Source organism: Silurus meridionalis, chromosome 4, assembly GCF_014805685.1.
Source record: "Silurus meridionalis isolate SWU-2019-XX chromosome 4, ASM1480568v1, whole genome shotgun sequence".
In the NCBI taxonomy this organism is placed as follows: Eukaryota; Metazoa; Chordata; class Actinopteri; order Siluriformes; family Siluridae; genus Silurus; species Silurus meridionalis.
This window is the reverse complement of record NC_060887.1, coordinates 25,242,599-25,386,777: the sequence shown is the minus strand read 5'-3', so window position 1 is coordinate 25,386,777 and position 144,179 is coordinate 25,242,599. Positions and strand designations below refer to the sequence as shown.

Sequence of the window (144,179 nt, the reverse complement as noted above, 5' to 3'; positions counted from 1 at the left end):
AGATAAACTGGATACACTAAATTGTTACTAAGTGTGTGCATGATGTGCTATGATAGACCATATGGAGTAAATTTAATCCAGTGTTCCTAGACTCTGGTGCACTGTGACCCAGCCTAGAATAAAATGGAATGAATGAAAGAATGAATGAATAATAACAACAGAAAAAAGAATGAATAAAGAATAAAGAGAGTGCACAGTGTGTTCAATAAATATTGTAGTGTTGAAGGTATTTCGTAGTTTAGTATCCAATTACAAATTTAGTCCCACTTAATATTTACATTTGCTTATCTGAGAAAGCTTTCCGTTAGATTTTATAGTGGGTCTGTGGGGATTTGTGCACATTCAGCCACACAAACATTAGTGATTCCATATACTGATGTTTGATGAGAAGGTCTGGGGTGCACAAGTGTACAGCAGGGTTGAGGATATGGTTCTGTGCTTCATAGTCCTTGCTTTGTGGTATTGGTATTGGTATTGTCATGCTGGAACTCATGACTTATTTAGCCACAGCATAACCAGACATTCTAGACAGTTGTACTTCCAACTTTGTGGGAACTGTTTGCGAAAGAATCACATATGGGTGCGATAAAAAGGTGTCCATATAAATTAAATGCACATTTATCCTGTATAATTTAGTGGTATTAGGCACTCTACAAAGTCTAAAAACCTTTGTGTGTTTCTAAAAGCAAGCCACACTTTAATATCTGGAAATGTTAAAGATTTCTTACTGTGTACACCACCCGCCTTTTGTTTTGCCCTTTTGCAGCTTGTATAGGGCAATAATAAAGCAGCATTATTAAGAGAGGAATCTGACTCCCAAAAAATTGCAAACTATGCTTTCATCTCTCATATGGTGCACACTAGGATGAAACTGGCTGGTTGGATTGGAGAGGACCGCTCACACCCCTGTCCTGCTTCCACCTCAGCGGGAGTACGCGCTTTTGGCCGCTCGCTCGCGCCATTTATGGCCTCACTTCAAAGCCCCCTAGCGCAGCTCTGCCAGAGTGCACCACATAACTCAGCCAACATGAAAGTATGGCCCATCATAAATTTCATGAAAAACTAAAACAAACATGCTGGAGCACAATGAGCTTAATATGTAAGGAGCTGTGCCACAGGTTTGGACCCAAGCTCATGGCTCATGTTAAATACATAGTCAGCTGTTTTGATTTCAGCTTAATATGTTTTAGTATATTTTTCGTATACAAGCTCTATGTAATATGTACACCTACAGCACTACAAAGGTATTAGTTCTTTTTTTTTTTTCGTATTTATTTGGAATGCGTATAGAGGGGCCAGGGAATTTTTCTGGCAATGGGATTTTATTTTCCTCAGTAGACTTTGATGTGGATCAACGTATTCTCTGTTCTTTCCTTCTGCCACAGAAAATTAGAAGCATGCATGTCAGCACAAAGGTCAAGGGCAAAACAAACCGTTATGATGAAATTACTTTTTTTGTTTTTAAATGGGAATATTTTACTCAAAACAGTTCTACTTAATGGATAGTTAGTGGGCATAGTTGCAAAGCCATCTTTAACAACTCCCTCCTAAACTTATTGAACCCAGCAATAAATAATATTCCATACTGTGGCTATGTAAATACAACTTCGAAAGAAACTACACCGATCTTCACTCAGCATATTATTCACCCTTCTAGAAAGTAATGAAGAATAATATTCAGTTTCATATTATGCACCTGAATAGGCCTGCATTCACAGATAAACAGTACCTTTCCTTGGCTGCCCTTATCTTTTCTATCATTCATGTGTGTCTTTCATCTGGAAATATGGACATATTGTTCCTTTACAAAAGAGGACAAACCAAATTTATTTATCTTTAATTAATATAAAAATAATAAAAACATAAAGCATGATAAAGCTTTAATTACACATTATATACACATTTATAGGTTCAAAAACAAACAAACAATGAATATTACTTTTTAATATCCTTGAAATATTTGAGTTTAAATACTATCTGTGTAAAATCTGTGTAAAAGGGCTGAAAGGTATAATGTTGCAGTCACTCCTGATATCTATAGTGCGCAATAATACTGCACCCTGATCTGTGTCATATTTGCGTGACTCCACATCCATTTATCTGGCCATGACCCCTCCTGACTATTGCTGTAAAAATCAAAGTAGACACTAACAGTGAGTGCCTGTTTGCCTTCATTTTCCTGTCCACTGTGTAACTGCAGCACCTTGATAACCTCATTCCCCAGCCACCCTTTAATCCTCTTCTCTACTGGCTATCATGAGCAGGATTTTGCTGTTCAGGGAGCACCTGCTTTAGTCTCTTATTAACAATAACACCATGGTTCTATCTCCATCTCTCTCTGTCTCACTTACTCACTCACTCACTATCTCTATTTGAGACAGGTTTCCATTACACTGGGAGGGGGAACCAATGTTTCCTGTCCTCTGCGCCTCTGCTTTCTCACAACTCTTTGTTGCCAATTCCACTATTTTTGGAAAATACGGGGCCAGTAGAAAACGTTGTTGGGACGTTTGCATGACCGACTCTGAGCTTAGTTTGAGGTTGACTTTGGACCGATGTAGCACTCTGGAATCGATCTTCACACTTTGTTTTGATGGACCTGCCATGTGGAATGAAAGGAAAGCAAGACAAGAGGCAAGAATGTGAGAACAAATGAGAGGGAAAGGGACAAAAATGATGCAATGTGCAATCAGTAAAATGACATAATACCATGCAAATGTAATCTTTGGTAATTGTAATAATACAATATCCAGTTTCAAAACTACCTAACAGAGATGATGAAACCAATGATTCACTTTTGATACTTGGCTCCAGAGGACCAAATTCATACAGTGTTATTTCTTATACGTGGGACCTTCTGACCCAAATTTATTCAATAAAAGTTGCTTGAAGCTACATTTAAAAAATTGGAGATGATTTTTTTCTTCCCTTTTGCTCTTGAGTTCAAATGAAGTATGTGATGCTGATATGGAGATTTGGAGGATTTGTGCTGCGAGAAATTCTATAGTCCCTGGGAGGGGAGCAGCTGGGTGGTTCCTGATCTAATTTGCAAACTCTTTTCTACTCCACCCTCACATTCTGTTCCCAGATCATTAGATTGTGATGGCTCATCCCAGGGGTCCAGCTCTCCCTCTCTTCCATCACATTCTGGCCCTCGTGTTCACTTTTCTTTGAAATCAGACACTGTAATGAATAAGTTATTTATTATTCTCTTCCCTCCTCAGTCATTCTCCTCTGGAGGCAAAGAGATAGGGAGAGAAGAAAGGAACATTTTGTTGGAGTGAGTTACCAAAGTTATCAAATCTCGCTTTTCCTTTTTGTCTCTGTGGTATCTATCCCGGATCTGTGCTACCGAACACACAGTGGCCAAATGTTTATTTAGAGGTTAAGCAAATTAAACATGTAGAAGGATGACAGATATTCTTTATTTTTTTTTTTACATTTTTTATGAAAATATACAGCTGACTTGTTACTTCACAAATAGGAGAAGTTATGTTGCAGTTGGCTTAAGATATTCACCACCAAGTTTCATCTCCATTCAAAAATCTCAGTCCTGGGAGAAGATATTCCAACACACACCAAAACATTTTTAATGCACTAAAGAGCATTTTGTGTCTTGATTATTAACAGTTATTTCCCTTATTCCTTTAGCTCTAGGTAGCTGATATGAATAATGTGCTTCTAAATCAATGTCTACTTATTCATCATTGTAGCAGTATCACAGATTAGCGTCTTGGTGGGGTTCAAAAATGTCCTAAGGTTAAGGAACAAATCCAAAACCTGAATTCCAACCTGGCTCTAAAACCCAGGAAGCACCGGATAACAGAAAGGTGATTGTAGTGTGTTTACTGCTGTGAGTGTGAGTGCACAAATGTGTGAGGGTTGGGATAGTTAACTCTGTGCTGGAGCCTACTTTGTGATTTCTTATAGGCTGAGGTAAGGTTCTGGTTAGAGGAATAAGAGAATAAAGTTGTTGAGTTGAGGTTGAGGTATTATGTCCATCTTCTTCATGTGCTGGCTGGAAGAGGATTCAGTCTCTGTTGTTGAACAACTTGGCTGATTATACTAAATTTTCTATGTTTCATTAGAGAACAGGAAGCAAATGTACGAGTGCACAACTGAAAGGAAATTATTGACACCCATTTTGCAGGCATTTCAATAGAATTATCTGTAGCTGTATAGGTATCTGTTTTCTTAGCCATATATGCATTTCTCTGTCTGTATCTGAATCTGTAAACCAGTAAAAAATTTTTTTTAATTCCCCTCATTCTGGTTTTAGATTTGTTTGCATTTTCCTTATATTTTCTAATAAATTGACCTGGTTCGTGCTTTGTGAACCATTCTGACTTATTCTTCATTTTAATAAAAGGCTATATTTAATAAAACTTATAAAGAAAGTACACCTACTCTATGGTTTTACATACCAAGACATAAACATTATTTGGTCTTTAACAGGTATTAACAAATAGGTAAATATCATCACAGATTAATAACAACACATGACATATTACATTGTTTCATTTTTTAATTTTATTATGATTTTTTTTTTATACAAAAATAAAGCCAAATTGAAAAATCCATCTATGAAATATTACTGTAAGTACACCCTTAATGCTTCCTTGGGAATTAAGAGGCTAACTAGAAGCCACATGCTGCACAAGCACTTTATTAATTGATAATAAGCAAGTGTGCTGGTCATCAAGATGATCACCACCTCTATAAAAAAATAAGGTTTTAGCATTCAGGTATCTGTTAACACAATGCCAAGGAGGATAAGCAATGATTTTAGAGAAGCAACTGGTGCTACACATCAATCTGGAAAGGGTTATAATGCCATTTCTATACGATTTAAAGCTCACTCTTCTACAGTGAGGAAGATTATTCACAAGTGGAAAACATTTGAGACAGTTGCCAGGAGTGGATGTCCCAGCAAAGTCAACCCAAGGTCAGACTTTTCAATGCTCAGAGAAATTGCAAAAAAAAAAAATCTCAGACTCTACAGACCTTATTTAGCATGTTAAATGTTAAAGTTCATGACATACAATTAGAAACAGACTGAACAAGTATGCTGTGTTTTGAAGGGTTGCCAGGAGAAAGCTTCTTTTCTCTAAAAAAAAAGCATGGCCGCATGGTCACAGGTCAGCATGGCCTAAAGTTTGGCTGAAATTAGTACATGCAACAGGACATCCCAAGCACACCAGCAAATCTTTAACAGAATGGTTGAAAAAGTAAAAAATAAAGGTGCTGTTATGACCAGAATGCTGCAGCAGAATCTTCAGAGTGATGTCCATAAAAAATGCAAAGCAACATTGTAAAGAAGAGTGAGTCAAAATTCCTCTACATTTACATTACAATTTGTTTACATTTACTGCATTTGACAGATGACCTTATTCATAGCTTAGAAATTGCTTTGAAATCTTCAATAAATTCAATAAATCATCAATAAAAACATTCTGATACCGGTCCATTAGACTAAAAATAGCCATCAGTATAAAACTCTGTTGGGAGTGAAATAGTTAAAAAATATTTTTTTTCCCAGGAAATGCTAATTTAAGGACTGCTGTTAGATGTAGGTTTTCGGACTTTTTGGGTTTATTTTTGTAAAAATAAATAACGACACGATATAATATGTAACGTGTTGTTGTTCGTCTGAGTTTGTATTTACATAATTCTAAGACCTGCTAAGAACCAGATGATTTTCATTATGTACTGATCTGTAAAGCCATAGTTTTAAAAGAGAATGCACTTTCTTTTTCACATGACTGTACATCTATTCATACTAAATAATGCAGGCTATATATGTTCAGTTGCCTGTCAAAGTATTTACTACAAATAAAGGGGGAAAAAATTGACAGATATGTCAAGTTTCAAGGTTAGTACCTTAGGCACTGTCATCGGTAATGGTGTTAAGTTGTGAGTATCAGCACCAGGTGGGTGTCCATGATGAAGTGAAGAAAGGGAATTTATTATTCAGAGAATAAAAATAACGACCAGCAATCATTCTTCAGATAACTCCAGAGTGTCCAGTGATCCTGCTCTTGGTATGATGAGATCAAACAGTCAGAGAAACAGAGAACGCAAATCTTGACTAAAGTCGTCCAGGCCCGGACAGCAACAGAAAGATGTGAAATATATTAGAGCAAGATTAATGGCATTACCTCCCAACCAACAAACAGCATATGCTTTTACTTTATGTATGAGAGAAACATGATGTAGCAAAGGCAGGAAAAAGTTTTGTTAGAGATGAATATCCCTGTGTGAACAAGGCGATGACTTGAATACCGGGACCATTATTTTCCATCTTTTAAGGAATCGGTAAAATGTGTAAAAGCCATTTTGTCCATGTGGAAAAAGTGAGTGTGTAAAGTGAAGAAACAGACATTGGGACTGTTCCAGAGCCATATAGAACATGATCCTGGATGAAAGGATCCAGTAGGATGAATGTGTGTGTGTACACTTTTATATGGGCATTTGTGTATGTGTTTATATAATGTATATGAGTGTACTCTTTTGGTTTATTTGCTGTCTGTTTGTTTTTTTTCATCTACCTGGGCTTCCCAGGATTTGCATTTCATAGCACGAGTGACCTCTTGATAAGCCTGAATTCAGTACACCCACCTGCTCAACCAGGTGCTCTGAAAATCTGTTATTCTAAAGGAAAGCCAAATTTGAGGTCTGCTCAATGATCCTTTTGGCCACAGAGGGCTGGTGCAAATGAACTGTAAAGGTCCACATGTGGGTAGATGATCTATTAGAATCACCAGCTATATACACAGTACTAGAGTTACTCCTCCTACATGCTAGACTATAGAATAGTAAATGGATGGTTTCTTTGGGTTAATGTAATACTGTACATTGGTTTTAAATCATGACCTGAAAATCAGAACCCAGCACTGTTTGCAGCAAACATCTGTAAAGTTTATACATGTGAAATTGTGCCACAAACAAGAAATCCCCCATGAAAATAGTGAGCTGTCTCGAATAGATAAATGCAATAAATGCATGCAAAATATTTCTCAAGAATTGAAATCATTGTTTACATTGTTTTGGAAGTGGCTTTAAATGTTTCTACCAAAATGTCACCATATCAATTAATTGAAGGATGAATGTTACATTGTCTCTGCTTTTCATTCTCTCTTTCACTCCCTCTGTGGGACACACACTCCAGGACACTGAGATATGCATTTGAGCGAAAGGAATCTGGATGTGGAAGACTGCATTTACACAGTCATGCTATCCCATAATTCGGATATTCTGTGCAGCTGTGAGCCACAGTAGGACATTTCTGGATGAACATATGTGTGGAGGCCTTGAAGACTCGAGTGATTCACTGTGACCGTGTGCGTTTGCTTAGTATCCTGGCTGCAGCCTCTTGGCTCCTGTACACTGGCTCTGATTAGGTCCAGGTCAGAATGTACCACGCCACAGAGACCCCACAAACTCTCTAAAAGCTTTTTATTCCAAAACATCTTGCTTTGTCGGTGCAAATTAGTCTCATGGAACTGCAAACACATCTCAATGTAACAACATGGATAAAGCTTCGGCGTCGCATTTTCACTACGTCTGTAATCTCGTATCACTCCCACTCCTCGGCTGTATGCCGTGAGCTGTGAGTCATGGCCCCTGTGGATGCTGGTCATGACCCATGTGCTTCAATTGCTCTCTTTTGTCTCATCTAATCTGTCGTCAGCTCACTCAATCAGAGTGACTTCGCTTCTCTCTCCACCCCCTATTCGCATGACATCACGCCCTCATGCGGCTCTAAACGGACCGAATGCCGCTCAGGCCCCGCGGGCTCTCACCTTGGACGCAGCTCCAGAAATCTTTCTCAATATTCATATGTCATCGCCTGCACTGAGCTGCAGAGCTGCTGTGGAGAGGAGCTCTGCCGTCCAAGTTATCACAGGAATGCTGAATGTGTGTAATGAAGCGATGAAAGGTGGCACTGAACTTGTTTTAAAGCTAATGCGTTAGGTACATTACAAAAAAGTGTCAATCCCTCTGTTTTTTTCTTTCTTTCTTTCTTTCTCTCTCTCTCTCTCTCTCTCTCTCTCTCTCTCTCACTCACACCTATCTGTGGGACTCACAGGACACTGTGATGTATTTTGAATGAAAGGAATCTCACTAAGGCATTGACATATTTTATTTTTTTTCAACAAGGACTCGTCTTACCAATGTGTGATTCCAAGTGAAACAAATATATTCTTTGTTTTCAGGTGGTCATGACGTGCTTAATCATTTCTTCATCCTGTTTTGCATGCCTTATTTTCTTCTCAAAAGGAAAAAGACAACAACTGTCTTCTTCCCTGTAGGCAGAATAAGAGAAAACAAGGGAGACTGTTGACATACAGATAATAGCGATGGCTTTTGCTTGAGCGATGACATGATGCTGGTTGTTGCAACACTGGAAGATCAAAACCAGAGAGCAGGGTGTGGGTTTGGCATACAGATTCCTTCTCCACCCTCTGTGTTTTTTTTTCAGCCTCATGGCCCCCGAGGTACAAATATGCAATCAGCGAGCCCATGAGGGAGCCCATTGTGAAAAGTTTGGGGTAGTTACACAGAGACACCACACCAACTGCCCCCTTTCATACCTTCATGTGCACAGTCTTCTCAGTGTACACTAGACACCATGTTTAGGAAAAAGAGTCAAATGCTCATTATAAAGTTTTTTGTTTTCATGTTTAGGTATTGGGTGTTTAGGGATGTCAGTGAGCTTAGGATCCCTTTTCACAAATAACACAAGTGAGGTCACGCTTTAACGAAATGATTGCGATAATAATAGCCCCAGTGAAGAAAGAGTGCACTTCAAGCAAACACATAGGAAATAATTGTCCTCTGAAATTACAAAATAGCAATGAAAACTCACACATAAGTCATGACGTCAATTATATTCTTTTTTTTTTTCTTGCTTACTTTTTGAATGGTGAGGGTTTGCCTGCTTGTTTATATTTTATTGTTAATGTTTTGCATTTTTGCTGCTATGGCTGCAATAAAATGGAATAAATATTATGAATGTAGAACTGTCAGCATGAATGAACATGCAGAGTGTAAACAGAATTGAAAGAAGTAAAAAAAAAAAAAGAAATCCTCCCATAAAACATTTTGGTTCTTGGTCCAAGTCTTATTACTCATGACACACTGTTAAAATGTACTAATGTCATTTTCTTGAACACAGGCATTTATGTTTAAGTGCTTCTAAATGATGTGTTTGTTTTCATAACACCTTCTGTACCTGTCTATTAATTTTGTAGTACTGTAGTGATGACACCTTACATACAAAAGAATTTGTCTTTAAAAGACTCTGAGGCAGATCCTCAAACACACGGAAAATCTACCAGCATATAAAATTGCACAAAATATACATCAGACTACTGATGCATTTTAAAAGTCAAAAGGCTGGAACGAAATAATTAATATTATTATTTATTTTAAAATGGAATATGTTTAATTAAATTGTATTTGAAGACATCATTGCTTTAAACCTTTTTTTACATACTGTTGTACAGTAGAGTGCCAGTGAAAGTGTAAAACCTGAAAGCCTGCATGATAGTGAGAGTAAATGCAAGTGCAGGTTAGAGCGTTTATAAAATAAACAGGCAGACAATCCAAAATGGCCGGCAAAAATCTGAAACGTGGAACAGCAAAAGTTGGCCAATTAGCAAACAACAATACATAGGCAAAATCGTGAACGAGACAATAAAAGCAAGATCAAAACCGTTCATTAACATGAACAAGAAACACAACTGCTCTGTATTTAAAGATGATTTACTTTGCAAAGCAACTACTGGGATATTAATCCACATGGTAATCAACACAGAAGAGGGAACATCTGTAAATGCGACAAGACATGAACACAAGAATCAGTGAAGAGATAACAAATAAAAACAAAATGCACAAAAAGACAACGAGCAAAAGAAAATTGGGTTGAAACAGAATAAGAGAATCCCATGCACTTCGGTGTAGCTAGCACTATGCTTGTGCGTGCACTTCACGCTGACACAAATAAAGAAAAGGGGGATGTCTAGCATAGTGTATGTCTCATGCTCAGAGTCTTGCTCTACAGTGGCAGCTTGTTAGTGTCTAACACGGTTCATGTTTTTTTATGTGCATCATCCTGCACAATTATCCCTTCCTTGAAATTACTTAGTGGATAAGAAAAAATGATGGATGAAATGTATTTTGAAGAAGAGGCTTTTTATGAGGTGTTTAAAGCTAGAATATGTTTCTTAAAGCTGAGCAAGAATGCAATTCTGACTTCATACCCTTTCAGGGCTTCTCTGTCAGAAAGAGAAAGAAATGGGCTGTAAATCTGTTCTTGTAAAAGCTGTTCTTGATATTTAGCTAGCTCACTAAGCCGCTGTCAAGTGTGTTTAGATTTGGTGGGGAATCTTGAATGCTATTGGCTGTTGTTTAAATCAGTCAGGAATTTAGTCAATCTGACTTTCTGTTTCAGGGAAAATGCATCCACATAAGAATCAAATGAGAGCTAATGTGATATTTCATGGGGATTTTAACAAGGAGCACTTGGCACATAGGTTCTGCATTAAGTTCTGCAAACATAAAACGGTTTAATCAATGCCTTGTTAACAACATGGAAAATTAATGTCTACTTATCATTGAGTTTGGTTTTGCATGGCCACAATGACGCCATTTTTCTGAACTTTTAAATGTCTTTCTCATCATTTGGAACATGAGTGATCCTGAAAATGACTGAATCTGCATCTGCGAACAAGCCTCAAAGTAGCCAACAATAACAAACATATTATTTTCAAATCAACATAATTAGTGGTTATTAAAAAGTTCCTTTTACACTAATCATTGGTTTGAAGATTTATGGCTGACCTTGTTGTGACTCACCATTTCTTTCCAAAGAGATTGCCTCAGCTTCATCTAATCTGATGTGCCCTAGGAGGGATGAAGACAACACGAAGTGTTCCTCAATGTCTTTACATAATTGCCTGATGTTTTCTCCCCCCATAGCCCCTCCACACTCCTTCCTTGGTAGAGATTTGGGGGAAAGGAGAAGCCTCATGATGCAATGCTATATTGCAGAGCATGTGTGTGTTTATAGAGTTCAGCTGTGAAGAAGGGGAAAGGGCAGGTTCAAATTGTTCAGTAACACATTAATACTACAGTCATTTATAAATAACTTCACACCTTAGACAGCAAGAGCAAGCACAGCAGTTTAGGAGTATGTGCATGTGTGTGTGCATGCGTGCACGCATGTGTTATTTGTGCTATGTTGAAAGAGGCTTTTTGTAAGAGAGTGAGAAATATAGTGAGCAATAGTGAGAGAATCACCCCCTGTTTTCTCTGAGAAAAGCAGAGACTCCATGGCTCACTGCTCTGTAAGCTGTTTAGATCCCTGTGAGTGTGTTTTGCCCACCACCCCCACTACTGGGCCAGAAAAACAGGCAAACACTGTATGTCAAGGCCACTGATGTCATCTCTCTATGGAGATTTGAGAGCCATGTGCTTGGGACTTGTACACAGGTCGAGTACTGTGTGCCATGAATACAGCCAAACACTGAGTGTGCTCTTCAGGTATTTTCACCAGAACAAAGGAAATTGTAGACTAATAGAGTGTACAGCCAGTGACACGGTAACACGATGAATCATGACTATAAAGACTGTGATGTGTTTTACTTAAGGAAGGAGAGAAAAAAAAACACAGATGGGATAAAAAAAAAAAACAACCAAAACATTAAAATTTATATTAAGGTTTTTTATTTACTGCAGTTACACACCATTTGTGTAATGAGCACTCATAAAGTGTAAATGGTAAAAGTTAAATCAGCCTCAGCTTATCAATCAGATATTTGTTTTACACTGCCTGTACTTCAACTTGAACTGCTTGACTGGCTTACCAACAGCCAATTGGACCTGAGATACACCACACATTCCAATCCAAACAAACCCGACAAGTAGCATAGGGAGCTAGCTAAATAAAAATAAACTCCTGACAGTGTCTAAAGAGGGAATCACATTTTTGTCCAAGGAATCGACATATATCTGCACTGAACATACCCAGTAAGGAAAACACCCCATGTCACATAAATGACATTTCATAATGTGATTCAGTGATGAATGTGTTGAGAACATTAACAGACAGGTACAAAAAGATCTGAAACACCCATGCTGATTTCAGAGGCTCTTTATAGCATGCGTTTCAGTAAGTATTATGTTCTATAAAACACAGTAACAAAACTTTATTATTCAGTAGTGACCAAAAACTAATAGGAAGAAACCTACTAAAATTTATGAATAAATATAAGTGTTCATGAATACAAGTGTTAAGTTGTAGGGTAAGTTGTTAGGCTAATCATAAATAATGTGATATCGATGTATAATGTGATAAAATGACTAATGACTAATCTATAATTACTTTGGCAAGATTGACACCAAGCTATCCTTGTTGTCAATCTTGCCAACAAGCTGGACTGGAAGTTCATCTTAAAACTTGTGTACAGAAAATAGATAAGCAATTTGGAAAGAGCAAATTTCTTAGGACTAATTCTATCTATCTATCTATCTATCTATCTATCTATCTATCTATCTATCTATCTATCTATCTATCTATCTATCTATCTATCTATCTATCTATCTATCTATCTATCTATCTATCTCATGATCCTATTTCTGACAAATGGTGCTTTTAAACACTGCAAATGTAATAAGCATAACAAAACAATTAATAGAAGTATAATTACTTTCTTTGGTTTCTTATAGAGTTTTCCATGTTAACTACTGCTGTATATATTGTTAAATGTAGCCCTTAACCAGTCAGGTTTAGCTAGTTGAAAAAGGGATAATGGTATTTTTGTAAAAGAGGAATTATATGACTACAGCTATAATTATTTTCATCTGACCGATTTAACACAGTACCTAAAAAGCAAACATCTGCACTGATCCTGTCTTACAGCTGAATAAATGATTAAGCAGAGTCGTTGGTGTGAAATGAGTATTTCATCATCGCTGTTAAAGTTCCAAATTGCCTTCTGACTCACTCGCTGTTTATTACTACATCACTACGGCATTTAAAGCAGCCTGGCACTGAGGTCATATTTTTCCATAATGGTAAAGTGGAGTTAATGTGTCTTCCTCAGCCAGGATGCAGCCACATTGAGTGAGACATGAAAATGAGTGTAATTGTGACCCCCTTAACAGCAGTCGGGCATAGCTCAGGAGGGAAAACATTTTATATTTTATCTTTCTCCAGTATCAGATAAAGAGCACCTTCACGTCCTGGCATGTTTGCTAAAATGCTTAGATGATTTCTTTCTGCTTGGCTTTTTCTTTCTCTGTCCATCTCTCTCTCTCTCTCTCTCTCTCTCTCTCTCTCTCTGTCTCTCTCTCGCTCTCTTTCTCGCATTCTCTCTATGTCTTTTCTTTTCATCAACCAGCCCATCTTTATCACAAGCTGTTTCATAAAAAATAGGTGCACAGCGTTTCAAACCCACATATTTTCTCAATGCAGCACACGGGGCTTTAAACATGGAAACAATAGTGCCACCTTGGCAGATCTTCCCTGTTCCCACTATTCCTTCTCCACTTCCTTCTTTCCACCCTCACCTGCATGCTGTTGGGCGTTCTCTCATGCGTCTCATCAGATCACACCTCATATTGCAAATAAAAACAATCCCAAACCCAAAGGCTCACCTCCATGGCATGAAAAATATGACCTAAGTTTGGGTGCAATGAAGCGCTTTATAATAATGGGTTGTAAATGGCCACATGACACATTGGCAATGGCAGTGTTTTGGGGATAGCACACTCTTTTTGGAATACCAGAAAAATGAACAGGGTAAACAAAACAATCCATTGGCATCTCTTTAAAACTTAGAAATCTGCCCTGATTAGGTAAAGCATAGAAAGGGCATGGGGTCAAATACTTCCGTATACAGTAGTGGTGAGAGGACACACCTGCCATAGAAATCCACACTCTTTACACCTACACACATGCAGCTGTCCAATAGAAGATTAATATAGTCTGAAAAGCCAGGATTTCTAATTATACCCTTTCTGTGCCCCAAATTCCTCACAACCAAAAGCTGCTGTCTAATTTGTTGGGTGGTGACACAATTCAGGACATGTCTTTCTTAAAAGTAATGTTGCCTATTTGGTAAAACAAACCGGTCTTTTCTGATAGTCAAAACAAAACCATTCTTATAGCATTGTCACAATGGCATACCTGTGATTGTAATTTTCTAACATGATGTCATTACATTAGTAAACAAATATGAAAGTAATATAAGCAGAGTTACAGTCATGTTGCATTACTGTGTGATGTCAGAATAGTATAATGCATGCTGACTACAGTAGCATGCATAATATAATAAACAACTACAGCCTTTTATTATATTTCATTGCATTCCACCATATTTCATGTTATTATGGCATTGATCATTCCTGTGTGATTAAATCACATAATTTTTATGACAATGTTACTAAGAAATTGCATCATTTCTGGCAATAGAGCCAACTGCTGTTGAAAATGCTGGCTTAAAACATCAATGTGAGTTTTGGTTTTGGTCTCATGACATCATGACATCATGAAGAAACCAAGATATAGTATTGTTCATTTTGACTGTCAAACTGGCACAGGACACTCATTTCATTTAATGGAATACGTATTTTTGGCATGGCAAAAGAGAAATCTGATTTTTTTGTGTAATTTTTATATATAACACACAGTCCCCTAAAAGTATTCTGAAAGCATTACAGTAGGTAACTACAAATAAATCATAGTTAATAATAGCGTATTTTGTTTAGCCATGTATTCATATTCTGCAAGAACAGAGGATCCACGAACAATACTGAGAACACAGAACATTAGGAACTAACACCCCTGGGTTGGATACCAAACTGACTGGTATATGTTTGAAAGGTAGAAGGAAGCCAGAGAACCCAAAGGAACCCCAAATGGACATTTGGAAACAAATCATCTGTATATAAAGGTCAATCACTGTGCACATTTGACCTTTTCTCTCTATATCCACGTGTTCTTTAAACCTGTCAAATTTTTGCCAGTATGTGTGCTGGCTATTTTACTTGTGTGTGCATTCAGCATTTCTGGGATAGGCACTGGCTTCACCATGAGCTTGACCAAGATAGCACAGTTACTGAAGATGAATGAAAGAGAATGATTTAAATAAGAATTTTAGGGTTAATTTCTGCCCTAATATTGAAATACTGATGCAGTCAGCATTGTTTGGGAAAGTCCTTTAAGGTCTTTCTTTTTTTCTCACACTCAGCAACACTGGTTGGAAATATTAGACCATAGCCAATGAAATGAAAACATCATAGTTATGAGAAACCAATGAGGGTCACCAGATTACAGAGAAGGTACCCTCCACGTATATACCCGATGGCTGCTGTTCAAGCCACTCAAGAGAAGTTACTCAACTGAGTTAACAACATTGGAAGGTATGCTTATTGTGGCCAGGCGTTTCATGTTTGGTTAGATTCAAATGATCTCCAACATGTTAAATTCATCACAGTTAAAATGAAAAGTAAGACAGAGAGAGAATGTGCAGTCAGATTTTCCATTCTCTCAGTTTGACTGAGCTCAGTTTGAGTGAGCAAGGAGCATGTTGAATAGGGAAAAAAGAGAGATAGAGAGATAGATAGAGAGAAAGAGAGAGAGAGAGAGAGAGAGAGAGAGAGAGAGAGAGAGAGAGAGAGAGAAAGAAAGTGTACAATCTGGTCTTATGGGCCTACTGTAAAAATGTCTCCCAACTGTAGTAGCAAGGATATTCGATTTCCGCTGTTTTGACCACCTCTGCTTTAACTATGACTGGAAAAAAACTAAATTCACACTAAATAGACATGAAAGCATTTTGCATTTGGTTAGTTTCAGAGGATTTCATTTGTCTTTCAATCAGCAAATTGAAATGTAGTATGACAGATGTCAGAAAAATTACAAAGTAGTTGTAAAATGCCGCTTAACCCTCCATCTCTCTCTCTCTCTCTCTCTCTCTCTCTCTCTCTCTCTCTCTTTGTCTCTCTCACTCTCTATGTCATACCAAAGCTGTACACTTTCAAGGGCTCCCTTTCCCCTTTCTCTTCATCCCTGTCCACACTCCTTGGACCTGTGTCCACACAGCATGCCTTTAATGCTTGCTGCATGTGGTTTTATATGGCCTTATTAGAATTTATATCTGACAAGTGTTTCCCCGTGATATGATTCATAGCCTAATGCTGCTGGAATGGCCTGGGAATCTCCACTGCGAAGGGAACCTCAGGTAATGAGCCAACCCCACATGCACCCTCTGTTAAAGGCAGACAAATAAATTCGAGGGAATAAGATTGTAATATTACACATGATATTCATTTTAGTGGATCGTGTAAGGCGCTCATAGTTTCCACAGCAGGAGGTGGAAGAGGGAGCCGTGTGTGGGTGTTTCTGTCTGGAGTATTCAGAAGGAGAATTCTTCACTGCCTCAGCCACACAAAGAGGGACAGAGAGAGAGAGAGAGAGAGAGAGAGAGAGAGAGAGAGAGAGAGAGAGAGAGAGCGAGAACAAGAGACAGATAAATGTGATACGAACAGATCAAATAACCCAGAAGAGCAGAGAGGGGGCCCTTGTACTTTTCTGATCCCCTTAATCTTTTTAGCGAGCATACTCTGGTTAATGTTACCGGCTGCCACAAATATCTGAGATAATCACAAACCCTCAAACACATACCACCCCATAATGATAATACTTAAATGTACACTTATTATACAAACACAGTTATTTTATGAACTCCTCCTTAAAAATGCACGCACAAAAAAGTGAAAGCACATCTGTACAGCTATTAGTACATGTCACTGGTGTGCATAGTTGTATGAGGCCTCCTAGCATGTCTAAACATATTTTCACACCTGATTATGAGATCATTTGTCCATATTTCATGCAAAATAAGGGTAAGGCGGCAAACAGCATGGGTCTAATGTTCATCTGCGAGGTCCTGTAGGAAAAGTTGGGAACACTTTGTCCAGGATTATGAAGGGCTAGAGGATCAGGTGGCGCCTGTGGCCTGAGGGAAAGCGTGTGTGCGTGTGTTGAGGTTGTTGTGTGGAAGCGCAGCAGGTGCCTGCACGTCAGACATCGCACTGGGGGAGGCGACAGCCTCTGATCTGACAGACAGATAGGCTTCACACGCTACCCGAGCCTCTTCTTTCAGCAGACACTTCTGTCACGCAGACTCTCTCGCTTTCTCACTTTCTCTCCTTCTCTCTCTGTTTCACCCTGTCTTTCAATCTCCCTCCTTTTTTTCTCCTTCTATTCCCATCTTTTGAGAGGATTAAGTTGCCTGCTTTTGGAAACTCACTCAACTCTTTATCTTTCAAATTTGATCTTCTCCCGTGATCCTAGTCCAGATTTGGGGTTTCTAATCCTAATGGTTAGAATTTGATCAGGGACTCAAGGTTTGGGGGTGGGTGGGGAGTGGTATCATACGACAAGATACTGATCAGTGCAAAATAGCAGTCTACCAAGGCTCTCCCAACTGATAAAGAGCAAGCACAAAGTCACTTTGACTGTCTGAGCCAAGAAACTGTAGTGCTTCCAGTTCTTTATATGGGAGGCTGTGAATAATTGTTGTTCAAAAGCTTACATAAATTTATTTTTTATGACAGAGGAACCAGATTTGAAAAGCTGCACAGAAAATGTTTGTCCAAGCACAGATAAAAGAAGAAAAGAGTGAGGCCACATACAGAGTATAAATTATGCTATAATAAGGATAATGTATTGTCAATAACACTTTACTTGTGTTACATATGATCACAAAGCAATGACTCATTACATTTACTCTGTCCTCAGATTGTATAGTCCCTGTTACTGTATACAGTTATTAGCAAATAACCAGATGAACTGTTGAATTTAGATTATCAAAGTTTTTCTTTAAACTGACTACACTCACATGCTTTAAGTATTAGCTTTATCCTGGTCTGGGTTATATTCTATCTGGAGCTTATCCTGGTGATTAATGGATACCAGTCCATCATTTACACATTCATTCACACCGTGACATAATTTAACATAGCCAGTCCACCTACCTGCATATTTTTGAGATAATGGCAGGAAATTGAAGGACCCTAAAGAAACTCACACAGGTATGGTGGTATCATGCACTGGAAAGCCACACAGACCTGACCTTAGGTTTAAACTGGTCTTCTACTAGGCCAGTGGTGGCTCAATGTTTAAGGCTTTCTGTCACTGATCGGATGTCCTGTGGTTCAAGCCCCAATGCTGACAAGCTGCCCCTGTTAAGACCTTGATTAAGGCCTTAATTCTGTCAAGCTGGGAAATGCAAATAAGAATTTCCCTTTGCAAGTAAAAGCTTCTTTCTTTCTTGAAATATACTAAAAAGTATTACAAAATTCAGGACCTGCACAATTGTCCATCTGGCTGTAAATTTGCCTCATAAGAGCAGTGTCTTGTAGCCATTTTCTCACTATAAATGCCAGTTTTTCACTTCTTAAACTACCTGTTTCAGTGCTTTTCCTTAATGGACAAAGTATCAATTACTTTAGTAAAATTACAAATGCACTGTTTAAAGGTTACTCTAGTAAAAGTAAAAGCTCTTTCTTTTAAATGTACTTATGTATCTAAAGTAAAAGTAGTGATATGAGAAATGCAATAATTTAGGCAATTCAATTTTTTTTCCATTTTACCTTTATAAGGAGAATGTTTTATACTGTTAAAGGCTCCACATAAACACAGAGCCCTAGAGGTACAGTCAGGGTTAAACATTATCATTTAATGCAGTTTATATCATCACTTTATGTATTGAAAGTAGCAAGGAACGGCATTTTTTTGGTAATGTATTATAGTAAAATGTTTGCTATTACACATTAAAATGTAGGAAGTTAAGGTTAACCAGAATGAAAATGCAATGATAAAATAATGTACTTACATACCATAAAGAAGAACAAATATTAATTAGTTACTGCCCACATTGGCTTCAACAGCTTTCTTGCTGCAGCAACAGCCTCCTATACGTCTATACAATCTCTAATAGTTAACTTGAATATTTGTGCTACTGTTATGGATATGTTTGCTACCATATATTTGCACTTGTGACATCATTTTTTGGAATAACTTCCCAGTATAATTTGGAAGTCACCAGATGAAAGTAGCAATGCTAATAATAACATTACTAGAACTTTGAAAAATGGGACATCATTTGTATAAAAAGTGAAAGCATGAACAGAAATGCAGATACCTATATATGATAAAACAAATATAAATTAATTGAATGAAATTGTCACAAAACAGCTAAATATGTAAGTATTTTGATGTATAGTTTGTATTATATATTTTCACGTCCTAATTTTTTAAATATGTTCTAGTCCAATTTTTTTTAACACATTTTTATTCTAGCATGACATTGATGTCAAAATTCTGAATAGTAGACTTGAGAGGATTGGGTTTTCTGTGATTTGCTCCAGTAATAAACACAGTGTGAAAAAGGTTTTATTCATGGCAACATTTTGATATTGCATTTTGTGAAACAGTGAACAGTACTATATTGTTAGTAAAATTGTGGCTCTACTGGAAAGTGCAAAAAAAACCCAATTGTTCAAAATGTGATGTTGTTTTAGGAGATCATAACTGACTTTCACCTGAACCACAAACACTGAGTCGTGTGATGGACTTTAGAAAACTGTTCCCTGGAGATCTTCATTCTTCTTCTCTTGTCTTTGCCAAATGCCATGGTTTCCCTTACATAAAAAAAAAAAAACAAAAACAAAAAAAACCACAAGCCACTCTTCTGTCTCCAGACTAGAAGACAATGTGCAGGATGAGTTATGGCACCTCTGGTATCCACTTAAGAGAACACATAGTGTAGATTCTTCCACTGTGGATGGTCTGATCCATCACCCACACCCCCGTCATACCTGGAAGATTATTGTCTTCTGCTGAAATGCTGGAGATTTTTCACATTCTTTTCCCCTGTTTTCATAAGACTCTGAGAAAGTGAGAAGGGAGCCACTGGCTCGAATGGGCCAGAAACAGCCTCTGAAGTTACAGGGTTCACCAGTGGTTCACTGTATTGGGTTGAAGTATTGAGTTGGAGTATATATGAGTGTGTGTGTGTGTGTGTGTGTGTGTGTGTGTGTGTGTGTGTGTGTGTGTGTGTGTGTATAAATGTGTGTTGGAGGGCTGGTGAGAGAGCGTGAGAGCGCAGCTTTATAATACTGACACTATTAACCTGCTATATAAAGATAATGAACAACAGAGCTTTTTAAGGATGCAGGAAGTGCTGAATTCTACGTTACAACATCCTTTATTCAATGTGTAGATAAAATGAGTCTTTAATAGGCCTTGAGGCTCACAATTCCCAAAAATGGAATATTGTAATATCTAAACTTGGAGTATGAGCACATCCTAGAAACACACAATTCTGATGGAATCAGTCTGTGTGCTCAAATAAGTGACAAATGTGTGTTTGTCAATGGAGAAACACTTTTCTTCCAGCCACAAAGATGGTGGACAGTATATGTTTATGGTGGAGCATATTTCTCTTTATGTAGGACTGACACAATTTTACCAGATGCTCAACTTTTGTGAGTTTATGAGGACAGAAAATGTTTTAAAAAAGAGGTTATGGCATGTTACAGCACAAGAAAAAGATTCCATTGTGCTAGATCCAGCAGCCACAAATATGAAATGTGATTAAGGTAAAATGTGGTCAAAGAAGAACTTGAACTGTCTCACACAGGCTGTGTTTCTGTTTACTTGCAGTGTCAAAGAATAACCTCTGACCTTGGCATCATGTGACGAAGCACCATCTCACTCTTAAACCCAAACATAGCTCTGAGGTAAAAGTCAGAGAGAGACCCCTAACCATGTCCATGAGAGAGACAGATACATTGTTGGCGTGGAAAGATTTGTGTTTTCCACACCACACTTGACTCACAATCCAGCTGCGGGAAAGCATCGCTATGCTCAGTTTTTCACACAGGAAGAAGGAAGCACTTGCTGACAGTGTAGCAGACACACACCAGCACTTCTGAGCAAACACACCCACACAGGGTCCTCTCTTTCTTGTCTGCCCGACTCCCACACATGTTCTATCTGTGAGACTGGCCATGGCAAAGCCACCGAGACACAGCACATGAGACTGTATGTTTGTTTAAGATAGTAAGGAGAGGGGCTTTCCCTGCCAGACTAAGAGCCTCCTGAGAGTTAGTGTGAAATACACAGAACACTCATGTCACTACAAACGCAGGGTATTCCTCATTTAGGCTTAGTTAGAGACACTGACACTCACACAAATCAACAGCCATGCAAAAAACACGGTGTTTTTATAATGATTATTGAAACTCATCATCGTCATCGTTACCACCACCAATATCTCCTTGCTGCATAAAACATTTATTTTAATAAGAAATTACCCATTGGTTTCAATTAGACTTGATATAATTGTTTTAATGACCCAGTGAATTTTTGGACCTTGGTGAAATATAATGCAATGCAGATAACCATGAATGCTATAATGGTGCTATCTTGCCTCATGTTATGACACATTTACAATTACTCAGTGATTAATGGGATATATATACTGAGTAAATACTAAGGAATTAATATTTACCAAAAGGTCAAAATCAAATACCTTTCATTAATTTATTTATGCTCTTAAATCTTTTCCAGATGGCTGTTAACCAAGGAGATACCCCCTTTATAAAATCACAATATAACATTATTAATCAATGTGTTAACTAATTAACTAGTTGTTTTTTTTTAAGTAGGCCTATGTTCTAACCTTCTGTCCTGTCATTTTTTTCTAAATCCAAGCATCACATGCTCTCTTTCTATGTCCATGCACAAATAATTTTACTCTCATCTTCAAGTTCTCTTTGTTCGCCATTGCTTCCAGCTTGTGGTCGAGGTCAGGAGTTGAGTTGCATGAGCCACCCACTGAGACTCACAGGTACACTACATCATCGGCAGGAGGGATTCTGTCGACTTGGGGAAGGCAGGGAAAACAGCCAGCAGGTACTACACCCAGATCAAACCACCCAGGAAGCAGTGCTCGAGTCTGTCAGAGCCGGAGTCAGTGAGTCTCGCACAGTGTGAGTTATGGCACGATTAAAGCAGTGAGACTGTAGATGAAACACAGAGCACTAAAGGAACAAGTGCTAAATAACAGTTTCACTCACAAAGTGCAAGATAATCAGCAATTAATAAAAGGGTTGAAAGTATAAATGTGCCTAAAAAACATAAAAGTCTTCATTTAAATGAACCACGAAAGTCCCAGGACTTGTCAGCTCATACAGACACACAGTACATTATTTATACTTACAGTAAAAATATATATTCAATTAGTGACATTATAGTTACTAAATAATTCATAAACAATATGATTTAAGAGTAATAAGCCCTTACAATTGTAAAACACAATTGTAACACATACCTAAATATACAGCTAATGTGCCCAATAATCTGTGCATAAAGTGGTTGCTGATGAATTCGATTCGGGGGAGGTGGAGAGAAGGAGAGAAGAGCCAAAAACATACTCAAGTAAAAGTACTATTAAAATTGTTTAAGTTCAATTTGTAATCTAAGTAACTACAGGAAATAATTGTGAAAAGAAAAAAAACTACTCAGGATCCGAAACCGCACTGATGTGGACCGATTCAATGTAATACACAAAAAAAGTAAAATAAAAATCTCTTGTTTTATTGAACATATCATCTCAGAGAGAAAGCTATAGCTATAGGTGAATTAGACACAACCACAACTTTCCACAGCATGTTTTTTTGTTGGTTATTGTTTCTCTTGACTACATAATACAGTACCACCCCAAATCTAAATTCAGGGAGGAAAATTATTTTTCAATATGTGAACAGTGATATCCAGTCTTAAATGCCAAATCACTAGTTTCTCCCACTCATCACTAGGTTCTCCCATAAAATGTATCCGTCTGAGCCGCAGTTGACCTTAATGTGACAACATTTATTAGGTGAAACTAAAGAACCTCAAGTGAACGAAATTAACCAAACCTTTAATGGATTAAAAACAATTCTACCCTCAGATTTACTGTGGGAAAAAGTGTTCCATTAATACAAGTCTTTTTTTTATTATTATAGTGTAATTTATTCCCAAACAGTGAAGGTAGCTCTTCTCTTCTTATTTGGTTATCTGTGTATTTTATATGTTAAGTACAATGATCCACTGCAAAAGGCCAACTATAACAACCTCTTCTGATGTATACCAAGAGCGAGTGTTGTGCAGAAAAGGCAGCATTGTTGGGAATGTGAACAGGTTTAATGAGGCTACCACACAAACACCCCTTCACAGCCCCCTACACACATTGCGGCCAGGTCGGTGGGTTTACTTCTGATTAGACTCATCAGACTGATGGACAGGGACAGTTGAGTTTCCTGGCTAATGCCCAAGGCTGGCATTCTGCCTGGGAGGCGCTTTGTTCAATAAAGAGCCCAATTCACATGGAAGCTTTGCTTTATTCTATATGGCGTTGTTTTATTTGCTCATGCTCTCGTCAAATGATGCTGCATCTATGTGTGTATGTCTGGAGCCATTATAAAGTACTGTTGTGTTCAAAACAATGAACTAAAGCTTGTGTACTTGATGTGTCAGTTTGTGTCTTTGTGTTTCTATGACCATGACCTGATGTCCTGATTCTCATAAATGTAACAAATGCAACAGTTGTCAGTAGTGCTCTGTGCTACAGTGATTAACCATCAAAAGTGATTCTGCCACATGAAGTATGATGTAGAGTCACGGTGGCTTGTCAAGCATTTTCTCTGGCGCTGTCTGTAGCCAACAGCCTGTTTTTTCCCCTTCTTAAGAAAATGGCAAAAAATGCAAGGCATTCTCCATTTGCTTTTATAGCCTTGGGTTTAGGCTTAGAATGATGTTATCAGCGCTTGAAAGAAATGCGAATAGCCTGATTGAACTGCGTGAGATGCTGTGACCTTAAATGGCTTATATCGTGCCATGTGCTGGATTTTCTGGAACTAGTCACTATTCCATATGAAAATGGGCAAATCTGGGTTTGTCATTTAATATAGTTTTGAAAAAATGCAGAAATGCGCATGTATACATACACACACACACGGGACATTATTGCATACAGCATGCACACTGAACAGTGTGTAGAGGAGGTAGCTGTGGATGTACATCTTTGAGATTTAGCTATCCTTTGCACTGATGATTGAGGAGGAGGAATAGGGGAGAGAAAGAAAGAGAGTTTTAAGGTATTTGTATACATTGACATTTGCCCTGTTACTGCTCACAGCAGCTAATGACAGTTCGATTACGCTCAGCTTTGCAACTCATTATATGCCATCAATCTTGCAGATTGGAGCAAGTCACTATGAACTATTAATCTCAGATAGCTGGATATGACACATTATTCACTGGTCCATGGGTCAACCCCAGCTCTGGGCTGCCCCACTCGCAAACAAAAAAATCCTAAAAACACCAAGTGCTGTTTAATAGCTTTCTTAGCAAGTGAAGATAGCAGGACATAAATAGAACAATTGTTACTCTGCTGGCATAACCTCTTCTCCACCTGTATCAAATAAAGATATGTGAGGGAGATAGCCCCCAACAATAATTCCCATCTCAGATTCAGTACTATGCTTCAAAGTGAAGAGTTGGGTAACATACAATGTTGGAAATTTCATGAATAACAATCCTAACGTGCATATGGGATAATAAAAAAAAAAATAGCCCCCAGTGCTTTTCACCATCTCTCATAAAGGGATTGTTGATGCAGCAACTTGAACATGAAAACACTGTGTGAAACTGAATCTAAAGCACTTTGCCAACTAAGCAAATCTAACATTAATCAACAAGTCTCTTTTGTAATAGTGAGAAAAAATTTATTTGTTTCTAGTTGTTAATATAATAACCTACCATTCTGTAAAATGTTTTAAGGAAGAACTCTGAAATTATTTTTTATCCTTTTTGTTAATATAAACATTTAAGGAGTCTCCAAGATATAAAAGCACCGCATGGGGAGATTTGCATGACTTCCAGAAGTGCTCAGTACACCTCTGGAAACTTGCCTACAACCTGGAGAATGGAACCATGGGAAAATCATGTAGCTGCTGGGTATCTCTACTGTCTGCTCCAGGCTCTGCTGTTTTTACACCCACCTCCACAGATGTTTTATTGAGGGCCCTTAGAACGTGCTGGATAGGTAATTTGCCTCTAAAAAAAGAAGAAAAAACGAAAGCAAGACAGAGAGAAGAGCGTAAAAAAAAATCTATTTCAGGAACCATTATGGTAAATATTACTAAAGGAGCCATGCACATACTTTCCATAAAGTCTTTCTTCCATATCCTTCTTGCTTTTTCTACTTAATCTAAAGAGCCAAGTGACACAGTCCCCTCACCCCAACTCTTTAACCTCTGCAGGGGGTCTAGGTCAGTCTCGCTTTGTTAGGACAAACCTTTGCACGAGTTAAATTGAACACATGTGTGCACCAAATAAGTGATTCTAATACAGAAGCCCATATGACCTATAATACAATCCTCCCTTTTCTTCCCACTGTTACACTTAGAGAAAATGCACACACAAACACACACACAGAGCTGCAGTGTTTGCTTACGTGTTAAGTACAGTGTCAGTAAGTAACATGGTTGTGTGGAATGTCTCAAAAGTTACTGAGCGAGAGGGATTCGGCCAGCAGCGCTGTACGATCCGAGGTAAGAGTTAAACCTTAAACAGCTTTTTTCTGAATGTCTTGGCAGTTCCCCCCATAATGACAATACCAGATTGCTATTATCACCAGCAATATGAATGCCCAGCACCCACCCTCCTTATTCCCATACGATTCTCCCTTAGTAGCATCCAATAGGAAGCCTTTTTACTTTCAGGGGCCGTTGAGTTTTAATTGTTATTTGCTATTATGGTGGGTTGTGTTTTTATATGTAAAGTTAGAATGTCCCAATGGGATCCTAAATGTTTCCCAGCCCTGTTCACTGGTCACCGCTGCCTGCCTGTCTTGCACTTTGTGGATTTTCCCCCTCAGAGCACAGTAAAGTGTGAGAAAATGAGACGGCTTGTTCCTACAAAGACCACACTGCTGTGAAAATTCTTTGTGACCTGTATCAAGGGTGTCCTAGAAAAGGATCAACAAGCAATGAACTTTGATAATATTTGACACTTAATTTGTGTGGGTGAATGTGAATGTGAATGTGTGTGTGTATGTGCAAAGAAAAGGATCCCCTGCATAGCAATCCACATTATGTAAAGTTCTTGAGAAATCAGTGTCAGGTTTGTGAAATAGAAACCCTGCTGTGAAAAAGCAGCCTACTACAGACCTCCTCTCATACTCCTTATAACGATGATTCTATACCATTTCTCCTGTAGGTGTTTGTGTTCATGCGGGTTTGTATGTGTTTGTCATTGCTCCTTGTGCCTACTGCCCACAGTGGGAAATGTTGCTCATGTAGAAGTTAAAGCTGCTGAATGTCTGATTTAGAAATTTCTCCCTTTTTGGTATAAAAATAGCTTCCACAAGCTATTTGTGGAAGGACGTTTTGTAGCGTACGGGGTTAAACACACTGGTGCAGGAGCCAAGTAATACACATTTAATAAGAATTCAAGGCTGTGTTCCAAACTGCATACTGCACATTAAGTAGTACATCTAAATAGTTAGGACACCAAACTTGTACTGACATACTATACATAGAGTAGTACGCGGTTTGGGATACAGCCCAAGTCTTCACAACTCTGAGGATAAAAATAAAGCACTGCCATCATGCTATTACTGAAGTGTCATGAAAATAAGATTTGATAGTGCACAGTCAGTGTGACTATAGTGTTTTCTAAAAGGCAATATAATGTAAAAGACCAAAAAATCTTTTAAATCATATGCCACGCAATTCAGGGCCAGACTAGGGGGTGAGTGTAGTAATGTAGCCAGGTAGCCAAAATACAGTGACTTTTACACACACACACACACACACACACACACACACACACACACACACACACACACTGGGCAATTTAGCTGATTTATAATTGATTTATTGTTTTCTCTTTAGCTGCAACAGCTTTGCAACTGGGAAACAATTCATATTCCACAACAATGATAAATCAGATTACTACCATCCCCTAGCTTTCCACCCAATAACAAATGAATGTTTCCTGTTCAAGAAGCAAAATTCTATAAGTCCACATGTGATAAATTTTCCTTTTATTAATTATGTTGTGTTCATGTACTCCCTTATTGTCTCACTTCAGATTGGCTGTTGGCTCTTGTCATAGTGTAGTCCTTGTCTCCTACACCTCTGACTCTGACCAAAATGGATAATTCAGTATAAATTCTCCTGCGGAAATATTAAAAGAGCCGTGTACATACATCAAAGAAATAATGTCTGAAAGTCATCAGAATATATTTATGCATTTACAGTAAAATATTGCTTTGTGTAATAACTGCATCTGCTAAAATGTATCATTTTAAATTAGCCTTTGGTTTGAAAACTACAATGATGTATAAAACTATGTCTGCATAAATAATGTATAATGATTATAGAGTTAAGTTTATACGGTTGAGTTTATAGTCGAGTTTGCTGTAATTAGTAAGCCTTGTCCAAAGTTAGATTAAATGCATTATAACCAAAATATGTAATTGTATGTATTTCCTAGTGTTTTTGTTAGGACCACTTTTGATGATTACCGTGCTGAAAATATTTGGGCTGTTGAATATTTCCTGTAATAAGAATGCTTCCCTTTAGAGTACTTTTACCAAATTATCTTCATCAATGTCCATGTAGTAGTTACTCATAGGGAGGTTTGTATGGTCGTAGCTAAAATAACATGGCCATAGGCCCTGGACATGTGGGTGGTCATGGACCATATGAATCTATTTGAAACCCATAAAATCAAAATGACATAACACAACACATCTGAGCTCCTTCCTCCCAGTTATTACCAAATAAAACAAACTGTAATAAGCATGCCAAATGGAGTGGTTGGCCTCAGGCTAAACAATTAGCAAAGCCAATGGCTAAATATATGTGTGGTAAAAACATTAACATAACCAAAATATCATGTCCGGCCTTTACTTTGTGATAGCTTTTCAGCCAATCATTTCATCCCACAAAGCAAAAAAGATCACATTTCTGATTGAAACACTGCAACAGTAAAATCATTAGCAATGAACTATCTTTACATATTTAAAACTGAAAGTAACTTGACTTTTTTTTTTATTTTAATGGAGTCTTTGATGTCAAAGAAAACTGATATCTTAAGGAACATTAATCATTTTCCCTTGATTTATTGCCAAATGCAATTAATTCTTTACAATGTAATTTTAAAAAATGACCTGCGTCCACTTATGATTGCTATCTTATCTTGCCTAAAGTTGTGAGGTTGATGCTTTACAGTTTCCTGATTAAAAGATTATGTGGATTGAAAAGAATGTACTATATCTCACCCTACTCACCCTACTCTACTTATCGCTGCAGTTACTGCTAAAAATGTGCATACTATCTGTTTTTAAGTCAAACATGTATCAGACATGGCTCTATAAAGGCTTATCTGTTAAATAAATCTTGCCAACATTCAGCCCATGAGGACCCTTGCAGCTCATATAAACCCAAGTAGTAGATCACCTCTGAGTTGCATTTTAGGTCAATCAATGGGAATGAGTTTCCTACCTCGATATGCAACACCACAGACAAACATGCTAAACTAACCATTATGAGTATGTATTTGTTGAGGCTGCTGTAACTGCTGCAACGAGAGACAGAGAGAGAGAGAGAGAGAGAGAGAGAGAGAGAGAGAGAGAGAGAGAGAATGGGCCATTTTTCTTACTAAAGGGAGGGTTAGAATTAGATTTAAAAATAGGCAGAGCATTATTTATTGCCAATAATAATTATCCCAATTACAAGGACAAATGCATGTGTGTGTGTGTTTGCATGTGCTTTCTTAAGCTAAGTAGGCCAGGCATAGTGTGGGTATGTGTGGCAAAGTGCTTGATGCATTTTGCCCAAACTACAGGCACGCAATTGAGTGCCAAAGGGAATGAATGTATGAGGCTCTGCATTTCTTTTCCAACCTTCCTCCATCATGACATCTCCAGAGTGAACTCTTGAGGAGGGTTGAGGGCATGGAGGGAATAACTTTGTACCTGGATGCACTGATACTTGAGTCTGCCAGTTTGAGGTAGATTTCTTTGTCTCTGTAGTGCCCTCACAAACAGTTACTAATCCTTAGTTGAATAGAACAGGCTTTCCTGTGTAATTACAGTCACAATACAAGACTCTAGTTACAGAGCAATTACTGCTGACACATGAGCGAGAGAGAGAGAGAGAGAGAGAGAGAGAGAGAGAGAGAGAGAGAGAGAAGGAAATAGAGAGCGAATAGTATGCAAGTTAGTTTGAGTACTTGCATGCTTGTTGCTATTTGTTCTCTCTCTCTCTCTCTCGACATTTTTATTAGTGTTTGTGTTGAAATAGCTAAAATAGTAAACACTGAAATATATAAATCCAAATAAATAAATAAATAAATAAATATCCCTACAAGGTGAAATCTTTAATGTATTCTTATTGTAATGGGACACAAATATTTGCTCCTTCCAAAAAGCAAAGTTCATGCAAGCACATTCACAATACACACATAGTTTTTGTCATCTCTGATTCATCAAATTGTTGTCTGTGCTAATAGGCTCCCTGCATTGTTTCAAAGTGACATCACCTTTGAGAGAATGCCTCTTTCTGATTTCATAGTGTTGTGCTCAGGCAGCTGCAGCTGAATTACCAAACTCTCGAATGGCTGTGATCATGCAGTATTGCCAACCCTTTCACCCCAAGTCTCCCTTCTCTTCTCAGGCATTTGGTGTGTGTGTGTATGTATGTGAGAGAGAGAACACTGCACTCATTGCAACCGAAAAACCACAATTCAACCAATGCAAAGTCAGAACAGAAATGACAGCACAGTAAGGCTCTTATTACAGCAGTAAGGCTAAGCTAGTCTCCTATCACAAAATGCATCACTGTCTCTGCAAGTGCTCAATTAAGATATTAAAAAAACTCTAATATTCCCTTCTTAGGGTGTATTATCCAACTAAGCTGTGTTTAATTAAGAAAAAGTCTCATTGTCAAGCATTTGCGGAAAATGACCAGAGGAGGCAGTGATTCCAGGAAATGTATAAAAACAGTCTCTCACAGCCTATATGTGTGACATCATCTGCTTGTGGTGCATTTATCTCTAGAATGTGGAGTTCAGAGTTAATCAAAGTGCATGCACTTAGAAAATTGACAGTCTCCAGAGCATAGCACAATCCTCAGCTTAGCTCCTAAATAAAGAACCACAAACGTACAGCTAACGAGTCTGGCGTCACTCCAGGACTGAGGGGCCACTGGAGGATATACGGTATCAAAGGATCCTCAAAATAAGCCAAAGGGCATATAAGGCAGTCTTATGTGTGTGTAAGGACTTGTTTGTGTATGTGAAACAGAAGACGAAAAAGTAAACGGAAATGAATTTTTTGAGCATACCATTCAGTGACCTTTCCCAGTTTGCTTTGAGATTTCATAGCCTTGCCTTTATATATTAGCAGAGTCACCACCTTACTGGAGTGTAAATAATGAATCAATTTGCAAGGTGTAGGATTTGTTTTGGCAGCGCTGTTTGTCTGTTGCTGAGCCAGAGTCTATATTAGGTTCTGCAGTCGCCTTGGCCCGCACACAGATCACAGACCACACCATCTTTATTTATGCAAACGATTGCCCAGAAACACACCAGATAATACTTTCACAGGATACTTTCTGTCTTCCAGAGCAACATTCTGCATCATTACAAAATATTGTATATGTATACAGTGGGATGAAATACTGTTCTTTCAGGACCATGGTAGAAAACACACTACACCACAGTTCACAGTAATATCACATGACAAAAACTTTTGTTTTCATCATTTGACCAGCAAAATATCATAAGCACAAAGGCATTGATCTTTTTATTGGCATATCTATGTAGCAAAAAAATAAATAAATTCAAAAGAATTCAAGCACTTGACAATTTTGTATTGTAATGCATTGTATTATTGCAGCTTTATAAAAGTCTGTATGTACAGTACAGACCAAAAGTTTGGACACACCTTCTCATTCAAAGAGTTTTCTTTATTTTCATGACTATGTAAATTGTAGAGTCACACTGAAGGCACAAAGTCAAGAGTCAAGAGTCAAGAAGCTTTTATTGTCATTTCAACCATATATAGCTGATGCAGTATACAGTGAAATGAGACAACGTTTCTCCTGAACCCAGGTGCTACATAAAACAACATAAAAACAACAGTCACAGTACAGAAGAACAAAGGGCCAGGAACTAAGATCCTCACCACATAAAGTGCATGTGTGCAACTGGTGCAAACAGTGCAAAAGACAACACAAGACAGTGCAAAAGACAACACAAGACAGTGCAGAACAATACAAAATACACAAAATATAAAAATAAAAGCAGCAGTAGCTCCGCCAGTAAAACTTGTCGTGACAGGATAAGGTGCACAGTAGCAGAAATGTAAACAAATATAAACAGAATTTTGCAATCCTATAATAGTGTAAAAAAATATGGTAGCAGCAATCAAGATAAAGTGAACAGTGACCAATGGATTCACAGAATAATGTGCAAATAGAGCAAGTCCCGGAGATCAGCAACAAACGGCATGTAAACATTATGCTATAATGAGAGGTGTGAATGGTGCTGAGACCTGGGTGTGTGAAGTGTATGTGTGTTGAGTCGGTTGTGCAGATCAGTCACTCAGTTGTGTGTAAGTGTGTGTGTGTGTGTGTGTGAGAGAGAGTTCAGTCCAGATGTTTGTTCAGGAGCCTGACGGCTTGCGGGAAAAAACTGTTACACAGTCTTGTTGTGGCGGCCCGAATGCTTCGGAACCGTTTTCCTGATGGTAGGAGGGTGAAGTATGTGTGTGATGGGTGTGTGTGGTCGTCCACAATGCTGTTTGCTTTGCGGATGCAGTGTGTGGTGTAAATGTCCATGATAGAGGGGAGAGAGACTCCGATGATCTTCTCAGCTGTCCTCACTATCCTCTGTAGGGTCTTGCGATCCGAGACGGTGCAATTCCCAAACCAGGCAGTGATGCAGCTGCTCACGATGCTCTCGATGGTCCCTCTATAGAACATGGTCAGGATGGGGGGAAGGAGATGGGCTTTCCTCAGCCTTCTCAGGAAGTAGAGACGCTGCTGGGCTTTCTTGGTGATGGAGCTGGTGTTAAGTGACCAGGTGAGGTTATCCGCCAGATGAACACCAAGGAATTTGGTGCTCTTGACGATCTCCACTGAAGATCCATCGATGATCAGTGGAGAATGGTCACTCTGTGCTCTTCTGAAGTCAACAACCATCTCTTTGGTTTTGTCCACGTTCAGAGACAGGTTGTTGGCTCCACACCAGGCTGTTAGCCGTTGCACCTCCTCTCTGTATGCTGACTCGTCGTTCTTGCTGATTAGACCCACCACGGTCGTGTCATCAGCAAACTTGATGATATGATTCGAGCTGTGCATTGGAGCACAGTCGTGAGTCAGCAGAGTGAACAGCAGTGGACTGAGCACACAGCCCTGAGGGGCCCCAGTGCTCAGTGTGGTGGTGCTGGAGATGCTGTTCCCGATCCGGACTGACTGAGGTCTCTCGGTCAGGAAGTCCAGGATCCAGTTGCAGAGAGAGGTGTTCAGGCCCAGTAGGCTCAGCTTCTCGATCAGGTGCTGGGGAATGATTGTGTTGAATGCTGAACTGAAGTCTATGAACAGCATCCTTACATAAGAGTCCTTGTTATCCAGATGGGTGAGGGCCAGATGGAGGGTTGTGGAGATGGCATCGTCCGTGGAGCGGTTTGGACGATACGCAAACTGCATGGGGTCCAGTGCGGGTGGGAGCTGGGTCTTTATGTGCCTCATGACAAGCCTCTCGAAGCACTTCATCATGATGGGTGTGAGTGCAACGGGACGATAGTCATTGAGGCAGGACACAGAAGACTTCTTCGCACAGGAATGATGGTCGTCATCTTGAGGCACGAAGGAACAGTGGCGCTGCTCAGGAGATGTTGAAGATGTCAGTGAAGACATCTGCTAGTTGTTCTGCACATTCCTGAGCACTCTGCCAGGAATGTTGTCTGGTCCAGCAGACTTCCGTGGGTTAACTCTGCATAGAGTTTTCCTCACTTCAGCTGTGGTTAGACAGAGCACCTGGTCACTGGGAGGAGGGATTGTCTTCCTCGCCACCACGTTGTTCTGCCCCTCGAACCGGGCGTAGAAGTCGTTCAGCGCATCTGGAAGGGAGGCGTCACGGTCACAAGCAAGGGCTATTTGACCAAGAAGGAGAGTGATGGGGTGCTGCGCCAGATGACCTGGCCTCCACAGTCACCGGACCTGAACCCAATCGAGATGGTTTAGGGGTGAGCTGGACCGCAGAGTGAAGGCAAAAGGGCCAACAAGTGCCAAGCATCTCTCGGGGAACTCCTTCAAGACTGTTGGAAGACCATTTCAGGTGACTACCTCTTGAAGCTCATCAAGAGAATGCCAAGAGTGTGCAAAGCAGTAATCAAAGCAAAAGGTGGCTACTTTGAAGAACCTAGAATATGACATTTTTCAGTTGTTTCACACTTTTTTGTTATGTATATAATTCCATATATAATTCCACGTGTTAATTCATAGTTTTGATGCCTTCAGTGTGAATCTACAATTTTCATAGTCGTGAAAATAAAGAAAACTCTTTGAATGAGAAGGTGTGTCCAAACTTTTGGTCTTTACTGTAGATCTAGATTCTATTTTATTTGTATGGCACTGTTAACAACATTGTCTCAAAGCACCTTTACACAAATACGTAGATTACAAATATAAATGTAAAACGAATTCATCAGACCCTATATGTTTATCCCTAATGAGCAAGTCAGTGGTGACAGTGGCAAAAAAAACTCCATGAGCTTGTATAAGAAAGAAATCTTCAGAGGAACCAGACTCACAAGGAAAGAGGTCCTCATCTAGGTGACACCAAATGTTCATTCATTATAGTTCCATCACTGTTGAGGATATTAATTGTTCACTGATGGGCACTTGAATGCAAAACTGTTAATGGCAAATGCGACCTCAAGCTTTTGTAGCAGTCTAATTACAAATAAATACAGTCAAAATTCTTCCTATATAGATAACAAGCCAGATGTAACAGTGACAAAGATAGTCTATGTAAAATTATGAGATAGGAAGCTTGAGAGGAACCAGACTCAAAAGGGATGCCCTCTTCTTCTAGGTGATATAGCATAATAGGATTGCATTCCATCACTCCATATGTTAAAACAATGTTTACTGTAAATGTATTGTGAATAAGAGTCAAGTTTTTTTGGATTACAGCAGTAGTTTTAGGTACAAATTAAAGTAAATATTGGATATAAACTTATAAGTACAGTTACAGGGAAATACTTTTTATCTAACTGTGATAATACAGATAAGCTGACGCACAGTGTATATAATAGAGATAAGCTGACGCATGGTGTATATAATACAGATAAGCTGATGCATGGGGTACAGGGCTTCTAGAGCATCTGGGTTTGATTTATTGAACTAGAAAAATAACCCTCTGGTAACTGGCAAAATGCTGCCTTAAAAACAGAGTTCAAATAAATACATAATAAATACAAATGAATGCTTCGAATATTATTTTTTTATTTCCCTGTAATCAAAGTGATTAATTTGGTAAATGTTGACACCTTTGATGACATTTGAAATCTTTTCTTTATACACTGAACACAGTTTTGATGAAAAGTGGCTAGTTGTATTTGTGTTATTTTTGTATGAGACTCTACAGGATCACACAGTAAAGAGAGCAGGACACACTACTTTTCCCTTGTTACTTAAATAATTTATTTACCACTAGAGCACCACAACAATAATGTGTTACAATACATCATAGTGGGTCAACAAAATCAGCATCATCATAAACAACAATAACAATATACAGCTCTAACACAGAGGTCACTGATATGGTCCTCAAGGCCCCCTGGCCAGTCCACACTCTATTCCAAAATCATATCAGAGCCAGAAAGTCAGAGTTGCGCAGTTCTCTCTTACATGGCTTAATATGATCAGAAATAAAAAAAAAACGGACAACAAATGTGATTTGGCAGGGGGTGTTTGAGGACGGAATAAAGGAACCACTGTTCTAATGTGACAACGGTTGTGCTTCCTTCCACTTCCTATGTCTTATGGAAGTCCACTAGCACTATGAGGGGGATGGGGTTAGGCGTTGTATGCTGTCACCTATAAATTTTACTGTGTTGGAAGCAATCTATACTGATCTGAGCTGTTTCCATTTTGCCTTGCCAAATTTCCTTACTGACGTCACCTCATTAACACTTGCGGTATGTTGAGGGTGAGGGGGCATAAAGTAGAAATCCAACAAACAAAAAAGTTACAAAAAAAGGTAATAATAAAATACAGTCAGTGCAATTCTTTGTATCAAATGATCTCAGTTCCTTGGAAGGGGAGGGAAAATAAACAAAGAAAGGGCTTTGCGCTCAGATTTGAGTGCAATACAATGTTTCTCAATGGCACATATCCATCCATGGCTACTCAAGTACATTTGTAAGGCTGGCTTGGCCCCGTTTATGCCACATCTTGAAACTTGATAAGCTGGAAGTACCAGGTTTTTACTGACTCTCATTACTATAGACAGCCACAGAGACATTGTCAGACATCTGTTCTACATGCCTCTAATCACTTGGCAAATATCCCTCTGCTGTTGTCCTGTCCTTCCTTTGACTTTACTGTAACAATTTCCTTTCAAAGCCTTCCATAATACATTGTCACCTACCATAACCCTGCTCTCTTTCCCACTCTAATTACATGAATGTTGACATGAATGTACCTGATCTGTAGAACTGGCTTTATAGGAACTCCTTCACTATACGTTCCTAAAGTAAACAAATGTTTTTCTTTTGTGCCTCATGAAAATTGCTTTTCAGGACAAATGTGAATTTTATTTTATTTTTCTGGAATCATGACAGATGTTCTGTAGTATATAACTTGTTTTGTACTTACGATTACTTAACATAAAAAATGACAAATGGAGCCAACCGTATGATTCACAGCAGCTCCAAAATTTGCTCAATTTCCAAGTTCAAAAGGCATCGATTTATAGCATATAACTGAACTGGGCATATTGCAAGGCCAGCTTCACACCTGCTGCCTTTCCGAACTCACAGTCAGTCACATGCTTGTTTTGCTGGAAGTTCGTTTTTTACCTCTTGTTCAGCTGCAATGGAATTTAACTCAACTACTTTCAGTCCCTTGGTGTCTTTCCATATCGCAAAAATCTCTTCACCTTTCCATTTCCCATTCCTCTTGTCATGTCTTAGCCAGGAAATTCACTAACAGGCCCTGCTAACATTAAATAAGTGAGGTCTTCAACAATTTCCAAGAATCAAAACCAGCTTTAAAAATAAGGAAAAACAAATGTTTTTTGAAGGGATGCATAGGTAAAGAAAGAGAGGAAAGAGACAAAGTTTGCTGTAACTGCTTGCTGAAATGAGGGATTCTCTTTTCTACTACTTCACATGTAGACACTTTATAATGTACTTCCAGTGTTTGCCATACTCACTATCCTGGTGTGATGAGTGTGTGAGATGAGATGTACTAAGAGGGGCTATTTTGTCCCGCAGCACACATACACACACAAACATAAACACGCACACCTAAGTGCAAACTCTTTGTGTGCGCTTTTGTGTGCTCACTTTGTACAAATACGTATGCTGGTTGTAGGAAATGTACATTTCTGTTTCTGTCCTGCACAGCAATTTTTATACCTGTGTGAATAAGACAGTTCATAACTGTATTAAAATTTATAGTGTGTGTGTGTGTGTGTGTGTGTGTGTGTGTGTGTGTGTGTGTGTGTGTGTGTGTGTGTGTGTGTGCGCGTGTGCATGCAGCTTTAGCCAGTTCCTAGCTGCATTTGCAGGACTTTACAATCATATTGGAAAGCTGCTCAATTTTAGGGGTCTTGCCAATGAAGTAAAGGATGGTAAGAGGTTCCAGGTCTTGGGACACACAGCAAGGAGAAGCTGATGCTTCTGGATTAATGGTGTTATATAGACCAAGGACCTGAAAGAGAACACAACAAATGGCATTATCAATCCACCTTGCAGACACATGTGACTCATTAAGCAGTATCAAAAAGTTGTCAATTGTTTCTTATGTATAAAATCGAATAGAAATAGTAAAATACTGAAAATTGTAACTGTCTCCTCAACCCGGAGTTCAACAATAGATATCACCAGGCTGACCTGCTATGAGAGATGGACGAGGGATTCAGCTCTAGGGCTGACGATTTAGGAGTTACGTCGCGCACCTGAGGGTGGTCCTCTCCTCGAACAAACAGGCAGTGGCACAGTGGCCCTAACAATCAGAGCACCCTATTTCGGGGAGGGCGGTTTACACCTAATTACACGGTGCCCATACCTCCTCGTCACCACCAGGAGGCCAGACTGTTTCCCTCCACCGGGTGACTCCTTCCGTCCCCACTGGGGATGGAGGGGACCCGTTTCTGCCAGATGTTCTGAGAGGGTCAGAAGCCATCCTCGAAAGGCTGGTTCCCTGATCAGTCTTCCGGGCAGAAGGGGAAGCCAGGCTGCTAACTCTCCGACAAGATGTGCCTCAGAGTGCAGCCTCCCTCCTGCGGGTGTCTTCCTCCATCGAGAGATCGCTGCAGATGGAGGAGACCCGCTGCCTCTCAGGAGCCCCAACGGCTGCAGGGCATTGCTCCAGCCGCTCTGAGAGGGTCAGAGACCAGCCTCAAAGGCTGGTTCCCCAAAAAGATTTCCTGGCAGCTTGGGAAGGCCTGCCAGACGTATCTCTGTGGGTCCTGCACACAATAGAGAGAGACTACTCGATTGAGTTCGGGTCCTCTCTTTCCCAGTTGAACGGGTTGTGTCCCACCCTGGTGCGACCCAAGCAGGCTCTGGTCCTGGAACAGGAAGTGCGCACCCTCCTAAGGAAAGGGGCCATTTAGGTGGTTCCTACCTTAGTCAAAAAGTCAAGCTACTACAGCCAGTACTTCATTGTTCCGAAGAAGGATGGCGGATTGCGGCCGATTCTAGGTCTGCGCTCCTTGAACCGCTCACTCGTGAGGCTACAAATAGCCATCCTTCCCACTCATAGGAAGTTCCTGAGGTTTGCTTTTGGGGGCGAAGCTCCCCTCCTTCCGTTCGGCCTAGCACTCTCGCCCCACTATAACTTCAGGGCATCCGCATTCTAAATTATATCAACAATTGGTTGACATTAGCTCGATCAAAGCTTCAGGCGGTCCGGCATCGAGATGTCGTTTTCGCCCATATGAATGAATTAGAGTTAAGACTAAACGCAAAGAAGAGTGTGCTTTCTCCTTTGCAGAGAACCACCTTCTTGGGCATAGTGTGGGACTCGACCGTAGGCCAGTCACTTACTGTGAAGCAGTTACAGAGGCTGCTCAGTCCAACGTGATCCCACTTGGCCTCCTCCATTTGAGACCCCTCCAGTGGTGGCTCAGAGGCAGAGGGTTCTCCTGAAAGGGTAATCCTCTCCGTGTTATCATGGTCTCTCGGCAAGCCCTTTAAGCCTTAGAAATATGGAAAAAAGGCCCCGTCCTGGGAGCTCCTTGTTGTCACATAACGCTAACGACGGATGCATCTCTCACTGGGTGGGGAGCGGTCATGAGTGGCCACTCCACCCGAGGTCGGTGGGACAAGCGACATCTCCCATGGCACATAAACTGCCTGGAGATGATGGCTGTGTTTTTGGCACTGAAACACTTCTTCCGAGACCGGAGAGATCGCCATGTGTAGGTTCGTACGCACAACACGTCGGTGGTCTAGTACATCAACCACCAGGGGGGTCTCCGGTCTCGCCCCCTGTACAGACGTAACCTAGTGACGTTATTCAGCAAGATCTTTCTGTCTAATCACTGCAAACCATATCGTCATAGAGCTTGCTTTGTGCACAGGGACAGTGTCATGCTGGAACAGGTTTTTGTCTCCTAGTTCAAATGAATGGAAAATGTATTGCTACTGCACCCAAAGACATTCACTACAATTGTGTCTCTAACAGAACTACATATGGCTGGAAAAGTCCAGTCCCAAAACCTTTGTCCAAATAGTGTATGTTTTTAAGATCAGTAAATATATATTAAAAAAAATGCTTGTCTTTTTCTCCACATTGTTGCACAAATGCTCTGTAGTCAAAATAACAGAATTCAGTTTTAATGTAATCTGAATGCAGCATTATTGAGGTAAGCTAAATGAAAAAAAAAACAAAGAACAAAACAAAAAACAGTTATTTGCATATATAAATACTGACACACTGAGAATGAACCATATATGGTAAGAAAACATTTTTGTTAGTGTAATAGAGAAACATACATACAAACGACACCGTTCTAAAGGAAGTATAACGTTTGCAAATTGAAGAGTCATTATAATGTAGTGTTTCACAATTGTCTTTGTTTTTTTGCTTTTTGTTTCTTTTATCATTTTTACCATAATCTGTTAGTGTCTTACACATAGGAGTGGAAACACAACATCCTTCCACAAAGAAAAAGGAAGGGTGCATCTTCACTTTATCCACTATGTTAAACTTTTATAGGATTTAGGCAAAACCACAAAAATATATAGCATTTCTTTAAAAAGCAGTAAAAGCGTTTATTGTCCAGACCAATGATGAAAAACCTCTATGTAAAGCACTCCTGAGCTATTCCATTTGCAGATATACAAATGCAACGAAACATATCTTTAGATAAAATGAAAAAAAAAAAAAATCCTACATAGAATTTATGAACACATTTGTGTATACACACAGTTGATAATTTGATTGCCAAGGTTCTTAGTTATGAAGGGAAAGGGAATATCTGAATATCTGCTCCGTAACTGATTTGTGAATGGCCACATAATGACATCATTACTATAATAGCATTATAGTTGCTCAATCATTACTAAAACGTAGGGGATTTACAGTCGTAGCATTGATTTAAATCAAATTGACCAAGATATGAAATAGAAATCTGATCCAGTGAGATAACTGACATAGCAATGCTAATTTCAAGGTTAAACTAAAAGCCAAACATTTTGGAAGCAAATAAAAGGAATGGAAATATAAAATTACACATTATTCTTTTCTATGAAATCAGGAAGTCTAAGCATCTTAATCTTCAGCATTAATGACAAAGATGTCCGTCCTCACCAAGTGCTCAAATGAATTTCCTAGGAGAAGTCATATCATGTGATTGCCAGGCCCGGAGTTTTTTTCATAGTACACCTTAACTAGACAACATTGTGCTAGCAAATTAAAGTAATGCAATTTAATTAATGAATATTTTAACTTCTGGTCTAAATAAAATATTTAGACCTTCATTGCATTTTATTGCATAAGATATTTTTACCTTAGTGTGTTGGGTGTCTGCGCTCCATAGATAAGGACATGCTCCAGCACAGAAGTTGGCATTGTATCCTTTCGGCTCATGGATCCACCTCCATCCCAGGTCCTTTTTGAAGTCAATGTATAGTGAGCGCAGACAGCAGTTGTCCTGGACGTTCCTATGAAATGCAAGAGCAGATTTGTGATGCTGCAGATGCATAACGGCAAAGAGAAACCAAGCACTGTGGTTTGAAAATTCTCTTTCCTGGATCTAAATGAAGACTACAAGGATTTCAGACCTGGAGCAGAAAGCAGCATCCAGGGCTCGTTTCTGTCTGTGGCTCTTGTGCTGGGACTCCAGGCGGTAGGATGGAAGCAACATGAGCAGCAAGTGTGGAGACTGGCCACTGTGACGGCGGATGAAGCTATCATCAATCCCTGTCAAGCAGCACCCCCAAAACTGATTAGCAAAGCCAGGGAGTGAGAACATTTTAATTCAGTGATCATGGAATTTATTGCAAGCATTCTAATCAGCTAGGTGGATTTAGAAGATTAGGTGTCCTGCTGTGAAATAGAAACAAATATGTAGAGCATTCACAGATGTATTATTTCAGAATTGGATATAGTTGTTCTAACTGATTGAAAGGAAAGCATAAAAATCCTTGTTAAACTGCAGAAAGACATGACACACTTTGTCAGTTTATACTCCTCTCACACCTGCATGCGCTCCCACAGTGTGACCCACCTGCAAAGCGGGCCTCCAGCTCTTCACTCTTGTTTGGGATGATGTAATTATTTGATGGCACAAAAGTGCAGCAAGGACAGTGCAGGCTGATCTTGAATCCATTGTTTCTGTCTGGGGGAAGGAATGGGGAAGAATTCAGAACAGTTAACCTACTGGAGATTGATGCTCTTACCCTAGAGCTGGCACAGGATTCAGGTGACTAAGATAACTCGTTTCTACTCTCCGACTGCCATGCGGTTTGCATGGAGGTGCAGCTCAAGCCAAACAGTCCCTCCATGCAAACAGAGCCAACTTCTGCATTCTTCACAGCCCTGCCAACAATGCTGACTAACCCTCAAGGCACTCATTGCTCTCATACTGTGACAATACACATTCCAGTTTCACAAAATTTTGGATTTTACACTGTAGAATATGAATGATAAACCTTCAAGTATACACAATCAGATGCATTGCTCTATGCAACAGCATACTTACAATGAACATACTGCATCAATTATGTAAGTGGTTCTTAGATGGATCATTTATGTATAGGATGTCTTTGGGATGCAACATTAATAAAATTTCTCTTCCCTTTAACTCGGTGAAACAAACCTGACAACCAAGATCCCTAGCAAGTGTGGAAGTTCTTGAGTGGCCTGATATAGAGTTCTAACCTCAACCATTATTGAACACCTTTGGGATGAATTGCAATGCTGACTGCACCCCAGGCGCCATCACCTTACATCAGTAGCTGACTTTACTAATAGCTTTCTGGCTAAATGAGCACAAATCTATATCAGTAATGGGGACTAAATGTGGAATGGGATGTTCAAAACATCCTAATCTTACGGTCTGGTGTCCACAGATTATATCCAATGACAGTCCATATAACATAGGTGAAATGCAAGATTTTGCAAGCCAACAATAGCCATAAATTACAAATAAAACTGAATTGAATTGAATTCTACCCTTTTTTCTTCTGTAGGAAAAAAGTATTAAATGACATACAATATCAGTGTAATATACAATACAATTTAACATACATATAATAAAACCTTAATTTTGTATTTTTTTCTGTCTTAAAGTTATTTATGTGTTATTCTGTTCCTAACTATAACCACAACTCCCCCTTACAACCACAACTGATTAAATGGGACTACTAAATTGTAAGAAAAGCTATCCAGCATATTGAAGGGCAATAAATTATCGAATTTGTTTTTTGGATAGAGTATGTGAGTTTGCACACACACACACACACACACACACACACACACACACACACACTCACATAAATACATAATTGCTTGCTTTTTCCCTTTACCTCTGTGCAGTAGCCATTCGCTGACCGCTTCGGTAACGTCAAAAGACAGCCACTCTCCCTCTGTACGAGTGCGCACCACTTTACTGTCAATGTAGCGCTGTGTGGGTGACGTGAGGTCCTTGTGGCCAAGGATCTACAAAGAGAAACCAAAAAAGGTTCAGCACTCACAACTTACAGCTCTCAACCTTTTTACAAACTTTCCAAAATATTCTTTCCTTTCTCGTTCCTGCAGTGTCCCAGGGAGTGCAAAATACAGATTGGCCCTCTGCATGCTGGTTAAAGCCAAAGTTATAAACAGTTCAGCTGCACAGGTCTGGAGAAGGCTCCCTGTCCCCCTCTACATCCCACCACCTTCTCCACCTACTCCTTCTTCACACCGCCCCTTCCCGTCTGAGGCTCCCTGATCGATTAGCCAGGTCTGGGAAAAAGGCTTGGAGCTGTGCTGGCGGAAACAGATGCTGGCCGGACCACGGTGTTATTGCTCTGTCCTTCATGGCTGTGTGTTTACGTTGGACCACGCACCGCTTAATGTGTAAAACACTGCTTGGTCTGCAACACATAGAGACTCGGCCTGCCTCGCCCCCATGGCAAATGTTAGACATGAGGCTCATGCTGGGTCTTAGAGTGTATATTAGACAACCAAAGCTACACTACAGGCATCTAAAGGAGGAACTGTACTGATAAACTCATAGAATCACTGTGCTTTGAGTGGTAGCTTGGCTTGACCATGGGAGATAGTTTGTTTTTGTTTTTGAATCAGAGGAGACCGAAAGCAAGGCACCTTCCTCTCAAGGTTTCTTCCTCATTACATCTAAGGGAGTTTTTCCTTGCCACAGTCGCCACGGCTTGCTCATCAGGGATAAATACACAGCATTCACCTTCACTGTTGATTTCTGTAAAGCTGCTTTGAGACAATGTCTGTTGTGAAAAGCACTATAGAAATAAACTTGACTTGACTTGACTTGATAGTGATAAAGTAAAGCTCATTGGCAAGATGTAGAGAAAACTGTAGTGAGAGTGGGAAAAAAATGTACCTAAGTCATGATGTAATGACATTCCTATTTATAATAGATCAATAAGTTGGAAGGCGTGTCTGAAGCATAAACGTTTTTCAACTCTCCAGAGTAAGACAGGCTCAAAAGTTCAATAAATATGTCCTATAAGTAGCCTGTGGGTTACTTTGTATCACAAAGGGATTTCAAGGCTGAGAAATGCTCTCCCTTTGCGCCCTCTATACCACATACATCATCATAATCTCTGTGTTAGGGAGAGTGAATCCCAGCTTAGCTAGTGTTTACTGTCACCTGTCATGGCTGCCTTTAGGCATAAACACCATACTGTGGAGGGGGCCAGAGAGGTGCAAGTGGGAGCCAGAGACAGAAAATTGGTATTTTTAATCACTGCCGACAATTAAAAGGAATACACAATATTCCACACTGCTGTTGATCTGAAGGAAAGCTGTTTATTAGATCAGTACACTTTACTGCATTTCAGATAGATGATCATGGATAGATAAAAAAAAAAAAAAAAAGAAAGAAGTATGATGAATGTGCAACATCGAAGTGAGTGTTTGTGCGTGTGTGTGGTGGATGTGTGTGTGTTGTGAAGGCTTCCATTAATTACTTATTTATGGCAAGCTACAATTTAAAATATAGTAAAAAAAATTAAATGTATTATAAGTTTGTTTATAACCAGATCATTAGCTCAGAACTTGATCACTGAGCTACTGTGACCACATATGTGTAGCGCTTTGGCCTATTTCAAATGATAAATTTATAACAGTTCAGAAGTGATAAAACCGAATGAATATTTAATATGTTTTATACAGAAATACAGATACCAAAAGCACTTTGTTTTGTTTCTAGGTGTTATTTACTATACAGACTGGGATCCCATTCAAATCCCACAGTTGTTGCATCAGCAATCATTTTTATTTATTTGCATTGCACACAAGTGTTGTAAAGCAGACCAGACAAAATAAGCCCTGATCATTAACATATATTTACAGCTTCATTTATCCATAATAACTAGTTTGGCTGCAGGCTCATGTTGGTTAAATTAAACTACCGTATTTTCCGGACTATAAGTCGCTACTTTTTTCCCACGCTTTGGACCCCGTGGCTTAAACAATGAAGCGGCTAATTTATAGATTTTTCCTGGGTTTTTCCCGGTTTCACAAACTTCAAGCCAAAAAACTGAGTGACATAACATTAGACCAATGAAAATGCCGAACGGGTTAAAGTGAACCAATGAAACTCTTTATATTAAATCAGATGCGCTCCCACTGAATCGGGCCGCACCACATCATAAATATGGATAAGGTTCCTCTGACGTTTGACCTGCCGCTCACTCGGACTGTCTACAGGAAAAGCAAATCATTCGTCACGCTGAAAACAACCGGGCATGAAAAAACGCACTTCACCTGTGTTCTGAGCTGCACGGCATCGGGAGAAAAGCTTCACAGATGGTGATTTTTAAACGCACAACGATGCCAAAAGAAAGACTCTCGAGAGAAATTGTTGTGAAAGGAAGGACGAAGACAGTGAACAATGACTTTCTTGGTAGGCTACTGTTTAGATACAAGCCGTGTAACAGACACTGACTTTCGGTAAAGCCTGTGTAAAGTTCATTAGTTTCAGTGTAGACGGGTGTGGCTTATTTATGTTCAAAATAAAAATCTTAAAAATCTGTAAATGTGCGCTTAATAGTCTGGAAATTATGGTACTTTTTACTTTGTATTTTGGTAAATTTGAATATTGATGTATTTAACAGATACATGTAAGGATAGTTGCATAGTGTTACACCTCCCACTCTATTGGCTTTGTGTGGGACCATCTACAATATTTAAAAATTCCTCTGGTGTGCATTTTTCAAGATGTTTTGTTTCCTACTAAAGCATATGCATCAGTAGATTGTGCCATGTGTTTGTGCGGTTACAGTTAAGTTTATTATATCATATTATTAACATAATCATATTTAAAATTAGTTGATATCAATTCAAGGTGCTTTATATATACAGTAATCCCTCTTTTATTGCAGTGGTTACGTTCCAAAGCCGCCCGTGATGAACGAAAAACCACGATAAACGGGCCACCCCAAAAATGCTATTTTATGTATACAGTACTGTACTGTATTAACATTTTACTTCATTTTATAATTAATAATTATATTTGTGTTAATAAATGTCATTATTTTGACATAAAAACAATTCCCTGTATGTTTTTTGTTCTATGGTGCTGTCTTACTGTAAAGACATATATCAACAAATATTTTATGCTGCAGGTCTTTCCTACTACACAGTATGACCTGTATTATGTATATGGCCTACCTGATAAAGCTCAACGCGTTGCTCAGACACACGAGCCTTTGGGTTCTGTAGCCTGAAAATCCTCAGCTCAGCCTTTACCAGGTTGGAGGCGTTCTTCTCCATGGAGCTCACGTCAAACCTTAACCGCCTGAAATAGGGATTGTAGTAGGTCGGAGGGATGACATCTGAAAGAGAGAGGTCTCTCTTATTAACATTCAAAGACAGTCATACTTGTGCAGGGCAGAGGTCTTTGCACTGTTTTTGTATATTCTTGGCAAGGCTTTTACACTAGCGATTAGAGGCTGCTGTCAAATGAATGGGTTTTATAGAAGGGCCATATGGTGGACAACTCAGACTGTTTTAGAAGACCTCTGGATTGCACCTGTAGTATACACCTCATCTGTTATTCAGCCAAGGGTTACTTGGAGGACACCGGAATTGATGTTTGAATGCCTGACCATGTATCTGAATAACATTTAAGTTTACTTTAGAAATAAAAAAAAAAATAAAAAAAACAAGACCTGATATTTCACAGACATTTTGACAAAACATATTAAAGATAAGATTGGCTAATGGTGTTGTTTTTTTCCTTCTTTACAGTACAAAAAGGCTGATTATTTGTCATGATCCAGCATATGAAAAAAATGGAGGTTTTAATAAATAGATCAGAGACAGCTGGAGATATTGTGCCTCTATGAGTCCAGCAGTACAGCAACACTTGCATAATACCCTAAACCATGTGTGACAGCTGTGTGTTTTGACCGGCTCTTGTACACCATGTAGCAACCGCACAGTTAACTGTCAAACAGTGTAATATGAACATGTTTTTTGCAAATAGGTAAAAAAAAATTAACAAATGCCAAACACACAGCAGTTGTGAAATCACATTGCAGGTTTTACCAGAAGGCCGCATGGTAGCCATCTATATACACAAAAGTTTGCCACAGCCTAAAAAGCTTAACATACCTATACAACTACTATAATTGACCTCTAACCAGTAATAAGCTGTGTGTGCTTATCATGGCCAAACAGGCAGAAATCATGTATGTAGTTGCATAGACTATAACACAGCCTGCTCAGTGGTGTCGGACGCAGCCTGAAGCCCCAAATTGATGGCTGTTAGGGTGTGCAGAAGCTGGGGATTAAGGAACTGCGGTGGTTTGTTTAAAGAGCCTGCACAAGCAGGATGTCCAACCAGAGAGTAAAAAAATGCTTAGCAGCTGCTTCTAGAGTCAGCATGACAGTGAGTTCAATCATGATTTTCAGGGAAAAACCCATTTACTAACTTTTACTTCATGGGAATGAAGTGTGTGTGTGTGTGTGTGTGTGTGTGTGTGTGTGTGTGTGTGTGTAGGGGAGTTGAAGTAGACTGAGGCTGCTTTGTCCATGGATTTGCAACGTCAGATGTAGTATGGTGCTGGAAGTATAAACAAATGTACAAGTTTTGGAGTGTTTTGTAAAAGAAATATGGCAGAAATATGTGTAGTGGAGACAACATAATGCATTACCACTAACATTTAATCAAACTGTTTCCCAAACTCAAGCTTTCAAAAGCGCTCTCTCTCTCTCTCTCTCTCTCTCTCTCTTTCTTTCTCTCTCTCTCGGATGATCCTGCTGACAGGCAGCCAATACTAACTTTTCACTGTATGACCAGGAGGACATATGGGCCAAAACTAACGAAACTCTTGCTAGCTTCTCTCCCATCCATCAACAGAAAAAAGAGGAGAAAAAAAATCACACTTCAATCCTCCAGTAGGCCATCTTAAGGAGCAGAGTTTATATAAACTTCTCCCAAGCATCCTGACTCTATGAATGACTCTGCTGTGTTCAACTTTGCACTGGAGACTTTGAGCTGTGAACTACGCATGCTGCTGTGATGAACACATACTATTTTTTGTTTGTACACAAATTGCATCATGCAGGCACACTAAGAAATAATGAAACCTCTAATCCTAATATGCCATGTTTTTCCTGTCACCCTCTGATTCGCTAGGGAATTTGGGCTGACTCAGTAAGCAAACCACCGATTTACTGAGGTTGAGAGGCAAAGAGGAGAGTAACCACGTTACCGCTGATTTATATAACTGAGACATGAATGTGATCCACCACAACTGGCGCCACTGAGGGCTGAACACTCCCTTGCCCTCCTCAGCAAAGGATTTTAGCTATCTTTCAGAAGTATTTGCTCGTCAATTAGCAGTCAATAAGGTCGTAAGAACTTATTCTATTATTCCTTTAGACTACTAGTTTTATACACAAGTGAGGGCTCTTCAATCTTTAATTCACAAAACTGTGGCTGCAGATTTTCATTTCAATCAGGCAGGAGCCAAACTGGATTCCACATGCTTAATTAGTTCATACTTGGCTCCAATCAATTTTGTACGTTATAGTTGTAGGAGCTGACTAGGTTGATTCCTGTATTTGTCTGAAATGAAAATTTGCATGATTTCATGATTTTCATCATTGTAATATTACACTGGCAGTCACTGCTGAAAGATTAATTATATCTCTATATGATATGATATTAAATATGTTGTTAAAATGTTATAATGATAATAAGGCAACCATTGTGATGTCTCACAAGGCTCCAAGTTATGCAGCTTACTGTTCTTTCTGTGTCTTTGTAGGATTCCTCCAGGTTCTCTGGATTCTTCCCACCTCCCACAAGCAGGTTGTGCTCAGTTTCCACTAGGTGGGAATGTGTGTGTGTGTGTGTATAAGAGTGAGTGAGTGAGGGTGTGAGTGTGTGTAAGTGGGTGTATGGTGCCATGCCATGACTTTTCTGCCTCAAACCCAGTGTTCCTGCCAAAGTCTCCAGAACCACCATGCTCCTGACCAGAAAGCAGTTACTGAACATTGATTAATAAAATATATATACATTCTATAGCTTTAACAGACACCACAACACTGAACATCGGCATTTGCACTTTTCTTGTCTTGCTTCCCTCCTTCATAAGCCTCTCCATCTCAGGCCATTACAAACATTTGGTTAATAGATCCTGTATGGCTTCCTGAGTGAGCACTACTATTGCAGAACAGGAGGAAACGTGAACTTGAAACCATCAAGCAAAAGCTTCCTTCCTGAAGGAGTACACTCGTGCAGATGCCTTTCCCTCCTCTTCCTGCTTGGCCTGAAAGCCTGTGCTACAGCAGTAGATGATCCTCACTTGGTCTGTTGATAATAAGCCACCACTGCTTGGCTTGCACTCAACCGGGTTCAAGCCAACACAACTCTGCACCACCCAACACACATAAGCCTCACCTCATTCACCCTCACAGAAACACACATCCATATCCACACACACACACACACACACACACACACACACACACACACACACACAAACAGAGAATGTAATGTTTGCGTCCCTGTGCATAACAATCATCCTAGAGAAGCTATGAGATCTGTTTACCCTAACCAGGATTTGCATCTTAGGGGTATTACATTAAATAGACATTTGCTCCAGCAATCTGGAGCCAAGCTCCCAAATCTGCTCTAGTGTGTCTTCTTGCTGATCAGTAGACCTGTGCCAGGAATTCGTTCCCAATGTCCTTTACTCGTTTGCTGACCCCAGATATGTTTCCTGTGCAGTGGAGTCTCTCTAGTATACAGTGTGCATATATAACTGTTGTTGCTGAGCAGGCAATCAACCGCTTTTTTATACAAGTAACATTGGAAATGCAGTTTTAAGGGAATGTGAAAAAGATAAAGTTACCCATATACAAACCGAAACATAAACATGCACACATGCTCTACAAATGTACAAAATCTGTCCATATCTTTAACAAACAGAATAATTGCTTTTTGCTCTTGCAGTTTTAAAAATAAAAACGATATTTTAAAAAGCAAATTCCTGAGGAATGGAAATGGAAATGTAGTTTTATTCCAGTTGTATGAACTAGTCATACTAAAAAAGAAGCAAAAGTTTGTTTGAATAAAAGACATTATTATTATTATTATTATTATTATTATTATTATTATTATTATTTTACCACTTGAAACTGAAAACTCAGAACAAATATATTCATATGGCAGGGCTAAAATGTTTCAGGGTGAGTAGAGGGGAAAATATCTGACCTAGTTTTGAGCATTTCTCACTTCAGTAAGATATGCTGTCGGATTCCCCTTGCTTCCCCTGCAGAAGGACACACTGTTTTCTTCTTCCCACAGCCAGAAAAAGGCAATATGGGAAGCACTGATCATATAAAGAGAGAGCTGATAGAAAGGTAAAGAGCAGAGCTCTGAGGTCAGATTAGCCTGCCTTTTGTTACGTGGCAAGACAGCACAGTCTAAGAACACTACTGGCTGAATCAAGGCCTGGAGAACTGGAAACAAATCCAGTCTTAGCAGGGAAACAGTGGAGGAGTGGGAGTAGAAGAAGAAAGTATTAGAAGAAATTTTTAGAGCAAGAAAGGAACTCGAGAAAGGTGGGGAGAGAGAAAAAAAGACAGACAGACAGAAAGAATTTGAAACATAAGAGTGCGCCTGCCTATGCCATTTTATGCAGATGCCTCCGCCCAGTCACTCACCTGCCAATAGCAAATTGAAAACAACTCTGTGCATAATCCCCGAGAACTAAAAATACCCAAAGCTTTGAAGACCCGTGCATAAACTCCTGTCAGTCTGCACACGGTTCCTTCCCAGCAACAGCCCAATCAGCAAAGACAGACAGACAGACTGACACACACACACACAAATTATAATGATGGGGAAAGGTGCTAAGAGATAGCTAATGTGGAAGGGACTGTTGTCCTGCTGGCATCCTGTACAGGATTCCTTTCAACTGTTGTATGGCAACCAGAAAACAAGCAACTGCAATAAAGAGTGTTCCAAATGACCATGCTCAAACCAGCCCAGATAGACAAAGCTTATGTCTTTATCAAATTTCAGAATTGCAATGGTGGTTGCCATGGTCTCACAGATCATTTGTGAAGAAACATTGCTGGAAAAACAGAGCTTGTCCGGTGTCAGTTCCTGTATGCTTTACTGCCCTTTGCAGAACTGTGAAATCACAATACAGATAAACAATAATGGGGTGACCGTTGGCAGATTCTCTTGCACACACCGCCTCCTCGAACGTTTGACTTAATTAATCTTCGGGAATACTCCACACGCCTTCCCTGGCCCAGCGCATCCCTCACTCCTCCAGGCCCATGAGAGATAGATGGGCTCCAGATCGCTTTCCCACACTAGGGTTTACTTGTGTTAGAATATCATATTACGCAGGACCTGTGCTCTTGCTGTAAACAGTATGAAAGTGTTGGAGGAAAAGTTGTTATTCTTTTGCTCTTCCCCCCCGCCTTCACTCTCTTTTTCTCTCTCGTTACTCTCCCCCAAGTTACGCAATCAAGTTTGGCCGCTGGAAAAGCAGCAGCGCATCCAGCTCTTGCGTAAGTATACTGAGCCCCTTTTTTCAAAACAACTCCACCATGCACATTGTGCCTATGGACTAATTTCTTACCTCTATTCAGTGGAAGAAAAATTTCCTATTTGATTTAAAACATATGAGACTAGACTCAGAATCGAGTAAAAAAATAGAATGTTGTAAAAAAGAAAAAAACAAACCAAAAAAACCAAATAGATAATAATAATAAAAAATTATATATATTATATATTATATATATATATATATATATATATATATATATATATATATATATATATATATATATATATATATATACACATTTATTTTATTTTTTTTTTTCCACATTTTTTTTTTTACCTGGTCCTTGAAAATTAGGCTTTGACAAAAATTCATTTATATACTGACATCACATAAACCACACAAACACTCTCATGCCCACGCAGGCTTAAGGATCAAATCGGAGTCACGGATTTCAATGTGCAACATATTACTCCCCAAAGTAAGGCAGCAGCTCACAAAGCACGAAGTCCCAGATTGAATGCAGTTGCTGACTACACATCTCCTCCGATTATGCTCTCCAGGCCTGTGTTAATAAAGTGTTATCACATGCATGTTCGCTCCTTGCGGGTTGCTGGAGATCAAACTCTATTTGTTTCCACTGATATCACACAGATGGGTTGCACGGCCGCAAAAGGCTTCCCCTTATGCAGTCTTGCGCAGGGACGTGGAGGCCTCTGCATGGCTCTGTGTGTTGGGTTGATTCTGGGAGAGCCCCTCCACACCACAGTGTTTATTTACAGTGCAGGAGGGAAGAGGGGCTCGAGTGTTCTCTTGCAGTCACTAAACATAATCTGTCATGCACACGCACTGGGCTTTTTGCTAAGCTGCACAAACACGGACACACTTCAACCTCGCACTCCCTCCCTCAGCCTCTTTGGAGCTGTTTTTTTTTCTTTTCTAATGCTAGCGTGTATACATATTTATCACTGAACAGATATAGGAATTGACATTACAATGTGCATTCTTAGAAACACTACTAGCTGCTCTGGCTATTGATAAAGGATAAACAGACAAATGATTGATGGGTTAATAAACATTTCACTCATTATACACAGTATTTATACTTTTGTATAAAAATTTGTCAAAACTCTTATGTCCGTTTTGGCACATGAGAGTAAAAAGGAACTTCAGTTTTCCAACATGACTAATTCTTCCACCAAGTGCTAAGCGTTAATTAAATTTTAATGCACAGCTCAGACCAGGATCATTTAGACAGAAATCTTTTCTCTCATGCACATGGGCAAGGGTAGAAGTGTGATCTAGCTGTAGGAAATCTGCATTTAGTGCTTAAACATGAACTGAGAAAAGTCAGCTCTAAGAACAGTGTGATGCCCTAAATGACTGGTTTATTCTTCTGTGCTAAAGTTTGTTTGCATTGTAATGGAGAGAGGAGTTTTATAGACATATCTGACATGCTATGTTGTGCACATCTACAGTGCCTTCGTGTCAGTAGAGAATGGTAGAGGCTGGGAAATTTGTTTGTATCTGTGTTCTCAGATTTTTTTATTTTCAGCTGACTATTGCATACAGTCGCTATATGGTCAAACGTTTGTGGATGACTGACCATCACACCCATACACCCTTCCTGATTTGATTTCCCAGTTCTGTTATAATTACTTTCACTCTTCTGGGAAGATTTTCTGTGATTTTTTTCTTCAGTGTGGTTATGGGCATATGTTCGTTCAGTCAATATAGCAATAGTGAGGTTCAGGTGCTGAAGCTGGACGAGAAGGCCTGGGGACTTGAATTCGTCCCTAATAACTGGAGCAAACTATGATTTCATGAAACCCACATTGTCATCTTGGAAAAGGTTTAGATCCCAAGATTTAAAAGGAAAATGTAATGCCAGAGTATATAAAGTAATTTTATACAAATGTACGGCAACAGTTTGAAGAAAACCCACATGGGTGTCCACAAACCTTTGCCCATAAATTAAAAATAAAATCTTTAATCTGACTACAAAAGTGCATAATGTGCTCACAGTACTGATTGGCAAATGATAATGTGGGCTTGTTATGCATGCTCATATGTAGTTGAGGTTATAATAGTTACCATTTTAACACTACAGGAGAAAATCATCTTTGTTCATCTATTTCTAGTCAGAAATCAGAAAAATTCTCAAACATTTCTTAGAAAGTTAAAGTTAATACAGTATCTGATGTCTAGTATAAGTTCATTAATAAGCACTGACACACAGTAAATACATGACCTACACAACCTGAGTTCGTTCATGCACATGCAATAAATTTCAACTCTTTACAGATCAATACAGCAATTCTAGTTGCAACAAGTCTCTTTAGGTCCGATATGACAAATATACAAAATACATGTTGTCATTACTAAAATATGTTCATGATGTGGTTAATAAAATTATCTATTCACTGACGTATAACGTCATTCTAGTATGACGTATTCTAGTAGTTATTCTAGCCATATGATTAATGATGCCTTATAAGGTTATTCACCTTGAGTAATTAATCTTTAAATTGTCATTTTAACCTCTAAACATACATTATAAAGAGAAAGGAATTGGGAAACCCATTTTTTTCCAGCAATATTATTCCCAGCAGATTGGAGCACACAGTTGTGTAGGGTGTTTTTTGGCTGCAGTAAAAATCAAATGCTCCATTTACTTGAACTAGGAGACCCAAACCTGTTCCAGCATGTGCACAGTGATCTCTATGAAGATCTGGTTAACGTGGGTTTAAGTGAAGGCTTATGTGTGGCCTGCTATAGAGTTTGACCTCAAACCTATTGAACACCTTTGGGATGAATTGGAACACTGACTGCACAGGCTTCATCGCACCCCAGGCTTCATCACCCTCCACACTCCATCACACTCCAAAATCTAGTGGAACATCTTCCCAGAACTGTGGGGGTTAATATAGCAAATGAAAACTAAATGTGAAATGGGCTGTTCAAAAAGTGCACACAAATCTTATGGTCAGGGGTCCACAAACCTTTGTCCATTCAATGCACTTACATAATCTTTGTAGTATTAACATTCCAGTTGAGCTTTTTTCTCATTACGTTTTCATTTAACCTCACAGATATAGACAGAGCATAAACACACAGTACATGGTTATTACTGAAAATAATGAAATGGAAACGTATTGCATACGGAAAATGGGTGTAATTTACAATAACAGTAAATAAAATCGAATTACTAATTTGCTTTCTGTTTACCTGAGCTTACAATAAGAGCTTTAAGATCGCATTTTTATTATGCTAATAGTTGACTTTAAATCTCTATTAAAATACCTTTAACAACCACTCAGAATTGGATTTTGAATCGTTCGGGTACCACTTAGCACAACCACAAATATGTGAGTGCTTTGTGCCTATTAAGTGGTTCAAGTACAATATTTTTGTAAATACTTGACATCCCACTTGCAGCTTGCAATGCATTCAAGAGCCCACGTTTGCCTCTTTATTAAAACAAATTAAAATCTTAAATGGTCACATTTATTTGCTTTGCTTTTCCAGGCCAAAATTCTATCATTTATGTGTAATCTATTTGAAATCATTTCCTTTCTGTAACCAAACAACTTTCCAGTGCACACAATAACAAACTGCACATACTGACATGCACAACCCCATAAACTGCAGAAAAAAAAGAAACAACAAAAAAAATAAAACAACAACTGCTACATAACCAAGCCAGGTAAGCACACAGTGGAAGCCTTGTGTTCATCTGCACTTAACCACAAGGCAGCTCTATTTTTGGCTTCAAGACACATGCATTTACTAACAGGGCATTGGTATGCTAAAGTTTATGAATGCATGGACATTTAATAGCTCAGCATATGTGCAGGGAAAACAAAACTGACCAAGTGTAGGCTACATTAAATTTAATTGATACTCCTTCGGGACCCTGCAGTTTCTATGTGGATACCTGACTTTGCCACTTTGTGTCTAAAATATGTGGCAGAATATCCCATGTATCAAAAACATGGGGCCTGTAAGAGACATCATGAACATTTGGAACTGCTGATACAGCCACAGTGTGCTTACTAATAAGGCAAATATTTCAAATGCTGGGAAAAGTGTCCTGCTGAGTGTGCCTAATAAAATACTCAGCATAAAAATAGCTGCTCTTGGAAATATTTAGTTTTAGAAAATTTCGAACACACAAACTAAGTGGAGCATGTCTATGCTATATGAACATGTATGTCAGATTAGAATGAAGGTGTATTGACGGGGGTGGGGTCAGGGTGAAGGGATATTGGGCAGAGAGACCTGAGGGAGTCTGGACAACGTATAATGGGGGAGAGGGGTGTAGGGAAAGGGGAAAGCCTCGCTGGTGACTCGCACACTCCACACCCCAGCAACAGCGGGTCTCCGGCTGGAATTTTCCATGGAGCATGTGGCACAGAGCAGCATATATGCACGCTACCTCGACTGCGCTCCAGGAGTGTTTCTTGGATTTTGCCTGCTCTGTCCCTCTGCACAGCTCACCCCTTGCTAGTCCTTTCTTTTTTGGCCTCCCTCCCTTCCCAAGCTCTACATTTTTGTGTGCCTTCCAGTACCGTTGTGCCCTGCAGCGCTGCCTGTGCGGACTTCCTGGTGCCCAACCAAATTAGGCTGATAACCCTGTGCATTTAGGCAAGCTTACAGTCGACTCTAAAAATCAGCAGACTCAGAAGTAGAGATTAATAACGGATGAAATCTACAATAGTGCTTCTTCTTTCTGTTTGTTGACACAGTATTATTTATATCCCATAAATACCTTCCAGACTGAGGCTGGCACTAAGCCAGATCTGTTCATATTTAGGGTATTTCTACAACAGATGGGGCCAAGAATAATATTTAATGCAAACAATACTTTGGGGAATATAAAATATCTCGTAACTATATTTCCCCCTATGTGCTACGTATACGCCGGCATTTGATCCGGGAGGGGGAAAAAATCATTTCAAAGGTAATGGCACAATAAGTCCATTGAATTTTATTATTTTGGTTACAAAGTCATGACTTTGCAAACACCGAAGGTGCACAGTAGGCCTGTGTAAGTGCATAGTGGTGTATTATTCCAGTAGGTGAAGGGGGTCTCATTTGTAGGCCTGTTTACTGAAATGTTGCAAAAATGGTATGTGTTTAAATTAATTAAATAAAAAATTAAAAAATGACGGTAATGCGTACAAAAGATATATGTGCCGTCTTGAACACAGATATAAAGGTGCACTCTTTTTTTTCTTGTAGATAGTTTTTTCTTCCTTTTAATCAGTACGTAGACGCATGAGCATGTGCTGGCATTTCAGCTATGTTGTTATAGAAAGCAGAACATTTGTGCACTTGCCAGCATTTTGAAGCAGCAGCTTAAAGAAGTCATCGATAAAAGCTAAGAAGCTGCTCAAAGTATGTAATGCATTTACGTAGGGAGTAAGAAGCCTTTTGGCTTGGATTAAGATCATTCTTGCCACAGATTACTGCACGCATTCTTCAAATCAGATGGGATGCTACAAAAGGGCCCACAGTGTGGCTCTGTGTGGTGCTGAGTGTGAAGGTATTCCACCCATCTTGCGGATTAAGTTTTGAAGCTATATAATTAGAGCTATATCCATACACACAGGTATGAAACTAACTAAAAGCCCAGCTTGCATCTTCACATTCTAGTAATGCAAAGCTGATGCAAAGTCCTGCATTGGAAATCATAGGCTAAATTGTTAAGTAAGTGTGATTCTGTGCTTAAAAATAAGAAAGAAAAATATATAACAGAGTGCAGAATGAGCAAATTTGCATGCAGACTATGGAGTAGGTATAACAAGGTGCACGGTGCATCACTCACTTTCAGAGGGGTAGAAAGGCTGCATGTCGATTTTGTGCACCTCCTTGGCGTAGTACTCCTCCTCGCTGCGCTGGCGCTCGCAGGTGGCGGCGCGCTCGTTGGCCTTCTCCTGCAGCAGGTCGCGGGTGCTATTGTAGATGGCGATGATATCCCGGGACACGTCTTCGGGCTCAGGGAACTCCTCCGGCGGCTTACTGAGCTTCAGCTTGCTTAGGATCTGGCCTCGGATCGCCTCGATGCGCTTTTTCATGAACTGATCCATGTCCAAAGTGCTGCACGTGGACAAGCCGAGCGCCACGGCCACTAGATCCAGGCTTAGGAGAAAGCTCACTACAAAGAGGTTCATTTTCGGGGGTGGATAGCGTGTGTTCCTCCAGAGGGTAAAAATAAAAGAAGTCGTTTTAAGAGCTATAATAAGGTTTGGATATGCTGAATTAAGCAGGCGTAAAGTATAAAAGCAAATGAGACGATCAATGCATTTTGTAGTTTATCGCAGGATCACCAGATAAAAAGTTTGATGTGAAAAGTTTAAGCTATACTATGATCATTAGTTATTGATCGTTTTTGTGTCTGGATATCCATTTGAAAAGTTGTTAAATGGCTTTCTAGAGGGAGAAAAAAGGAATATCCTAGAAGAGAAGAATAAACCAGAGCGCTTATATGATTGCATTCACGGCCATGTGAAGTTTGATTGCTCGTGGAGCGAAACAGCGCGACGATCTGCGGCTCAACGCGCCTCCGCTGCATCCGAGCGCCACCAAAACCCCCCCACTTGGTGCGGTGAACGGCGTGAGCTGCGCCCCAACGCGCTGCGCTTTACAACTCGGCACGGTCCGCTCGCGCGCCGCCGCGCATCTCCGCCAAATCGCGTGCGATCCGAGAGCGCAGAAACAAACAAACAAACAAAAAAGGAAACGTCGCGGAGGAAATCTTAATAGTGTGCAGGGACCGTGGTGTTGTCCGGAAAGACGCAGAGAGACGGAGGAACGGAGCGAGAGACGAGTACGTTATTTTCCCTTCGGCGCGACGGAAAGAGCGTTAGTGCGCTTCTCCATCCCCTCTTGTGGAAAACGCCAGTGCCGCGTGCCAGCGCGCACCATCTCCTGGCGGCTGGCTGGACAGTAAGTCAGCTTTATAAAGGGGACGCACCTCACCACGTGCCTCAGTCCTCTTTCACACCGAGCCTGTGGTTATCGCCTTCAGATCGAAAAAACTAGACTCCAACCTACGCCTACATGACCACTTATTATCTATATTTCAGCGCGTGTCGACCTGGTGCAAATAGAGAGAGAGAAAAACTCATCCACGAGGTCCTAATGCCGGCTGGATGAAGCTCACCAAAACGCACTTTACGCACATTTCTATAGATTACTATGCGCTTTGTATCATTTCCACCCCTCACATACAAGTCTATTCATTTATTTATTTATGTATTATAAATAAATTCTGTATTCTTCTCTCATATCACTTAAGATGTAACATTTCTCAGTGGTAAAGGACTGAATTCAATAGGTTAGCTAACCACTGAATCATCACATTCCCATTATTTATGGTGCAACTCATTTTTTATTTACTTTATAACCCTTATTTAAATTATATGAAAACTTTAATATGTACCACCATTTAATATTAGCATTCGAAAAGTTCCTTGTTATTCTTTATATTCTTCATTGGTGTGATCACTCAGGGATAGTTAGCGATCAGAAAATTGCCAGAGAGACACTTCAGGGTTGTTGGAATAAAGCTTTAGTCACAATGATTGTTTCATTCACTGCTATGATCCATTTCCATTTTTATAAAAAGTATAGCTTAGATTTTTCCAGCAGCATTTGTTTACCTTTTTCAGTACAGTGATACAGCACCTTGTTTTTCTGGTTCTGCCATACTTTTATATTTATATATTATATAAACTATTGTTTTTACTATTGTACTTGTGTGTATATGGTGAAGTTTCCAATTTGAAGCCTTTATTCTGCCTCTATTCCATCCATCCATCCATCCGTAATTATTTTTGGAAACACTCAGACACCAACTGTAAATAACCACCAATGCAACTTAAATGAATGAACCCGAAACAGTCAAATTAAGAATAAACTTGAAGTTTTCACATCTAAGTACTAAATAAGAAAATATAAAAACATTGGATATATTATGGGTATGACTGGTAGTGCTGCTGAGACACTACTTTTAAGAAGTGTAATGTATTCCTTTGCTCTTTCACACACACATCAACACCACCTGTCTGATTTACATTTTCAGAGAATTCCGTTTTTTTTACTCATCTTTTGCCAAAGAACCCCCTCCCATCCCAAAACCCAATGATCGGTCAGCTATGACAGACTGTCAGAAGTGTTTTGGCAGGCCAGCCACCTGTGTGCTCCAGATGTGGTCACTAAATCAGTACTCACACTGACAGATGTGGAGCAGATAGAAGTCTTTAATTGTGTGCGTGCGTGTGCTGTGTATCGGGGAGTGTTTCCATATTAGAAATTGTGTCAGAAAAGGCTCATTCAGCCACTCGCTATTAAGTAAGTATTCAGGTAAGTCTGAAGAAAAATCAGACATAGGCAGGACAAAGAACGCACAATTTTGGAGAGGGACACATTCTGAGGCCAATTGTCAACAAGGCCAGGAGAAGGCTGGCATTCCTGAGTGAAAGGGCGCAGTGTTGCTGTGACGAATGGACACTTTACGTGGTGAGACAGGCTGACTGAGACGCAAAGCCATGCCCTCCGTGGGCGATAAGACACTTGGCAAATATTTCCATTCTATGTGTGAACAGAGCTGGGAGAAGGATGAGAAAATGTTAAAAAGAGCAGTCAGCAAAATCCTTCATTCCACCATGACTGCTTCCTAAAAGAGCACACACACTGAGCAAGACAGATTTCCTGGCAACCCTCCGACTGAGGCATCCAGACAAGCATATAGTGCGGCTCACACAACGCACCACACACACACATGCACACATACATGCAGTATCTCACTAAAAACTGAGTACACCCCTTACATTTCAGCAATTATTTTAGTATATCTTCTCAAGGGACAATACTATAGAAATGAAAAGGATATATTTTAAAGTAGTCAATGTGCAGCTTGTATAGCAGTACAGATTTACTGTCCTCTAAAAATAACTTAACATACAGCCATAATAGCTCTCAACAAAAGCAAGCACATATCAAACATATCAAAACTGTGTCCAAAGTGTCAATATTTTGTGTGAGCACTATTGTTATCTACTACTGCCTTTATCCTCCTGAGCATGAAATTCACCAGAACTGCACAGGTTGTTGCTGGGATCCTCTTCCACTACTCTATAATGACATCACAGAGATGCTGAATGTTAGAAACATGGTTCTTCTTCACCTTTTGCTTGAGGATGCCCCAAAGGTGCTCAAAAGGGTTCAGGTTTGGAGACATACTTGGCCAGTCTATCACTTTTACCTTCACCTCCCCAGTACCCGCAGCACTCATGCAGCCCCAGACCATGAGACCGTCCACTTTTGCAACCTCTAAAGCAACACTGGCAGCACTCGTGTCTGTTTTTTTTGAAGCAGCTTCTGCACCTGACGCACGGCACGAGGACTCAACTTTTTTGATCGACCCGTGCAAGGCCTGTTCCGAGTGGAACCCATCTACAAAAACTTCTGTATGACCCTGGCCACTGTGCTGTAACTCAGTTTCAGGGAGTTACCGACCTTCTTATTGCCTGTGCCTTCTTTGTGGAGAGAATTCATTCTAATTCTCAAATCCTCAGAGTTCTTTCCATGAAGTGCCATATTGAACTTCTAGTGGTCAGTATGAGAGAGTTGTCCTCAAAGCACCACATTTTATGCTGCTCTAATACAAGATACACAAATTTGTATGGTTCTGTCAAGCAGACAAAAACATGAACATAATGAAAAAGACATGTGGCTTTGCATGGTTAAGTGACTTCATACATCATGCTACTTTAAAAACAGTACATTTATACTGCTTTACAAGCTGCACAAGTTTAATTTCTATAGTATTGTCCCTTAAGAGGATATACTGTGTCCCCGCATGTATACATTTTATGTTTGTGTATATATATATATATATATATATATATATATATATACACACACACACACACACACACACACACACACACACACACACACACACACAAAATGTGCTTATAAGACACTGATATGAACTTAAACATTAAGGTCTTTATAGGCCTCCTGTTCCAAAGTATGTTTATGTTAACTGAAATGGGGTTTTCCCTCCAGGTCATAAAATCATAAATGTGACCTTACTTCGTGTCAAGTATATAGACTTTTATTCTACAGGTTTGTCTAGAGCACCATCTTGTGGTCATTCTGAACGGTGAAGGTACAAAATCCAAGCCTAGTACTTCTATTTAATGAGTAATTGAACGCATTTCACCAAATTAGCTCGTAAAAATCATAATAGGATAACAATAAAAGTATCAAAACTAGCTCGAAGAAACAAATATTTAAAATGATTGAGGCAATAAACGACCTGTTTTCCATAAACTATTTAAACGTATCTATACAAGGTCACATTAATGTACATAACATGCTATCAATATAGAACATTTTATAAATACATGTATAGAAAGTGAATTTACTTTTTCTTGTCTTACAAAATAAAATCAACAGAACACAAAGACCTGGGCTTCTGAATCCTGTATTTTGAATAATTAGAAACACCAGAGTGAACTCTACCAAATCGTAAGATGATTACTGATGTCGATTAAAAAAAAAAAACAAAGTATATATTCCATCTGGTTGAATGGGTCAAGTGAAATATTTACGTAGATACTGTAGTGGGTCACTTTGTCAAATACAAAAGCAGGAAAATTTCAAACATTTAAATGGTGAGCTTGACCTGAATGACTACCAGCTGAGAGTATCTGATTAAATTATAAACACTCTCTGTGAAGCTGCAGGTTCTGTAACCAAAAGAAAAATTGGAGGCATCGTTATGTGCCTGTTATCACTCAGGTCTTCTTGTCAAGGAAGTGATAAAAAGTATTTGTATATAAGGAATATTAAAGGGTAAAGATGAATTTATTTTCATTGTGAGTCCAGACATCTTCAGCTTTGAATCACTTGCCAAAATCCACAATAAATGTAAAAGTTCATTTTATTCCTATAATATGGCCTATTATAATAAAGAACTATATACATTGTTAATGTAGAGGCTTTATACATTTCTCTGGGTCGAGTAAACTATTCTCTGAAGTGTTGATATACATCAGAATTTCTTGTCCAAAAAGAGAATCACACACATAAGCATCTGCCTGATCCAATCTCAGCTATACAGTTACACAGAAATACTCAGAACTCTGGGTAACAGAATCCCTTTAAAGCAGGGTCTGCGAATTGCGGTCCGTCTGCTGCACACGTGAGATTGCATGACTGGATGTGTGTTCCCACATGAACAAACACACATTTAAATGGTGTTTATCTCAGTCTGAGTCACTGCTGAAATCTTCTGCACCTTCTGGCTTCTTCGGTCTTTCCTCTGGATCGCTCTCCTTATCCCAGTCCTTCATGGACGAGCCCATCATGAAATCATCCCTCAGGACACTCCAGGCTGGCTTCTCTGCTTTCTGCTCTTCAGACTGACAGGAACACACAAAAGCATGGCTTAAAGCACAGAATACCCTGCACTCTCCATGTTATCGCTGTCCAAAGCATTCTGGACGACTAGCAGTAGAAAGTCAAAGTGACTGGATTGGTGGAATAATCTGTCATCACTTTTATTATTCAGCACTTATTTCAGGTGCTTTGTCAATTCAGAGAATCGTCATGACAAGTGATGAAACCTTCAATTCTTCACACTAAAGAAATGTCTTTATGTATCAAGTCCAGGCATTTTGACGTCACATTTCACCATCGCCACAAGGCAAAAACGTGCAACCAATTAATTTGCGGTAAAGACTGCCACCTTGTGGACAACATCAGTCACTATTCTAGCATGCACGACTTATTTTTACTTATTTTATGCTTTAATTTATAGTTAAAAGGTTACACTTGAAAAAATTAAAGCATTAATTGGCTAATGTGAGGACTTTCACACATTTTCTTCCCTTACACTTGTGCACCTGAGCATCCAGCTGAAACCTTGGGTTTCAAAGCGTATCTCTTGCAGAGCTGATTAAAATAAAAACAACTTAAAGCTCAAATCAGATCTCTCAAACAGAACTAATCAGGTACAAAGAAAGGCTTAGCACAAATCTAGCAGTTCTGCTAACATAAAAACACAAAAATTAATACAATTTTCTGTCTTGAATAAATGAATGTGCTTCCCTTTCAAATTGCAAAGTTTTAATGATTTCATCATACATAAGCCTGTGGTTGAACTTGTTTAGTAAGTTGCCACTGGATTGCTCATTAGGGATGAACTTGGATACTAATTTCAAAATTTATATTCACAATCTATGAATTGCTGTAAAGCTGCTTTGAGACAATGTCAATTGTTAAACCCACTATACAAAAAAATGCATTTAATTGAATTAAGAGAATCTAAAACCCAATGCTACAGGAAGATGAATAAAGAATGCAGCACACTTGTGTGTTCATGTGCTAATGCAGGATGTTCAGCTCAACTCTCTCTCTTGCAGCTTGTGCAAAATGCCGCAGCTAGACTTTTGACTGGCACAAAAAAAGAAAGGAACACATCACTCCATTGTTGTCCTCTCTCTATTGCTTACCAGTCAAGTAAAGGTTTGAGTTTAGAATTTTATTATTATTGTTTTTAAAGAAATACACAATGTGTCTTTAAATTATATCTGCGGTCTCGTGGGGTCTTGCAGGTTGTGTAGGCGCTGTTGGCTGTTCCACAGTCTAAAAATAGGTCAAAAGGTGATTGTGCTTTTGCAATAGTAGGTCCTAAACTGTGGAACAGTCTCCCCTTTATTTGTGGCAGGCTTCATTCATAGAGGTTTTTAGGTCTCAGTTGAAAAGGCATTTTTTAGCATGGCTTCTGAAGTAATATATTGTGATTCAGGTTTGTTTTATTTGTGTTAAATGTTAAGGTGTGTATACTTTGATTTTCTTGAATGTTGTGAAGCACTTTGGGCAATAAAGTTGCATTTAAATGTGCTATATAAATAAACAGAAGCTGAAGAAGTCAAAAAGCAGCCCATGAACAAAAATGTATTGTTTGGGTGCATTTACTTTTATATCGTGTCCATTTTCACTCTTTGTTGCAAAGTCATGATTATGTGATAAGACTTCTTGACACACAGCATCACTGATCAATTCTGAAAGGATGCACTACAGGTTTTTCGTCTCCTTGCCACTAAACGTTTGAGACCAAGTGTACTTTTAAGGCTAAAGATGATTTCACATTGTGTTCTTATGCAATTATAAACACCTGCCCAGAGCTGTGACCCACAGTGAAACATTTCTTCCAGGCTTAATCAAACGCACAATAAACATAAATAAAATAAAATAAAATGTTTTCTGGACCAAATTAAATGATGTGCCTGCATCAGTCCTCAATACATATGACATACAGAATAGAAATTTGGATATATTAAATGCACACATTTTATTATTGTCTTAGGGATGACTGAAGCACTATACTTTGGCTTCAACTATAAAATTCCATCTTAAAAGTTGAAACCAATTTCCATCATAATATAGCAAATCTACCAAATAGGGTGGTCTAATTAAGAAACTGCCCCTGAATAAACTAAACACATACTCACCGCTGATTTTTCAGTCTTTACGGCTGCTGTATTACACCCAGAAGATCCTCTCAACACATCAATGAAGTCTTTCTTTGATATTGAAGAGAGGACCTTTGCCTTCTTCCTCTCAGATCCCCCAACCTCCTTCATCTTTTCATCTACGTTCTTCTGGTGTTGACGGACTGCATTAAACAACTGCACTACACCCCTTAATGTTGGGAAACACACAATAGAACCAATAATAAAAAAATAAAATCATCCTCTTCTTTAACTACTGTTAAATACTGGACAATAAATTATGGATATTTCCAAGACAACAAGCCTAAACCTTATTAACAATTGCTTCATTAACCAAAACTGGCCTCTGCTAACAACCTTCAAAAAAAATGCTATATTAGTAAATCATCTCTTTTCATAAGTATGAAAGACATTTGAATACAGTAGCATGGGCACAGCAGAAAGATACTCCATCAGCTGGAATATAACCTACCTGGTAGCAATTCTCTGTAGGTTTCTCTCCTTCTCTTTATCCTGCACTACATCTGGCTTTACCCGACACATCATCTCCCAAGCTCTCCTTTTATCTGCCTGTCAGTCAAAACACACTTTTTAAGTCAAGATGAAAATCATAGTTAAATATTATTGGATTCAAATGTCTTGAAAGGATGGATATAAATGATTCTGAAGCAGAGATTGTCAGAAATCACACACACACTACCTGCTTCTTTTTCTCCAGTTTTTCTTTCTTCTCCTTTGCATTGAGCTTGTCCCGCTGTTTGTTTCTTAGCAAGATGCAGCTTTTGTCCTCAGGTGTTTTCTTACCCAGGATTTTGGCCATGACATCTGCCCAGCCGGCATTGGGATTCGTCTCATCCTCTTCATTTTGCTCTTTTTCATTCTCTTCCTGTTCTCCCTTGTTCCCTCCATCAGCTGCTCTCTCGTCTTCACCTGGTTCTTCATCACCCCCGTCATCTGACTCCCCTTCCTCACCTTCATCCTCTCCTGACCCTTCTTCATCACCTCCATCAGCTGATTCCTCGTCTTCACTTCTGTCATCATTCTCGCTGTTCTCAGTCATGTCATCTTCTGAGTCTAAACAGGACAAAACAATTGTTTTTTTTTTCTTTTAGTTCGATAAATATAATGATGCACGCTAGGAGAAGCATACAAACCCAAATAATGGAGTTAGAAAAGTATGGAAGAATATATCTTAAAAAATCGTTAATTTACCCACAGTACTCACGTTATTATACCTATAATCTTTATGCAATTTGATGAGTTGCAAGCAAGTGTCTATTTGACACTTCTAAGTTATTATTTAATTTATTTTAATTTACACACAAACTAAAACAGTACAGCCACGAACACACCGTTTTAATAATTACTACTTATACTATTGATAAAGGTCTGTTCCAAAACTTAGCGGCTAGTAAAACGATAAGAACGCCAATGAATTACAATTTCAACAAACATATATTAAACAAATTCAATTAATTTTAAATTAATGCATCCAAAAACAATACAGTATGAACTTAATTAATTAATGTTTATATGAATACCTAGTTCAATCTCTACATGTGGCTTTTCAACGGAGGCCGCCATCTTCCAAAACGTGTGTTACATGAAAAACATTCGTTAAAGAAAAGTCAGCTGCACAAATGGTTCCGGATTTCCTTGTCATTTCGGGGGGAAACTCGCACACGAACGCAAATTTATTTTGAATAAAGACATGCAGAATATATTTTACACTGGAAAAACAAAACATTACTTGAATTGCTTGTAACATCTATAGAATGAAAATACAACTCTTTTTTTTTTTTTCAAATAATTTTGTTTTTGATTAAACATACAACCCACAAGACGTTTGAGTAGTAAATTTAAACATTTTGATTCCAAAAATCAATGATTTTAACCTTCATCTTTGCAAAAGAATGATGCGAATAAACCAAAATATTTCAGGCCATTGTCTGTTCAAAACAAAAATATAGCTTAGGGCTGGACAGTGATCCTGTTCTACTGGGGCACAGTTCCTACACAATGGTGAAAGGGAAAAATTGTGTAAATTTAGAGTTAGAAGTCAGCATTTACTTAAAAAAAAAAAACCTACTTTTCACAAAATAATGTGAGACGTGCATATATACTTTACAAGAGCACTGTTATGTGTTTGTATTTAAAATAGATGTCAGAAGTCTCTTGATGATGATGATGATAATACAGTTACTGTAAAGCACTACGTTATGTAATTTGAGACTAAACTTCTAGTGATGATGCAATATTTATATAGCGTGACCAGGACAGGGTCAATTTTACATAATAATGTGTAAAATTAAAATATTGGGGTAGAAATACAGGTAGCAGGTGTGTACATTAGCGTGTCGAGGTGTAAACCTTCAGTCATGCGTCACAAAGGAGGCTGCTGTCTCAGCTTGAGCAGGGCTCTAATGAGTGAGTCTTTACAGTCGGAGAGAATCATTGGAACCTTCAGTGTGATTTCCTGAACTACAATGGCACCATCTTGGAAGAGTAAGATTTCAATATTATTATATGACTATTATTTATTATGATTTTGTTTATATAATTGGAATGTTTTCTTCTTTCTTATAGCAATAAGGTCAAAGTGATGGAAAATATGTGATTAATTTTAAATGGTAACTTCAGATGGGTCTGAAAATACGTGTGGGCCTTCATTTTTAAACGTGTCAGTGCGTACCAATTGAGGGAGTTCTTTTTTCTGCAAATTTTAATGGTGACTGAAGAAACATCTGAGATGACACTTCTATTTTAGCTGTGGATTATTGTTCTGTTTAATACATGCTTCACTCTTCAGTGCTTATTTCTTAATTTGTTCTTGGTCTGCACAACAAGAAAAGTCAATATTAATCATTATCTGTTTTTGTTTTTATTTATTTATTTTTCGATAATCTGATCACTTTTAATTGACCTCACCTCAGTGCACTAGCTCTGGGTGGAAATCTGTAACCATATTACTTGACGACGAAGTTCACCAGTCGAGAATTTACCGTAAACACTGCTCAACATTAATAATCCTAAAGAAACAAGAGGCCTTTTCCAAGATGTTTTTCCTAACACACACTTAGCCTGGTGTGATTCACACCCTGCACAGTCTAAATAATGGTAACCTTACACCTGTTTTCTATTCCACAGTAATTCTGTAACCACTGCTTGCATGTATGTGAGCAAATATAACATCAAGTGCATGCTGACAAGTTAAACAGGATGGTCAAATTTTGCTAAAAACATTTACCCCATACGGGTTTGTGTACATTTGAAACAAAATGTGACTCTTTGTGCAAAGACAGGATTAAATGAATTACTTTTATTCCCTCAACTACTATATATAAAATGTGGGTGTGGAGCATTCAGGTGTGTTAACACAATGCAATGGAGGAAAGACATCAACAATGATTTTAGAAAAGCAATTGTTGAAGCAATTGTTGCTGTCCATCAATCAATCTGGGAAAGTTATAAGGCCATTTCCAAATATTTCAGTGTTCATCATTCTACAGTGAGGAACATTATTCACAAAGAAAATAACTTTCACAGCAGTTGCCAAGTTTCCCGGAAGTGGATACTCCCCCAAGGTCAGACTTCTAATCTTCACATCTAATGCTCTACAGGCTTCAGTTAGCATGTAAAATGTGAAAGTTCATGATAGTACAATTAGAAAAAAGTGAACAAGTATGGTTTGTTTGGAAGTGCTTCCAAAAGAAATCATTTTCTGTCTTTAAAGAACTTAGCACATCTCCGCATTTGGCAAAAACCAAATCCAGCATATCAGCACAAACAACTCATACAAACTGCCAAGCATGGTGGTGGAGGGGAGATGATTTGGGCTTGTTTTGATGTAAAAGACACAAATTAACTTTTCAAGTTATTGCTTTTGGGGTTGTTTCTACAAACTATTGAATCATAAGGTGTACTTTGTTTATCAAAAATGGTTCTTGATTTTGGTTTGACTTTTGTAAAAAAAATAATGTTACATTGTTATGTCATGTGTTGATCATCTGAGGTTGTATTTACTATATTTTAAGACAATAGAAAACAAAGAGATTGTACTTTAATTTTCAAATGAATGAAATATAAATTTACATATATATTTATTTAAGATGGTTTAACAAGTTAGTCAGTGTTGCTGTGAAGGTTGACTGGAGAAACCTTTCTGGCAAAGCTAGTGTTTCTAGTGGCAACAAGGTGATTTTATAGAAAGAATTAGGCATTTTTTTCAAAGCTCTTAATAAATCACAAAATATTAGTCACAAATTGTTCCTAACAAATAAAACTAATTAATGGGGTAGTAACAGTGCTACTTTATTTATAGGGCACCTTTACATACAGTATACTGTCATTAATATTAATGCATTATTTAATTCAGTAATTGCTTCATTCTGGTCACAGCGGATTTGGAGCCTTTCTAGGGAACACCGGGGGTGAAACAAAAATACAATAATATTGGTAATTTGGCTTTGCTTAAGTAACATGACTTACTGCTAATAATTTGTTCATAAATCACAATATTCTTATCCTTGCTTAGGAAAATGTGTGTATATATTTAATACATATAATGCTTACACTGGATCACGGTGTATAGTTTTTGTATTACATTTTAAATACTATCCCATATGACACCATGGTCTCTTTTGTTACCAGATCTCAGGAGTGCATTATGGGAAGGAGCTGTTTGCTTTGTGCTGGGAGCAGTGGGAGGATGTGCATTAGGTGCCACAGTGACTCCGGTACACCAGGCCATGACTGAGATTATCTCAGGATCACTACTAAAACCAGTTATGGATGGAGTGAGGACTATAGGGCCACTGGGTTTGGGGACTTTGCTCGGAGCGACTGCATTATCCACAACAATGACCACATCTGCAGCAGGAGTTACTGTGGCTGCTTTAGTTACTTTGCTGATCATAAAGTTCAAGAAAAATGAATCTCCAAGTGGATTTGTGTTGATTGCCACTGGGCTAGCTGCATCCCTTGGCACAACATCTTTTGGAGCAGCACTTGGGGTTATTATAGAAAAGTATATCATGAGGTCTGGGGTTGTGGCGCTACTTTGGGCTCTGGGGATACTAATTGTGTTTAAAGCATTTATTCACATTGTTTTACATTTGGCAGTCAGAGAAAGAACGTGCTGTAGTGTCCTTGACATGCCGGCTGAAGAGCAATTTTACAATAGACTAGACTTTTTAGATGCTGGACAGTTAGAGAAAGTCACTGTGGAGATTGAACAGATGCTGATAATACTTGAAACAGAAAAAAGCTTTGATGGAGAGAATGTGCATAATTCTAGAGTTCCTTGGGAGACCCAAGGATGGAAAAGAGTGGAAATGAAGCAACATCAAAATAAAGCAAGAGAGCTGACAAAGGAGCAAAGGAGGTTTTGGGAGCATCTGACCAGCATTGTAGTTAAATATGTAGAGTTTTTGACTTTCTCTGGCTTTCCAATGACAGTGAGTGCTGCTGTTACTGCTGGCTTTGGGATCTTTGGATTTGGGGACTACAGATTTGTTTTTGTCGTCCTAATAACCCTAGTCCTCTGCATGGCCTTCCTGTTAATGAGGTCAATGCATTTAAACTTCTGGATGTTCACAGCCTGTGTGGGAATGTTTGCTACATTCGCCATTGCTGTGCTCACTGTGCATGCAGGACAGGAAGTACTGGAGATGTCTGTAAGAATGCAGAAGGCTGGACAGGTGCTTAGTAGAGAGAACATTTCTGCCAGGATGGAGCACAAATCATCAGTAGAAGCCATAGCATCAGGGTTTTTTGTATCCAAAATGTTCCAGATTGCTTTAGGTGCCACGGTTGGTGGTTCAGTGGATCAGAAGGTGTTGGATAAAGTTATAGTGGGAGCAGCTGTTACAACAGTAGCCCTTCTCTCTATAGTTGAAGCCTTATCAGTAGCTCTGGGGATTGGTGGTGTGACAGGTGCATTGCTGGGAGCAGTAGGCACAGCCGGGGTCTCTATGGGGGGAGCTGCAGCTGTAGCACTTCGGTGCTCGTCATGGGCTGGCACCATAAGCACTACAGCTGGGATGTTATCCGGAGCTTTCATCATTGGAAACTGGGACATCACTAATATTGGACTGCAGGTGCTTGTGGCCTACGTGTTTGCTATGATAAGTCCATACTAACTGATATCCTGTGTGAGGATTTAACCATAGTCCAATAACGTTTTTATTTTATTTAATTTTATTTTATGTAAACTCTATTAAATGCATAAACATTTGATTTGTATGGCTTTTGATTTGTATGTGATTATCTAAATGTGGTCATTTTCTATAGGAAAAAACAACAGTTGAGCTGTCACACATCAAGACACACAGAAGTAAGGAGAAAGTTAGATTGAGCATGAAAAATGGTCCCATTGTGTGGCATTAGTAAAACATAGAAAGGGGCATAGAGTCAAGTCAACAACTGACAACACAACAATATGCTGATATTTTTGTGTCCTAATTACAGCCTATTATCGTTTAAATGTTCCAAATTATTTATTTATTTACAAATGTAACCAACATTTTTTTTTGTGTTATATAACATTGAATGGGAATGACCCTTATGGACAAAAGACTGCAGTCTTCAGTGCTCTCTCTCTCTCTCTATAACTTTATAACACACACAATAAATATATATAAAAACAAGGTATTTTTAGCTGATATTTAAAAATTCATGCAATCCTCAGTTACCACAGTAAATTACTAGCCTCGGTCATCAACTAGCCTTTGTCCTGCATGTTTAACAGAAGCTTATGTTTGCCTTTCCTGTCAAAAGTGCAAATTCAGATGTTTGTTTAAATTCACCAAAACACCAGGGTTAACCGCAGGTCATTGAGTCACTATAGTCATTGAGTGTTACAAGCTGGCCAGTAGTTTTAATACCATGTGCTCTATGCACAAAATTTAAATATTTAGTTATACTACAATGATTGAAATACTTCAGTAATTAATTATTTGGTATATTTAAGTATTTATTTTAGTGTATGCATATTATACTTAAGTAATATTGACAATAAATGATTGTATTCTTACTTAATTACATGTCAAAAAGCATGTATGTTTTACTCCTTATGGTTTTATTTAGATGTTTAAAGTACTTCCACACTGTTGAACTTAAGGTTTCGGCTTTAGCAAGAAGGGTCCAAAACTGGAGGCTCCTTCCAGTGTTTAACAACCATCACATAGAAATTATACACACATAAAGAGCAGTAAGCTTTGCTGTTAAAATGTATCCACATCTTCTGCCAATCTGAACTGAGAGCTGGATAGCACTGTGTAAGAAAATACACACATGATGAGTTCACTCATCAACAGTAGTCACATTTTATCACATAAACAAACAAAACATTACCAGACAGTGGACCGGTACTGGGCTGCACAGAAAGAATGAAAACTTCTCTCTATATTTTTTTTTTATTACACATAAACATATTACATCAGTAAAAGTACACCCTTCAAACTTTCACTTGAGAAAAGTTTACAAGTATTTGCTGCGTGCTTGACCACTTACGTTTTTATCCACTCATTAATTAAAATGAGATATTTGACTTTGCAATATCTCTAATATGTCCAATCTTCATATTCACAAATATATATACTTCAGTAAAGTACAGATAAGCGAAAACGCTACTTATGTACAGTAACGAATTACATTTAACTCGTTACTGTCCACTGAATATGCATAATAGTTATAGATTATTGTTTTTAGTTATAGTTTTATAGTTTTTAGTCGTAACTACCGAGCAGCACCCTCTTGTGGTCAGCAATGGCAGCCATCGAACTTACTAAAAATCATAAAACTAAAAATCATACAAACAATAAACAGAGAAGATAAACATGTCGCCCATCCCACTTCTCCTCTTTGGCTCTCCACCTAGGTTTCCTCCTGGACCGCTGGTTTCTTCCGAAAAAATAAAATAAAATAAAAATAAAATAATAATAATAATAATTATATATATATATATATATATATATATATATATATATATATATATATATATATATATATTTATTTATTTATTTTTTTTTCAGGAAGAAAAAAAAATAATTTATTATAATATTTTATTATTATTTTTATTGGGTTTTTATATGTAATTTTTTATTTATATAAAAAATATATATAACATTTATATATAAAAAAATATAAAAAATAATAATATATAAGAAATTATAAAAAAAGATAGTAATAAATCAGCACAGGACATTTAACAGGCCTGAAAATACATTGTAACTGTGAACAATTCTATGTAATTGTGAATTTCTAGTTAAAAGTGGAGTACATTCAGGTGCTAATTAGCTCAATTCTACTCACTAACTTTTTCTGGTGATTTTTTTGGAAGCATGCACAACTCTAGAGCAGAGATCCCCAACCTGGCACTAGAGTACCTGCTCTTATCACAGCTGATTTCGATAATACGCTAATAATCTTATTAACAGGCCTGTCTGACCTGAGGTGGGTGTGTGTGTGTGTTAGAGCAAGTGGAAGCAGCTCTTATGGGTGCTAGTTTCTAACAAGGAAATCGTGCAGGACAGCGGGTTCTCCAACAGCAGGGTGGGAACCTGTGCTCTAGAGTAAAGAAGGAAAAATGCACAGGGTGTGATCACATAAAGCTGCAAGTGTTTAAAGTTGTTCACATTCTTGAAATATAGTGTTCAGGTGCCATGCATATATTTAACTGAACAACTAAACATTTTTAGACACGTTTATGCCTCATCAGAACGTCTTTCAGTTACATGTCTAAACTATTCCCATCCGGAAACTGAAAAACACAAGGTAGGTTTGTGAACCGCAGCATTTCCGCGTGCACGCCAGGGCAGTCAGGTGACTGTCAGGCACATGACTCTAGCGGTTCTCCCCGCATCTTTGGCCTCATTTGAAAACGGACAGCGGCCTCAGCAAATGACAGCGCACCTGCTCACCCGATTGTCCAATAAGCAAGCAGGAGGGGCGGGTCTAAAGTAATGCTTTCGCCTCAGAGAAACATTGGGGAAGACGAGGGGATCTAAACGACTTTGTTCTCTATTAATAGACCGGGAGGCATTTTCTAAGTGTTCATGCTGTACCGTATGTGTGCTAGATGTACGACAGGCGTGTGTTAAAGCACACGAGTGTAGAGTAAAGGGGTGGGGGATTTTTCGGGGAAGAAAGCGTCGTTTGGGTCAAGATGTCGATTCAGTACGAAGCGCTGGCGGATAGCTACGGGGTGGCTGACTCGTTCCCCAAAGATTTCGGCTATGGAGAAGAAGAGGCAGACATGGAGGACAGTCCAGCACCCTCGGACAGCAAGCCGAGGATACTGCTGATGGGCTTGCGAAGGAGCGGGAAGTCCTCCATTCAGAAGGTACGCGTAAAAATAAGCCTGGTCCGGGCTATTCCTCAAGGCTAACTCCTACCGCCACAGCTGGAGGTGTTCGTACAGAGGTTCTGTCCCAAATGCTCATCTGTTGTATCTGTAGTCCACTACGCTGGCTCTACACGCTATTATAAACGCGCGATGTAGTGTGCATGTGTAGTCTGTGAACAGGGATTTGGGATTCGGCCATACACACACAGTAGACTTGCAGAGTTAGCAAAGGTACTGTTTAGCCCGACAGCCAGCGATGATCTAAAATTGAGTTCAGCATTCGCGTGTCATTATATAGAACGTATAAAGTAATTTACCATACCACAATGAAGAACTAAACCCGTATTGATATGATTTCTGCGTTAGGTTAGTTGTTTCTACATTTGACGTCCTGAATGTGTCACTAACGCTATTAGTGGTATTACTTTCTAAAGAAATTATTAACAAGTAAGACTGTCTGATACATAAACAAAATCTATATTTTAATATTCACTATTCACATTTTCACTAAGCAGTATTCGAATATTCTGACATGATTAATATTGATTTCATGATTCTTCTTTCGGCTTCTTCCGTTAGGGGTCGCTACAGCGGATTATCAGTCTCCATACCTCTCTGTTCTCTACATCTGCCTTTTTCACACTAACTACCTGCATGTCTTACTTCACCACATCCATAAACCACCTCCTTCCTGGTGGTGCTCAGCATTCTCCTACAGATATTAATATTGTTATTATAAATAAATAGACCACTTTATTCCTCTCAGATGGAGATTCATGAAATTCTATATAATCTTAGTAGATAAAAAAAAATACATGTCTAAAGCCTTCTTGGATTCACAAATTTGGGTCTCCTGGGGAAAGTCCAAAACTCAGCCTTCCACCATACTTAATATCAATGCTCCCTGCTTTTGCACGGACACCTAGTCATTGTGTTAATGACTGTGACCCTTGAATTATTTAGTGTCGGAACCCAATGCACTAGTGAAAATTTAATTCCCAGTTTCTGTTAGCAATGCACATCATCGTTCCGCCCAGTACCCTTTACTGCAAATAACGATGTTCTTCTCCTCAGGTCGTGTTTCACAAGATGTCCCCCAACGAGACCCTTTTTCTGGAGAGCACGAATAAAATCTACAAGGATGATATCTCCAGCAGCTCTTTTGTCAACTTTCAGATCTGGGACTTTCCTGGTCAAGTCGACTTTTTTGACCCGACCTTTGATTATGAGATGATCTTCAGAGGAACTGGCGCATTGATATTTGTCATTGATGCACAGGTAAAGTGCATCAATGCACTTTAAACATGCACACTTTGCTCCGTAGGTGATAGTCAACTTCTTAATTTTCTTTCATCTTGCTTGCTGAATGTTTTGTGCATCACAATCGACATAATGCTCAGTCTTTAAGTTACCAGAGCTTGTGATGGCAAGTCAGTAGAAATGCATAAAAGCAGCAGAATGGAGAAAACACTATGCCATGTGAAATGCTTATTGCATTTGAAAGACGGTGAACCAGTTCAAAGTTGAATTTAAATGAACTTTGAGCACTGCCGCAAGGTGTGGAAATCATGCAGAGGGTTAGGGTTAGAGTCGGTTCAGATCAGTGTCGTCTGTAGGCAAAACACTGTTGCCTGCATAGAGGAAAAAATGGCTTTGCCTTAGGGACTTAGTCCCTTACTACCGTAATAATGTTCAAAACACATAGGTGTTGGTGAGAATAAATGAAAAGAAAAATCACAAATAAGAAATGTTCACATTCTAACATTTTTGTTTAGTTGATTGGAGACAATACAAACCTAATGGAAGTATCAGGTGTGGCTCCTGCTTGGTAGAAATGAAAAACCTGTAGTAGGCAAAATGGCCTCTTGTTTATACGTTTAAAGACCTCTGATGTAGAAAACTACCGTATTTTTCGGACTATAAGCCACTACTTTTTCCCCACGTTTTGAACCCCGCCGGCTTAAACAACGAAGCGGCTTATTTATGGATTTTTCCTGGGTTTTTCCCGGTTTCACAAACTTCAAGCCAAAAAACGGAACCCCATAACATTAGACCAATGAAATTACCGAACAGAAACGAAAAAACGCACCTCACCTGTGTTCTGAGCTGCACGGCATCGGGAGAAAAAACTTCCATCGGGTGATTTTTAAACGCACGACGATGCCAAAAGATAAACTCCCGAGAGAAATAGTTGTGAAAGGGAGGAGGAAGACAGTGAACAATGACTTTCTTGGTCTACTGCTGTTTAGATACAAGCCGTTGTAACGTGTTGAGTCAGGGTGAAGGGAGAGCTCGCTTCTGGCATGCTGTTCCCAAAATACCGCTATGCTCCTAAAGGAAACGCAACATATTTCACCCGTTACACCGTGTGTAACGTGTCTTTCGTTAAAGCCTGTGTAAAGTACATTAGTGTAGACACTAGGCTTATAGACAGGTGTGGCTTATTTATTTTAAAAATAAAAATATTTGTAAAATTCAGTGGGTGCGGCTTATATTTGGGTGCGCTTTAGAGTCCGGAAATTTCGGTACACCTTATACAACATTACAGTTGTTTAAACCGTAGCGGTACAAACGAACAACTTCCTAACAAAACAAATCCGTCATTAAACCTGATCTGGTTTGTTGAGTCTTAACTGGTGCTTATTTAGTCAGAAATTCACACTCTATATAAAGCCTGGGAATTTCAAGCTTTGATATATGAAGCTGGAACATGTGACATAGCCTCTGTGCCATTTTCTTCCTTTGAGCATGATGTTTTGCAACATATATTTGATGACTCAAGTCAAGCTCGAGAACATCATCTGATTAACTACTAGGTGCTGTATGTGCTGTACACATAAGCCCATGTTATTAATGCATGATTCACCCATTGTGTTTTTAACCTTATGAGAGAACTATGTTAACTATACGTACGATAAGGAAACTTTGAGATGATCTCGCGTAACGTGTTACTCATGTAATATTAAAAGATTCTGTGGTTCAGATGCAGTGCTCAATTGAACAGGTATCTTGAAACTGTAATGTGATTGTTGTTTTGTGTTGGTAAATGTTAAATAAGAATTTAACCGCTTGTTTGCTGACTAACTGCTTATAGAGAAAAGCAACAATATTATAAGATGGTTTATTGTAACGCTTCAATACATTGACACAATTATTTATTTCTTAAATCTAATTTTAAAATGTGCTACCGATTTGTGTGATTCGATCCTGAGTGGCTTTGCAGTTTGTCTGTAGAAATATTTTAAACCAAATGCTACTCTCAAGTCATTTCTGCTGCATTGGCCCTAAAGAATTCCCACAAATTGGTTATTAGGAATAGGTCAGCTTATTACTGCCTTTCATACAATGATGTTTATGGATAGGATTTTCCACTTTAACTTGACCAAACTCTGTGGTGTTAAAGATTATTTTATATTTATTTATTTATTTTTACTGTGAAGAGAGTCATGAGATCTTGAACTCTCCCCACGGCAATCATTAGTCGCACCCACAGAGACATAATACTTTTCTTATACTATAGAAAATCCACCTGTTCATGTAGTGTATCTAAGAAAAAAATTCTCAAAATACAGGATAATAATTGAAAAGTACTTAATGTTTGTGCCCTATAACATTGGCGTTAGAGCAGCTGCTATCGATTATTTTAGTAATCGAGTAATCTAACGATTATTCCATCGATTAATCAAGTAATCAGATTAGAAGTACTTTTTTTTTAAATAAAGAGCAATACTAAATAAGAGAGAACGTAAGACGGGTCTCTTGAAATGAACTAGTAATTTGTTTTTCTTTTAAAACATTTTTTATCTTTTTTGCTGAAATTGCATAAAAGAATATCTGGAAAAAATGAGAATAAAAATAAAACGCTATAAAAAATGCACTAAACCCATTTAGTGCATTTAACTGCCATATTACATCAAAATACAAATGCAAATACGTTCAAAAATTCCCTCTGGAGTGGCCGTGTAGAGTAGGTTATGGAAAAAATATTTGTTTAATGAAACTTATAATTGTTCTCACTCGTGCATTTATTTATTAAATCTCGCACAATATCGTGATGTGGTTTTCTTCACGCAATATATTTCCACGTGCTAAATCGGTGTATTTATCGCCAGCTTTTAAAATTTTGGAAACCTTGTCGTTTTCTTTGGCCTGAATCTTCTCTTTGCTGTTTTCTCCACGTTCCTCCATTTTTTTTTATTGATTTTTTTTTTCCATTCTGCAGCGTATTCTGTGTTTGTAAAGCAAGTGAAACTAAATAATAAAAAAAAGCAGAGTAGCAGGAAGAAGCAGTGCACTGAAAACTAGTTATACGTTTTACCTGCGGGCTTTTGCTGGCAGGAGCAGGAGGAAATATCCTATTTTTTGCGGGAGAGGGACAGTAATAATGGTTCGTGGGAAACACAGTGCTCTGTGTGTAGTTTAATGTAGTAAACGAAGCATTAAAATGATTGTGTCTCGTTGAATTTTTTGTAATGGAATTATTTGAGTAATCATTACAGCCCTAATTGGTAGATCGCTGTGTTACCTAAAGCAGGACTGTCTCGGTAATAGAATTTATTGTCCTTAACATAAACATTAGCGTTGGCTATAAAAAAATATTTAAATATATGATCTAAACATATTAAGATCTTTATACATATTTCCTTTTCCTGTAATAATTCAGATCTAAGTAAATTTGTAATGTGTATGTAGAATAATAATGTGCAAATAATGAAGCTTTACTAGTTTTTATAGTTGTAATATTACTAGTACTATTTCTACAACAGCGCAGTTACATTACTCAATTAAAAGGTGTGCGTTAGTGTTTGATCACAGTGCAGCTCTGACGGTAATACTGGCTATTACACAACATAAAACGTTACATTTTTTTTAATAAACGGTACAAGCTTAGTCACAGGTATTTTATCTGCTAGATGCCCCACATAAATACAAGGTTAATAAATACATTTGAAATATGTGGTGGTGTTTAACAAAGAAATATATTTCCTTCTAATAGTGACTTCCTATAGTGGTTATATTGTATGCATAACTGACGTGTTCGGTAGCGTTAAATAAAAACCACAACGAGCCACTCGTTAATAAATATAAAAAACATGTAATTGTTGGCAAATCGCTGCTATGAGGGGAAAAATAATATTCCACTTGAGGGTGTAAATGTATCACACCATCCCAGCTTGGATTAGTTTTATATAAAAGCATGGTCCTGCTTGTTTTATTCCTTACATACAAAATTGTGACTGGTGATCAGAGGACCAGGGTGATCCATCAAATCGTAAAATGGCCATGATTACAGAAAGCCCAAAGAGGTTACGAAACTATAAAAATGTGAAGCGATATACACACATCACTTTCTTTTTTTCTTTTTTTTTTGCTTATGCTTCCAATTCCATCTTTTAGAATGCCAAACTGGAAAAATGCATACATACATCATATGCTTTATTGTCACCCAGCTCTGACCACATTTTGTGTTCTTGTGAATCAAATAAACCGTACGTTTCAGGGAAGCGCTCTTGCTTTATATCTGTTTTCTCTCTTATAGGATGACTACATGGAGGCTCTTGGCAGACTCCACTTAACGGTATCTCGAGCCTATCGCGTCAACCCTGAAATCAACTTTGAAGTGTTCATCCATAAAGTTGACGGCCTATCCGACGACCACAAAATTGAGACACAGAGGGATATCCACCAGAGGGCTAATGATGACCTGGCTGATGCCAGCTTGGAGAAACTGCATCTTAGGTAAGCTTTTTTTTTTGTTGTTGTGTTTTCCTGGCTCGAATGCAGCGCATTTGTCTTTCTGCGAATTGTAAAATCCTAAGCAAATCAAGTGTCTTCACAAAAAGCATTACTGTTGCTTTTTCATCACCTTCTCCCCAGTTTCCAGTTGCCCTATGTGATGCTGGCTTTTGCAATATTAAGTTTATAAAAAATTTAATGCATGCTAAACAGTGCCGCTATTGCATAAATAGTGTATTGCAATAGAATTTGCTACTTTCATTGGGTCATAGGTTTGCACTGTGGTAAAAAAATAAAAGATGTTTTTCCAGAGATGCACAGTACAAAGTTTACGTAAACCAATAGCAAAATTCCAATAATGCTTTGCAGTTCTACTTGTAATATGATTTAAGAAAAGAGAAACTATTTGGTATGTTAAACAATGTAATGGATTAGTTGGTTTAGCAAATATCATATGCTAAACTTACATAAAGGTAACGAAGAACTTCTTTGGCTCGGGCATCACTGAGTGTAAGTCAGCAACAAAAAAGTGACAAGGACTTGAGAATATGTGCTCATGGCTTGTTTTTGGCCTTAAGGGGAGGAGTAGAACACTCTGATCAACAGTGCCACATTCCCCTTAGGCTCTCACCTAATGTGTTATGTCTACTTCAAATAAACTGTGTGTGTGTGTGTGTGTGTGTGTGTGTGTGTGTGTGTGTGTGTGTGTGTGCGTGCTCTCAAAGTGGAACTTTGGTAGAGCTGCTTAGACTCTGTAATCCCCCTGATAATCAGCAGGTCACCCCAATTACCTGTTTTTAAAATTCAGATTTTTAAATTTTAGCATTACTTTGAACTTATTTGTCAAATGCTATTTGTTGAAATATTTACAACAGTGTTTTTACTTTCATATTATTTCAGCTTTTACTTTTCTATTTCCTACAGTCATTATTATTAAATAGTATTTTTAAACTATTTTCTTTTTAATATTTTAAAATGTTTTCTTATCTTGGATTAATTCTAAATTAATTCTGTAATTCTGAATAATAATAATAATAAAATAAATAATACAAATAAATAATACACTTAATAGATAAATGATCTGCTTGCCATTTATTAATTACCGGTATTTGTAGTGGCTGAAATGTTTTCAGATTTTTTCAGATTTAGTAGAGAATATGTGCAAGTCATGACGTGTCTTTTGCTTTGTGTATAAACTTTTCTGTCTGTACGAGTTGAATGAGTTCATAGCCTAGCTGCATTAGCTATGATCAAACTTTTTTCACTTCACCTAGACATCTTTTGGAAAATAGCCATCTTTGTATTAGTTTTCATGGGGTTGTACGCTGGAACATGCATACCTTTTTTTAAAACAATAACGTCAATACAGTCATTGTAAAGGATAACTTGAGATGCAGTAGAATGCCACTTTAAAAGTGTTGGATGTTTACAATCTTATTTATATATCTTCTATAAAACCATATTCATGTTTTTATTTCTTTATTTTTGGCCAGCTTCTACTTGACAAGTATCTATGACCACTCTATATTTGAGGCGTTCAGTAAAGTGGTTCAGAAGCTCATCCCCCAGCTGCCCACCCTGGAGAACCTTCTCAACATTTTTATTTCTGTATGTACTGTATTGTTGTTCTTTATAAGCTTTTGAATTTTTTATTTTTTTTTGGTCGCAAATAAAACTTGAATTAGAAAATTTCGGTCTCCCTCTACACCTTTTCTGCTTTCCCAGAATTCAGGGATTGAAAAGGCTTTCCTGTTTGACGTGGTTAGTAAGATCTACATAGCCACAGACAGTTCACCAGTGGACATGCAGTCCTACGAGCTGTGCTGTGACATGATCGACGTGGTCATTGACGTGTCGTGCATTTATGGGTAAGTTTAATTCACAAAAGCATCATTTATACACTTGGTTTAAATATATGCATGTAGTGCACGTAGGTTCATCGATCCTATTATTTTTGATTCCACATTCTTGTTAATGTGCCTGTGATTTAATAATTCAGTTTCACGTTTAACTTGAATACTATATTTTTATATCTGGACATAGTGGTGTCTTACAAGTCTTTGATTTATCTGTACAGATTAAAGGAAGATGGCAGTGGAAGTGCATATGACAAGGAGTCAATGGCGATCATTAAACTCAATAACACCACTGTCCTCTACCTGAAAGAAGTCACAAAGTTTCTTGCGCTCGTCTGCATTCTTAGAGAAGAGAGTTTCGAGCGCAAAGGTTAATGTCTTTTTCTGCCCCTCATTTACCACTTTAATTAAGGTTTTCCAGTGGCATTAAATATTATTTTTAAATACTTTACATGATAGTGTTAGACTTCGGTCCTGGAAGATCACGGTCCTTTTGTAGTTTTCACACTTCCAGCATGCATTTGTTGAAGTGCAGGAAAATGTTTACTCTGCAGTGAAGTGCTTCTTTAGACTTGAACTCCTTTTTCCCTGCATTTAAACATTCTATACTTTATCTATTTATAATAAGAGCTATAATTAATTAATTGTAATCAATGACCATGGCCACATTTATTTTATAATTATAAAGCCAGAGACTTTGGCTAAAATCACCAATACTCCGGTTTATAAATGAATCATAAATTTTCCTGGTGATTTTTTGCTGGTCTTTGCTTGTGATATTGACTCTAAACAAATAGGTAGTGTTGTGTAAATAATTGTGGCGCATAGTATAACGTGTATTTTTCTTCTTGTTGCATTCTAGGCTTAATAGACTACAATTTCCACTGTTTCCGGAAAGCGATTCATGAAGTGTTTGAGGTTGGTCTGTCCACACCGAGGATGGGAGCCCAGGCAGCTGGAACGCCCTGCTTGATGAAGACAGTGGCACTGAATGGCACCCCCAGGAGCACCGTGTAGAGAATGCATAGATGTGAGGAGGAAAAGAATAGAGAGGAAGAGGGAGTCAGTAGAAAAAGACAAATAGACAATAAATGGGAGGCACACTGCCATGCCAACCATTCTGCCTGCTCCCAAAATGCCTTACACGCAGAGCAAAGGACTCTAAAGCCTCTGAAAGAAAACACAGAGCAGCGGGGTGGACGCTTGCAGCATAACGGGGTAAGCAATAGGACAGAAGGGAAGATGCACAGAGAGACGTTCTTTTTGTGTTATGAAGTGGCATTAACAAACTGGTTCAAATTTATTAATACTAGACCGCATTCAAATGACATGAAATGCAAGACGAGAGGAATGCAGTGTGGACCCTCTTTGCACAAAGCCTTTACACACTGACCGCTACCTGAGCAACAGAAGCTGAATGAACCCCCTGTACTGTTCTACTCCTGGCCTCATGAGCTGATTCTACAAAGCATCCAATTTAATTCCGTGGCAGAAAACGTGATGGTACTTGCTGTTGGGCACTGATTTGGAGAGCCCTAGCTGGCTGTATGTACACAGCAATGCTTATGGAGACTTGCCTGATGCAAGAACCTGCTTACAACATTTACTTAATCCTATTTCCTAAGCTGTTGATTATTTTCTAATGGTTTTCCAGGGAGCGTGAAAAGGGATAAGTGCATTGTAGCCTGTTTGCGTGTGACGAAGGAGGTGCGTGCGTGTGTATTTATGTATGTGCGTTCCTTTCCTGCCTGTTGAGGCTCACAGATGTGGTGACCTCACACACAGGGCTGCACAGTTGTAACAAAACAATAATTGTATTTTTTTAAAAAGTAATAATTAATTAAAAATAAACTGTTGCGATTGTCTTTGGTGAAACTCTGATGCTTTGTTGGAGAACAGTGATTGAGCTTTCACAGAGCACCCATAAAATGCATACTGCTCTCCATGAACTTCTAATAGCCAGCTGTATTCTAATCAAAGTGGAATCACCGTCTTTTGTGTTGAAACGAGTTGCAACACTATTATCTTTATTGTCATTATTGTTATTTGGTTTAGCTGTGCAGCCCTCATCTCTCACTCAATGTTACAAAAACAGGGAAACAATTGTACAGTTAAGCGGTAGGACACTGTGATCGCACTCACTTTTGTTTAATTGCTCGGTCTCAAGAGACACGGCACATCTCCTCACTCGGCGGTGGTTTCAATCAGAATGAATATTTGAATGAACTACATTCCGGTTGTTTGGTGTCAGTATCTTCTATCACTGACTTATTCACTTTCATTCTCACTTTTAAAAGAATTACCAGTATTTGGCATAAGAGAATTAAATCACATGGTTCCACGTTATAGCCGATTCTGTCACGCTCATTCCAGGCATGTCTGCTGACTCCATGTAACAGTTTTAGCTGAGTTGTAAGGGGGACGTGCGCTAACCCAATATAAACAAAATCAAAGAAGGAACAACCAAATCTCTCATTCTAATCTTACTAGAGAATTTCTCTAGACCTCTTGTGATTTCTTGCTTTTCAGATTGCATATGAGATTATATCTGGCTTATGTTCTGCTAAAAATGTTACCATTCACAAGAAATAAAACATGCACTGAAGTCATGCCTGTTCGTGTGCTCTAGCTACCTTTTCATATCGGAAGATCTCACGCAGCTTGGACAGACCGCTTGCATCTTGCAATACTAAGGCTTTTTAAGAAAGTCATGTCATTACCTTTAGAGTGAGTGTTGCCTAGTCAGATTCACAGCAACACTCTTTTTTTTTTTTTGGTTGTGGTTTAGATAATATTAATGATCGTGTAGAAATTATGGAAGAAATTCCACTATGCTGCTTAATCTTTATATTTTAGACAGAAGATTGATTATAGGGGCCATGAAGAAAACGCTGGTAGTCAGTGATTTATTTATTTCTGTATTTATTTTATTTAGTTGCAGCAGTGGAAATCACCACCCACCATTTATTAAAAGCTTTTCATTGTTAACCATGTATGACTAAAGTCACTCGATTTCAGTAGCTTTAAACCAAAAACAATTAGGTTATAAATATCAACTTGGACTTCTGAGAAAAATTCTCTCATAATAAAACTCTGATAACTGCTCAATAGAAAGATTAGTATGAAGGAGGTCCCAGGATTTAACATTTGAGAAACCCGCATTAAATATAATCCAGACACCAAGAAGAGCTTCACGAAAACAAGAACTGAGTACTAGTATGTGGTGTGGTGTAGAATTGAAACGCTTTTTGAATTGAATTGAAATCAGATGTTTAATATTAATGGGAAAATATTTGAGTAAATAAATGTAATGAACATGTGCACTGTTATGCATTGTTTCTATTAAACAGCAAATATTTAATTGCTTTTTTTTTTTTATTCTTTGTAAAAATGATTATAGTTTTCTGATGTAAGATCTTTAAAACGTATTTTAGATTAGAGAGAGTGGTGCATGTGTGGATTTCTTTTTTCCACTTTTTTTTTTTTCCTCCACTTTCTGTGTGTGAAGTGAAGTAGAATTAAATGTTCCCCTGACAGACTGGTTTTGCCGGGGATAGTTTCTGGGATTATCTGACCTAATATGCAGATCAGGATGGGCTGTGTAAGAGTCAGTGTGTGCATTAGGGGGGTTGCATAGGGAGACCAATGAGGTGATTACAGTAGGTTCTCGGAAGAACTTGGATTTTCTTCAATCTGGTGATTCAGAAATGCTGGTGATCAAATGCCACTGTGCTGCTCATGGGTATTGGAGATCTTTGACAAATAAGAAAGTGGAATTCATAATCCTTTTTATTTTTTTTGTGTGTGGTACAACTACAGATTTAATCTGAGCCTGAGAAATATGTTCTAACACTGCTTTCAAACCTTGGCAGGAGAAAATCCTCTTAAATGCAACATTCTCCAGCTAATAACATTAACAGGCTATGAATTAGCACACGTGTATTCCGCATTGTGTAACAGAATAGTTTGCATATTTTAATGTGAGCCATTTGGAACGTAAGATGCTGGAGAAGCCAATAAGCCTCGCAGCTATTGTCACGAGTCATTATGAAAAGTCGGCACGGCAGTTAAAATCCACTTCCACACAATTTAGGCGCAATGAAACAGTGACAGAATTTTTATCCACTTCATTAAGCTACTAATTTCTGGTAAATATTCAGCAATAGATCCTCTAAATGGCTTCCTGCTGCCCTCAAGTAGCATGCTGTTTCACTGCACATTGTCTCGCCTGCCTGCAGTATTGTTTACCTTCGAATGACTAATTTTCTTACTAAAGCATAGAAATAAACCAATTTAAATCAAATGGCATGGAGTTAGCTATATGAAGTGTTTATATATGTCGGCATGTCTCGGAGTCCTTGATGATTTATAGCCTATTTTTATGAACAGTTCTTTTTTTCGTGCTGTTTGGGGGTTGAGTTGGTCTCAGTTTGCAAAGTTACACAGTATATGCCTTGACATATATTTATCAGACTCTGCATTGGCTCCCGTGCAGCTCTGAGCTTTCTGACGACTAGATCATAGAAATATAACTTTTCACATATAAAAAATAACATAAAAAAAGCAGCCGAAACAAATGGAACCATTCATGAACAAATGAAGAATTTCTTATTTATTTGATTATTAATATTATCAGTTGTAGTGGTAGCATTAGTATTAAATGAAATTATAACCACAATTAAAACAATTACATTTTCAGTTTAAGTAGGAAATAAAATTAAATTGCTTTATTTAAAAAAAAAAAAGTCTAAAATTAGTAAAGGTTGCAATAATGTTTTTTTCTTTCTTTTTTTTTTAAAATATTTTTATTAAAGCTAAACTTAAAATAATTATGACAAATGAATTTCATTTAAACTAAGACTTTCTAATTAAACAGCATAATCCACTTTAATTGGTAGCTATTGTAGAAGAGTGAGCTTCCATGTCCACAGTTTACTCAGTAACTAAAGATTATTTCCCAGGTGCAAGCCTAGAATGAATGTCCAATCCAGAGCAGATCTCATAATTTCTGTTCCCTTTCTTCCGTCTGATACTGGAGGACCAATTACATGTGCTTGATCTTGATGTAAAATTCTGTATGAACATGAGAAGATTTGCTGCTGTTGAAGTCACACTGTTCCATATCCGGCTAATCTCCGAGCCTGGATTGTTTTTCAACACCATTTTATGAGTTGTGAGTAGATGTGGTGAGTATTCTATTTAGATTACTGCATTATTTAATGTATACAAATGTTGTTTTTTTCTTTTTTAAGTATAAGGGCTTACCTTGCAAAAAAAATCAGTAATTACCATAATTAGAATTAAGACATTTATCTGTGTTGTGGAGCTTTTTTGCTGTTTCAGGCTTTTTAAATTGATGCTCTTGAGTGATGTTTTGACACACTTTGAACACATTTTATTTAAATAGTACTGTATTGCACATTTTCATACTTTTCCCAACTGTAAACAGAAACTTAGTGAATAAAGGTAATGTGATGCTTTTAATGTGTTATTAAATATAAAAAATACAAATAAAAGACCACTTGCTGTAGCTATGGATTAAAGAAAATGTACAGATACAAGAGCAGATTTTGGGAAATAATGCTATTATGCATCACGACTCAGTACAGCTGAAGTTCACTTTGTACTCACTAGATGGAGCCAGTGCTCCGAGTTGGTTCTTGGTGAACGACTGTTTAGCCCAAGGATCTGTATGGACCCAGTGTGTGTTAGCAGACATGCAAATGAAATGTTAACATCACACAGTTGTACGGATTGGAGGGGGGAGCAGCATGATGTACAACTGTAATTTGGCTGAATAGCAGCCCTTGAAATTGCTTTGCTTTATCAAAACTGATGCCACACTTCCCATCCCCTCCACTGGCAGACACTAATGACCAATGGCTAATAAGTGAAAACATCCACAGCCTGTTCACTTTATTTATTTATTTTGTATTATATTTATTTATTTATTTATTATATAATTGTTTTATTTAAATACAAAACACTTTGAACAAAACTATTTTACTAGTGTTATAAATAAGATCCTGGGAGTAATTATTTTTATCTATTTATTATAATTTTTAATTTGTTTTTAATTATTTATTTATTAATTTATTTGAAGAAATTTTGCAGCTCTTAGATTCAGTTTAAGCTTTTTTAAAACCTGTGAGATTTTGGTCTCACAGAACATTTCATTTCTTTCTTCACAGGCTACTCCAGAATACCTGTATATTCTCATATATATATATATATATATATATATATATATATATATATATATATATATATATATATATATATATATATATATATGTGTGTGTATATATATATATATATATATATATGTGTGTGTGTGTATATATATATATATATATATATTCTCTATGAAATTATGCAATCCACTAATCATGTGGCAAATATATATAATCATGCATTTGCAGGTCAACTGCTGCAGATAATATTCACAAAAATGTAATTGGAAAATGTGTTTCTTTTTCAGAAAAGCTCTAAAAGATGTCAGTGACTTTAATTATGTATGACATGGTTGTTGGTTATGGGTGCAAATTTCATAGGATTTTCACACTCAGTAGTTTAGATTTTACAAAGAAAATCGTGAAGAAAAAAAAAGACGCATGAATGTGCTAATAAAGTGGACTGTGAGTGTACTTTACTCTCTGTTGTGTGTGTATATATAGGATGATGAGCTTTTTTTCAGGTCTTGTGTTTCTCCACATCAATACCTAGATTTTATTCCTTTTTATATTCTATCAAATTCTGGAAAATATTTCTGCCTATCATACTGACACTCGTAAAACTGCCATAACCAGGTCTAGCAGTGGCCATGATTCAGTCCTGTTTTAAACACTTTTAATGCTTCACTTCTCGGCCAGGGATACAGAACAGAAGCCACCCTGTATGTGTGACAGCAGGAAGACAAAAGGCAAGACAAGGAAGGAAGGACGGAAGGAAGAACAGGGGATAAACAGAAGGGTTAGAAAGTGAGAAAAAGCATGAGGAAAGGGGGAGGGAGAGAGTGGCAGCAGTCTCCTGTATTTTTGTGGGAGGGCATCAGAGCATGTCAAGGCAGGGCAGCCAGCCAGCAGTAAGCTAATGGGCAATGCACGAGCGGCTGTGACTAAAGTAGCAGCGACAGATGCCATTATCTCAGCCTCATGCAGATACAATGCACAGGACAGCACAGTCAGGCCCTTGGACCGGCTCAGCATCTGAACGAAGTGTGTGTGTGTGTGTGTGTGTGTGTGTGTGTGTGTGTGTGTGTGTGTGTGTGTGTGTGTGTGTGTGTGTGTGTTCCCCCATGCTTGTTTAAACTTAATGGAACACGATGGAGAAGCACTGGATAATCGCTAACACAAGGATGTCCTGTTCCCCTTGTCTGAACCCGTCCACATTCGGTGTCTCCAAGTGAAGCTGCCTGAGTGTGTGACTATGTATACCGACTCTAGTTCCAGCTAGAGGTGCAAGAATCTTCTCTTCTCTCATTGCCTATTCACAAGGATCATGAAAAACATATTGCAAGCTCTGTGCTCTCATCAGACTCAGGTTTAAAATATGCTGTTCTCGCTTCACTTCGGAGGTTTCTGGCCATAGATAGATGGTAAAAAAAGGGGGGTATGCAGTGTGTGTGAGAGTCCAGTGGGCTTAGACAGAACCTTAGTTGTTAGACAGTGTTTTTCTGGGTGTAACAAATGTGAAGCATGCTCGACGTGGTGCAGCCATGTGGGGCAGCACGATGTAGTTCAGGGATGGTTGTTGACAGTGGATTGTCACTCCTCAAGTCAGATGTGAAGCTGCCAAAGCTCTGAAGCGGGAGGTGGGGGCGGGAAAGAAGTGGCGTGTTCGTAAGTGTGTCTTTTCTTTTGTAATCTACATACTGTAATCTACATGTGTTTCCTTTTCAATTGACTATTTATACAATTATTTAAAATCTTACATTACTCTATATTTTGCTAGGTAAAATAGTCTTGATTAATGCTTGATTTTTCTATATGAGTTATTTGTAGCTGTATACGGAAAGTTTAAGGTTTAATACCACATGCTGTTTGTAATGTCATAAAGCTACAACTGAATAAGTGATTTATTATTAATTGGCTTAAAAGATTTAAAATCAGAATCTATTGAAAAGGTTCTAATCACTGAATAAAAACTTTCACAAAATTCTAATAAGGTTAGTCACAGCTTATGTCTAAAATGAAAGCCAAGGTCATTTGACCATGTTACAGAATGGCAAAACACAAACACTATAGTGGAAATGGCTAGAATTATTGGTGTAGGGGTTTGATTTATATGTACTTTTCAAGTTTCGAAATAATTGATTTGATTCTCACAGTTAATTCATCAGGTCTGTCTATTACATTTAGCACTTTCCCATGCTATAATGCTTTTTAAAAGGTACTACAGTTGATCCTACATCACTGCCACCTCATTCTTGAAACTGAAATTATATCACTTGACTTTTATTCTTATTACATCTAGGATTCAGATCCAGATTTGGCTGCAGTGGAGCTCCTTAATTGATAACATAACTTCTTTTGTTATAGAAGTATGCCTGTACAAGTTAAATATAAGATCTATTGAAAAGTAAACCAGAATGAAAAAAGGCAGGTTGCAATCATCCACATCCATGTGACTCTTTTCATTTGTGTGTGCCTCAGCACATGCACTGGGGTAAACAACAACTCTGTTTTGCTCTTGTTGTCTCCAAATAATAGCCAAGCATGTGTTTTCGTGTAAGTGTAGAATTCTCGTTTGCTTCAGCAACAAGTGGAGTGTTTGTGCTCCAGTCCTTTTAATCCCTAATTTTACAGATTGAAAAACATTTAGAAGTGTTGTAATGGCTGATCATTTCATAAAAATGTTTTATAATAAATTTAAAAAGTGTGTACTGTACATGTATTTTAGGGTTAGAAATGATTTTGACCACTAGGTGCAGCTACAGAGTGCTTTTTCCACCGAGAGCTCAGTCAGGAGAAAACACAAGCGCTAAGGTGATAAAGTAAAGCCTTATTCACACCAGCAGGTACAGTATATTGCTCAATAATCCACACAAAACAGCTGAACAGAATCTATTTGTTGCCCAGACTGCATTCAAGAAACCGTGTAAGCTGATGAACATGTAGATTTTACAAAGGAAAAAGAAGCAAACCTAGTTAGAGTTTTAAATAAATAACTATACAGTTGCCTAACACAAACATGGGAGTAATAAAGTAAAATGATGATTTTATTTTCACCTTCAAGATCCAGAAGAGCAATAAAGTCAATGTCTTTTAGCATGAGACAATGCTGAAGATCAACCAAAGTCCCATCGTTTAAAAAGAAAAAAAAAAGGACGCTTTAATTGATCAGTACAATATTGTAACTGTCTGATTTCATCCATCAGTCTGGACATGAGGAAATATTCTAAACTGGATTTGAGGAATAAATGTAAATAGATTGGTGCCAGTTCGCCATGCCATATTACGATGGCATAGCCACACTTTTTACAGTGGGGTGGCAATGGTTAAACCTAATGATTTTATTTGGGTAACAATCTAGGTCGAGGCACATTATTACTCACTACTCAAAAAAGTACACAATGAGGCTACCTCTATCTGAATAATTCTTAAGATTACATTATACATATTATATACCATCTTTTATATGCTAACATATTTCAGAGCAAAGCACTGGGATTTTCCTTGAGTTTCAGTAGCAGATGGTAAACAGTGACATGAGAAAAGTAAGTGAACCTTGTTGGGAAAAGAACTTGTCTTAAGAGACACAAAAATCGACCCTCAAGGGGAACATCCAGTTGCTAAGAAAGAATAAAAGCACACATCCCTCCCAAAACATGTAAACTTTTTAATGAGAAAAAATGTGTGCCATGACCGGTTTCATTCAGTGTCTGAAGATCATGAGCATGCACTTGCGTACAAAGCAAGTTAGAAATACAAAAATATCTTAAGCTGATTGCTGATCCTCAGACACTCGAGGAGAGAGTGCTGTTTCTGGAAAACGCAGATGTGCCTCTGGTGGCCATGAAAATAGATGGATCAGTACGTAGTGGTTTCCTGAGACTTTATTGCAAGGATAATCCAAGAAGTTAAGTACTGTCTATGCACCGACTCAGCAAATATGTTGTGGGTTGCTGGAGGAGTCAATTCTCTATCTCTTGAAACTGCAGTACAGACACTATGAATCTCACCTCGATCACACCTCAGTACGGAGTGGATCTGTGTGATGTGTTAAAGAAGCATATGCACATTCCAATACAATGCATCTCTCTGTGCACATCTCTTCTGCTACATAGAAACATCTATATCCACTATATCAACAAGTTATTTTTTTCTTTCCAGAAAGAAATGTCTTACTGAAATTAGCCTGGGGGGACAGTGTGTCACTAAGATTTTCTTTCATTTTATTGTAGGATACCTGCAGTTAATCTCTTGTTCTCTGAACATTTCTGAATGCTGGTAAAAATTGCTAAATAGATCTTGTGTGATTTATTAACAGCCATTTTAATGTTGTGCCACTTTGCATTTAATGCATTGAAAACATTTATATGTCAACATTATTTTATTTTAATTCTTTAAAAATATCCTCATGGATGTGCCATTAAAATAAGTTTAAACTCAGGAAATTATTGTGTGGGAGTTCCCAGAGTCTTAATTTCTTTACAATTTTATAGTTTTGTCTCACCTCAACTAATTGGTATCTTATATTCTGTTTAATTAATATTCAAGGTCTGACCTATACACAGTTTAAAACATTATACACCACTCATCTACTGTAAATTTGTGTTGCACATATTAATTCTAGTCATGTTGGTATTTGTATTTTTTTTTTGTATTAAATTTTTGCCTTTTAAAATTATTTTAGAAAATGACTCAAAGTATCGGTGTCATATTCTTTATTCTATTCTCGCAGAAAATAAAGAGAGCGGTTGTCCTGTCTGATTTGCTTCTCGTAGATGTTGATTTTCAAATAGTAAAAGTGTTTCTGTTACCACAGGTGTTGCTGAGAGGCTCTGAATGCCTTTGACAAGACCGTCTCCAAAAAAACCCAAGAAACAATGACACACAAGGTCACAACTTTTCTAGGAACAATACGTTAGTCAAAAAAGTTCTTAAAGCAATCTAGTACTTTATACTTGACTTATTGTCTTCATCCAACAATGTATAATGAGTCTTTTATATTGTATGTTTTTCAATTAATTCCCTTTGGATATTAATTGCCTAGCATTAAAATAAGAATTCTGCAGTAAAAAATACTACAGTGAGGTTCAAACAGAGGTTCTTGAAAACTTTTGCATCTGTAGACCCTTTCAACTGATAAAAAATGAAAAACGAACAAAAAAATGAACTCAATTATATATTTAAAAATCATTGATTTGCTATTGGTGCAATAATAGAAAGAAATCATGGACCCTTTGTCTGTGCTTCAAGAACTGCTGGAGGTTCTTGTTTGAGAACTATTGCTGTGAATAACTAGGGGTCTCTATAACACTTAGTAAATGTCAATGTTTGTGGTGAAAATAGCAAACAGAAAACCACAAGAGAAAAAAAAAAAGATTTAATTGTGGTTTGATTTAATGAGTGTATATACTCATTACTTTTGTATATATTGCATGCAAGTGATCTAATTTGTTTTGTCGTAAAAGAACAGGATTCCTTTTGCAAACGGTCTGTACAATATCTAAGTGACTGTGTGTATTGTATTCCTTTCAGATCTTCCAGGGATTTCAGGTAAATATTAGACATTTTACTTCTCTTCTAGCACATATTTTAAGTCAATGCAGAGCTGCAGGACACATGCTCCAAACATTTTACTTTCAAATATTTATTATGCAAAATAAAGAACTATTCAAAGTCAAGTCAAATAAAGTCATGCTGTCTACAATAGAAATTCACCAATCAATATACACCAAACAAGGACAATGAATGCACTCGTGTTTGATTTTACCGAGTAATCTTTTTATTTTATTCATTTATTTTTTGCGCTATAGGAATGCAATGGGTGTAGCTTTTCTAAGGAAATGTCAATTCATAAATGTAATAATTCTTTTTACAAATAAATGTGATCTTTGTCAAAATGTATAAAAACTACACCACTTTTTTTTTTGCCCTCTGTCTCTGTGCAACATGAAGCTGGAGCTCATTTTAGGTTCGGCATTTAGAGCGTCTCAGGGCTGTTACTGTTAAATCTGAGGTATAACAAAAAATAAAACCCCAATAAAATAACCTTAAAACGGGTGCAAGCAAATAAAAGAAGGTATTATTATTTAGAGACTTTTAGTCAAGAATTTGTAACAATTTATTAACATTATAACTTTACAACAATTTAATAGCATTTTAACTTATATGAAATAACAGAATTATTTGATATATTAAGCATAAAAAAAGTGATCTTTAATCTTTAAAGATCACTCTAATCTTTAAAAAATCTATTAATATCTATGTTCTAATTCTAATGTGCATAAATAGGAGAAATCTGTAAAAGAGTGGTATGTATACAATATATTCATATAAATGTTTTGTATATTCCATTTTTTAACCTCATCATACTCTGTCCTCTAACCTTCGAGTCACTGCTTTATTACAAATCTGCTGAAACAGACATAAAACATCTAAATTCACTTATAAACTGTTGGAGTGAAAGGTGAACCAATCCTGATATGAGGTTCAACTAGAATCTGGAGTTCCATTCAAATTTATGTGCATATAGAATACATTTCCAACATAGTAGTATGTCCTGCTGTCTATTTGCTTTGTTTTAACAGCGTTCCTAATTCAATTTCTATAATTATTAGTCTATGAAATTATTGAAGTTCTGCCACAGGAAAAGTTGTATTCAAAACATTATTCACACAGTCAGTGTTTCAGCAGTACATGTGTGTGAGGTGCCAGGCTCAAAGAGAAGATTATCTACACACTGTCAATTCTGAAACCTAGAGTCAGTGTAACTTATGTTAATTCCTAAAATCAGGATGATGTAAGATGCACTCTAAAAGTATAATGTTTGATGACTTCCACAATGACTTGACACCAGTAATAATAGTGCATGGTTATTTTTATTCTGCTTCCGATGTACTTTTTATAGTGGGCTTGATTTGTTGGTTTGATACACGTCAGTAACTGCTTGATCCTAGTCAGGGTTACAGCTGGTCTTATGAACACTGTGCATGGGGCTGACATATAACCTGGATAGGACACCGGAGACGTATTAACACCTGGGGGTTATTTAGAATCACCAAACTTGCTGTGAAGTCGGAGGAAACTCATACAGAATCCTCAAACACTCATCAATATACGGCACATGTTTACATTCAGAAGTTTACATTCTTGTTTTTGCTTTTGATTCCTATTTTCACTTTGTTCAGCTAGGTTGAACAAAGCTCTAAATTCCATTTTTATATACCTTGAACCTAAAATTTATTTCCCTGAGTTCACTTGTTATTTCAAACACCTAGGCCATTTGTTTATGTTTATTTTTTTTAGTAACAGACTCTATAAAAAGCTACATTCAGAATTTTAGATACAAAACATGTTCCCAAATTTGCAAATGGCATGCACTTCTAATGAATCATAGTGGAAAGGGCAAGTTCTGACATAAGCTCAGATATGTGTGCTTTTGTTTCCCAGTATACATTACCACTTCAGTGTAGGAGAGCAAGCATATACCTTTAGGCTTTCAGTAACATGAATTACTTTTGTACTGCAAACTTTAAGCATAGATAGGTCATCACCTTATTTACACCAACTTGTGAAAATAAAGATCTAGTGCAGGTGAGGGGAACATTCAAACCCACTCAAAATCTAAAATAAAAAATGAATATAAAATATATTTACAGTATGTGGCCGTGGTGCAGAGTAACGCTAAAGAAACGCATCCTTTGTGTGCTTTAAATTGTTTTAGAACATTTCTTCTCTGCCTGAGTTTTGCTGTTTTTGTCCAGTTTAAACTTTATATAATTCAATTTTCAAAAGTTACTTCTACTCTGATACAATCAACCTGTATTTCTCAGATTTCATTTATGTAGACTGAATTTCAAAACATTACACTTTGTCATCATTGGTTAATGGGTCTTTGTGGAAGGCTTTTCCTATAGCAAAAAGATATTAGAAATTAGAAAGAAACTTCTCACTGCAGCCAGAGGAAATGAAAATGGAGGGATTTATTTTTACATCACCACTAAATACAAAAGGATGAATTGAGGTAAAAAAAAAAAAAAAAAAAGAGTGAGTTGCCGTGATTCATTCCTATTTCCGCTCGGAAAACTGATTATTTTGTTAGAAATAATGTATTTTCCAGTGTTGACAGGTTGGCAGAGATGACGCAATGTTGGTGCAGTTTTAATCTGTAAATCTTTTCTCCCCATTTCTCAAATAAACATGGATTAAATTATTTATATAATGTTTATATTGCAAGGTAAATCTTTGGTTATTTTTTGACTGATATCTGTTCATTATCGTCTAGGACGTATTTTGCTAAATGTCATTATAACCTGACAATTGATTGTTGAACACAGTAAGAAGCCATTTTTCATCAGAAAGTGCCGCAATAGGAAGCACTATTTGAAGTCCCACATTAGCATTGTTGAGTGCTTTTAGCATTTTCAGCATCAGCCCTGCCATCAGGGTAGGACAAACAGGGAAACTGTTCTGGGGCCATCAGTAGTCCATTAACATACAAAATCAAGTTGTGTGATCTATTTGATCAAACTATGAAGGTTAAAATGTAGGTATATATATTGTTTGTAACTCATGAGATAAATTAATATTTCTCATATGCTATTAAATGCTTTGGTCTACATCTTCTCACATATAGAGTCTAGACATATGTAGTAAGCTGTCCCACACGTACAGTACATGTCGCATGATTCTCAAATGGCCTTTCAGCATGAACACAATTATATCTGATGACCTATTATGACTAATATTTTTTAGATCACTTATAATGTCACTATGTTTACAATTTAATGTTCAGAAATCCACTCTAAAACGGTTTGAATTCATTATCTGTCTATTGGTGGCAACTATGGGTTTTGTGAGTTGTTTTGTGTAATATAATTTATAGACATTGTCACAAGGCATCTTTACAAAAATATGTATGTTCATATTTTTGAACAAGTGAAAGGCCAAAGTGCGCACATCAATAACAAAGCAGCCAAATTCCCTGAATCGACATCATGAAGAAACTTTGAGAGAAAACAAACACTAAAGGGATTTTGAGGGATTCTGGAGAGAAAAGACACTGATACTAGAAAATAGTTGAAAGGATGTCCAGTGTGCGCATGTTGTATAATATAATGCAGTTCTTATATTGAAATCTACAGCATCTAGACAAAATAATCCACAAAAAAAAGCAAGTATGGGTCATAGGCATAAATGAAGTGCAAATCTTACCCATGTGGGACCATCCACAGCAGCAGACATTCATGCAAAAACTCTGCTAGGTATCTCCCTGCTGAACCAATTTAGCTTACAGAGCCATGTTCATGGGTTTTATGTGGCTTAAGGATGATACAAGTTTCAGCCCTTAATAGGAGCCAAAGCTGTAGTCATTTCATTTGTATTTGAGTGTGTTAGAATTAAGCCACCTTTAATAAAAAAAAAAATTAAAAAAATACAGGCATTTTTGATGATAGAGTGAAGCATAGAGCATATATACATTTTCAGAATGTTCCTTTACCATGAATCGTTTTCAAGAAATGCATCTTAAATTTTGACTAGGGTACTTCATATAACACAGATATTAAACAAGATCATGTCAAAGCTTCTAACTTATACTGGGTGGAAACATATAACAAAATGAAGAAAAAAAACCCCATCAAATTATCTTTCTTGTCTATTTTTTCTTTTATTAAATAGAACTTTGCTTTATTTACCAAAGTATCTCATATTGTCCTCATCTACAAAAGGTATATGATTGACATAATACTACATGTCAAGCAGAATCTGCTTTAAAATTCATAAGACATGCATGAGAACATTTTGGTCCTTGCTCTACTGAGAAGCAGCTCCAAACTGTAGATTTGATTTTCTCCCTGTTTGCGTTTTAGGAAGTGCATAATTGGTGGGCAATTTGCATTTCTGTTTTTCTCCTGCAATTACACCCATAACTCTTCATAAAGTCATGGTGTCAGCCTGTTCACCCTGAAAAGAAAAAAAAAGAAACATAAAATGAAATTTCTGGCATACTTAATAAACTTGAAGGAGATGGCTGGGTTTTTAAATGGGACAAGGACATGATGTGCACATTTAAAACAGCACAGGTTTTTCCTCCTTTTTTCCTACTCTGACAAATTTTTTAAAAGTCGTTGTATAAAATGGACAAACAGTGCAGCATGCTGTTATGAAGTCAAGCAGGTTGTTTGCATTGCATCCGATATAGTATGCAGGATAGTAAGTTGCTTGGTTTGCAGGATTTTCTTATTTGTCGGCGGATGTGTGTATGAGCATGGTTGGCAACTGTCAAATCTGAGTGTACTTGTGCCACAAATGATCACCTGTTCATTACTTATGAACTCAAAAGAGATGGCAGGGACAATCAGCTGGATTGTGGCTCACCTCCATGATTCCAGCAGAGTGAAAGAGCTCATGAATAGAGGGATGAGAAATGGGCACATGGGAGAATCTGAAAAAAGAAGGAGTAAAGGAGTGCCCAGGAAACTTGGGAAGAAGACGAAGAACTTGATGGGGGGAGTTGTGAGGGGCCAAAATGACAGACAGTGAAAGACAGACAGACAGCAGAGCAGGGTTGTGTGATGGAGGGTGGATGGGTATTGGAATTGTTAATGTGAGTGAATGAAGCAGTATGTGAGGGAAGAGCTGAGGGAGTTCTCATGTCCAGCTGGCCTTTGCCTGTGCGCATCATTATACTCACACCACAGCCACACCCAATATTTAAGTGGACATGGGGGAGGAGTGAAGTTTCGGATTAACTGCTGAACAGGTTTGCTCTTATGTGGAGTAGCAGGGGTTAGTGCATGTGTGTTCTGGGGTTAGGCATTTAACGAGGTGAAAAGGATAAAGGGACAGATTTTTTTTCCCAGTGTCCAGAGATGGATCAAATCTAAGTGCGCAATAATACAGGAACTGTATAATCAGCACATATAATGAATCACAGACGACTGTTTCTTTTCAGTCTCTAACACTAGGCTGCAAGGGTTTAGGGTTAAGACCAGGTGAAGAATAAAATACAATTAAAACCATAAAGTGAGTGCAGCACACTGACCTGGGAGAGGGGTGAGGGTGCATAGTGTGAGACACACAATGAACGGTTGAACTCTCCATCACTGAGGTGGCATACCAATTCAACTCACCCTGGGAGAGGCACAGCCACAGAGCCAGGGATAGGGAGATATATAGAGAGAAAAGGGGAAGGGAGGGGGAGCGAGAGAGCATGGTTGCTACGGGGGCTGAGTGACAGAAATTAATAATTAGTGACAATGATTGACAGCACGCTCTCCATCTGCGGCCCACCGTTGCCTCCGAGCGCTTGCCTCCGTTGGCGACCGCGGGCACAATGAGCTCCAGCGGGATTCTGGGAGACAGCGGTGATTGACAACTGCCTCCTGGAGAGATGGGGACAGAGCACATGGAGGGCTGATGCAGAGAGTGAGGGAGAAGGAGGAGGAGGAAAAGGAAGGTTGGGAACAAGGGGTTTGGGGGTAAAGGGAGCTGGTCAGGGTAAAAGAAAAGTAGCCCTACCTTTTCTTACACACTAGTGTATCTTCCTAACCCAACAAAACACAACCATTATGCAAAGCAAACATTGTTTCACTCAAGGGAGGAGAGAGAGAGAGAGAGAGAGAGAGAGAGAGAGAGTTAATAGTTTTGTATTTTGTGAAAATGTGACTGACCTGACTTCATGAGCTGACTTCATACTCATAACTAGGCTAAATATAGTACATTAAAAAAAGAATCATGAAAACAATTTTAGAATTACATTCCGGGAAATATTGCACTTTATTCTTAACTGTGGGAAAAGAAGAAATGAGTAATATGAATAATCTATTTTTAAACTGGGTGGTCTGGCCTCTAAAGATAGACTTCAGGATACCTACAAAATAAAGTTGCCAATATGTCACAGTTCGGATCATACAATAGAGACTTGATTATTGAACAGCATTTTGTAGCTATATTATAATATTATATATTTGAAACATTTTATTTGTGTTCTTATTGTGTCATGCATTATATGACTGGAGCTGTAATTTGTGCCACTTTATTTCTCAGTTTTGATAGGAATCCTTTCATTTCTTTTCTACATTGTCTACACTTTAAAAGTTGGAATGAAATAAATTAGCATGCTGACGACATCCACAGCCTGAACTGGGATAAAAACAATCAATAATTTCTTCATTGATCATGTCAAAATTGTGGACTTCCCATTCACTACAAGAAAAATGACTAGAAGACATTTAACAGAGTAAGCATGGCTTGAAACAGTGAAACAGCAAAGCAAAAGAATAAGGGTGCATTGCCCAGCGAAATTCCTCCTGTGCCAGACACGTTTCAGTTTACTTTGACATGGGCTTGTACTAATACTTTCCAGAACCACTTTAGCTTGGACACAGATCTCCAATGCTTACACGCACACACCTGACCTTAGGGGTAGAAACAGGGCAGCTAGGCAAACAGAGGGTGCTGCTGGGAAATGAGTCATATCAGAGGACATTATTGATTCCAAACAGCCTCTTTCACCACTGTTATGTCTCTTTCTATTTTCTTCTCCTTCGCCTCCAGCAGGTGATGTGTCTGTTTTTTGTCTGTGGTCATAAATAGAAAGCACCTGTACATAATGACATTCTTTCCATTGCAACTTTTGTGTGGGTGTGTGAAGAATTTAAATTGTGTTTAAAAAGACATGATTTTGCATATCAAGTATATATGGTAAAAAAATGTCATCTTCTACTTCTTATAATAGTATTACTACTACTACATGTATACATAAAGTATGTGCTATTGATTACTATATTTTAACGCAGAGATGGTACAAAAGAGGGTGTGTAAACTGAAATGTGTTTTAAGTAAAGAATGATGAATGTGCTGGTAAATATGGTAAACAGCATAACAAGCCATTTTTATCAGACTTTCCAGTTCAATAGCAAAAAAGCAGGTCTTGAGTGGTGCCCTTGGTATTCAATGGTTAGTACCTAGTAAATTGTTTCAAGGAAAAACAACTGGCCTTTATGTAAATGTTACCTTTGACACATACAATATATTTGCAGAACAACTAAACCAGTGCCCCCTTTCAACAGGGTAATGTGCCTGCCACACTGGAAACATTGTTTGCTTCATACCTTCTTCTATTATTAATTAATATGTGTGAATTGAGATAATTTGTATTATTTTTTATTGGAAAAAAAAAGAATTAGATGTTATAAAACAAAGATAGAGATCAAAGACATCTAATTTGTGAAGGAGTGTGACAAAAATGTTTATGCTCACCTATCAGGCTGCCACACAACAAAAAACAGTAAGTGAATGATAGTATATTGAGGAAATAAAACACTAGTCATGCCACAAGTAACCAGTGAGCATGCACCTCACTGTAGTAACACTTACAGTCCAACACACACACATGCAGCACATGTAGGATGTTTTAGGGACAAAGTGAAAGAGGCCCCATTAAGATGGTTTGGACATGTGCGGAGGAGAAACATGGGGTATATTGGTAGGAGAATGCTGAGGATTGAGCCACCAGGAAGAAGGAAAAGGGGAAGGCCAGGGAGGAGGTTTATGGATGTGGTGAGGGAAAACATGCGGGTAGATGGTTTAAAAAAGGCAGATGTAGGACAGCGTAGTATGGAGACAGATGAGGCGACCCCCTAATGAAAGCAGCCAAAAGAAGAAGAAGACACAGTGAGGCGTAACTGATTTATCATTTATTAGACAGTGTCTTTATTACAACTTTAACAGAACTAATGACACAGGAGTGGGTCAAAGTAGTGCAGGGCAAGGAAAATTTTATCTCAACTGCTTGACCTTTACATTTGCCAGAAATTGTTTTACATAAAGGGAATGTCCAGTAATGGGTCTTAATACATTTGTTGTAGAACATAGTGACCACAAAACTGCCTTCATACATCTTATCAAGTAAAGATATCTTGAACGATGAAAAATAATATAATATTACAATATAATTATGAGATGATTATTTTATGAGACATTTCAGTATTTTTTACACTTGAATACTAATTTTGGTTTCTTTTGGTAAATATTCATAGTTGAAATAAGCAGTAGAAGTAGAAACTTCAAGCTTCAGATGAAAGGAGATTTGTGAATCTCTTTTTTTAAATCAGATACGCAAACTTTTTTTTGGTTTCATATTTGAAAATATTATAGAAATCTATTATTTGTATGTCCCAGAGTGGTGTTTAGAAGTCAAATTTCAAAATTTAAAAACTGTCTCAAAAAATCTTTCCTGCTCAAATCAGATTTTTTTGAGCTGCCTGTGTAAGTATAAATGCCTAGGCTGTGGGCTCAATCAATTTTCGATGAGATATAGTCTCTCTCTCTCTCTCTCTCTCTCTCTCTCTCTTTCTTTCTTTCTCCCTATCTCTCTCATATGCATGGCCTCTATTGGTCAGTGTGGGACCTCAGTGCTGCATGATGTTGAAAGGCTCTGCACACACACACCTGGCTGCCGGCTGCCTCTTTGGTCTACATCACCTTTTGTCAAGACCATGTTAATTAAGCCCTGTCAGCATCACACATGCTCACAAACACACACACACACACACACACACACACACACACACACACACACTGGGGTGCCTTTTAATGAGCCTGCCAATTGAACACTATAGACACCAGCCCAATGCCCTTGTTTTATTCCTGGATGTGCTTGTGTATGTGTTCTGAGGAGGTGGAAGACACACAGGCAGAGGAGGAGGAGGGAGGTCAGCTGATGAGAGATTGTTTATTAAAAAATGGAGTCATTCCTCTCTCTCTCTTTTCTCTCCTTTTTTTGGGGTTGGGGGTGGAGAAGACTAAGTGAGATGTAGCTCTTCTTTTTCAGAGAGATGAAAGGGCCCTGGCATGGGGCTTATAACAAAAGTGCCAGCGATCACAAACAAACCTTCAAATGAAGCACATCAAAGGCGCTGCCCCAATTGTTAGCCTCTCGTATCCAGGGAAAATTGGCTCATTAAGGGCAAAAAATGACATTGTTTACATTAACCGAGGGTTCTGATTAGATGCAGCCATGTTTGTTGTGTTGTGTTGTCCGCTTTCAGTGCTGCCGCTTACCAACAGCCCACTTCATGCCCACGCTGCACAATCGCTTCTTTGAAGGCTTTCTTTCAATGGAAAAAGAGAAGAATGGGAGGAAAAAGAAAAGGATAAACACACAATCACAATTACACGCGTGCGCAAACAGACATGATAGTTCTCTCTCTCTCTCTCTCTCTCTCTCTCTCTCTCTCTCTCTCTCACTTACTCTCTTTCTCACACTCTCTCTCTGCCCCCTACATCAGTGTTCTCTATTTAGAACTAATTAGGTTGCTTGTGGAAAGAGCACAGGATGAGAGGATAGTTGGGTCTGTGATGAATCTGTTTGCGTGGTAAAAGAGAGGGGTGTTGTTGGAGGAGGGAAAAAGAAAAGGAATGAAGGGGGAGCTTTAGGCTTCTGTTCATCTCTTAAATGAAACTAAGCCCCTTTATACTCTAAAGCTTTTGTCACTGTCTAATTGCTGCTTCAGACATTCTGATAAGTTTTGCCCTGTCATGGATCTGAGAAAGAGAGTCATGGACTCTCACTATGCCGTGCTTACTGCTTGCTGGTGTGGTGACTGTGGTCCTCATTCACACTCCCCAAACTGTTTCACTATGATGTACTAGGTGCAGTTCATCCTACACATGATTGAGACTGCTTTTATGAACAACACTGTAACATGCAGCTGTCTAATATACCAGGTAGAAATATTTATTTATTCATCTGTAGTAGACTGTTTATTCTGCTCAGGGTCAAGGTGGATACTGGAGTCTATTCCGGGAACATGGGTCACACAAACGCATGCATATTCACTCACATCAGGGAGCATTTTGGAGTCACCAATATAACGACTGCCATGTTTCAGACATTGAGAGTAAATCAGAGAAGGCTAGAAATAAAATAAAAATTAATGAATTTCATTATATAACATTTTTTTTTACTATCTGTTGTACCCAGAACAGTAATAATAATAAATAATAATAATAATTCGTTACATTTATATAGCACTTTTCTGCAGCACTCAAAGCGCTTTACATATGAAAGGGGGGATTCTCCTCAACCACCACCAGTTGTGACAGCTATTTTTACTTTATTCTTTTTTTCACCTATAGATTTTAGTTATTTGCATTTATTTAGATTTAGGTAGTTTTTGAACTAGCTAAAACTTGTTTAATCCATTAACCCACCATTAACACCTCAAACATATTCTCAGCAATGGAGTCTACAAATCGTACGTGTATGTGATTTTCGTGGGGTGTAGTCAAAATTGGCAGGTCGAGCTAGTGTTATCATTACACTAGAACACTAACGTAATAAAGTAATAGAAAAACAATGTAATAAGACAAGCTGGTTGGTCATATGTTTGCACAGTGGTGGATTTTAAATGCTATTTATTCATCTTTGTACAATAGGGAAACAATCAACCGTTACATATTCGTTTTTGCCAATGGAATTAACCATGCATTGGAATATCTAAACTAAATACTGATAGATTGTTAAAGTGAAATTAATTAACTACACAACTGGTTTGTCCTTAACATTATTCATTACAAATGAAAAAGCACTGCATGAGCTATTGCAACTTAGATGGTTAAGCATTTCCTGCATGATCTAAATAGCTTTGTATAACATATCTTGTATGGGTTACATAAGGGAGCTGGCTCTGAGTAGATTTAATATGACATAGTATAGAAAAGATATTTACCTAACCTTAGCACAAGGCATGCAATAATCTTTAGAAATGTCTCACTATAATATACAGTGTAATTGATAATCTAAAGCTTTTAACTACATTTCATTAAAATCTTTACTTAGTACTAAAATATCCTGTTTTAACATAGAAGTGGGCTTGTGTGTGCGCGCATGTGTGTGTAAGAACGAGAGAAACATCATTATCACACTTCCTTCCTTTCTGTCCCTCTCTTCCACTCTCTTCACCCTTCTTCACCTCTGCTCTCTCGGGGCGAGTGACCTCCCCGTAAATAATTATGACCACTGTGCCGACATTGACCCTCCCTCACCTTCCCATCCCCAAACTTCTTCCCCAAACACATGACCCACAGGTCAACTCACCATATTATACACCCCTTACACACACTCATTGCCTCTTTATTCAAGTTCCATTTACATAGAACTTTTCCCCTTTTTTCATTTCTCTCTCTCCCTGCATTATGACAGGCTCCAGACAGCTCAAAATGCTGTGGTAATTACCATTTAAAATAGTTGAGCATTTCTTTCGGGGAGGGAGGAGAAGTTTGCCCAGTAAAGCACTGGAGGGTGGCTGTGTACCGGTGCAGTGCTGCTGAGGTAGAGAGGAGACGAATTCGAATTGCCTTGACTTTTGACCAGGATTGTCTCCTGAGGGAACCATTGCAGTATGGGAGGGCACACTATGACTTCTTTTCTCCATTTAGGCCTCATATGGAAAATATAAATTGGTTGCAGCAGGAGAGGAAAGACACATTGGCATTCTGTATGCCAGCCATTTCGATTCATAAGTTTGTTTTGTACTTCTAGCTGACTTTCTATTAGAATATCTACAGAATGCCACAAGAAAAGTGGGTTTGATTGCTTTCTTCTTGCGATTTTTTTAATGCTTGAGTGGACTGTGGAATAGACTTCCTATCCCGTTTCTATTTGAGCCAAATCAATGAAATTTTGAACATTTATCATTATTATGTACACAGAAATAAAAGTTCATTGAAAACACAATAAATAAATACATTTTTGAAGATTGTTTGCTAACTTCAAATATAATTCAAGTCATTCTGATCATGTAAAATTTGAGCGATCCTAATGAATGAATGTGATTATTTTGAAGTTGTAACCCTGCTCCTCAATATATCCTTAAGCAATGTCAATATTTAATATGAGTTGGCACAGGTGGATTCTTTCTTTTTTTGCCCCATTTTTCTCTCCAATTTGGTGACCTGCCAATTCCACCCACACTCAGCTCTCCCCTATGCTATGACAGCTACCAACTGGTGTGGGTGAAGGCTAACACATGCTTCTTTCAGATCATGTGAAGCCAGCCAACCACCTCATTTGAATTGCTGCTCATGCAGTGTAGAATCCACAGACTAAATCACGTTCCACCCTCTTCAGGATACATAAGTGCTGTGAGTTATTGATAGGAGAGCATTTTGCTCCAGTGGCTTCATATGGCTATGGCATCATTGGGATTAAATTCGGCCAATTCAGAGTATTTGTTTCTACCCTAATAAACGTCCTTAAATCAATCATCAAATCATTTAGCTTTGAAATGCCAAATTTGATATTGATATTTATTAATAGCAACTTTCATACTCTGTAGAACTTTGTGCCTTACTATCAATGAACACTTTTGGTGGTAAAAGCATATTATTTGCCTATTTCAGCTTTTGTACTCCCCCGCTCGCTACTTGAAACAAAACAAATATTTTATGTCGGATCATCCAATAAACCACAAAATAGATCATGCAATAAACTGATAAACAGATCAGTGCTTATTTTGAGGCAGATCCTTCGGGATCCTGCTGCAAAAACGATATCACATGACCCTATGTGGTCCAGGAATTATTTTGAATGCTCCAACAGTTATTATACAATCTGGTTGATTTTATGACATTTTTGAGCAGAGTGAGCATGAAAAGGTTTTATAGTTATATGAATTGACATGCCATGAAACGAAATCCTAAAGAGGAAAAATCTGTATCCATAACAGTGTTTGTAAAGTACTGGTGTGATAAGATAAGCAATTAAAATAAAAACGATAGCGAAAGTAGAATGATTGGGGTAATGCAGTGAAAGTGTATGGGAACTCGATGTGAACATTATTAGATTGAACAGATCCAGTTTTTTATAAAGAATAATAGAATAGATTTGATTATTGCTGGATTTGATCATTTTCCAATAACAGCATGTCTTAAACAGCAAATGCCTTATTCTTCTTATACCAAAGCAAAATGCTATCAAATACATGACATTCAAAAAAATTATTTTGTTTAATAATAAAATTTATTTAAAATTAGTAAAAAAAAAAAAATGTAATCATTTAATATGTTTAATCTGTTGAAAGGTTCAAGTTGGTTCCATTTCATTATAAATGAATAAAAGGAAAAATTTTCTCCTTTGCCTTCATTTCAGTCTTCTTGTTTTAAGTAATCTGCTATTGGGAAACAGCAACACAGTTCATTTCAAATAAAATCAAATAAAATTTTATTTGTCACATACACATACATACAGGATACGACATGCAGTGAAATGCTTTCTACGACTGTCCGGCATAAAACTAGTTCAATAAAAGCAGTCGAAAAAGCCGACCTCACCGGCGCCATCTTGAACTCCCATCTTGAACTCGCCATGTTGAACTTGCCATCTTGAAATCGCCATCTTAAACTCGCCATCTTAAACTCCCATTTGAATACATTCTCATGCTTAACAGTGGAGACTCCTTCCTAAAATGCTAAATAAGCAGCTCTTTACAAAAAAGCTTAACCAAATCAACAATTACACACTTTTTAAATCCCTTTACATAAATAATTGTTAATTCCCCCTGAAAAATCAGTAAAACAAAATAATTTGTCTAGTTGTATTAGATTTAGTGTATTAATAAACAGCTGTGATTTGTCTTGCAGCTGGAACAAATTCTGCTTCAACACTTTTTGACCAGTCCAAATTGGAAATTCAAAAGTGCCATGATATAAAGAAAGGTATCATATGTTATTCCTATATCTATGGCTCACAGCCTTCTGCATCTTTCTTTCTTATCTAAACAGACCATTCCTCTGGTCAAATATAGCTGTCCATTTATCAAAGCATGTGGTCTAAAACAGGTTTTAGCCTCTTGTCTGCTAGCAGTCTGGTTTGCCCAGTTAGTGGACCTGAGGGAGCAGAAATGAAATTGTATGAAGAGGGGAGATGAGAATAACTGAATGGGAAAGATTTTACTGATATAAAAAAAGAATGGAAAAGTACAATTTTGATTGAATCTGGAATGTCTACAGAGGCTTAAAATTTACTTAAGGGTATTTCCCTCCCAAACCTATTCTGCCCTTAGCAATGAACTCAGAGCTGTAGAGAGGCAGGAGAAAATGTCCTCAAAATGAAAAGGCACTGGAATAGAGATGGATTTCTAGTGTTTAACGGCTCTTCTGAGATTTATATACATTTTAGGAAATGAATGTTTGAATTTGATCTTACAAAATATGATTTAATCACTTTTGGCCATATTTACTGTATAAAATTCTATGCTAAAACTTAATAAATTGTGAGAATTTGCCATATAGAGGAAACACTACCAGGTGTTCTATTGATGAAGAACATCATTTGCAACATCCAAGCATTTCTATCAGCCCTCAGTGTTTTTTAACCACTTAATTTTGATAGTGTCTGGAGTACTCTTGTGGCTGCATGTTTGAGAGTCACAAAAAAAAACGCATGTAGACTTTTTAAACAGTAGCCATATTGTGCTGTCAAAGTTCTCACTGATTATCGCATGGGTTTCCCTCAGGGTTTTCTAAATGGTGTCTGTGTATCACCATTAGAAAGGTTAACAATTATTTTTTCCCCTGAAATTAGGGGCAGTGACCCTAATATGAGGCCACTTAGTGCCTGTAATAAGACGATAATTGGGCAATGATGATAACGACCCAACCCCCACCACACACACACACACACACACACACACACACACACACACACACACACACACACACACACACACAAGCTGATCAGCTGAATTTATGCTCACTGTCAGTTAGCTATAATGGATTATAGCCACATTACTTACATTTATCTTTTCCCAGGAATGAGAAAGGAATGGGAGGTGTGTGTGTGTGTGTGTGTGTGTGTGTGTGTGTGTGAGAGAGAGTACGAGAGGGGAGAGGCAATGGTAATATCCCAAATCATCTCATCTCTTTCTTCATCATTGTTACTTTTTCCATTCATTGCCCCTCTCTGCTCACCCCTTCACTGATGGCTGTTGTAATTGCATATGCACATTTTCCCTAAGGGCTTCCAAATTAAAAGAAAGTACTCCATCCATCCAGCCATCCCCCACTCAACACACACGTATGCACATGTACACACGCGCACACACGCACACACACACACACACACACACACACACACACACACACGCACAAAACTTACAGGCCCACAGCACCGCTCTGGGGACAGTAAGCTTATTTGAATGGAACCTCTTGAATCCCTCTCATGCTTCACGTCACTAATGAATAAATAAAACACACACAGACAGTGGATTGACTTTCACACATGGGTGCTCTTGCTGTGATGAGATGAGGGCAGTCATTATCATGGGCAGGAGAGATCTTAGTATGAGCTTGACGGTGTGAACCTGTCATTTCTTATTGCTTATGATATAGTGTGCTCTGGTATTCTTATACTTTATTGATCCCTAAATGGGATTATCTTTTTGGCAATGACATTCAAGAAAGGATCCAAGCAATACAAAAAGCTTGAATTCTGAATTCTTTGTCCTAACTTTGCCATATAAAGGCTAATATAGATGATTCTGGTGAGTGCATATTAATCATACACACCTTCAGGGTTGGAGTTACAAAATTTTGAGTGGAGTACTAAATAAATGGTAGCATGGATGAAGAATTGGTTGAATGTAGGTTACAAATGGATGCATCTTCTGTTAGATAGCCTGCATTCATCACTCATCTTTATATAGAGGAATATGAGACTGAATTAGCAAAAGAAAAAAAGGCATATTAATATAGAATGAGTAGCATGTAAGCATTTCACAGGTGTTCATAAACCTTATGATGTATGTAAGGAAATGAATCACTCACTCTTACATGCCATGGGGTAAAATGAGTGTTGCTCAGTATTACAGCTCTACAGAAAATTGTATAACATGAGGATGGTAATACTTATTGCCTATAATCCTGGAGCCTGGGGGACAGCAGTGTGACATAAGTTGTGTCTCTTTTAACTGACTAATCAAATGAATTAATTATTTAATTTAAAGTATTTGAAACTGAAGCTTTTTAATCACTTAATGATCACAACTTAATCATAGCAAGGATGCTTATCATTGCTTTATTGTGATTAAGGATTCTCTCAATCAGGGTTGCTCTTAGGCACTGGCCAAACTGGGATAGCCTCCAAGAAGAACTACAACTCCTTGAATTTCAGGAAAGTTCTTGAAGTAGTGGGCTTACAAGGATGTCCTCAGGCCCACTGGAGAGAAATGACAGAGCAGACCCCCTTAAATCGTTTGAGAGACTGTTGCTCACAATTGGCTTGGGAACAACTGAGGCTGCCCCAGCTAGAGAGAGTATGGCTGGACTGACCTTCCCAAATTGTTGCCACTGCAACTCCTAACATGAGAAAGAATAAATGGATGTAAGTGGTATCAAATAAAGTAATTTAAATGCACTTAAATTAACTCAGTACTGCCAGATTTGTGCCAGATGTGTGTCAAAGCTAACTCAAAAGATTTTCTAAGATAAAAAATTATAGATTTTCTAACTAGATAATCTACAGTATGTTCCTAGTATGGGTTATGTGTAAAGTTTAGATATAACATACTGTACCATTATATGTAATATAATCTCAGCAAAAATATTTTTCTCTTGGACTCTCTTTACAGTTTTTTTACATCAGATTTTCTTTTCTCGCGTCCACTCTGTAATTTTAAGTCAGTGTGAATCTCATTAGTGAACTTCCCTTGTTTATAACTTGGATACTTCAGTTCTACCCAGCAGGAAGTAATGAGTATAATAATGTATGTTCCCTGCTGTTTCACTGTTAGCAATGACCACTGATGGTAAGAATTCAGTATTAAGTAAAATGTACAAGATGTCTGGGTAAACACTATAAACAACAGCCAGCATAGAATTGTGTCAGGTCACATATTGTACTTCAATTTTACCCAGAACATTTTAATATTTAGTGATAAATTACTAAAACATCTAGCTCAAGAGCTCTTTAATATGTTGTATTTCTACATCCTGCAACACCTCCAAATTAAACATTTGTAGAAAGAATATGTTTGAGGTTAAGTCTTTAGGACAATTCAACTACTATATAATAGTAGTTGTATAATATAATATAATATAATAATATAATAATAATATAATATAATAAAGATAACATCGCTGATGATTTTCAGCTATAATAAAATATATGGGATGTAATACATTCTGCACTTACAAAAAAATAAAATGTAATAACGTAAATAAAGGTATATATTTAGTTCCTTACATACCAGGATAAACTTAATATGGATGAACAATGTCTTTATATTTGCAAATTAAAGTTTGGTGAGGCTGACCCAATACTCTGGGCTCATAGACATCTTTCATCAGTTTGAAGAAAATTTAAACAAAAAAGTGATAACCTACATAAAATGATTGAATATTTCCTGTGTAGCCACATATATGGGGACTTTGGAAAGGTACCATTAATTAGTTAATAATTACATTATAAATGAGGAAAATCAATGTTTGGCTGGAGGTGAACATTTTTAATGGAATGTTGAAGTGGGTTACCCCTCAGGCCCTGTAGTAGCCATAGCCCTCATCGTTTATCACCTGTTAGCACTCATTAGACACACAGAGCCACTGTGCATCATTCTCAATTGCTCTGTAGACTTCTCACCTACAGTATACTGCTCCTCGGTGACTACTGGTTTTTATCCGACAAAAAGAACAAGCTATCTAAAACTAGCTGACATTCTCCGCCTTTTTTCCCCTCTCAACCTTGAAAAATATGGCTTTAGATCCTTGAAAAAAGTGGTTAAATAAAATCATTATTTGACTTTATTGATTTTTGTCCCCACGCAAGACTCGATAGGTTATTGGGGATTCTGCCAAATGGACCTGGGAAAAAAATCATTAGCCCAAGCTGCTGTGATTTACGTCCTTGTTTGAGAGAGGCACCCAAATGATCTGCCTCTCAATCGCTATCATCAATCACCCCAAACCAGAGGGCACCTCCGATAGCCTGGGCTGGTGCTGTGCAAAATGGTACATATACTGTATTGCAAGTGTGTTTGAGAGTGTGAGTGCACTTCTCCTTTACTGGCAATATTCTTTCTGTCATCTGAGTGCAAGTGGGTATGGTTTTTTGGCACAGATCCACACAGCCTTGTACTTGTTTCAAGTGGGTTGGCACAATTTCTAATGGTGCAATGCTGGCTGCACCCCATCATTTGTTCTGGGTTACTGCATCAGCAATCAAAGCCAAGTTTTTATGTAAGGGGTTCAGCTTGTTTGTGAGTTCTGTGACCTCATCAGCAACGTGACTGCAGTCTATATGGTAGTCGCGTGATACAAGCTGGTGGACTGTACTGGAAAAGTGCAGTTTTGAGCCAATGCCAGCATTTGGCAATATTACATTTTGGGTAATGTTGATTGACCTAGAGAAATGATAGACAGGAAAGATGCAGTGTTGCGATTCAAACTTGCTAATATACAAAGAGCAATATAAATTTTTTTTTAGATTCCACTAAAAACTTTTCAATTAAAATACCTGGAAAAATGTAAGTGCTAAGAGAATAATTTTCTTATCACAACCACAAATGAAATTAGAATCGATGGCATGAATCAGTACTATTGAAAAAACCTCCAACATATTTATTAGCAAATTGACAGATCAATTTTCCCGACTGATGGATCATGATAAAAATTCTATGTGACAACAGTAACTGGATAGCTGTAGAGGAAAAAGTGAAGCAACTGCATGTCCCGAAGGTGTAAGAGGCTGATGAATACACACCTTTACCAGTAGCTTTCATTATCTCTGCTTTGTAAAGCTAATGTATTATTGTGTATTGAGTATTGAATTTTGTCAGTATTTTTATTTTGCACCCACATTTTATTTTGCAATTGTAAATAATCTGTATATGCTAAATAGGTATTTTATAAACTCGTGTCAGTGGGACTGTGTTAATGTTAAAACCTCATTTGCCTCTGTTTTACAAGGACTATAACAATGCTTTCTGAATTATATGACCCTAATGATATGCATAAAGCACCATGAAATTGCTCCCACATGCAAATTAATAAAATCCTACAAACCAGATAAACTGCTGCTTAATGATTATGTGAATAATTACAGAAGCCAAATAAAAGACAACATGGCACTGCGTGGACCCGATAACCCTTTAAACGTGCAGGCTTTATCCGTGCTAGAACATTCACTGTTAACTGCATGAAATATTACACGCAGTGAGACTGAAGGACGGGGTGGCAGTAGAATTAGCTGGGTTGTATAAGCAATTATGGGGGCATGGTATGTAGCTAAGCGTCCTAATAGGTATGTAGAGGAGGCATTATTCAATTAAAGTGGCGGCTTACAGCATGAGCGAGGCGAGGCGCGGTGACAGCACTGGTGTCTTCTCCTTATGAAACAACCTATTTAAGCTAAATCAACTCCCACTTAAGAGCGGGCGTAATAAGCACGGAGGAGCGGCGCCGTGGCCCGCGGGGCCCCATCCGTCATGCTGTAATTCCCAATCCCAATGACTGATAACACCTAGCACCGTGCCTGCCGCATCGCCTCGCAGAGCTCTGCCGACTCTGTCTTTCAGTCTTTTTCCTCTCACTATCCCTCTTTTTCCTTCTACTCTCTCTCTCACACTCATTATTCAAACACGCCTTCTCCTTTCTCTCTACCTCACCATCTACTCTTGTTTCTGTCGCTCTCTCTCTTTCTCTCGCTCTTTTTTCTATTTTTTTTTTTTTGTTCCCCACTTCTCCTGTTTTTAACAATCTATTGAGTATGCATGCAGAAGGCAAGGTCTTGAAAGTGCCCTCAGTAACTTAATACCTGCTCCTATGGGAGAATGCATATTTGTGATTCACAAACGACCTGTTAGGGAGCACTTGATCCAGAGCTTTGCCTCATCTGTTGCTGTTTACCGGGATCCTCTAGTGTGTTTTATAACTTGCAAACAAGAGGGTTATAGTTTCATAGAAAGCAATGTACATATGATGCTTTTGGATTTTTCACATTTTAAGCTAAATTTTGATCACTTGTTTTTCTGTCCATACACATAATGTATACATTTGAGGGAGGGCTTTTGTTCCTGTTTCCACTTGAAATAAATGAATACATAAATAAAAAATACAGGCAAGCTAACAGTGTATAAACAGTATAAGAAATGGAATTTGAAATCTCTTAACATATTTACATTATGCACTGAATGCAATCATGTTTATTTTAGCGCTTCTTTTCATTCTTTTGGTAATTAGAATATGGAAAATATCTTGCTAAAGGTAGTTATACAGTGTGTGGAATAAGCATTGTTAATAAAGAGGAAAAACTATTATTAAAAACACAACAAACTGATTTTGCTTATTAAAACACAGAGGGGAAACTGTTACATAAAATGAAGCATGTCTGCAGTGTTTGAAGAAGATTCAAAGGGAAATTTCTGTTGCTCTTTTTTTCTTGTTTGTTTTTAGCCATCTTCCTCTCTCTCTCTCTCTCTCTCTCTCTCTCTCTCTCATCAGTGAGTTGTGCTCAGTAATGACTCCCACTGTGGCGATGCCCCTTTAAGACTACCCCCCCCTCATCCCTCTCCCCCATAACCCTCCATGTATTATTCATCAAAATCAAATGAGGAAACAACAGGAGCAGGAGACATGGTGCATGGCTCTTCCTCTCCTGCTCCCCAAGGTGCCTCGGTCTGCCGACCCCTCTACCCCTCCTCTTTTTTCCCCAGTGGGGGGTTTCGGGGATGGACGTTGGCATCCCCACATGCCCGGCTGTGTAGCGTGTGACCCCAGTGCCCTCTTAGCCCCCACTCTCTGCCTTCCATTTCATCCTCCTGTTCCTCTGTCACTCAACTCAGCACTCTGTAGTTGTATGTTCTCCTCCATGCTTTTCATGCTGAGGTGTGTGTGCTGTCACTGCCCTCTGTTTGGCCTGGATCAGCTTGCTTTAGGAACCACAATTAGGGTTGATTGTTTAGATATTGTGTTACAAGTAAGATTATCGACTAATACATGAGGCTTTGTGCCAAGTTCAACCTGTATGAATTGCAAATGATGTACTGGTGTTAATCGGAAGACTGCTGATCATTTTTGAAAACACTCCAAGGGTAAATGAAAACGGCGTTAAGTATGCAGGGAGGGACACTGACTTTGTTTTTTTTTTGTGTGCATTCTGTTTATTTGCACAGTTGATTTCTTGATTTGTGCAGAACAATTAACCAACTGTTGTCATGGGAACAAAGAAGTCGAAAGGGTCAGTAGGTTCAATTCACCTGGAAATGACTCTCTGTGACTAGGTCTACAAGTCATGTGAATTTGATAAACGTTCACTATTTTTAGTACTACCTTGCAACTTCCAGGTTTAGATCCAGATTTTTTTTCTTTTTGCCAATTTCTTTCACACCATGTGATACTCTAAACCAGAGTGAAGCACTAGATATTTTATGACACTTAGGAGAGGCACTTTAATATTTGCATGAGCACAGGAGGGGGTTGATAGAGTATCCTGGTTCGGTTTCAAAAGCCTACTGCATTGATTACTTCACTGAGAGAAAGGAGGGAGGGCTGTATGAGTGATTTGATGTCTCTGCTTTACTCTTGCATCTCCTGCTGTTAATGGCAGGTAGACTACATGTGTCGAACATGACTACCTGCGGCAGTCTTAGCTTTCTCACAATGACAGATTCCAGTCCTCTGTGATACTTCTGACCTCAACTTTAAACATTTCACATACCCACATTTTAAACACGAAGTACATGCAGGTATCAGTACCTTGAATGCTGATACTTGGAGTGCTAATATTAAAAATTTTTCCAGTCTATACACATTTAAAAGTGAAGGAAACCAGAACGTAGCAATCAGAAGAAGGCCTGTTGCATGTCTCCTTATTTAAACTATGGTGCCACATGTTGGTCACATGTTCCTTAACTCCCAGTCTAGGCTGCTGCACCTGCCCCCTCCAGCAGTGTGGCTATAAGTGTGCTGGGATTGGGTTATGATGATGAGGATGGCTGCAGACTGAGTGGGGTGATGGGTCTATCAGCAGGCTAATCTGGGGCTAATGGCTCTGACCCATACAGGACCCATCTGGCCCCCAGAACACTCCTGATTGGGTCCATTTATTAAGGAATAGAGTGCTTGAGATGGCCTGCATAGTCATTTCACTTTCAGGTTCAATTCCCGGAGTGCTGATGAGCTCCCTCCGCCCTTTCTCCTCCTTCCCTCCTTACCTCTCTTTTGTTCTATCATAATGGCTCAATTAAAGAGGTTAATTCCAAAAGGGCCCTGCTCACATGAGCTCTCCTTGCCCCTCCCTATCTCTCCTGACTGCACCACCCAATCTACATTTATTATTCATCTCAATCAAATAAGTGTGCATATTAGAGAAAGTTGCGGTTCGCTCTCTTGCCCGCCACCACCTTCTTTTCCTCCAAACTCATCCCACTTTACTTCTCCCTTCCACTCTCCTATCTTTGCTCTTCTGAGGAAGAATTGGCTTTTATTGAGTGAGACTACACACACACACACACACACACACACACACACACACACACACACACACACACACACACACACACACTACTAGGCCCCCTACTTTTCAGCAGCCCATCCCCTTGCCTGGAAAATGAGCAATTCTCTCATTGTAATAATGCGCCTCTGTCATCCCCCTATTATCGGCATGATAAAAGATGAAATATTCACAGCGGCTGGCCTCCTAACCTGATCTGGGCACGATATTGGAGCTTTGGAAAATGAGTTTTATCAGCTTTAATATACTCCTTGGCAGACTGACCCTTGAAATTAAACATTATTACAGAGCGGATATTTAAAAAACCGGGGCCACAAATTACATCAAAATGAAAATATTAAGGAACATTAGGAATATATCAAGTGGCGCGAGGCTGGAAGAGAGGAGAGTCGGCAGAGGTGCAGCGACGTTGCGAGTGACACGGCAACCCGGGCTGCTGAAATAATAACAATGCAGCCACTGCTGCTGTCATGTGTTGGGATAAACTAATTATCCTTTCCGACATTCTCATAGCCAGCTTTATTAGGAGAAGTGCATCCTGTGGGTGTGTGAGTGCACGTGCGTGTATCTGTGTGGAGAAAGCGTTCGGCTCTATCAGGTGCGAAGCTGTCGGCACCTTTCTTGTCTTATCTCTTTTGCTTTCAAGAGTTGCCAGAGAGAGAGAGAGAGAGAGAGAGAGAGCCTTGGTGATGGCAAAACGGCTCGGACTTTATCAGTTTGATATGAAGGACAAAAATAAAGTGTGCCATGCATAAGCTGCTTAAAGTTACTTACTTTTCCAAGTCCAAATTTGGGCGAGAGGACTGAGTGTGTTTTCAGCCTCTCAGGTGATTTGTCATGTGGTGATGGGCGAGATGAGAAATGCAATAAAAGCTGGTGGAAATACGATTTGAATAGATTTCAGCGGGAGCGCCTCCTCGGGGAGGATGGAGAGGTTGAAGAAGGGATGAAGTGAGAGAGGGAGGGTGGGTGGGTGAGTGAGTAAGCAGGGCCCACAGGGGAATGAATTAAAAACTTTTACTTTTGGTCAGACCTGTATCTTTTCCTTGGCTTCTCCCGCTTATCACACACACACCTGTGTGTGTCCTGCGTGGTTAGATCTGCCCGTGCCACTCCATACCCTCGGGTTACAGAGAGATAGAACACACGCTTTCCTTTGCGCCAGACTCAGATGAGTATGCAAGGAGAATTGCTGTCTTTTAACCTGCTGCCCAGACTTTGCATACTTACACACAAAGAACCTTAACTTCATGCCAGTGCCTGCCTCTGGGAGAGCTGAGATGCTCAGCTTGGTGCTTGCTGGCTGATAACAGCGTGTACAGAACTGCTGTGGTAATGCTGCCAGAAAAGACAGGTAAGTGTTGTGGAGTTGAATCACAGGCCAGGGAAGTGTTTAGTAGCCATTTAAATCTGTAACAGCTAGCTAACACATGAACAGTGCAATGGGTTCATTTTTATTTGGGAGCTGTATTCAGATTTTTTTTAAAGCCTAAAATTGATCGATCAATAAAAAAAAAAAAAAAAAATTTGAATAGTTTCTTAAGGTTGTCAAACCTGTGACAATTATTTTTCTGATACAGAGGTGCAAAACACAACTTGGTCTCTGTTCACCTACAATAACTAACCTGGGGTGCCATTAATTCTTATGTATTGATTTATTTTCAAATCATTGTTCTTACTTCTTCTTACCACAATTCCACAATTGTCAGGAAATTAGGATGATTAAATTTACTGAACAAAAAATGTATGAACATATGGTATATTCGACTTCCAAGGATGCCTTGTAAATAGAACAGTTATTATCTCAGGAGTGTACAAATGCTGCCCAAGAATGCTGCCTATTTCAGATTGAAAATGCAACGAGATTCTCATACAGAATTAGAGAAAATTACAAAAAGCTACTGTGTATACCCAGAAAAATTATTGGGGAGCAGAGCAACCAAATGAAAAAATCGAGGAAATACTAACTATAGGGGTTTGTTGCCGGAAGGGGAAAAATGGCCGTCTTTTTCCTGGTGCCCTGCATCTCTCTCTCTCTCTCTCTCTCTCTTTCCCCTGCTCAGGCACTTGATTCATTATGCTGATATACACAGTATTTGCTTCCTGAATTGGCTCTCTCCTTCCCTCCACACACACACACGCAAGGTGCTGGTACCATAAATATAGCAAACGACAGAGCCTAGCAGCAGCGCAAGGTCAGCTGTGGCCCCCGATGACAGTGCCGTGGGCACTGCAGTGTGCACACGTTAGAAATACACACAAATAGCTCATTAGCAAGGGCCCCTGAGGCCCCCTGCCCAACCACACACACCCATACACACAACAGCACACACATACACACACACCAACACTCACTACATTCCCACTCTTCTAAACTAATGCATATTGTAAATAAACATATTCTTTCGTGCACATTTGCACAGGAATATAAATAAACAACACGGAAGCACACGCACACATGCACGCACGCACTCACACACAAACACACACACACACACACACACACACACACACACACACACACACAGTAAGAGGGATGGGCTAAAGGAGAGGGAGGACTTCTGCCTGCCTGGGTGGATACAGGAGAGCAAAGCCATAAAGGTGTTTGACATTGTGGGAATCAGATTACTCTTACTGTTATCTAGTAAGTGATTCTTGGAGAAGATCTATGCTTACACACACACACACACACACACACACACACACACACACACACACACACACACTCACACTCACACACACAAATATACACACAGACACACACAAACACACCACAAACGATCAGCAACAATGCACTTTTGCTGTTTGCTGCTTTACATATGTCTTTCTTCTGCACTGCTTCAACAGGCAAATCCCCTAGTATTCATACTGTTGTACATACAGTCTTTCTAGCTTGTTGCGTTTAAACATAAGTTTGTATTACATTGTGGTTCTGGTTTTTCAAGACCAGGTTCAAAACCAAACTCTTTTCCCCTGTACATGTTCCCATGTACACCTTACTTTACTTTGCTTTGTTCTCTCTCTCTCTCTCTCTCTCTCTCTCTAACTGTGGTGCAGGCAGTCAGACAGGCAGTGGGCTGTGACCAGCGGTCCAGACTCCTTGTCCCCATTTTCCTCCTTCTGCTCTTTCTCTAGCATTCTCCCTGCGTGGTCTGGCGCCTGGAACTGCTCATCCGGTCGGTCCTGCCAAAACTCCCCTCACTTCCCTCCCTTAACCTCCAGTGTCTACTCTGTGTCGCTTTCACATGACTCTCTTGAACTCATTACTGCAGTCTATCATTATTCTTTTTTTTTTTTATTTAATGCCAGTAGATTTGAAAGAAAGCACTTGCTGAATGCAGTGATTATTAACACTCTCAGTTGTTCTCGGCAGGTCTGAATGACAGCCTAACACTTCCCTTTTTTGCCAAGGTTCACAAATGACACTAGTGGACATAAATATATGTATGGCATACATATGGATATAGAATTATTTGTTTTACAACAATAAACAACAATAAATGTTAATCATAACTCACTTATCATCCATGCATATTTCCAAGTGAGACAACCCAGGCCTTTTCCCCCCACCTGATGGTTGTTGGGAGAGAATGAATACATTACATTCTTTATTTTTTTTTATTTTTCATATTATTGTTTAATTTTTTCTTGTTCGTGCTTGTGATGTAGCCACAAATATAGCGATACTAATGAATCCAGTACAATATTAACACAAATGTGACCCAACAAGTCACTTTTATGCTTATTTTTCTCATGATCTTCACTTGTGCTGAAGAACAATATTCTACAAATACAAAAATGTACATTTGAATCGTACTATGCCGGGGTAGTATTTTGCTGATGTCAGCATTGTGAAAAGAGTGCTCCATGATGGCGGTGGGGTTTGGGTATGGGCCATCATCTCAGAAATGCCGATTTGCATGCATAGATATATTGTGATGAGATCCCAATGCACATTGTGACATGATTTATCCACCATCATTTCAGTATTTCAACAGAAAATTTCAACAGAACAAAGCACAGCCATATGTCTCAGAAATTTGTAAACACTTCCAGTCAGCTTGAACTGTCCCAGTTCTTCCTTGGCCTGCAAACTTACCAGAAATGTCACCTAGTTGTCATCCATGGGCTGCTCCAAAGCAACACACAGGACAGTGTGTTCCAGCTCTAAACAATATGTGAAAACGTTGCATGGCTATAGAACAACAACCTGATCAAATGTATATGAAGAGCTGGGTTGCTGCTACCAACATGTGGTAAACAAACTGCATAGTAAAATGGGAATTCTGTTTTGGGACCCTGTTTTTGTGGTATCTGTGACCAAGAGGTGAATATTTTCATAACTGAAACTAATTCTGAAAATACCTGTAGTTATGGTTTAGCCCAGGGTATGTAGCCTTTTCAGTTACCAAGCTCAGTATGTAAACAGCAACATCCAGAAAATGTGTTGGCAGAATGTAGCTTACTAAGCAAAAACTCCCAAGACTCATCAGCTGTAAAGATGAGTAGGTCCTTAAAATGAATCCAAAACCAGAGTTGAGTTGAGTTAGAGATATACATACGGTCTTTAGCTATCCATTGGTTCTGAAATGCTCACCACAGTTGTAAATAGTGGTTCTTTGAGTTACCATAGCTTTCCCATCAGCTTGAACCAGCCCGGCAACTTCCTCTGACCTCAGTCAACAAGAAAGCATTTACACCCACAGAACTGCTGCTTAGTTGCGTTATATTTTACGCATTGTTTTACTGCCACATCATTGGCTGACTGGATAAATGAGCAGGTGTACAGCTGTTAAAAAAAAAACCTCAGTGAGAGTACATGGGTACATACCCATAAAATTGCACTGACTGCATTCAGAATAAATGTGCTAGTTGTTTGCTGTTAATGCTAAGTTGACCATAGTAACATTTGCTGGTGTATAAGTTGATGCATAAGCTGCAGACATCACACTTGTTTTAACTGCGGAGGAGTCAGAGTTGAACATTAGTACAGAGAGTGAGTGAGTGAGTGAGTGAGAGAGAGAGAGAGAGAGAGAGAGAGAGAGAGAGAGAGAGAGAGAGAGAGCGCATGAGTAAACTGTCCACAATAAATATTTATCTAAGTAAACTTAAACTGTGTAATTGGAATAAATCATCTTATGGAATAATGAAAGATCATAGATTGTGGTGTATTATTTATGAAGTAGGTCACATTCTGCTGTGTTATGTATCTTGCTGAAATCTTGGTATAGCTCTGCATTAATTCTATTCCCAGTCCTGTTAAAACCAATTGATTAAACCCTAATTAATCAATTGATACATTTATCAATATTTGTATGGTTAAGGGTCAAATAAATGTTATTTTTGTTCAGTGTGCTGTAATTGAGGAGGAATTGAATTGTTATTCACAGAAGTAGTTAAGGTGATCTAGTTTCTGTCCTCACAGTAAGTGTGGCAGAACTTTGCTTCCCTCCCTTTCTCTCACACACATGCATGCACACACACACACACACACACACACACACACACACAAACACAAGCACACAAACACAAGCACACACACACCTTTTTCAACTTACCTTCTCTAAATACAATACCCAAGTGAATTGACACTTGGAAGAAAATACCACATACCTGCAAACTCTGAGAAGGTGGAACTTTTCCATCCCAGAGAGAATGCTGAACACAGGTGACTATGTTTGGGAGGTTGTGTGCACAGGATGTTTGTACTGTGTGTGTGTGTGTGTGTGTGTGTGTGTGTGTGTGTGTGTGTGTGTTTGTGTCTGTTTGTCCCACCCTTCCTCCAGCCCTGGAAATGCAATGCTGGGGTCAGGGAATATAGAGAAAGCAACACAGGGGGCTGCACTCGACAACTTGAAAGGAATTCTAATGAAGCGAGGGAGTTGTGTCGTTTATTCCCTCGACAACAGGCTCCAAACAAATAGTTACATTTGATGTCCCTCATTTATGGTATGAAAATTTCATGTTTGTTTATTTGTTTTGTAAGTATATATATATATATATATATATATATATATATATATATATATATATGTGTGTGTGTGTGTGTGTGTGTGTGTGTGTGTGTGTGTGTGTGTGTGTGTGTGTGTATATACCAGCCACCCTTATGAACATATAGGAACATAAAAACCCAAAAAAAAACAAAGTTTAACAAAAGCCATGTATAAATAATGCTGGCTTAATCTACACTTTGGATTTTGGATTATTGCACAAAGTGACGGATATGTATTTCATCACTTGTTACAAGAAAATATGAACTATATACAGTATGGACATAATTAAAAATAATAATTCTATGCATTTTGCACCTCCATGCACTTACTGTACTTTCTTGCTCGTTCTTGTACTTTCCATCTTACCCTGTCCCCCTTGCAACAGGGCCAAGTAAATTTGCAAAGAAACAAAAAAGTAACTTCTGGTCTTCCCTGGCACTAATACGAAATATCCCTGTAATCGCCTCCATTCTGCATCCTCGCTGCAACATGACGGACACCGTATTAACGACACCGAGGCGTCTTTCTTGCAGCAGGTAGTAACTTCCGGCAGGGCAGTGAGCGCGTGCGGTCCCGGACTTTTGCCCCAGGCTCGTGCACTGAGAAAACCCATGAAGCGTCTGTGCTGCGAATCAGGACCTAGCGCGCGCACAAACACGCTCATGAACGCGCTTGAGCCAAAGTGTGGGTCAGGTGTACATTCAGAGCAGAATAACAGAGATGAGAATAACAATGCGTGGTGTCACTGCCGTACAAAAACAAAAGTTTTTTTTTCTCCACAATATTTAACCAACTCCTCATCTTCGGTCCCCTAAATTAAAACAAAAAATACGGCACAATGTTTTAATAGAGCATAGCTACTTTACGTGTTATTTTTTGCATAAATTTGAATCACATACTGTAACTCTTTTTATTATATTATTTAAAAAAGGACTATATACACCAAACTAATTAGTCTATTTAAGCAGCTTAAGGCTACAACCTACATACCAGCAAACTCTATGCATCCTTCATGAAGATAATATTGTATTCCAAGATTTGTTTTCCAATATTTATCTTGCTGTCCATGTCCCCCCTAAATAGCAGTTTTATTCCTCCATCACCAATGGCCAAGGCTTAGGTCCAGGATTAATGCTAAGCAAGACTCCGTCTAACTTGATTTAGGCTTATTACATCTTGCCTGCTGTATTGTCAGCAATATGCTCGTACCTTTTTTCAATACCACCTGTGCTATTTCATTTTCATCAAACTCGTATATGCAATACATATAGCAAACTGTCCTTAATGGTAAAAATCACTTAAAATAAGTTTGGCTGCACAATAATATATTTCATTTTCCTGACTAAAAGCAAAGGCCATGTTTAATTTTTCCAGAAAATGAAGATGAGTGTGACAATAAGATAGGCCTGTAGATGGCAGTCAGGACTTTAGGAATCCATGAACCTGCAATTATGTAGTCTGTGGGACAGACAACTGCCAGGTTTACCAGATTACAGCATGGGTGAAGAAACATACCAAAAGCTCAAGATAAAGGACTTGGCCACTGATCACAAAAGTAAATTTTGACTTATTTTTGCGAAAAGATTTAAAATAAGTCTGGAATTACCTGTCCTGTTACACCTGTGTATGAGATTATTTCAGTTAACAGATTAATGCACCTGATTCAATTTATTGAGGTCTACCGTGGCATCTAGAGGAGCTTGCAAAGTACAATTTACTTTGTTTGAGTAGAGTTTAGCTAACTCTTTAGATAGAGTCACTTTTTTTCAGAGAAGGAGTTTACATCATGCTCTTCCTCATTATTTCTGGTATTTTGTGGTGTGTAATTTCTGAAATATATTTTGTATATTATGTTTCCCTCTACAAAAGCACTATGGGACATTTGCAGTGCTCCAGTCTTTTTATTGTACTGTGGGTCAGCAGGGTGAAGTTCTCGCTCAGACAGAGATGATAGGCAGGCAGTGAGGATGAGTATGTTCTGATCTGGACCTCGTTTCTCTTCAGCTAAGACAATGAAATGATAGTAAGAACAGCAGGGAGCTAGTGAAAAGACAGAGGCCTGCATATAGGGGACCAGACAGCATGAATGTGGGTGGGGTGAAGGGTGGGGAGGGGGCAGATCGGGCATCTTGGTCACGCCCGTCTCTTCACACTTCACTGCTCCATTATGGACACGGCTGAAGTGATACTCCAACAAAGAGCCTCTGCTTCCACAGATGTCACAGAGAGCAAGGGACCCCTTGGCGCATCATGACCAAAGCTTCTATCCTCTCTCATCATACAGTGCTTACACAATGACTGTTGGTATTTCACACACACACACACACACACACACACACACACACACACACACACACACACACACAAAATAGGGCAAGGCCATAGGTTAAAGGGGCAAAGAGCAGCGTGGGGTATAATGAATAAAATCAATAAAATACATCATGTCACTGCATGATCACTTGTGTGCATGGAAGGTGGTGGTGATACATCCAGTATAAACTGTTAATACACTTATACATACACCGGATGTATCAGATATTTTATTTCATTAAATACCTCATGTAACATAAATGTAACACTGGAACACAGCATTGGCTTTAAAATGGCATGATTTTAAAAATGATACCTGTTGTTGAAGACATTTTGGATCAATATAGCATTATTTTAAAGGCAACAGACTGAATTTTATTGGACTCATTGGCATAGAGTGCACAGACATACACCACATTCAATTGTATATCAATTTGTGTAATCATGTATTAGATATGACATTTTATTTTATTTATTTATTTATTTTTTATGAAATTGACTTGGTCACAAATACCAATCTTTTAACTTGAACAACAAGACAGTAGACAACAGACCTATGTACATGAATAACTGAAATATTTACTGTCTGTGGAATTGCATTCAAACAGGATAGGAATACTTTTACAAAGATTTAAAAAAAAAAAATCAATTTGCTTACATTTTTACAAAAAGTAAATGGCAAAATAAATAACACATTTGTTCAAAATCAACAAAACATGTTCATTTTGAGGATAATGATCCAAGCCATATTCATCTGATTTTGCCACATTGCTCTGGTTTACAGCAGTGAAGAAGTTTACCTAGTATTCCACACGTTCTTCAAAGATTTAGCACGGCCTGCATAGTACTGCCTTTAATGACCAATTAACACAGGCAAAGCTGCAGGTACACAGATCTGTTTCATGAGGAGAATTTGCTAGAGTAAACACATGATGCTCATTACAGAGGTAAAAGAGAGACAGACATGAAGAGAGAGAGAGGTGATGGGGGAGTGAAAGACACTGATTGACAGATTCTTCACACTTACTACTTTCATGTGTCAGAGATATTTTGGATGGAAAGGAGTGTTTCATTCTTGTTGCACCTTGTTTGGTGAAAGTTAAATGAGTGAAGGCAGGTTATTGGCATACTTAATCATGTAGCTTCAGGGCAGGACACAGTTTTTCCAAGGCCACAGCTTTTGGAATCATTTAAGACCCAGAGGTGCACTGGCCTCAACACACACACACACACACATATATATACACACACACACACATATATACACACACAGAGCTACAACATGTAACTTTAAAAATCGGACTCGGTATAGAAAGGTCTGATATCTTTTATACACTTTTATGACCACGAGCTTCAGTATGTTAAAGGTTGCAGTCTGATTGGCTCTGCACATTTCTGTGGAATAGCAGAAAGAAATCGTTTTACAAAGTAAAAAACTTTTTGGAGCAAGCTACAATCACTGATTTAAAAAATGGGTAATCAAAAATCATCATTGCTTACCGTTTTTAAACATGTATGTGTGAAGTAAATGAGACCATATCACCAGTTTACTGACAGACTGTGGAAAAGCGTCTGTGATTGTTCCTCAGGCATGTCAGTCAAAAGTTCTTTTTTTGTAAAGGATGCATTTACTGAAGAAACCTTCCATACCCTGAAATCATAAAATGCTGGAGTATTCTTTTGACACTAGTAAATTTGCCCATAGATACAAGGAGTTACAGAGGCTTTGAGTCCTGTAAAGTAGTAATGTGCAGTAAAGTAGCAGAGGCTTGAGGCCACATAATGCACTGTATACATCACAAAGTTCGTAAATGGTTTCGAGCTGTGTCTCTAAGAAGGAGATAAATCGTACGCTTAGGGTGGTGAATATGCAGCATGAGTAAAGTGAACACCAGGACTGAATGCTCATGGGCTTCATTTGTGTGTAGACCTCCACCTTGCAACACAATGTGCAATTATACCTCCACAACCAAATTCAAATAGACAGCTCTTGGGGAGAATTATGTCGCTTCTGTGAATGATGAGACAATAGAACGAGTGAAAGCAAAGAGAAACTCAACTGCCTCATCAGCATTTACCTATTGTATTGGAAACTATAATAAGGAAAAAAAAAACCCTGAAAAAACAGGTAGAAAAACGGGCATTATTTTTGGGGCTACAGAAAGCATGATGTTTAGCATAATACTAAGGCAGTATCACACAACAAGAGAAGGCTATTATGTAGAGATTTGTTAGTGCATGTAAACATATTTGATCATTATTAAACATGTAAGCATCAGACAGGTTTAGTGCCAGTAGGGAAAAGGGGAGCTGAGAGAGAGAGAGAGAGAGAGAGAGAGAGAGAGAGAGAGATAAAGAGATAAAGAGGATAGGAGAGAGGGATGTTTTGTTTATGATGTGGCAATAAAGAGAATTTCACAGTGAGCTGCTGTCAAGCTGGACACACACGCAACACACAGAGAGAGAGAGAGAGAGAGAGAGAGAGAGAGAGAGAGAGCGAGAGAGAGAGAGAGAGAGAGAGAGAGAGAGAGAGAGAGAGAGAGGTGGTGGTGGTGGTGGAGGTACTGTTTAAGTTCTGTCATAAAAATTCACAAATAATAATTTCAGCTGAAACTACGCAGATCTGGCTTTAGGCTGCCGGAGAATGCAGAGTGTTAAGGTATGAACTGTGGATTACAGTCGTTTCTCCACAGGCTTACTTGGTTCATGCTTCAAGCCTCTAAGTCTATTCAGGCTTATTTTCTGCTGAAATACACATGGGCATTTCTGCTGAGATGGATTTAAATATGTAGGGGAATATAATGGATTTGAAATCACTGAGGTCTGACCACATATAATAGGCCATAATAAGAAAGACATATACCGTACATATTGTATATACTTATAATAAAGGATGATGTTAACTATTGATTTGTTCATTACTTTTTGACAGCATCGTTTCAGTGTGGTATATTCCACTGACTATAGTATATTCTGTTAATCTGCTTTTTAATAGTTTATTTTTGTTATTATTATTATGATTTTTAATATTTATTATAATTAAATTATAGAAAAGCAAAATTCAAATATCCCTCTGGAGGTAATTCCATCATTTTGTTGATATAATCAGCTGTTTTCCATTCTTTATTAGTGTATTCCGTGGGTGAAGTTTTTTGAACAGGGAGAAGTAAAAGGCAGATATATTACCATAAGTATAACAAGAAACACATCTACAGTATTTTATAAGTAAAGTGATGACAGAGATAAGTGATGTGATATTTAAAAAAAAAAATGTTTTACGCCATATTAACCTGTTCTTTATTCACCACGGAGAAAGTGTGTTTTTTAGTTGTTAGCTAATTGATCTGACTTGTACTGAGACTGTAAAACAAAATAAAAAATGATAGAGATATTTAGACACAGTTATCTTATGGTAATCATATGATAATTAGCCTTCATTAAGGATATGCAGTTTTGTAGTCTTGAATCTAGACATCACCAAGCTGTATCGATCATATACAGCTGTGTGTGTGTGTGTGTGTGTGTGTGTGTGTGTGTGTGTGTATGTGTGTGTGTTTATAGAATGGCTGCAAGATGAACATAATCAAGGCTTCAAATTCAACCCTACAACAGAATGTTTTGCTTTCAGCAAAAGTAAAATCACTTTAGGAATTTGAACCACACAAACCACACTGCATGCCCTTGAGACACCTTTTTTGTCTGCTTTCCTTGTGCATGTGCATTCACCATTTATCCATTCTCATGCTACCAAACCTAAGATTATAAAGAAGCACCTTCCAAGAAATGTGTTGGACAGCTTGGCATATGTATGAAGCAACTAACATGCCTAAAGCATAAAGAAACCATCAGTTAAATGTTACTTGCAAATGCATACACTTTTAGTAATTATCAGCGAATTCAGCTAAAGTGACGTACCCTTGCAGTAAAGTCTGTGTTATATGTTTGTTTCAACAAAAATGATCATAAATTAGCAAATGCATTGATTTATTTAGATTTAATTTGTTTCATATTTAGATTTGTTTTGGTTTGAGAAAATGAATTTGGGAAACCAATAGTCATAGTGGCTGGTCAGGTAAATATATGATATAATCACCATAATGCTGCTTAATAGGAAGTGAGTGAGCAACAGTACCATGCAAGGTGTCTAAGATGGACAGTATATGCAGATAGTGTATGTGTTTTTGTGTTTGTGTGAGCAGTACAGTTTCAGTATTCTGCACAGGGCACTCTGGTCATGCTAATTGCTCCCAAGGTCAGAGCATGAGTTGGACTTTGCTGCATGTGCATGCGTGCGTATGCTCCTTGCCCGAGCCTGTCTGAATGGCATGTTTTGATCAGACCTAATTTGATCAGTCTGCAGTATGTGGGGCAGACAGGGTCAGCCCTTTCATGTCCTGCTTATTCTGTCGAGGCAGCACTTGGATGAGAGTGTGAGGGTGTGTAAGATTAGTTTGTTTGATTATTGTGTTTTGATAAGGAGTAGGTCAAGAATATATCTAGGCTTTATTGTAGGAACATGTATGACTCGTGTTGATGAGACATTACTCTGGTATTAAATGACCTGCTTGTGTAACACTACAGCATATAGGGAATAGTTCTGTATTCTGCTATTTGAACAGTTTAATTAAATGTACATAATTTCTCCCTGAGCATCAGTGACTGGCTAAAACATGCCAGTCGCTGAATGATGCTGAAACATAATGCTGAATGTACTGTACACAAAATACTACCATATTCTAACAAATGTTCTAAAGAACATTGCAAATATTATTTATTTTTTTGACATTTAGCAAATGTGCACATGATGTAGCTAATACTATTTAATATGAAATGACTTTCTGATCAGTAAACTGTTGTGTGTTTTTGTCGCTGTGGTTTGTGCTTGTGCCTTTGACAGCAGTACTGATGTCAGACTATGAGTGAGATTGATACGCTCTGTGATCAGGGACGCTGTGTTCCCTAAACAGCCCAAAGATAGATCGCATTACACACACATCTCCTTCCTTTCCCAGATAAATGAACTGAGAGGAAATACATCACTCATAGAGAAAGAGTAGAATGTACCACCATCTTTTGCTTTCCTAATTCCGCCCTCTGCTTGTCCCTCTCAAGGCTCACTTTTTTTCGTTACACAGGTTAGGTGTCAGGGTGGGGGCTGAGTTTTGTGCTGTGGCGTCACTTAGCGATTTGTCAGTATGAGTCATTTGTTGAAGAAGTAAATCAATCACTCAGAGAGGAACAGGAACAGGTCCAGAAAGACAGGCACACTTCTCAGTGTGGGCCTTCATCTTAACCTGTGTTTCATCTTGCTCAAACACAGCACTCGGATGCAGCCTTGTTTTATTTTCTTTTTATGTAAAGTGTCCATTGCTCAAGTTTACAGACTGAAGTCTCATAGCAGTGACACCACTTTTGCTCCCGGCCAGTGTCACTTTTCCACTGGCATGCCTTATTACCTTGCATCCCCTTACACGCATTAGTCTTTGTTATGGCTGATTGGAAATAAGCACCATATTGCATTAGCACACGGCTTATTAAGCAAATGCTCTTAAACCAGGCCTTGCTTAACTGGGTGACAGCATCTCAATTTGGTCGCCTCTACAAATCACCCCTTAACTTTTTGCCCTTGCTAATAACTACTGAAAAAGGGGATTTAAAATTAAACTTCAGCTAACAATCCAGATCACCCTTTTTTTGTCCTGCACATTTTTAGTGGACTATTATTTATTGTCAGTATATATATTACAGTATAGTCCTCGATCCTTGACTACTTTGCCCTCATTTTTATATTTTACATTCTTATTCTTCTGCCTAACTTTTAGAGTGCATTAAATATTTTGATCAAGGGCTCATTCATGTTTAAATGTCTTTCTGTTTACTTTGCTCTCTGTTTCTTCACATTGTTTAGGCTTTTTTTTGCATTTTAACTTGGCCCTCGAGGACCCATGACTGTCTGCAAGAGTGCCATGCCCATTTTCAATTGTGTGCTCAGCAGAGAGGCAATAGTGTCATTACGAAGTGGCAATTTGTCGGCAACCCAACAAAGAAACGTTGTAACAATTAATCACGGGGTGAATGGGAAATAACGTGTAATTATGTTCATTAGTCGGCAAGTGCAAGGGCAATTATCTCTGCCTAGCGTCGACTGTCACAGGCATGGCGAGAGTGATGTCGTAATAATTCACGACTTCCAGCGATTTATCTCTGAGCACATCAGGTATGGTCTAGTGCTCATGGAAGCGCTCTGAGAGCAAACAGGCCAGCAGGGTGAAAAAAACCTTAGTTCATGTGAACATTTTGTCTTTGTGTTTTTGAACTACATCACGGCTGAAGAAAGGGAGCGCAGGGAGCTGAATTGAATATGTGAATACATTTGACCTGAAAATGGCTGCACGCTTAGTTTGTAACAATAGTTACAATACATATGTTAGGAATAACACATTTTTACATCATAGGTAAAAAAATCAGCAATGAGCTGGTGTGTGCTTTATTTCTCTTATACCATAACACAATAATATTTTCTATTTATTAGCTTGGAGTTGAGCCCTTTTTTCCATTAACAGTTGCAAACAGTCAGAAAAACTATAACAAATGATAACTTCGTCACTGTCACTCAATGCAAACACATTTTTTACAGAAAACAAATTTTACTTTAGGAATCTATCAATTATTAGACATATGTGGAGCATCTGTTGTACAAATCCATCTAAATGAAACAATTGTTTTTTTGTTTTTTTTAGAAAAAAGAGTGTATTGATGTAAACCTGCCATTTGAATAAAAGCTGTCAGAGCTATTGTTATAGAAAATTAATTCAAACACATTAAGACCAATCAGATTCAAGAATTCAAATGCACAAAAAAATCACAATACGTATAAATTAAGAAACATAAAATTGACATTTTTACTGTCCTAATAAAAAGAATTAGATACCCATTAGTATCTAATTAGAGAATTAGTTTAGATACGGTCCAAATCACTCAGTGCCTATATAACCCTGTTCTTCCTACTTTAAAAGTGGTATTGTAGAACATCTCTTGTCAGTTTTTCTTTCAACTAATTGTTTTAGCTGTCTATAAGCAGGTCTTACCTGTCAGTTAGGAAAAGATGTTTTTCCTATAGTAAACTGAGCATTTTCCCCCCAGATTTTATAGCAGAAGTTTAACCTGACAGCATACAGTTATACGTGGAGATCTCCCCAATCAGGAAGTGTCAGGTAGTTGAGGAAGTTTCATGTCTACCTTGAAGTATTGTTATATGTTTCAAAGTGATATCTAAGTGATATGCCTTTTTCTTTATGAAAATTCCCATTTTAATTAGTGCATTCGCACAGACACAGAACATATTCCTCTTGGTAACAAAATTAAAATCTAAATGGCAGTACTCTTGAGGAAAAAAAAGAGTCACAAACCAGATAAATGATGTGGGTTTTTCTGTGCAACCCTTCGTGAAACACAACCACAGAGACCTTTTTAGTCACTGCTTTTTTGTTGTTTAGTTATTTCTCACTTTTTCCTGCTCTACTGTTTCTTATCCTCTTCCGCTCTGTCTATGTCTCACTCTCACTTTGTTTGTCTGTAAAATGCAAGCCTATTTGGTTTAGGTCTTTTTTTTTTTTTAACCCCTTTCTCCTGTCTTTCACCATGTCTCCCCCTCTCTTATTTTCTTTCACCCTCCCTTTACTGTGTGTATGTGCACACGTGTGTGTCCAAGCAGCTGGTAGAATATATCCGCAGGTAATCTTGGCAGAAGCGTCCTCACTAGCCTGGGTGTCGGTGGGAGGCCGCGCCTCATCTCCCTCCTACTTCCCTGCGGTTCTAATCTGTGACAGACCATTTCATAATCGCTGCTAAGGGGGCTCTTTTTTCTTTCTCTCTCTCTCTCTCTCTCTCTCTCTCTCTCTCTCTCTCTCTCTCTCTCTCTCTCTCTCTCTCTCTCTCTCTCTCCTTCTTCTATTTCCTTCTTTCCTTTCTGTCTATCTCATCCTGTTTAATCTTGCTATAGTGGACGTTGCATCTTATTCATTCTTGGTTAGAAATGCTATTCCACACCTCGCCATAATGTTGCTCTCTACAGTTTACAAACTACCTATTATGCATCCCTCTTACCCCTTACTGAAACATCACCATCTTCTCCCTCCTCATCATTACCATTTTCATCACCAGGGCAGTTCAGAGTTTTTGGAGTGGAATGTCCGAGATGGGGGACTTAATTCTATGTGCATGGACACAGCATGATGGTATGGACCAGAATATTAATGCACTCAAAATCAGACAAACACAACAATCAAGAGCAGAATAGAGGAGCGATTTCTCTTCTTTTAGCTATTCTGCATCTGCAGGAAAATGTGACGGCGTATCTCTAGAAATTCATACATTTGAAACACAAAAGCTATTATCTTCTTCTTTACCGATTCTCCGCTAGTTATATTTCAGATTATTTATAGATATTCTTTTCCCTTTACTGCCAAAGGTAAGGCTGAAACTATAGTTTCTATATAGTTTTGGTAAATCCTCTTTTTATACAAAGTAATAAAAAACAGAATATTCAAGAGATCTTTGTCTTTCAATATATTTGTTAACTTCCATATAAAGAAGTATATATATTATGAAGGTTATATGCACATTTAAATGTATTATAGTTATCAATCATGCATTTTGTAATCTTGGATCAGGTAATTTGTGACTATTTAAATGACAGTTGGACCTCCTCCCCTTTTTTTTCTAGCATTGCTGATTTTGCCTAATTTGGCCCTTACTATAACCGAGGAAACTACTATTTTAAAAGTAGAGCTAACAGTATCAGCTGCTGTGAATCTATTATTAATCCATACACTCTTCACTGAAACCAAAATAATATCTTAGATGTCATATATGTTCTAAAAAATAAAATCCATACATGTGGTAAAATCACATTACACACAAAGAAACAACATTTTTCATGTCACTTTCAGTATTTTGAATTGAAAAGTGATTCAAAGAGACATATACTTCATGGACAAAAGTTTGTGGACACCTAACTACAAGATTTCTATGTGCTTTTAAGACATCTCATTTCATTTAGTCTCTATTTTCTATTATAATAACATCCACTCTTCTGGGAAAATATTCCAATAGATTAAGTGTTGTGCTTGTGGACATTTGTGCTCATTCAGTCACAAGGGCATTAGTAATGTCTGATGTAGGTAGTGCTGTAGGATGAGGAAGACTGAGGTGCAGTCAGAATGGCAAATGAAGTTGAGGTTAGAGCCCTATAACGGGCCAAACAAAATCTTCCTCTTCAACTCATGTTAACTATATCTATATTGAGCTTGATTTGTACACAGGGGCATTGTCATGATGGAACAGGTTTGGGTCTCCGAGTTTAATTGAAGAGAAAATTTTAAGCTACTGCATCCATGAACATCCTATACAGGTGTGTTTGCAACAGTTTGGGGAAGAAACACATATGTCATATATTGTATGCTTGCTGAATGTTCTTGTATTGGATCAAATGACAACTGAGACTTTTATCTGATTTATGTAAAAGAAAAAGTATCCAGGCTTCTTTTTCTCAAGTGTAAAGGTTTGTATTTTAGTAAGATGGTTTTGAAAGTAATCTTTTTTGTCTATTTCCTGACCCTTAAATGGTCAAAAAATAGACAAATGTTTTATAAATTAGTTTTACTACACAGTGACACGATTAAAGAAATGCTCACCACAATTCTCATTCAACAAAACGAACTCCTTTCTCACCCCATTGTGGGAAGCTGATGACTCAAGAGATCAAGGGAAACATAGAAGCCAGATTTGGCAGGTACAACTGGGGAAGTATATTCAGTTTGAATAAGGTTAATTAATTGTGAAATATTTTACATAATACTCATCCCAAGTAATGGCTTTCAAAACCCTTTTTTTTTTTTTTCCAGAATCCAATGAGAGGGAATTTTGCCTTGAGAGCTTAAATAAATGGTACAATGAAGGCAGTGCATATTATCTACCTATTTGTGTTATGATCAATCTTTCTGATTCCGATATATAAGTGTACTTACAATTTTTTTTAGGACTTTTAAACATTATTTTTTGCGCAAAGAAGTAATTAAGATCAAATCAGTGGTCAGATTGTAGTAGATATGTTGAGTTATTAAGCAAACAAATAATAAAGAAAGCACTCTTTAAATTCATATATATATATATATATATATATATATATATATATATATATATATATATATATATATATGATTTAATGCCATGGTTGTGGATAATATGGCAGCTATCATATTGAACAAAGACTATGATCTATTTAATTATAAACATCTTGAATTATAATCAAAGTATGAAGTTACTGTTCATTCAATAGTGCAAAAAAATAAAGCATAGCTAAGCCAAGTAAATATTAACATGCTCCAAAATGTTCTACCAGAATGTAGGATTTTGAAAATTAAAGTCCCTAAGACCCTTTGTATTAGAAATTCATTTAATTCAAAAAGCAGGTGTTAACAATAAAACATCATCTTTTTTTGGAGTTTCCCTCAGGCTTGTATGGAGTGTATGAAATTATATGGTCAACATAGCTAGTAATTATGTATGTAATTGTAATAATTATAAAAGTATGTACATGTCAAATAAATAAATAAGGATATGCACCCTTAACTTGAGCCCCATGATGCCTTGTCCTTGGCTGAGGTCCTCCAGATGTCCTCTTCAGGCACTGAACTGTGGTTGACATTGGAAGACATGCAGAACGTAATACATGCAGGGCCAAATGAAGGAGAGAAACAGTGGTGTGAATTTGGATGGGGTTAACATGGCCGTGACATTTGCCTGTGACCTCAGGGGAGGGTTTGTGGGTTTGAGTTTACTCTGGAAGGGTATAGACACAGAGAGAGAGAGAGAGAGAGAGAGAGAGAGAGAGAGAAAGGTGACTGAGCTTGAGAAAGAAAAAGTCTGAAAAAGAATTGCATGGTTGTTAACTCTTAACCCAGCTTGCATTTGTAAACTAGGGGTATAAAGGCTAATGCATCTTAACAATTACATTTAAAAGGGTGTGGTGAATTGCGTAAAAAGACAAGGATGAATAATCAACAAAAATGTGAGAAGAAGTAGGGGAAAATGAGCCAAAGCAATTTTAAGTTCACCCGCACTCTCTCTCTCCTTCTTTCCATGTCAGTGTTCTGATTTATGGCTCTGTTTAAGCGAAGGCCACACGTCTCTCCCGATGCAGCTATTTGTTTCACCCGCCATCACACCACCCCCACCCCAGCTTTCTCACACAACATCAGCACACACACACACACACACACACACACACACACACACACACACACACACACACACAAATATACAAAGGGAGATATCAAAATGAACTCCATTCCACAAACAACAACTAAACATGTTTTCTCTTATCTATTGCTGTGTTCCTCCTTTTTGCTTTCTCGTTTTTTTCCTTTTCTCGGGAGAGTAGCATGGTCCCAAGCTGACACTCTTGGTGGCTCTAAGGAGACACAGATTTTCAGCCTCTCTTTGGTGGGGATAGGAGGCAAATATGAGACGAGGAGGGAAAAAAGATGACAGCCAACAAGGGTGCCATTAATAATTCTCAGATGCAAGGTTGTTGTGACACAAGTAAAATAGGGAAAGCCGGTGAAGGACTTTAATCTTCCAGATAGGATTTTATAAGAGCATTTCTTGGAGTGAAATTGTTCTTATTTTTCATAGTGCTTCATGTGGTACTGTTACTTTTTTTTTTTTTTACCTAAAACTGTACATTCATACTCTGTATCTTGCTCTGAAATGATTATTATTTTTTTTCTAAATCCATATACACATGTGTAGACATACATGTATGCATTTCCTGCTATTCTTTTTTCAGGATTGTACTAGAGCTATAAAGCATAAATCATGTTTTCTCCATATTCATAACTTTGTGATATGACCAGTATCTAGAACAGGATAAAAACAAGTAAACTTTTTATTTAAGAAGGATAAATAAAAGTTTGTGGGTCCTGTCATCTATAAACATGTGTACTTTTCACTTTATCATTTAAGAAATACACTCTACCCTTTCCTCTAATAGTAGAAAGCCAACTACAAAATATATTGTTTGTGTTTAATACATTTCTTTGATAGGTTTAACATCGCTGTGTTTCCCACTGGCAGATTGAACCAGACCTCATAAAGCTGAGTTCTGCAGGTAACCTTTAAGGTTTACACCAGTCTCCAGCTAAAGAAAATAGGAGCTCAGGCTAAATATGTTGCATACCACCAGAAGCAATCACTGAGACTCAAACACTAAAGCTGCATTTCCAGTGTGCGTTTATGGTGGTCTTTTAAGATTATTACTCATCATGCTGTAAGGGATGACCCCAATAAAATCTTGTCCCAATTCTATAACCGAGCATGAATATGTGTTCTTGATGTCATTGTAGAGGATGATAAAGATCCTCTAACTAGCAAACTGTGATTAAAGAAAATGATTACATTTTGCTTACATCATCAATCAGTGTGATCCGGGTTTGTGCAGGAAAAGGGGTTGCATTAACAGAGACATTCTTCAAAGTGAGTTTGAGGAAATAAGGATTTTTTCTCTAGCTGGTTGTTATGTTTCAGCATTGCAACTACCATATTTGTAGCTGTTTGAAGCTGTGAGTTTCAGGTATTCTTATGTTGTCCTCCTGCTATAAGGTTTTTGAGAAGAGCATCATAGTAACGATCACATTCTGGGATTTTAAACAATTTCTGACACTACAGAACTTTTTTCATTGCTTCACGTCACATTATGCACCACTAAGACCAGTGATCTCAACTCACTAACTACAGAATTTAATTCAAATGTGTGATTTACAGAAGAAAACTACTAAAGAAGCTACATTTGTGTGTAGCATGAAGAAAATACTATGGTCTTATCTTGTAATTAAAGTAAGATAAGCTAAACTTAGATTATAATTTAAATAAATAATGAATCTATTAAAAATATAGAAGTTAAAGTCCAATTCTTTCTGGCTCCTGATGTAAACTAAACATAATCCAACAAATGTGTAACCAATGACAAATTTCATTTACTCAACATCCTCCTGTCAAGCACATTCTGAACAACTCTTCCAAAACCAACATAGCTCCGCTTCGGTGTATGACAGCATGCTAGGCCCAGCTATGCCTGAGGCCGGAGTAGTGTGTAGGCCTGAGCTGGGGTGTGTTGCTAAGGGCATCAGGTGCTGCCAGTGTGGCTCAGGCTGCAGGTCTGATGTATGCTGACAGCAGAGATAGCTGTCAGGCCTGGAGAGACAGACACTGCTTGAAGCTTGAGAGTGAACCTTTCACACTGAAAGCTGCTTGAAGGCATTTGGGGAGACATCTGTGAATATCTGACTCTGGTTGTTCTCCATCACTGGTTATATTTAGTTGATATTTATATTTGATTTGATATATATTTAACTTTTACTAATTAACAGAACACAGAGTGAAGGTATGTATAAGTATTTTGTAATATAGCCACAAATTTGATGGCAAACCTTTTGCCTGAAAGCAATTTGGCTGAATTTTAGCAACCCTTTAAAACAGACAAACAAAAAAACTAATATATAAATCAAATTTACCTCTATCTTGCTTTGGCATTTTTTATTTAAGTAAACAAATCTAATTTCCCAAATTATGTTTACGTCTACACAAATTATGTCTACACTTGGTTAGACATTTTGCAAAGATCATGATATATAAACAGTTAAACTTCTTCTTCTTTTGGCTGCTCTCGTTAGGGGTCATCACAGCCGATCATCTGTCTTCATCTGTCATCTTCATCTGCCTCTTTCACACCAACTACCTGCATTTCTTACTTCACCACATCCATGAACCTCCTCTTTGGACTTCATATTTTTCTTCTTTCCTGGCAGCTCCATCCTCAACATTCTTTTACCGATATACCCCATGTCCCTCCTCTACACATGTCCAAACCATCTCAATCTTGCCTTCCTCTCCTTGTCTCCAAAACATCCTACATGCACAGTTCCTCTAATAAACTTGTTTCTAATCCTGTCCATCTTCATCACTCCCAATGAAAATCTTCACATCTTCAGCTCTGCTGAATCGCAGATCTCACCACAGTCCTACAAACTTTCCCTTTCACTCTTGCAGATATCCTTTTATCACAATTTACTCATGCCACTCTTCTCCACCCACTCCACCCTGCTTGCACTCTTTTCTTCACTTCTCTAACACACTCTATTACTTTGCACAGTTGATCCCAGGTACCTGAACACCTCCACCTTCACCACCTCTTCTCCCTGCAACTGCACCACTCCACTGCCCTCCCTCTCATTCACACACATGTACGCTGTCTTACTCCTACTGACTTTCATTCCCCTTCTCTCCAGCACGTACCTCCACTGCTCCAGGCTCTTCCCCATCTGCTCCCTACTCTCACCACAAATCACAATATAAGCCGCAAACATCATAGTCCACAGAGACTCCTGTCTGACCTCGTCCATCAACCTGTCCATCACCACTGCACTGCAAACAGGAACGGGCTCAGAGCCCATCCTTGATGCATTCCCACCTCCACCTTGAAACAGTCTGTCGTTCCTACTGCACACTTCACTGTTGCCACTCCTGCACCTCCCTCACATACTTCTCTGACACACCAGACTTACTCATTCAATACCACAACGCTTCTCTCGACACCCTGTCCTATGCTTTCTCTAAATCCACAAATACACAATGCAACTCCTTCTGACCTTCTTTATTCTTCTTCATCAACATCCTCAAAGCCAATAATGCATCTGTGGTGCTCTTCCTAGGCTTGAAACAATACTGTTGCTCACAGATGGTCACCGTTTCCCTCACACAGTAAAGGTTTTCAGGTTTTGATGAAATTGTTGGGTACTGTACATACAATATCAGGAACCAGACTATCCACAATGCACACATGCTATTGCTTACACTGAAGAGATGAAAGTGAAAGATGTAATTTTTTTTTGTGCTAATAAAAAAATATATATATAGCTTATATACATATATAGCATACATATAATTATTGCAAACAAAACAAAATAAATGGGTAAATGGGAATTCACAAGCTGCCACACAAATAATAAATGTGTTCATCTTATGTTTCTGTCATTTCAGTTGTGCTGAATATATGACTTCTTTTATGCACCGATGCTTTTATTTCATAACGATTTTTTATACACCGCACTAGATAAATTGTTAAGTCCTAAACGTTCATCAACTATATACCAGTTGAGTTTAATTGTTTAAAAAAAAATCATTAAGTAATAGATTATTTGTAGCCCATGTGCTTTCTATTTAAAATAATTCCTTAGTCTCAGTTATTTTTTATTTAAACAGTTTAAAGCCTTGATAAATATTAGTTACTATAAAGTATTCTCCTAAGAAAAGAGATCCACTACGATGTTTAAACTGCACAGACATCGATGGAATATATGGTGAATGAAGAAAATAAATAGTAATTTATTTAACCTAAATAACAAGGAAACAGATTGAAGACGGTTTATTTTAATATAACGCTGTTTTTGAAAAAAACAACAATATAAAAAAACAACAACAAATAGGGATGTAGGACCATGGTGCCTAATTCCTTTTTAAGGTGAGCCATTTTCCCATTTGGCCACATTTGTATATGTCCCCTTATTTACTTGGGAGAGGGAGGGTGTGTGGGGTGGATGCTGACCTTTACAAGCAGAGACGGTGTCTGAGAGCCAACGCTGCTCTCTGCATCTTAATGGCCACTAAACAGCCACCACGCCACCCCACTGATATTTGCCTAAATACATGAGCAAAATACTTATCAGATATATTTATAGAGAGAAAGCGGTCAGCAAAATCGGTGAAGAAAAAGGGAGAGAGCGAGAGAGAGAGAGAGAGAGAGAGAGAGAGAGAGAGAGAGAGAGAAAGAGAGAGAGAACAACTAGCCAGTATGTGTGCTGTATTATTAAGTGTACGAGTAGAAGCTTAAACTGGACACTGTTTCACCAGAACGAAGAAAAGATTATTGCTCAGAATGATGGAATGAAGCATATTCACATGTTCGTTTCTTCAGTAGCTGTAAACTAACTTTTAGCTTTGGTTTTAAGCAGTGTTCAATTTCCAAATGACAAATATCACTACTTGACTACGAACCAGCACTAGAATTTTAAATGAATTGCTGTTTTTACCAGGTTGGAGATGACTATGCCAGAATTACATGTCATCTACACAAATATATGCCATAATAATAAAGCGTGTGCAGGAAATGCAAAATTATTTACTAAAAGATCAGCATTTCCCCATGTTGCGGTAAAACCCTTAAATTGGTCTTGGTGCAACTAATCACGGGTCAGAAGTCACACAAAGAAAGCTGAATAGACTTCACCTGTGTGCATTTCAAGTAGCACATGACCTCAGTCAGTATAAATACAGGTGTTTTTGCAATACTACATATTAAAAGTAGTAGCATTGTGAAGAGCTTTTTTTTTTTTATTTATATTTGTTTTGCTAAATGTCCAAAAGAAATAAATATATGTTTATTATCACAGACAAGTGTAGCATCCTGAGTTTCTTTAAACAGTTACAGCTTTTCTTTAAGTATTTTCCAAGCTTGTTTTGCTATATAAAATGAGAATAGCCAGAGTGCTGTCTGTCTGTTCCGGTCCTGGTGACACACACTTGTTGTCTGACTCTCTCAGAAACCTGATCTGTTCTTCTTGTGCCCAAAGCCAACTTCCTGCTAATGTTCCTCTTGCCTAGCTTCACACACTGGAGCGAGGATGGATCACGAATGCATGAATTTGTCTAGACGGCTCTCTGCATAACTTCTGAATGTATCAAATCCTGACAACCAATTCTAGGCCAGTAAATCTATTCCTAGGGGTATCTGTGTACCTTTGGAAAATAAGCAGATCCCTTTAGCAAGCAAATACACTGCTACCATCATTTTCCTTTATATCTTAAAAAAACACCCAATTGTCTACTTTGAAGCAACTGGAACACATTCTTTTAAAAAGCATGTACAGAGGCTAGGGAATTTGGGACTAGAATGATATAAGAACAAATGTATATATGGTTTGCGTTTGTGAGCCTGAAGGTGTGTTACGGTGTATATCATTTCACTGATTGGTTTGTTAGGTTGAGTCAGTTGTAATGGCTCTTTGCCCTATTTGTAACTAAATTCGTTTTGTTGATGGCCTCGATCAGGAATACATCTCAAGGCTGACGGGGGCCTTTTTTATTTCTTTGCTTGTTTTGTTTGGTTTCCTCATGGAAGTGGAATAAAAGTAATGCCTTGCCACCATTTCTTATTTCACAAACATTCACACTCCATTTTGTACTCATTAATTATGCAGTAAAGAAAAAGCTGCAATGTAGAGAAAGAAAAGGAAGGTGAAAATGAAGAGTTCAGTTTCCTTCTCATTGAATATTCATAAAAGATCCATTTTAGTTGCTTATGGGCGTAGTTGTTTGTTCCAGTTTTGCGCAATCAGTTCCCATATCGTGAAGCTGTTAGCTACTAGAAAATCAACAGATCCACAAGAAGAGAAAGGTGTCACACCTCCTGGTAAACCGAAGCAAGGCGTCTGATGTGCACTATAGATTATATATTTTTTTTAAAGTACGACTTAACTCCACCCTCACCGAACCCTCTGTCAAAAGCCTCAATATTGTGTGAATGTTATTTGTTTCAAGTCAGTGATGTGCTACATTTCTCTGCTGTGAATCCAATGAACTGACAAACATTGTGCAGCACATTTCACATTTCTACTCAAAGCCAGTAATACTCATTAACATTAGTTAGCAATGAATGCCACCATTTTTCACTTTTGAAGGAAGCCTGAAAGCACTTAAGCATAATTATTTCTCCATAAGCCAGACAGTGTGGAACATAGCAGCCCTAAATGCTTCACGGGTACAACAGCTCACCAATATTTTAAAAATCACCCCTGTTTATTTTTTTTTTATTAAAAACAAAAACATTTCATATGCCGTTGCCTTGCTCTATCATGTGCTATAATAATTGGCCCAGATTTGCTTTTGAATTGCAGTTGGTGTATTAAAAATGTACCTTAAAGGGTGCTGAAAATATATGAAAGTCAAATTACTGTTTCTTCTAGTTTATTGATTGATTGATTGATTCTTTCTATACATATTTTATTTATTTGTCATCCCACTTAAACCTCATCATTTTCAGGATGATGTGAGACATAAGCTCTTTATTTGCTTGTGCAGATTTGCTGCTAATGCTAGCCATTTAGCGCTATCTAGAGAGGGTCACAGACCTCTCTGTTAATTCCAAGTTATCTCTCTTTCCATTCTTCCTTACCAGCTTGCCAAAGCCAGACCTGTCTGTTCTTTGCTTTTTTTATTACAGTTTCTTTTTTTTTTCTTTTTTTCAGAAAAATGAGACGGCTGAGAGTAGTTGGTCCTTTTAAAACAGTTTTACACTGACAAGCTGCCTATGAAACTAAACAGTGTGTGATTTTTATCTGGCTTTAGGTGCGCTAAGGCATTACTTTATTTTGGTTGTCATAAGCTTGCTGCTCTTTAAAGCATCCTCTCCAGTGCTATACCTCTCTCCTTGTGTCCTCTTCAAAGTTTTAAACAGCCACGGTTGTTGGAAACGCAGCATTGGTGGACGACAGTGGGCACTTGTCTCTCTTTTTTTTTTTTTGCTTGCATGGCCAAGAGCCTCAAAATGCTTTTATAGTCTGCCTCAAGTCTTAAACCCTCTTTCCACATGAAGCGTGTTGCTGGTAATCCGGAAAGCATGATTCGTGTGCGAGGGACTGGAACTAATGAAGACAACTGTTCAATTATTGGCTCAATTAATACAAGTGCCTGGAAGCACAGCCACCCTGAAGAGAGGCAGTGAGCGCTGGGTTGTGGCCCAGCATAAACTCAATTACCACGCTCATTCAAAACCAAATCTCAGTGCTTAACCACTAATGCCATTTCTCTACCAGACTGGTTTACGTGTATAACAAGGTTTTGTGAACATTCAAGTTAAATCCAACATTGCTAGATCTAAGGTAGGAAAACTTATAGTGTTCTATCTCAAGGGGAACTTGATCCTCTGGTGTGAGCACCAGGTAGAATCTAGGATGCCTGTTGTTTGTTACTCAGTTATCTGAACCCTTTGGCCAAAATGGTAGAGCAGCAAAGATGATTTACCTTCATATTATTTATGTATTTGCAGTATCTTTATTTATTTATACTTGTCTCAATTCATCACCTTGTTGCCTCTTATTCTTATTTGGCCAATGAATTGTAGCTGTTTACAGTATGCACTGACTCATGAGAGTGCATCAGATAATTCTTTTTTTTTTTTTTTACTCCACTGAGGTTATAGTTGCACGTCAATAGTGAAGAAGGTTTGTTTATAATTATGTCTCCTCAACCACAGATGGGACTTCCTGTGAACCTCTCAGCCCAATTAAGTCAAGGTTTCCTTGCCCAGCTTTGCTCACTGCTTGGTCGCCTCTGGCATGCATGTCTAATAAGCGTCATGTAGTCAGCACCCCATGTGGCCACTTGCTAGTACTGCAACTTCTCTACCACACGCTAAGGAAAACGTTCAGCACCTTTTAGCCCAAAGGGGACTACTTCACACTGATTAAAGATTAAAGGTAGCAAACACATGCATGCATGCGCGC

At 38.2% G+C, this 144,179-nt stretch overlaps 4 protein-coding genes across 5 annotated transcripts; 2 read left to right on the top strand and 2 right to left on the bottom strand.

The window, feature by feature from the left end:
• Positions 1-34,821: 34,821 nt before the first annotated feature.
• Positions 34,822-58,693, bottom strand: tgfb2 (transforming growth factor, beta 2). Its single transcript, XM_046848086.1, has 7 exons — positions 56,932-58,693; positions 45,736-45,899; positions 42,408-42,540; positions 41,108-41,218; positions 40,662-40,800; positions 40,388-40,541; positions 34,822-37,080 (listed from the first exon to the last, which is right to left on the bottom strand). The coding sequence occupies exons 1-7, from the start codon at positions 57,275-57,277 to the stop codon at positions 36,922-36,924; spliced, it is 1,206 nt and encodes a 401-aa protein (XP_046704042.1). The 5' UTR covers positions 57,278-58,693; the 3' UTR covers positions 34,822-36,921.
• Positions 58,694-62,043: 3,350 nt separating this feature from the next.
• Positions 62,044-66,291, bottom strand: rrp15 (ribosomal RNA processing 15 homolog). The gene is made up of 5 exons (XM_046846200.1): positions 66,178-66,291; positions 65,337-65,710; positions 65,109-65,206; positions 64,637-64,826; positions 62,044-62,542 (listed from the first exon to the last, which is right to left on the bottom strand). The coding sequence occupies exons 1-5, from the start codon at positions 66,218-66,220 to the stop codon at positions 62,387-62,389; spliced, it is 861 nt and encodes a 286-aa protein (XP_046702156.1). The 5' UTR covers positions 66,221-66,291; the 3' UTR covers positions 62,044-62,386.
• A 715-nt stretch (positions 66,292-67,006) lies between these two features.
• On the top strand, positions 67,007-70,873 carry LOC124384845. 2 transcript variants are annotated; one of them, XM_046847799.1, is made up of 2 exons: positions 67,007-67,141; positions 69,287-70,873. In XM_046847799.1, exons 1-2 carry the CDS (start codon positions 67,123-67,125, stop codon positions 70,774-70,776), a joined length of 1,509 nt encoding a protein of 502 aa, XP_046703755.1. In that variant the 5' UTR covers positions 67,007-67,122; the 3' UTR covers positions 70,777-70,873. The 2 variants fall into 2 exon arrangements, with proteins under 2 accessions (XP_046703755.1, XP_046703753.1); XM_046847797.1 differs by lacking the exon at positions 67,007-67,141 and adding an exon at positions 67,785-68,220.
• A 2,275-nt stretch (positions 70,874-73,148) lies between these two features.
• rragca (Ras-related GTP binding Ca) lies at positions 73,149-84,183 on the top strand. Its single transcript, XM_046848081.1, has 7 exons — positions 73,149-73,979; positions 75,057-75,260; positions 79,522-79,721; positions 81,212-81,326; positions 81,444-81,586; positions 81,796-81,944; positions 82,437-84,183. Exons 1-7 carry the CDS (start codon positions 73,803-73,805, stop codon positions 82,589-82,591), a joined length of 1,143 nt encoding a protein of 380 aa, XP_046704037.1. The 5' UTR covers positions 73,149-73,802; the 3' UTR covers positions 82,592-84,183.
• The last annotated feature ends 59,996 nt before the right edge of the window (positions 84,184-144,179 follow it).

Coding starts and splice junctions, on each gene's coding strand:
- LOC124384845 (XM_046847797.1), top strand. CDS start 68,016: ATGCAATGGAGGAAAGACATCAACAATGATTTTAGAAAAGCAATTGTT. Junction 68,221..69,286: donor GAAGTGGATACTCCCCCAAG/GTCAGACTTCTA, acceptor TTTTGTTACCAG/ATCTCAGGAGTGCATTATGG.
- tgfb2 (XM_046848086.1), bottom strand. CDS start 57,277: ATGAACCTCTTTGTAGTGAGCTTTCTCCTAAGCCTGGATCTAGTGGCC. Junction 42,541..45,735: donor AACGCGTTGAGCTTTATCAG/GTAGGCCATATA, acceptor TTCTCTTTGTAG/ATCCTTGGCCACAAGGACCT. Junction 40,542..40,661: donor GATGCTGCTTTCTGCTCCAG/GTCTGAAATCCT, acceptor TGCATTTCATAG/GAACGTCCAGGACAACTGCT.
- rrp15 (XM_046846200.1), bottom strand. CDS start 66,220: ATGGCGGCCTCCGTTGAAAAGCCACATGTAGAGATTGAACTAG. Junction 65,207..65,336: donor AACTGGAGAAAAAGAAGCAG/GTAGTGTGTGTG, acceptor TTTGACTGACAG/GCAGATAAAAGGAGAGCTTG. Junction 62,543..64,636: donor TAAAGACTGAAAAATCAGCG/GTGAGTATGTGT, acceptor TGTTCCTGTCAG/TCTGAAGAGCAGAAAGCAGA.
- rragca (XM_046848081.1), top strand. CDS start 73,803: ATGTCGATTCAGTACGAAGCGCTGGCGGATAGCTACGGGGTGGCTGAC. Junction 73,980..75,056: donor GGAAGTCCTCCATTCAGAAG/GTACGCGTAAAA, acceptor TCTTCTCCTCAG/GTCGTGTTTCACAAGATGTC. Junction 75,261..79,521: donor TATTTGTCATTGATGCACAG/GTAAAGTGCATC, acceptor TCTCTCTTATAG/GATGACTACATGGAGGCTCT.